At 43.3% G+C, this 144,179-nt stretch overlaps 3 protein-coding genes and 1 long non-coding RNA gene across 19 annotated transcripts; 2 read left to right on the top strand and 2 right to left on the bottom strand.

Annotated features, from left to right (window-relative positions):
- Positions 1-45,140: 45,140 nt before the first annotated feature.
- Positions 45,141-84,932, bottom strand: CFAP70 (cilia and flagella associated protein 70). 15 transcript variants are annotated; one of them, XM_085851318.1, is made up of 28 exons: positions 84,307-84,539; positions 83,805-83,972; positions 81,868-81,953; positions 79,467-79,653; positions 77,947-78,045; positions 77,488-77,570; positions 77,063-77,239; positions 76,750-76,914; positions 75,391-75,485; positions 75,002-75,101; positions 72,806-72,940; positions 72,534-72,689; positions 70,369-70,446; positions 69,999-70,090; positions 69,826-69,886; positions 65,533-65,721; positions 64,633-64,764; positions 64,140-64,265; positions 61,843-61,976; positions 61,614-61,729; positions 59,428-59,575; positions 58,793-58,958; positions 58,400-58,552; positions 58,015-58,176; positions 55,187-55,276; positions 51,093-51,194; positions 50,083-50,130; positions 45,141-45,531 (listed from the first exon to the last, which is right to left on the bottom strand). In XM_085851318.1, the coding sequence occupies exons 3-28, from the start codon at positions 81,949-81,951 to the stop codon at positions 45,451-45,453; spliced, it is 3,159 nt and encodes a 1,052-aa protein (XP_085707444.1). In that variant the 5' UTR covers positions 81,952-81,953; positions 83,805-83,972; positions 84,307-84,539; the 3' UTR covers positions 45,141-45,450. The 15 variants fall into 15 exon arrangements, 13 of the variants coding, with proteins under 13 accessions (XP_085707444.1, XP_085707445.1, XP_085707447.1 ...); XM_085851319.1 differs by having other exon boundaries at positions 83,924-83,972; XM_085851321.1 differs by having other exon boundaries at positions 84,416-84,533.
- Positions 84,671-90,111, top strand: LOC147013936 (uncharacterized). The gene is made up of 3 exons (XR_015050573.1): positions 84,671-84,797; positions 87,783-87,949; positions 89,627-90,111. It is a non-coding gene; the product is annotated as an uncharacterized LOC147013936 (long non-coding RNA).
- An 8,810-nt stretch (positions 90,112-98,921) lies between these two features.
- UBR7 (ubiquitin protein ligase E3 component n-recognin 7) lies at positions 98,922-129,485 on the bottom strand. Of its 2 annotated transcripts, none has more exons than XM_085851313.1 (13): positions 129,205-129,485; positions 128,451-128,584; positions 126,909-126,969; positions 126,694-126,789; positions 122,932-122,985; positions 122,661-122,760; positions 115,577-115,761; positions 114,654-114,863; positions 112,091-112,259; positions 111,311-111,372; positions 106,733-110,016; positions 105,421-106,572; positions 98,922-99,154 (listed from the first exon to the last, which is right to left on the bottom strand). In XM_085851313.1, exons 1-11 carry the CDS (start codon positions 129,430-129,432, stop codon positions 109,918-109,920), a joined length of 1,398 nt encoding a protein of 465 aa, XP_085707439.1. In that variant the 5' UTR covers positions 129,433-129,485; the 3' UTR covers positions 98,922-99,154; positions 105,421-106,572; positions 106,733-109,917. The 2 variants fall into 2 exon arrangements, with proteins under 2 accessions (XP_085707439.1, XP_085707438.1); XM_085851312.1 differs by having other exon boundaries at positions 105,421-105,531.
- A 186-nt stretch (positions 129,486-129,671) lies between these two features.
- On the top strand, positions 129,672-137,982 carry LOC147013934 (uncharacterized). Its single transcript, XM_085851314.1, has 3 exons — positions 129,672-129,906; positions 137,087-137,255; positions 137,621-137,982. Exons 1-3 carry the CDS (start codon positions 129,672-129,674, stop codon positions 137,667-137,669), a joined length of 453 nt encoding a protein of 150 aa, XP_085707440.1. The 3' UTR covers positions 137,670-137,982.
- The last annotated feature ends 6,197 nt before the right edge of the window (positions 137,983-144,179 follow it).

Genomic DNA, 144,179 nt, shown 5'->3' with positions numbered 1-144,179 from the left:
TCAATTGCCATTCTGCCCGCCTGCAGGCCTCGCCCCACGCTCTGCATCTCACCCCGCAGCGTTTGCACATTCTCATCCATTTTTGCCAGCAATATTTCTAATAGCTGGCCCATGTCAGGTGGCCCGGTGGCAATCGCTTCGCCATTATCGGGCGCGGATCCGCCGGGGACTGAGGAGGGATTTTGACGGAGGAGGGGAGAGGAGGGTGTCATACACCGCGGCCCCCGCCGCTGCGCCCATTGCGGACTCTGCATTTATTTGCGGGGAATAGTCAACCTGCATAATGGGAGTGTCCTGCATGGTCATTTCGTCCTGAGCCATAGATTCTAACATTTCCAAATCCATTCCTAATCCCTCCTGCCCCTGCTCGCCTTGGCTGAACATTTTACGTGCTGGGAATAAAATTTATAACGCTCGTAATTTGGGGACACGGGGGGGGGGGGGTTTGCGCCGTATACCCCTGATCCGACTCCGTGATTTTTTGCTACAGAGGCGGAGGGGGCCGAATCGCACTCCTGACAACCAATTGTTACTGGCCGGGGGGTCGGCCGCCAATCGACCGCTCTGAATGGAGCCGCAAGTCGAGTCGGCCCGACCGATCGCCCGGAATATAGATCGCCGCCCGGATAACTCCGAACGACGGGTCCTTGTACAAGAACCGAAATACGCCAATCGGCAGATCACGTGGGGTAGGGTCGATTGCCAATCTTCAATTTACCTAAATACCCACGTGATCCAACTACCGGGGTATTCCACCCTCGACGGATCTCGTACGGAACAAACCGCCGAGGCGAGCTTGTCCGTGCGCGATTCCAAGCGGCGTAACCGCCGAGAACCATCGGTCCAAATGTCCCCCTATTACGGCAAACCAACGGCTTTCTAACTCCCAACACACGAAATGTTAAGTCAATGAGGGAATGGACGCAACGAACAGGTTTACATTCACACAGGGACATTTATTATAATGAAACACATATGCAATTGAATAAGGCAAAACACATATGCAATTATACAAGCAACAAAAGCACGACAAAAGAACTACAACCGTCTACTTATTATGTACAGTCATTTGCACTTAACAGCAGTTCCTACTTATTAGACGGGCCCACGGACACGCGCACGCACGCACGCACGCACGCACGCACGCACGCACGCACGCACGCACGCACACACACACACACACACACACACGAAACGGTGGCTGAGGCCTTTCATCACGAGCTCCAGCTCAGAGGACAGGTGAGCTGAAACTCAGAGCTTGACTCGAACCTTTCCACCTCGTGTGGTCTTCAACTTGTCCGGACCCGGGCTCCAGCGAGAGCGAGCTGGATCCAAATCGCCGTGATCCTTCCCGAGCTCCCGCGAATCCTCCCGCGCTTCTCAACACGTGCCGGTGAGATGAGGCGCCAATCCTTCCTGTCGATGCGTCGCTTCCCCGAGGCACCAACTCCAAGAAGAGGCCAACGCGTCGCACCAAGCCGGGAAACAAAATGGAGAACGACAAGCTCCACAAACCAAAAGGAAGAGGAAGAAGCCTCCACTCGCAGCTCGAGCCGAACAACCGGCTCAAGTTCCTTCCAAAACAAAGCAGCGGCCGAAGCTCACTGAGCCATCCGAAGTAAAAAGCTTCCGAAGGCCTCAAGCCAAGCAAGCCAAGCAGGACCCGATGGCTGAACGACCGCTCTCTCCGAAGCAAAAAGCTTACTTCTCCCACTGGACTCAGCACACGAACTCTGCACACGGGACTCCCACGAACTCAGCCCACCACGGGACTCCCACGAACTCTTTTTTTTTTGAACAAAGAAAAGATGTCCTCTTTATCCTTTGCACCCCCTCCCCCGCACCCGGCGTGAGTCTTGCCCTCGTGATCCACCCCCCGCTCAACCATGGGTGGGAGGGAGTTGTTGACGTCACCGCAGGGTTCTTCTTCCTCTTCGCAGAAGAGGAGGAGGGACGTCTCCATTGTTTGCTCCCTAACTATTAAATCGATCCGCAGTGCATCTAATAGATTTCAAAACATTTAAACAATGGAAGGTGAGCTATATAGGGAACATGCACTTATCGACATAGCTGACTAAGGGAACCTGTATGTTGTGTGCAATTGAATTCCAAATTCGTAACAATACACACGCACACGCACACGCACACGCACACGCACACGCACACGCACACGCACACGCACACGCACACGCACACGCACACGCACACGCACACGCACACGCACACGCACACACACACACACACCAGGTCCCATTGGGAAAGGTACACTTAAAGATTTCTGGTAAAGTATTTATGAAGATCCAAAAGAACCCAACAAGGAGGCGGATTGGATCCGAAACTTGTGAAATAAAAACAAACACCGAAAGGAAATGCCGCCAGTGATACTTGATGAGTTCGTTTCATTTGTTCTAGAAGATATTTTTTAACGTTTTTATTTTCAATCCAATATCGCTGCCAGACCATGTGATCAATGACGTCATAAATTTAAATATCCACTCACATCGGGTCAAAGACCAGAAAAATGAAGTTTCAGATTTTTATTTTGATAAGGATTTAAACTTAACCAATTACGGCAAGAATACCACTTCACCGATGACGTCATCATTACCACACTATTTACCCCATGTTGAGTTGATGACATGTGCCAAGTTCATTTAGTTTTGTTGAGCGATTTCGGAGATGTACAATTTTTAGTCAGTTCCGAAGGAAGTGACATAAAATGGGGTTCCTTGTCCATCAGTCAGTCTGTCCGTCCGTCCGTCTGTCCACAATCAATCTTTCGGTCATTATTCTGCAATCTGTGGTCAGAATGACTTGAAACTCGGAGGGATGATACGTGGGGAGATGCCGCAGAACCTCCCGCAATAAATTTTCAGATTTGTCACCGATTGACTTAGTTAATTAGTCTAATCAATATTCAAAGTACTAAAACTCGTGGACTATTCATAGTTTTTGCTTCTGGTTTGGTATAATGCTTCTATGGAACAATGTCTACACCTTATTGCAGCGTTTTTTTTTTTTCTGAAATTTTGCTCTTGAAAAAAGATAATGTCTTAATGAGTATGAAGTTCATTAGGGCCGGAATAAAAACTGAATGTTAATGAATATATCCAATATCGATGAAATCGGAACTGACCAGGGCCCACGGTCCGTATGTTTTTTTTAAACTTTAATCCAATATGGCTGCCATACTATGTGACCTATGATGTCAGACATTCATAAAGTATTCTCCATGGAGAGTCCTTCCTATGTTTAAAGTTTCGCATCAATCGGACCTGGGCGTCCAATAAGAGAATGTCAAAGAGACGGGGAAGGTGACGCATCTCCTGTACATGGATGATTTAAAACTCGTCGCCCCAAACAACAAATTGGGATGGAGAACGAATCGTAATAAATGTCCAAGATCAAAGACACTCCAACAATGGCTTTAAGAAAATTGCGGGACTGTGTCAATCGGACAAGTGTAGATTCTGCAAGGTAGAAACAGACAGCACGAGTCACCTCCTAACGGGATGTAAAAAAAACTCATGTCAGAACAGCTGTACACACAAAGGGACAACAAGATATGCCATGTAATCCACCGGCACATCTGACAAAATTAAATATCCCAGTTTCAGAAAACTTATGGAAACACGAACCAAACATGATCATTGAAAACAAGGAAGTAACGCTCACATACTACTTGATGATCCCATTGAGCGTGAACATATAAAACAAAGTACTTCCACTGGATATTGTACTAATGTCTAGCATTGCTAATTGAAGTTTCAGTACCTGATGATTTTTGCTTCAACAATGTGGAAATTAAGAAAATGACCAAATACCAGAATCTCAAAAATGAAGTCAAAAGATCCTGGAAGCTGAAGAATGCCAAAATTGCATCGGTGATAATTAGAGCAACGGGATATCGTGCTAAATATCGTTTTTGGCCCTATCTCTCAGTGTTGAAGAATCACTTTTTTTAAAAAAAAAACTGTAGTATCTGGATCCGGATTCAGATCTTTACCAAAATCGAATCTATTTGTCGATGTTACGCTACCTTTCCACCAAGTTTTGTCCGAATCCGTCCATAACCTTTTGAGATATCGTGCTATACTGAATATCGTTTTTATCCCGAACACTCAATGGTGAAGAATCACTTAAAATTTCTCATACGTATCCAGATCCAGATCTTCACTAAAATCGAATCAATTCATCCTTGTCACCCTCCTCCTCCCTCTTCTTCTTCTTCTTTATTGTCTTTTTCCTCTGTTGAAGCTGCTGAAAAAAATCCAAAGGGAGTTGTTGCTGAACCTGAGTCCATTTTCTTTATTATACACCCAAGAATGTCCCAAAGTGCTTGCAGGTGAGGACGACGTTGTGACGGCATCATTTCACAAGAAGTCGGTAACTGCTGCACAAGAACAACGGGCTCTGACATCGTCATCCATGACTACAGGTCTTGTGAGAAGCAGTTTATCAAAATATGGAACAGCAGCAAAAACACCACCATGATCCAAAATCTCCCTGAAGGTACTTTTCACCTGTCAGGTTACCATGGATAGTCACATGGTCATTTAGAATCATGTGATGGGCAGCCCCATTTCATAACGGATCCGCCACCAAACAGCATGAGCCCTACAATGTTATTGATGGTGTCGGCCGTGTTAGGTTGATGCCATACCCGAATTCTATACCATTATTTGCATGCAGGAGAAATCGGCTCTCATCAGACCAATGGATCTTCCTCCAGGATGTGGGATTCCAGTGTTGACATTCCTGACACTATGCCCAGTGGGCTGATTTTTGTTCTGGGGTGAGAGGATGGTGTCTTATCGGTCTGCTGACTTCATAAGCTGCAGCACGAAGCCTGTTTCGGACAGTTTTCATGGATAACCTCCGAGAGAGATTCCATTCATGCCCGTAACACTGTGTTCATGGCAAAAGGAATACATCCAACAAGCCTGATGGAAACCGAATCTTCATATCAGAGGTATATCATCGGTCTGTTGATATTCGAGAACCAATCTCTGATAACATCCATTGAAAGCCAAATTGATGTCCCATTTAATGTACTATGACATCACAGCAGTGTTCATTCCAACCTTTTCCCATCTTTGAGTTTCATTGTAAGTCTTCTTGGAATTTCGAGATCATAACAAAGTCCACCATTGCAAGTATTGACATTGTTACCTTCTCCAAAATTTGACCCAGTGAAAGTGATTTTTCTAACTGATAGGGCTGCAAGTGCAGGGTATGCAATATTCCCTTGGCCTATCGATGAAGGAAAAATACAGCCTGTGCACAGAAGCTTCTTTCATTTGTGTTTGATTTCAATATTTGTTAATTATTATTTCGTAGGTGTGCCTAACTTAAGTCAGCTGGTGTCGGCTCTCTCTGCTCACGGAGGGTCACGTGACCGAAGGCGATGGCACATCACGTGATGCTGCACGCACGATCCCTTCCTTAGGGAGCTGGTGTTTCTGATTGTATGGCAGTATTATTAGAGAAATGTCTGTGGGTTTGTGTCCTTTACAGATGGAATACAGTGAGTGGTAGGAAGTCACAATCATTTATCATTTACAGATGGTGTAAAGGGAGGAGAAGGTGGAGAGGGAGACAGACGCTGTGGCAAGTGATACAGTGCATATATTAATTATGGTATTACATTTACAGTCAAACATCTGTATCAGGCATCTTGGTCAGGACAAACATTCAGAAAATATTTTGAAGATCCCCCTTGCTAGAAAATCAAGATAAAGAAAGATCGTTTTGTCCCAGCAAGTTGAACGCAGACACGAGGCCTTACTTTCAAAACTCATCGATAGACAAATGAGATTGCCAAAATTAATTGTCCAAAACATCAAAAGAAACAATCATGTCATTATTCACTATCATTAAAATTAATAATTGTTATTATTAAAAAAGAAATTTTTCCATCGCCTTAGTGGCAAAATACACCACTTGTACCGCCCAGGTACGTCACCAAGGTAGAGCGACAAACCTCCAGTTGAGCGAAGCCCATTTGGAACAGTCAAGGGAAGAGGCTCTAAAAGAGCCTTTTGAAAACGTTTTTTTGAAAACGGAATTTATGCTTCGCACCGGAGTTTCATGTACTCAGTAAAGCACAACTTGTTCATCTTCTATCTATATATTATTAAAACTCTCATCTTGTATGTATGTTCCCGAAATACAGCCAAAACAGTACACGATAGCGTAAACATTTTCGGCCCACCTTACTCACCATTCTCCTGCGGTGGGCAGTATCAAGTTTCGTTCAAATCGGGCAACGAAAAAAAGTATTAAAAAATCAATTCCCGATTCAGTCAAGTACTCTTCGGGAGAATTTGATCAATGCAAACAACCTCAGTGGTATAGTTCACTGGAGCTATCTTCTTTTTTTTCTTGAAATGATTTTTTTTTTTCATCAACCGCTGTCACAACGGGTTCACGGATTGTCTAGTAATCTATTAAAAGTGTGCCAAATGACCGTTCCACTGTGCTGTGGAATTCCGTATTAATCCTCGGGTCCGGAATAAAACCTGGACCAAACAGAGTCGCAAAATCTCGAGCAGCCTCTTACACGATTGTTACTCATTTAAATTCAATCAATATATCATTAGAGGGGGAGCACTCGGTAGAGTGCAAAACCTCCGCCGCCAATACTGCTGGGTCACTTAAGTGAACCTGATATCCTATTCATTGTAAGTCAAAACGGATCAGACTCTACTGAACCACGATTGAATAAAATAAACTCGATCGACGCGCATGCAGAAATGCCAAAAAAAAAAAAAAGAAATCGAAATTTTTTTGATAAAAAAGGTGCAAATTTTTTTTCCTCAACAATTTTTTTTGGGGGGGGGGGTTGGAAATCACTTAAAACATGTAGAAATGCAAAAAAATAAAAATTCAAATATTTTTCAAATAAAATCAAAATTTTTTTGAAAAAAAAGTTGCAAAATTTCCTGTTTTTTTTTTTCTCTAACAAATTTTTTTTTTGGGTTGGAAATCATTTAAAACATGTAGAAATGCAAAAACAAAAACAAAAAAATTTTTTTTTTGGACCAAGTCCAAAATCTAATGGCATGATCCTTGGACCATACCTAATCACCCCACCAAGTTTCGTCGAAATCCGTCCAGGAGTTTTTCCGTAATACTGTTTACAAACAAACAAACAAACAAACAAACAGACAGGGGTGAAAACAGTAACCTCCGTCCATCTTCGATGGCGGAGGTTAAAAATGAAAAGATGCTAACTTACATTAATTCTGTTGTTTTTGATGGGCAACGTGGAAACTACGACAAGAACAGCAACATTGTTTCACTTCTTTTTACAAGTTCCAGTTCCACCCGTCGATGATAGTCTTCGACTTGAAGTCATAAACTCCGTCATGTAGCATCACCTAACAGCTCAGAATATAATAATTTTATTTATTTTTGACTTTTTAGATTAAAAAATACTATTCCTGTGAAGTGTGAAATAAAGAGCTCATTCTGATCAGTAATTCTTAGTTTACATGATTTATTTAACATTAACTGCTTGCAGAATGCAACAACAATCGACTTCATCAAATTTGTATAAAGCTGATATTTATTATGTCTGCACGTATGATGCACCCCAGCGTCTGCTTGCAGTGTACGAGCATTCCCCACTAGTATGTATCAGCACTACATAGGCAAAATTAATAGGTTGCAGATTGAAGAAACCACAGAACCACCGACTGCCTAATGCAATGTCAACTGCTACCTGCTTAACCACAACATCAGTCATCCCAGATGGCTTCAGAAGCCTTGATTTGGCAGGGCCAGCTCACATCCTCAGGGAAAGGAATCAATCCATGGACGTGTTTCTAGTGTAGCAGCATAGCAAACATGTTGTGCGTTGTGTGATACAAGCACCAAATTTGGCACAAATGTACATTAATATGTTGCGAACATTTTCAGATATTGGGCCACTTGAAATTCTCTCTATGTCCGCCATATTGGATTTCAAAATGGCCGCCACTTGAAATCTACATTTGCGATTATCTCTGGACGTAATGCAGCTATTGACTTGATTCTGGTATCTAAATGTATGTTTTTGGGGGCAAGGAATCCAATGGTACCATTTTCAACTTAATATTATCTATCACAGTCTGTTATATAATTTTATTTGGAAATTAACTAGGCAAATATTGGATTCAACACAATACTTTGAAAAGAATGTCTTAGTTTTGTAAACGTCGTAGGTATAATACTGACATGCTACATGGTGTAGTATTTGAGGCTAGGTATATACCGGTATTGAAGATACGTGTACATAAACAGTGTCATGTTAACAAGTTCAGCATTGCCACAAGTACATGTATGTTGTTGACTCATCATCATGTGCAGTCCCCTTCACACACACAGCAGGCTGTGCACTGAAGGGCAGCCTTTTTGCACTTGCAGCGCCTCACACACCCTTTCTTGCACTTGCAAGAAACCAGCTCAATGTAGCTGTGAGCTGCCTCAGTTAGCCTGGTCTAGTAAGGTGTGTACTGTCCTTCTCCAGTCCTTGACCAACCCCAGTTGCTTGGTGGAGGGAGCTCTGGTGCTGGCAGCAGTATCTGACCCCACACATGTCTACCTTGATACACTGCCCTCTTGACATGTTCCTCCAGAGCTGCCTTCGTTGGAGGGATGAGCTGCACATTGTTCTTCCTTGCGAAGAGTTTCCTCCTGGCCTTGTCAATGTCTGTGCATTTGCTGGTTCGATCATACAACAGGATCACGAACCTCTCGATGATGCACATTGCATCGTCTAGTATGTCACGAGGTGCAGAGGACAGCAGCAGCAGCGCCTCAGTGAGTTCTGGCAGTACCGTCCAGACTGCCCACGCAGTCTTCTTGCCATGTCTATGAAAACTAGACACAGTGTCGCATCCAGTTAGAGCGTGGAACATTGGCAGTGCACGAGCCTTCTCTCGTCCCAATCCAGCTGCTATTTCGTGTGCTGCTAGGTATCGGAAACTCTGGCCTGTTCCGAATGCCAGCCACAGTTTGTCTTCCGGTTGCAACTCCTGTGCCAGGGACACTGCCAGCACCACAACATCGGTGTCTTCAGTCCGGATGAGTATTGCATGGTGTCCATGCTGGACTGCGTGAGATGGATGCAGCAACATCCGACTGTCAGCTTCTTCATGGTTACATGGGGCGAGTGAGGTCAGATCTGGTAGTAGTGGCTTGCTGAGCACTGACTCTCCATCAGTAATGACGAGTTGCTTGTCCTCCTGGTCAAACCATTCCATGAGAGCTGCTGAGAGGAACCTGAACAGCTCGGTCTTGTTGCTGTCCACTCGTAGGAAGTTTCCTGGTATGGCTGCGGCAGCCACCACATGTCTCCGCACACCTTGTCCCCGCTTTGCACATGTACTACCTTTCAGTGAATCAGCAAGATAAGTATCCCAGACCAGATCCAGGCGTGACACTGTTTGCAGCTTCGTGGACATATATGGGATGACGATCTGTTGTGCATACTCTTCAAAGGTCTTTGATGCAGCCGGCTTCAGCATCTGGACGATGGCTGCTCCATCAAGCACAATACCAGTCGTGACAGGAGTCTCTGTCTTTGCGTCGGAGACTTCTTCCAAGCTTGTGAGGAGATCACTCTTGGTACCAGTGCAGAGGCTTCCACCATCAGACAATGCAGGAGGACATGCCTGATTCTCGTGACAAAAGAACTCCTCAAGGTTTCCATCCCTCGTCTGGCAGCCAATGTACAGCCGTGCGAAGAGTTCACGGTCATTCTTGATGGAGGCGAGCTGTTGCTGACCTATGCTCTGGCTTCTTGGAGTGGAAGTGCTGAACACCTTCAGCTTGTTACGAGGAATGGGTGCGTCCACTGCCTTTGTTCTGTCCAACAGACACTCTCTGGTGAAAGCCTCGAACTGCTCTTGGCATTCATCATGGTCTCCACAGCAGCAGTATCTGCGATCTCCTTTGTGTCCAGTTTGACTACATCCTGACTCTCCTCCTCGAATGTGTTGCCCATCTCCTCTATGACACCGACGAGAGAGCAAACATCTTTCACAAATGAGGCCTGTACACTTGGCGTCTGATCATGATGACGTGTGTCTGCTGTTTGCCATCTCCTGTGTTGGTTCCCATCCTGGAATTCTTCGATCACCCTGGCAACTTCTGGTCCCACAACCATCCAGCGACGTAGGGCACTAGGGTTGTCAGTGAGCCCAACTGCTCCACCGTCTCCTTTGATACAGGCATTATTCTGCTCTTGTGCCTGGTTAATCGGGATTGAAGAGAACACCCTCTGTGATTTCTGAACGGTGAAGTGGCTTTCCCTGAATTTCCTGGCTACATCTGGGTGTTTGATGGTGAGTTCGGCCATGTCCTTCGGGTGCACTGGTATCCACCTAGCATAGTGGGTGTGATCCAGTGCATGGAACCAGGGGACCAGCTCTGTTAGAGCATCGAGGTACATCATTAACGATCCCTGCCTGAGAGAACGCACATACACTAGAACCAACAGTTCTAGTTCCAGCACGGTTGGCCAGTCGTGAAACTGGGGGATGTCTTCTCCTCTCTGGCAACACCAGTCTTCAAACTCAGGAAGGTCCTCTGCATTCCTGGTTTCTCCCAGACAGTAGTGGTTGTAGGCACGGTGTTGCAGGATGTACAGTGCTGCTGCAGTCACTTAATGTGCTCTTCTTGTGCGCAAGACAAGACATTTCAAGTGGTGGCCATTTTGAAATCCAAGAAGGCGGACATAAAGAGAAAATTTCAAGTGGCCCAATATCTGAAAATGTTCGCAACATATTAATGTACATTTGTGCCAAATGTGGTGCTTGTATCACAAAATGCACAATTCTTTTGAATATTTGGGCTAAGCCGCCCCACTATTCTGGCTTCCTGACTATCATCTTGAGAGATACCTGTTCTGTTATTGTCGCTAACATATGAAACGGACACTGAATGGAACTGTTCTAAATTGGCATTCTCGAGTTATAGAGACAGGCTTGGTTCACAGCCCGTGAAGTCACACCATGGAGGAGGGACGCCACGCCCGAGACGATGGACGCCATGGCCTGGAGGATGGAAGCAGGAGCCATTTTTGTGCTCTGTAATTGAAGTTTTTTTTATGTACTTGAAACCAACTGCAGTCAGAAAATTTTTGCCCTGACTAAAGACGCTGTCACACCTTGACGTTTTAGCCAGCGTATGGCAAGGTATCAAAATGTATGTAAAACGCTGGCGTCCGCTGAACTATTGATGTTTTTTTTCCAGTTTTGGACGTATTCATAACGAGTTGGACGTATGCATAATGTATTAGTAACGTACACAGAACGTTTCGATAACATATAGAAAACTTATATTAACGAATGCTGAGCGTGTTGTCGGCGTTCACAACCTATGCCCAACGATAGTCTAACTTATGCATAGCGCGGCAGCGTATTGCCGACGGTCACGTCGCGTAGCCTATTAAAAGGCTGCGGCTCGACGATTCAAATCAGAACCGCACCAGACATCGAAGTGTCAAGCTGCTGTCACACCTTGACGTTTTAGCCAGCGTATGCCGGCGTATGAAAAATTTGCCGAATACGCTGGCACACGTCGAATACATTATGGGGAAGTTTTGTATATGCAAAGAGCACGCTGGCATACGTCGTAGTACGCCGAGTACGTCGACAAATTTTCAGCATGTTGAAAATTTTTCGACGTATGCCAGCGTATGACTCACACGTTCCGCAAACGCTGGCCATAAGTTGAAGGCACATTACGCGATCGTTGACACATGTTACTTGTAAGTTACTCATGAGTCGAAAAACGTCGAGGTAATGTTTAGCGTACCCAAAACTTATTTCTAACCTATGAGTAACGTGCTTTGAACCTATGTGTAACGTATCTCCAATGCATATTGACGTATGTTGATGTATTTGACGTCTTCCGGACGACCACAGAACTTACTGAACCTGTTACTAACTTACAGCTACCGTATAATGGCGTATTGGCAGCGTTTAGGGGAATTGGTATATAAAAATGAGGTTCACAGGAGGAACCCATCAGTGTTCCAGACTCCATGGTTTTTTTTTTGTTTGTTTTTTTTTCTTCGGCATGACTGTGATGTTGACACTTCAATTTCTAGTGCGGTTTGATTCGAATCGTTGAGGGGCAGCCTATTAATTATATTGTAACCGCACTAGAAATCGAAGTGTCAACATCACCGTCATGCCGAAGAAAAAAAACAAAAAAAAAAACCATGGAGTCTGGAACACTGACGCTAAGCATTACCTCGATGTGTTTCAACTTATGAGTAACTTACAAGTAACGTGTGTCGACATGTGTCAACGATCGCGTAACGTGCCTACAACACGTTACTCATAGGTTAGAAATAAGTTTCAGGTATGCTAAACATTACTTCGACATGTTTCGACTTATGAGTAACGTGTGTCGACATGTGTTAACGATCGCGTAACGTGCCTACAACTTGTGGCCAGCGTATGCGGAACGTGCAAGTCATACGCTGGCATACGTCAAAAAATTTCAAGCAAGTTAAAATTTGTTGACGAGCTTGGCGTACTACGACGTATGCCAGCGTGCTCTTAATGTATAAAAAAACTTTCCCATAACGTATTCGACGTGTGCCAGCGTTTGACAAATTTTTCATATGTCGGCAAACGCTGGCGAAATTGTCAAGGTGTGACAGCCCCTTAATGAAGAGTCTTAATAATTACCTCTCGCACGTGAAGCGAAAAGTGGGGTTAAGCAATTGGTTCAGATCCATCCTTCTGTCTTTCAGATTATGATTGTCAGTTTATGATCAAGGAACAAGTTATTTAAATCAAATGTTATATTTCGAACACAAATCAGAACGTGAATAGAAAGATGTTTGCCGTTTTTACAGAACTGTTTCTGAATTCCTCCCGTTTGCACATGACCAGAGAGGAGTAAGATAATATTTTTACTCTGTCTACCTGTCGGGTGGTAAAACAAAATTAAAATCATTCCAAACTGGAAACTTACTGTTTTTAGGGATGTCATAAAGGACACAAACAACAGGCACGAATAACTAATGTAACATTAAATAAGGTGGTGTAATAGATACTGCAGAAAATGGCATGTGTGTATATATGTTTGTATATTTGTGTGTGTGTGTATATATATATATATATATATACACACACACACAGTGGGGAGAACAAGTATTTGACACACTGCCGATTTTGCAGGTTTTCCCACTTACAAAGCACGTAGAGGTCTGTAATTTTTTTATCATAGGTACACTTCAACTGTGAAAGACGGAATCTAAAATAAAAATCCTGAAAATCACATTGTATGATTTTAAAATAATTAATTTGCATTTTATTGCATGAAATAAGTATTTGATACATCAGAAAAACAGAACTTAATATTTGGTACAGAAAGCTTTGTTTGCAATTACAGAGATCAGACGTTTCCTATAGTTCTTTACCAGGTTTGCGCAGACTGCAGCAGGGATTTTGGCCCACTCCTCCATACAGATCTTCTCCAGATCCTTCAGGTTTCGGGGCTGTCGCTGGGCAACACAGACTTTCAGCTCTCTCCAAAGATTTTCTATTGGGTTCAGGTCTGGAGACTGGCTTGGCCACTCCAGGACCTTGAGATGCTTCTTACGGAGCCACTCCTTAGTTGCCCTGGCTGTGTGTTTCGGGTCGTTGTCATGCTGGAAGACCCAGCCATGCCCCATCTTCAATGCTCTTGTTGAGGGAAGGAGGTTGTTGGCCAAGATCTCGCGATACATGGCCCCATCCATCCTCCCCTCAATCCGGTGCAGTCGTCCTGTCACCTTTGCAGAAAAGCATCCCCAAAGAATGATGTTTCCACCTACATGCTTCAGGTTGGGATGGTGTTCTTGGGGTTGGACTCATCCTTATTCTTCCTCCAAACACGGCGAGTGGAGTTTAAACCAAAAAGCTCAATTTTGGTCTCATCAGACCACATGACCTTCTCCCATTCCTCCTCTGGATCATCCAGATGGTCATTGGCAAACTTCAGACAGGCCGAAACATGCGCTGGCTTGAGCAGAGGGACCTTGCGTGCGCTGCAGGATTTTAATCCATGACTGCGTAGTGTGTTACTTATTGTTTTCTTTGATACTGTAGTCCCAGCTCTCTTCAGGTCATTGACCAGGTCCTGCCGTGTAGTTCTGGGCTGATCCCTAACCTTTCTCATGATCATTGAGGTGAGATCTTGCATGGAGCCCCTGACCGAGGGAGATTGACTGTTATCTTGAACTTCTTCCATTTTCTAATAATTGCGCCAACAGTTGTTGCCTTCTCACCAAGCTGCTTGCCTATTGTCCTGTAGCCCATCCCAGCCTTGTGCAAATCTACAATTTTGTCCCTGATGTCCTTCGACAGCTCTCTGGTCTTGTCCATTGTGGAGAGGAATGGAGTCTGATTGATTGAGTGTGGACAGCTGTCTTTTATGCAGATAACGAGTTCAAACAGGTGCAGTTAATTACAGGTAATGAGTGGAGAATGGGAGGGCTTCTTAAAGACAAAACTCACAGGTCTGTGAGAGCCGGAATTCTTACTGGTTGGTTGGTGATCAAATACTTCTTTCATGCAATAAAATGAAAATTAATTATTTAAAAATCATACAATGTGATTTTCAGGATTTTTATTTTAGATTCCGTCTTTCACAGTTGAAGTGTACCTATGATAAAAATTACAGACCTCTACGTGCTTTGTAAGTGGGAAAACCTGCAAAATCGGCAGTGTATCAAATACTTGTTCTCCCCACTGCATATATATATGTGTGTGTGTGTGTGTGTGTGTGTGTGTGTGTGTGTGTGTGTGTGTGTGTGTGTGTGTGTGTGTGTGTGTGTGTGTGTGTGTGTGTGTGTGTGTGTGTGTGTGTGTGTGTGTGTGTGTGTGTGTGTGTGTGTGTGTGTGTATATATATGTATGTGGATGTATGTGTATGTGTGTATATATGCTTGGTGTTGGCTTAATTGTTAGGGTGGTAGGCTTGGGATCCTGGGATCCTGAATTCAAATCCCACTCAACTGTTAAATTAATACCAGGTGGGGTTGACTCTGCCTGTCATCCTTCCGAGATCGGCAAAATGAGTGCCAGCTTGCTGGTATCCTGTGGCGGAGTGGTGACCCGTCCAGGATTGTGCCCAATCGCCCAGGAAACTGCTCAGGCAGCACCAACGCTCTGCACAGAGCATGGTCCCAATGGATATGTGCGTGTGTGTGTGTGCGTCCAAGTTGCTGCTGTTTGCTGCTGTCTGCACACATGGGTGGGTTTCAGGAGATGGAGTGGAGACCTATCAGGTCTCACAGTATCCCCCTCTGTTAGTTTGTGTGTATGTCTGTGTGTATAATCACGATTCATGTTTGTGTGTGTGTATATAATATGTATAATCACAGATAATATGTGTATAGTCAGTGTGTGTGTGTGTGTGTGTATTATATGTATATATGTCCATATAATCACGATTCATGTGCACGTACAATCACAAGTGTGTGTGTGTGTGTGTGTGTGTGTGTGTGTGTGTGTGTGTGTGTGTGTGTGTGTGTGTGTGTGTGTGTGTGTGTGTGTGTGTGTGCTCTACTACGAGCCTTAGATGCTGTTAAAAAAGAAAAAATTCAAATACCATGGCTTAGAACTAAAGGTTGTGAAGCAGAAGTCTGGGACAAAGTGAAAGAAAGCATCATGGATAAGGTGGAAGGGGCTTAGTAATGTCGTCTGTGATAGGATATCAAGAATATTGTCGGATATAATCTGCAATACAGTCATCAGAGCTTCGCTCTGTTCACAGTGGGTCATGTGACCCAAGACAATGGAGCTAACAATCAAACTGGTTGCTAGGCAATATCAGTACGTACCTCTTCTGCCTCATATCTTATAACTTTTGCCGTATTTACATTGAAAACTATGAAACCTGTAAATTTTTAAAATAAATAACTCATTCTAATCACCAATTATTTACCTCATCTGATAATATAAAACTCTTTCTAACCACTCACTCACTGATCTGAATGTTTAATACATTCTTAGGTGGGTTAGAAAGCTGAAATTTGTCACCAAATATCCGTAAAGGGAAATATCCGTGAATAAAAGTCTTTTGGTGCAGAATCGCTTTGCTCACAGTGAGGCACGTGACCCAAGACAATGGAACTGGTTGCTAGGCAATGCTAACCCGTTCCTCTTATTTTATAACCTTGGCCATATTTACATTAAAAAAAAATACATAGCTGTCAACGTTTAAATGAAGAGCTTATTCTAATCACTAATTCTTGACTTACTTGAGTCAATTCAACCACAAACCACTCCATCCAATAAATCAAGCTTATATATCTATTATGTTTGCATTTTGGCTGCACCTGAGTAGTTGCTTGCAGTGTGCAAGCATTCCCCACTAGTATATAATATGTACATATGATGGCATGAGGCTTGCTTGGCACGAGATGCGAAATGTCTAGAGAAAAAGGCACTTTCTCGATGTCGATGGTACGAGAAGAGAAGAATCGATTGAGAGACTCGCAAGCGATCATATCCCGGCGGTTTAAAGGAGACCCATACATCCTCGGCAGGCTTCGGCGATGGAGCACAATGAGCACGACTGCGGGCGATCGAAGCTTTCCATCCCGTTTTGTGTTGGACGTTTCGGGTCAGACGTCAAAGGAGAAAGTGCGTGCGCGAGTGGCTCTCTCTCCATATAACCATGGCCGGGCCTCACGCACGCCCAGGAATCTTGTCTTTATGTTTGCTTCTCAATTGAGTGGCACAATGGTCTGAATTGCCCATTTAGACGGGCATTACAATAGGATAGAGTCGCGCAGGGAACTTTGGCATTCGTAATCAAACAGTTCGTGCAAATGAAGGAGCAGAACAGCGCTTAGAGCTTCGGGGCTTTACACGCTTCGCGTCTTGGTCGCGTTCCCTCGGGATCTCCGGCCCTCGCGCGGCCACATCCCGGCGACGGACGAGTAGACCCGGGGGGAGCATTTTTGCGGCGGCCCGCAGCGGGTCGCCATGGCCTCGTCGTGCAGATGCACAAAGCGCGCGTTTGCACACTCGACTTCAGTCTCCATGCGGACGTGGTTTGGACTCGCAAGAACCCCGCTCGGATACCCCAACACACGGTGTGGGTATTTCCCGCTTCGAGACCACTTCAAAACTATATAATACTAGAAATCTATAATGAATGATATGATCCTTCAAAGATCTCCACCAAATGAAAAACATTTCCTTCCAGAAAATAAACTTTCACTTTTTCCAAGTGTTGACCGGGAATCTCCAAGAATCCCGAGCATGACATCAGAGAAAGTGACCTCTTGGAGTATTGACATGATGTGCATGGGGAGCATATTCAATTAAACATCATTTTTGAAATTACAAACATATATTAAAGTTCATTTAGCTCACATTGCTCAAGAATTTATCAGAAAGATATATATATATATATATATATATATATATTTGCACTCACTGGTAATGTATACGTTTCTCAATGAAGGTAAGTTTTGAAAAAAAGAAATCAGATTTATCTAAACTGTTAATAGGCATGATGTGGAACGTCGGAAGAGGCCCTCACTTTTTCACCTTTATTCGTTTTTAAAATTCATTTTCTCTGCAACCGCTTGAGCGATTTACACGAAACTTAAAGCATAGGAGTGCCGACCCATGGAGGATGGTTTAACAAAGGTACATGATGATTTGATGGAAAATGCAGCCAGCATTCCAAAAAGTCTGTTTTCTGCTGGCATGGGCAACAGCCAGGTGTTTCACCAATTCCTGTCCTGACTACTGCTAGTAAGGCAATGGCAAGCCAACCAGTGGAGCCATTACCAAAAAACTGCTTCGGCAGGAAGGACCCTATGTAATAGAGGATGCCACATCAGAATCAGAATAGTATTGCGAGTATTTTTTCTGAATATGTAGAACTGATAGACTTGGACTAGATAAGCCGCTGAGCAGCTACTTAGAACGTGATTTTCAACGTCATATACTCTCACACTACCTCTCCACAATGATCAGGAATCAAACTATTCAATCCACTTATCTGGACAGCTACAGTCCTTGAAACCCCTTGTATTGGCCTAACTATGTGCAATAACCTTTCATGGTAAGGATAATATCACCAAGCTAGTGTCAATTGCTACTTGCCGTCTTGGTATTCTCCATTGAGGCGTAGCGAGTTGCATCACTGTGTGCAACTGGAGCCGACAAGGCTTCCACATAGAGCCCCATGGAATATGGCTCCCCACTCTTGGTAGCGATCATGCCTCCCATTTTGCTCATCTTCTGCACCAATAGAATCTTAAGACTGAAGACAGATTCCCAGAGACTGTCTCTTTCCCACCAGCAGCCATTTTGTGGGTTCTCTATTTTATACAAAGCTTACATCTGGCCTCAATCCTCCTGCCTCTGTCATTCCTAAGCCACCCCAGATTGCACCTGTTCTAGAAACCCTCATCTGCTCATCCTCCCAAAGTCCAGACCAGTCGAATCCCCACCTGCATTCATTCATCCCCTTTATATCCTCCAGATTGGGGAATTGTGTCCCTGTGTCCATTGTCTTGTCCTTCTCACTTCAGTCTTTCAAACACACTCCGCATCACCACCTCGTGCACTCACCCATGCACATCCACGATCCCTTCACAGGTTCTTTCCCATTCTACTCCTCTCTCGGCCATTGTTACTCGTTTTTATGGTATTCATCATTTCCTTCTTGTGTGTGTGTCCATCCCTCCTCTACCCTTTTGGTGTGTTTGTAAATCTACTGCCCTTTGTCTTTCAGCTCCCTCCATGAGCTCATGTTTGGACACCTGATGAGAAAGGATGAGGAACCAATCAAGAAAGTATGGAATGAGCCAATTAGAGGGAAAAGATCAAGAAGGAGGAAGGTCAGGGGGCTCTGTGCTCTCCCAGAAACCCAGAAATTATCAATTTTCCCCCAAAACCTGAAACATCTGTAATTTAATGGATCTACAAGCTATTCCATATGATTGAAATTTATTTACGTCAAATTTATTTATTGTGGTTCTTAGGCAAGGCATTTTTGAGCAGGACAAAACAAACGGCAGCTTAAGAACCCTGTGAGGGAGAGCTCGCTGACCAAGGATAAGCCTTTCTTTGTTTTTTCATGATGAGCACCCCGTTAATTATTTTCAAAAGGGTTGTTTAAATTAACCCAAACACCCAATTTTCATTCATGCACCACCTTGGAGTTCCCTTAGCGTGTATGCAAAGTTTCGGGCCACAAGGTTTCATGGTTTTGGAGTTATTGAGGAGACACACACTGACACACACTGACACACACACACACACACACACACACACACACACACACACACACACACACACACACACACACACACACACACACACACACACACACACTATTGTAGATGCATAATGAGGAGGGGTTTGGAATCACTATGCACATGATGAATATGAAGGATGAAGCGCTTATTGTGGACAACAGAAAAAATTCTGCCAATCTTTGCGTACGTAACAAATAGATGGCTCAATACGACATCTCAAGCTTCCCACAAGTCATTTGCATCTGAAGAAGTTTTACAGATGTTCTGCTCTGCTATAAAATTGAAGACTATGCACCTGAAATTCTGGAACCACGACCTTCGGAATTTGCACATTGTCATTGACAACCACAAACCACAAATTGCTCTTTGATTATGACATCATTGCTGGAGCATTCACTTTGTTAGGAATACAAAAGCAGTCTTCCATTTGAAAACAACAGCAAAATGGATGTGGAACAGCAAAAAATGCAGCAACAGCAAAATAAACCAATGTCACCTGCAGAGTGACCCGTATTTTGCCAAAAGGTGACCACGTGTGACTTCTTTAAGGTCACACTGAGGTGAACAGAACTGCTATCCACCAGGAGCGACTCCTTGAGGAATATCTGCCTACGAGAGATTCCGATGAGAATCGTTCTACAGAGTAACCATGAAAAATATGCTTTTGCCTAATAACGTCACCAAATGACGTCATAATGTCTCGAGCTTGACATATCTAGAAAGCACTCATCGAGGTGTTCAATTTGAGGTACTACACGATATGGTTCCTAAAACTTGAAAATTTGACCTTGGGGTCAAATATGTTTGACCTGAGGCACTAACCATGAAGGTCAAGGCCAATCGCCACCAAAAATTAATCAGCTGAGCGCCAGACCATGAACTATATTCCCATGAAGTTTGAAGACGATCCGATCAAAATTACTCAAAAAATAAGGGTTTCGTCGACTCCCCTGATTTGCGCCAGTGACCTTGACCTTCAAAATTTTGTGCACTGAAAGGGACCTCTATAGTCCTCTGATATGCGAAGTTACAAAAATTTGTGCTCTGCAGAATTTTTTATATGTGATTACAGACAAACAAAAAAAAATAAATAAATAATAAAAAATAACATACAAGCTGACTGACATATCTTGCAAAAACTTCGTTTTGGCAAGATAAAAAACCGTCAAAGTTCTTTGCAACGCGATGCTTTGCGACGAGTCCGCTCGCAGGTTGTCTCCACTTGAGCATTTGATGCTGGTCATGTCATGTGACGGGAATTCAAGTGAACATACATGTGGGATTGTGAATACCATATGCGATTGTTGAAATGACGTATGAATGTTAACAAGAACTTTTATGTATGTGCTGTGTGTGCGTTTTCATTGACTCAGTTCAGCTCATCCAGGCATTTTAACCTCTCGTTTCTGGCATGAAATGTGTGATTCAAATCATCTTTTTCACATAATTTTCAGCATTTAGATGAAAGAGTGGCAATGTCAAAATGGTTAACCATCATTGTTTTGTTCCTGGATAAAAATCAGACTCACGGAGCCCCGACTGTATTAAATAAAGCAATTGTCTGTATGTGTGTATGTATTATGGGTGTATGTCTGAAAATCATAGAAAATCGTGAACATGATATCAAAATAAATATTGTTGCGAATCTGGAAGCTTATTGCACTCAACATTCAGGTCCCTATAGAACAGTTATATTGGTAAGTGTGTGTTTATAGATAGAACCCGTCCCTAGTCTAATGGGAATTAAATGTTCGTGCGCTGCAGAGTTATTTTGATAGTCAGGGTTTTCTTTTACATTTTTACATCACCAACAACTACAACAACACCTTCGCTCCGTCCTGACGCCATAACACTCGCAGTGGGTGGAGTTCAAGGAGGGACCTTGCGGCGGCTCTCGACCAATCAGGGGGAAGCGAGCGAGGTTGCAGTCAGTCGGCCAATGAGCGCAGCCCACGCAGGGCCATGTTACTCTCCCTGTTTGAGGGGTGGTTCGCCGTGGCGGACGTTTCTGGATCAGAGGATCAGCTCGTTTCTGTGTTTTCTTCATTGGTTTAGCACGGTGCGTGTTGGTGGATTGAAAAGGCCGTTGCTGCCGTAGTTGTGCATTTGGACCGAAGGGACCTCGGTAACCATCCGCTCAGGTTACGCACGGGTTGAGCACGGTAACGGCTCGTCCCGTTCGAGCTCTGCCGAGGGTGTGAATTCCTCGGTAGCTCGCCACGTGGGCCTCGAGGTATTTTGAAGTTTGGCAAATAACCCTCTCCCACGCAGTTGAATTATTGACGATTCACGGTCCTGTATGGGACCCGGACCTTCGGAGTTATCGGAAAGGTACGATCTAGATTCCGGGTGTTCGTGGAGCCGACTCTACTGCTCCATCTAGCGGTCGTACTCGCCGCCGATACCCAGCCCACAACAATATATATCAGTGATGTGTTTGTAACGGATTTTCATTCGATGTCCAGGAGGATGTGATTATCTATCTATAATTCCAGCAATGTGTGTGTATGTGTGTGTGTGTGTGTGTGTGTGTGTGTGTGTGACCGCTGTTTCTCGACAACCACTGGTCCGATCTAATTGAAACTTGCCAGCTATATTGCTGGGGACCTGAGGATGTGCCTTTTCAAGGTTTGATATTAATCGGACAAGTGCTTCCCAAGTTATGGCCATTTATTTACCAACCAATGACAGAACACGTTGCTGCGTAGGCATGGTCGTTGGGGAAAATATCCTCAGCCGCGTTCTCCATTAAGGGTTACAACGTACGGACTTCCGGATAGTGATGACTTACTGTATTCTAATAATTTCTCGATTTCTTATGCGCATTTATAGATAAACACAATGCCCCAATCCAGTCGTCATTTACTTTTACGTCGTTGAAAGTTTTTTTTTTTTTGCGTACGGCCACGCATGTACAGCCACGCACGTACAGCCACGCGAGAGTGAAGGAACATCCTGTGTGGTTGTTGAGGGAGGTAAACTTGATTATAATTTGGATTTTAATTAACTCTGTGTGTGTAAGTATCACAGCAGTTGTTACTTCAATGCAAGCGATAATTCGTGGAATGCATGTGAACATTCCGTACGGACAAGCACCACTTCTGGATAGTGATGACTTATTGTATTCTAATAATTTCTCGATTTCTTATGCGCATTTATAGATAAACACAATGCCCCAATCCAGTCGTCGTTTACGAGAGCGAAGGAACGGCCTGTGTGATTGTTTGAAAGTTTTTTGTTTTTTTGGGTTCGCACGTACGGGCACGCACGTACGGGCATGCGAGAGCGAAGGAACGGCCTGTGTAGTTGTTGTTTCTGGATCACGGTTTGAAAGTTTTTTTTTGTTTGCTTTTTTTTGCACGTACGGCCACGTACTAGTATTTATAAACAGACTGTTGGAGTCATGTGCCAAAGGGAGCACAAACTCGGTAAATCGATCGCACCGATCCGAGAAAAGGTATTAGTTAGGGTGACGTGTTAATCAGGTATGAATCACCAACCTTCCATATTCGGAGCAGAATCAACAAGGTTAATAACACACAAAAGACCGAGTCTGGTCTCCGAGTTTCGTTACCGATTGTAACCGTTTTGGTTACCAAATGTAACCATTAAACCACCGAGTCTGGTCGACGAGTTTGAAATAAATTAAACTTTGTCATTTTGAAAAAAAATTTCCATGTCATTTATTTTTCAGAGTACACATGGGCCAAAAAAAAATCATCAAGCTCATATAAACAACCAGCTCCTGGCTCACAGCTCGTGTAACCCTTTTGAGTATTCAAGGGTTACACGTAACCAAGGACTGATGATAACATTATGACGTGACATTTGACTTGAGACTTGAATCAGGTGATTTGTTGACATACCTGCCTCTCGGTGCTAAAACGTTATCGCGGTATCGAAGTGACGTGATGGAAAACATGGAGCGCGTGCTGTATGTTTGTATTATTATTTGATCTCCATTATAGGACACAAACACGGTATTACAGGAATAGTTAAGAGTTTAAAGTAATGTACAGAGTATTATAACAAAGTCTGTTGCCTTATTATGCGTGTTTGTTACATCCTAGAGTTTAGATTTTGTTCCGCAGAAACCCATCTCCACTGATATAATGGGAGTAAATGGGGAAATTGGTTTCGATTTACGGAAATTCACCTTACAGAAGGAATTTGCAGAACATAACCCTTCCGTAAAGAGAGGGATTACCGTGTTAACAAAATGATTCTGATACGTCATAATTATAATTTGCTAATTTGCTAATACTCATGGAAAATGATGGGATCATCGATTAGGGTGTTTTCCTCCTTGTTATTTATTTATTTATTTATTTTACATCAGTCGGTGTTACAAGTCAACCAGTGTATGAGTTCACTTGTACAACCGAGCCATTTGAAGGCTTCAGTGCAAGCTTTGGTCCTTTTGTCAGCAGGTGCAGCTGTTGTATTCGGCAGGTGACAACATTGACATCACATCTCATCACCTGTGTGGGGGCAAAATTAAACTTTCCTTCAAAACATGTTGGATTTCCATTACAGAAATACCACAACGCATTGTTCCATCTGCTATGTTGATGTTAGGGTTCGAAATCGATTAAATTAAACCCCAACCCAGAAAACAGCAGGTAACTAGCACTAGTATGACGCAGTCACAAGAATCATTGGTGTGAGTGGTGCCGAAGTGAGCATATCATCCCCACCCATAGAGGTCATTAATGAGGGAGCTGGGTTTTTTTCTTTTTCCTTACAATCCATGAGTAGTAATTTCCTGGTAATTCCTAGGAGATTAAGGTGTACTTTCTTCATTTATCTTTTGTCTTTTCGTGCTGCTGTACGTCACGTTATCTGCAGGAAGTTCCTCCACAAACGGTCACATTAGTTCACAGATTGAAACGAGATGTTCAATCAAACCAGGTTTTAGAACGTATTTTGATTCTCAAGATGGTAAAACGTGAAAATGAGAGCCAGAGGGTTATTAATATGCCATTCAATTGTATATAATGAGAATAAACTTAACTTTATGGAAATATAAATCACTGCTCGCAATATAATCACAACTGGAGTTGTGAGTTACTACCATAAGGCTTCCAGATAAGACAGGAACATCGAGAGTTGAAAGTAGGAACGATGTCGGTTGGATTTTAATTAACCTCCGCCATCTTCGAAGATGGATGGAGGTTACTGTTTTCACCCCTTTCTGTTTGTTATCTTGCCAAAACGAAGTTTTGCAAGATATGTTAGTCAGCTTGTATGTTTTTTTTTTTTTTTGTCTGTAATCACGTATAAAAAATTCTGCAGAGCACAGTTATCATCGGAAATTTTTGTAACTTCGCATATCAGAGGCCTATAGAGGTCCCTTTCAGTGCACAAAATTTTGAAGGTCAAGGTCAAAGGTCAAGGTCACTTTGGCTCAAATCAGGAGAGTCGACGAAACCCTTATTTTTTGAGTAATTTTGATCGGATCGTCTTCAAACTTCATGGGAATATAGTTCATGGTCTGGCGCTCAGCTGATTAATTTTTGGTGGCGATTGGCCTTGACCTTCATGGTTAGCCCCTAAGGTCAAACATTTGACCCCAAGGTCAAATTTTCAAGTTTTAGGAACCATATCATGTAGTACCTCAAATTGAACACCTCGATGAGTGCTTTCTAGATATGTCAAGCTTGAGACATTATGATGTCATTTGGTGACGTTATGAGGCAAAGCATATTTTTCATGGTTACTCTGTAGAACGATTCTCATCGGAATCTCTCGTAGGCAGATATTCCTCAAGGAGTCGCTCCTGGTGGATAGCAGCTCTGTTCACCTCAGTGTGACCTTAAAGAAGTCACACGTGGTCACCTTTTGGCAAGATACGGATCACCCTGCGGGTGACATTGGTTTTTTGTTTGTTTATTTGTTTGTTTGTTTGTGTGTTTGTTTGTTTGTAAACAGTATTACGGCAAAACTCCTCAACGGATTTCGACGAAACTTGGTGGGGGGGTTAGGTATGGTCCAAGGATCATGCCATTAAATTTTGGACTTGGTCCCCCCCCCCAAAAAAAATTGAGAATTTTTTTTTTTTTTTGCATTTCTACGTTTTAAGTGATTTCCAACCACCCCCCCCAAAAAAATTGTTACCCCCCCAAAAAAAGAGAAATTTTTTTTTGCACTTCAACATGTTTTAAGTGATTCCAACCCCCCCCCAAAAAAAAATTGTTAGAGAAATTTTTTTTGCATTTCTACATGTTTTAAGCGATTTCTAACCCCCCCCCCAAAAAAGGGAATTTTTTTGCATTTCTACGTTTTCTAATCAAGTGATTTCCACCCCCCCCAAAAAAATTGTTACCCCCCCAAAAAAGTTAGAGAAAAAAAATTTTTTTTTTGCATTTCTACATGTTTTAAGTGATTTCCAACCCCCCCCCAAAAAAATTAAGAGAAAAAAAATTTTCAACTTTTTTTTTCAACAAAATTTTGATTTCTTTTTTTGCATTTCTACATGTTTTAAGTGATTTCCAACCCACCCCCCCCCAAAAAAAATGTTGGAGAAAAGAACTATAACTCTGTCAGCTCTGTTAACATCATATTTAATGAATAAGATATAAGGTTCACTTGAGTGACCCAGCAGTATTGGCGGCAGAGGTTTTGCACTCTCCCGAGTGCTCCCCCTCTAGTTAACTCTATGTGTGTAAGTATCACAGCAGTTGTTACTTCAATGCAAGCAATAATTTGTGGAATGCATGTGAACATTCCGTTCGGGCACGCACCACTTCCGGATAGTGATGACTTATTGTATTCTAATAATTTCTCGATTTCTTATGCGCATTTATAGATAAACACAATGCCCAAATCCAGTCGTCGTTTACGAGCGAAGGAATGGCCTGTGTGGTTGTTTGAAAGTTTTTTGTTTTTTTTGGTTTGCACGTACGGGCACGCACGTACGGGCATGCGAGAGCGAAGGAACGGCCTGTGTGGTTGTTGTTTCTGGCCCGTGGTTTGAACTTTTATTATTATTATTATTTTTTTTTTCTTTGCACGTACCGCCACACGTATGGGTGCGTGGGTTATTTGATCAATACAGCCTTCATGTTTAGCATTGTTTAACGAAAAAAGTTATAAAAAGCCGTTTTTATTGACAGAATAGGCATTTTTTGCCTCGGTTGCTATGGACGCCATGTTGGTTGCTATGCATTCACATGATGCGTTTCTAATCCAATGTACCATCAACTGTTACAGAGCGTTGGTTCTGACGAATCAGTCACTTGGCTTGGGGTCATGCTGGGCGGTTTGCCATCCCTCTCTCAGCAGTAGTTAGGGCAGAAATTTGTACAGCATGCCGGCGATAGCTCGTGGACTCTTCACAAAGGACACCCGTGAGATATTTAAGGTCCACCAACGAATGCCAGCAGACCCGCCCAGTTTAACGTCCATCCTATAAATGCCAATCAGTGTACTACATTCTCCAGGAGGGTGAGGGATGGACAAACAGCGAGAGCACATTCACCTTTTGAAGAGACCCTTTCACAGCCAACAATCACAACACAAGTGTCCAATCACCATTCCACACCACAAGCTACCTATCATTCCTGCAATATCCGTGGACCCATATATATCCCCATGGTTTCTTGGAGGACATTTCTCCGTTTTGACTTTGGCGGGAAGTCGGAGTTGGGGGTCGAGTTCTGGGTGAAGGGGTCGGTATATGGGGGTGGAGCTTCAAGGTGGCGGGTCGCGAGCGCAAGTAGTACGCAAGGCATCTCGCACCATGTCGGACCCGCATAGCACGACCCCTCTGGTCGCCACGAAACGCTATAAGGTCGCGGAACCTGAGCCGTGACGGATCCGCGATGTGCAAAAACGCAACTCGACTGGCACGCACCTGAAGCATCAAATATCGCTCTTGCATCCCAACTCGGATGAATTAGGGTCAAGAGAACGTTCCAAAGCACTCCCGAAGCTGTGCACTCACACTTTCTGTTTGGTGCATTCACAAGTTATCCGATCCAGGGTTTGATCATCGAAGGTATCGAATTCGACCAGCTGACGTGTGGTGTGAACAGGGGGGCGCCGCATCACGAAGCATGCTTTAAATCAAGAAGGGCATGTCAGACTGATCATTTGTGACTGATCTTTGCTTCAAGACCCCAAGATTGGAAAAATGATCATTGGACCACGCTATCACCGTTTGTATTCAGCAAGGGAGCTTTACCCAGATGCTCTCGACAGGTGCTTCCTCTACCTCCACCTTGAGCTGTCTGCGTTACGCTTTGACAGGTGCACAGTCCCCGAAGGGTAGAGCTACCCATTTATATCATGAATAGTGTTTAAATCAGTGCAGGTGTGCTGTTATTTGTCAGTAAATTAGGCTTTCGTGTAAATTTACAGAATAACCTGGAAAGTGAGCAATGTGCGTCTCATCTGCTTGCTGGTGATTTCATTCCGTAAGACCGCGGTGAGATCATCGTAGCCCGTTTTAGGTCGCGGGAACGGCCACAGACAGCTGTCACGGCCAGGTTTCCCGATACAGCGTTGTCGGCACGCGGCATCGGGTATCATGAGCTTCGCTCAGACTGCTAATCACCCCGGGGGGGGGGGGTCCAAATAGTGCAGGGGGTGGGGGGGCATGTGAATCCCAATTAGTACCTCTTGTAACCCACTCGCTCGAATCAGCGGGGCATTGAAAGCGAGGTATGTTTTGGAACCTGCATCGCCCCATGGAAATGCCGTTCAGGTCAAGCACGCATGTCATGCAGACGTTTTTGGAATGTCTTTCAATATAACCAAACACCGTGTGCGTGCACGGTTTACTACCAGTAAGTCCTACTCCATTAATAACAGCACATGCGCTTCGTTGGACGTGCGCGTAAAACGCACACTCGTCAGATCGCACATCAAAATAACGCGCCAAGTGTGTGAGTGCTCCATGTACAGGCTTCTTGAAATTTTTACAACAAATCACAGCACATACAGTACCAACGACAGTAAACGAAACCCTTTGGGATGTAAGGACCTACCTGTGAAGCACCACTCCAACAGGTTAGAGTCTGATCGGGAATTGAACTCAGGCTATACAGCTCAAACTAAACTGTACCACCCAGATGGACATGTTATATAGGCTACCTGTATGTATATGTATAATATTATATATATATATATATATATATATATATATATATATATATATATATATATATATATATATATATATATATATATATATGTGATGTTAAGGCAATTTAATGGCATAATGTGACAATCAACGTCATGGCGTTCTTTTTCGTTGCATACCAGCACGTTTCTCCCGTAGTTGGAGAGAACAGCCAATATCCCTATGAGGGAACTATATGTATAGTGCTACGGTTGTGGAAAGACCCCAAGAAATTACATCCTGCAAATAAAAGAACCCTTGAGTTTAGATATTTCCATAATGATTGTTTAGTGAGGTTATCCATCCCCCCGTATCACGGGAAAGGGAGATTTGTTGGGATTGTACGCAGAACCTTCTCCATTGTTCTCTTCCTCATTCCCAAACTTTCATTCTCCAACTCCATATTCAAACCTCATTCCCAAACTGGTACCTCTTGTAACCATTATTTTCCAACAAACGTACTCGAACCGGCATTCTCAAACCTGCATTTTCCGACACCTATACTCGAACCCTGATTACCATGCTTCATTCTCAAACACACCTTCTCAAACGACGTCACCTCACCAATATTTCGACCAGACAGTGACCATTCCAGCGCTGTAATTATTGTAATTCTTTGCTGGTCCAGCATCAGTCAAAGCGAATCGCACGGGTCGGTTACCGAAAGCGGATATTATTGGCGACCTTGCAGGGGACAATAAAAACCCAGCACGGAGGGTCGTAAGAGTTTAATTGATGTGCAGATCTGACGTAGTCTAGTCGAGGGAGGAGACTTGGCACAGGGAGGGGGGGGGGGTTTGGAGGGGATGAACACCAGAGGTGAGGGCGCCATGGAATGCGAGGGCGCCATGCAGGGCACTTCCCAGAAGTAGACAGGACGCTCCTCATGCCCTGGTGATGCAATAGGTGCCACATGCGGCGCTTCCTTAACTGCCAGGCGGAACGGGCACTGACCAAGCTGGTAGAACTAACCTCTCACATCTTTCACACATGCACTACATAACCTTGCATCTTTCAGCATATACACCTCAGGGCTCACCTGTTGCAGAGAGTCAACAAACAACGAGATCCCCAACAGTTCTTTTCGGAGCTAAGCACCACACTATACCAGACAACAGCGCACCACTCACCAGAACCTGTCAATCACCAGCTTCCACGCCTCGTTGGGACCCACGGGAGCCAAACCTGCTCATGTACTGGTGAGGAAGGAGTCACCAACACACCCCAATTTCTTCTTTTTTTGTCCCCCTTTCTGTCTAGTTTCCCCGGATGAACGTGGTGCCTGTCTGTATTTCATTTAAGGCCGGTTGGAAAAGGGTTTCTTTGAGTGTTAGGGGTAAAACTCTTTCTATGTGACACTGCGACCTCTTGAAAACACGTGCCTGTTAATACAAGATCCGTTGTTGCCAAACCTGCTCGGTGTATATTTTCCTCCCTTAGTTAGACACAGTATGTCATAAGTAGACGGGAGGTTGTGACCCCACAGATTCCCTGCGCTAGAATAGCAGACATCCCATGTATGGTTCCGTTCGGCCGTATGTAATTAATAGACAAAGGTGGGGCGTCAAGAGCATGGTTCTCCATCTGGGATAATTAAATCACCAGTAAGGTAACAAGAGATTTGGCGCATTGACTCTACCAGATTTACTCACCTCAGACAGCGTCAGTGGTTGCTTCACAACCTGTCTGGTCATGGAGTTATCCATGGCTTGTCGGCCTCAGGGTCAAAGGTCAGGAAGTGGGTTTGAGAGAGGCTACTCATGACCCGGAGACGTGCCCACAACATTGGTGTCGGGAGTGCACCCCGTGATGTCATAATATTCGACGTCAGGAGTTAGACTGGATCTGGGGCGCCATCAGCGGCACCCCAAAATTGTAACAGTGCAGCGAGGGAGGAAATGTAAAAATAATATTGCATCTACTGTATGTCTTACCAAGATGAGCAGGTCGAGGTGGACTCAGCAGGCATGGGGGATATGGAAGAGGCTGCGTCCGAGAGCGACTCTGTGAGAGAACATTTCACGGAGGGTGCAGCAGGGATGCTTATGATGCTCGGGGACCTCCACCCCCACCCCATCCCCCCGGAAAACACAGTGTCCCCCTTAGAATCCACACCACAGGACAGCAGGTCAGCCTCGCCAGTACAGCCAAGCATGGACCAGTTGGCAGCGATGTTTAACCAGATGATTGACGAGATGAGGGATGTGCAAGAGGGACAGTCTGTGGAGCAGGCAGAAGTGAAGGCAATGGGCAATAACATTGATTCTGGACAGGCCGAGGCAAAGGCTAACACAAAGGCATTAGGCAACAAAATGGAGGTGACGGGCAATGATATGGCGATGTGGATCGAAGTTGTACGGGGGGGGGGGGGGGAGGTGAATGAAGTGAGGGAGTGCGTAGGCGATGTCCGGGACAAGATGGTAGCGGGTGAGGCCAGAATGAAGGAACAAATAAAAGAAACAAAGACGGAATTATCCTGACAAAAACCGGAACCCGACATGCTCCGCTCTCCTCCTGCTCCTCTTACCGCCACGGCTCCGGCGTTTCCTCGTGAACCAGTGACGTCACTCACGGCACGCATTCAACGTCTCTCCTGGCAGGATACCCAGGTGCTGGACATGAGGCAGAGGGTGCAGAAACGCAGCTATCGGACGTGGGCCCGTGAAAGCAAAGGTGTACAAGGGCGGAAGGTGAAGAAATAAGGAAGATAGTGAAAGGGTGGAGACAGAAGATGGAGGAAAGAAAGAATAACGAAGATAAATGGTGTGACGAGAAATTAATTGACAAAGCAAAGGAGAGTGAAAGAAGAAACGGTATCCAAAGATGAAAGGAATGACAGAGAGAAGGACGCAAAGAGAAGGACGAGAGGACCCTCGCGTTCATGCAAATAATAGTCGAGCCCCCACCAGAGTCCGGAAAACCCTCAAGTTTCAAATAAAATCCCACCCTCCCAGCTTTTCTACACCCTTCCTCTCCATAGGCTCTCTGCACAGCCTCCTTTATGGAACCTCAAATCCCCATGCTCAAGCTGAGCAACCCCCCCCTCCCCGGCCTCGTCCGTGGGAGGAGCCACCACGTGATATCCTTTTGCAGGTGTTCACAAAATCTGTTTGAAGCGGTTTTGGGACAATGTGACGAGAATAGCCTTGTGACAGCCTCGGCTTTTGGCACAATATTCTTTTGCAGGCGCTCACGAAGCGGTTTTGGGGTCTGCGAGGAAAACGTGTTTGTGTACGAGGAAAATGTGTTCGTGTGCGAGGAAAACGTGTTCGTGTGCGAGGAAAACGTGTTCGTGTGCGAGGAAAACGTGTTCGTGTGCGAGGAAAACGTGTTCGTGTGTGAGGAAAACTTGTTCGTGTGTGAGGAAAACTTGTTCGTGTGCGAGGAAAACGTGTTCGTGTGCGAGGAAAACGTGTTCGTGTGTGAGGAAAACGTGTTTGTGTGCGAGGAAAACTTGTTCGTGTGCGAGGAAAACGTGTTTGTGTGTGAGGAAAACGTGTTCGTGTGCGAGGAAAACGTGTTCGTGTGTGAGGAAAACGTGTTCGTGTGTGAGGAAAACTTGTTCGTGTGTGAGGAAAACGTGTTCGTGTGCGAGGAAAACGTGTTTGTGTGCGAGGAAAACTTGTTCGTGTGCGAGGAAAACGTGTTTGTGTGCGAGGAAAACTTGTTCGTGTGCGAGGAAAACGTGTTTGTGTGCGACGAAAACTTGTTCGTGTGCGAGGAAAACGTGTTTGTGTGCGAGGAAAACTTGTTCGTGTGCGAGGAAAACTTGTTCGTGTGCGAGGAAAACGTGTTTGTGTGTGAGGAAAACATGTTCGTGTGCGAGGAAAATGTGTTCGTGTGCGAGGAAAACGTGTTCGTGTGCGAGGAAAACGTGTTTGTGTGCGAGGAAAACTTGTTCGTGTGCGAGGAAAACGTGTTTGTGTGCGAGGAAAACTTGTTCGTGTGCGAGGAAAACGTGTTCGTGTGCGAGGAAAACGTGTTTGTGTGCGACGAAAACTTGTTCGTGTGCGAGGAAAACGTGTTCGTGTGCGAGGAAAACGTGTTTGTGTGCGAGGAAAACTTGTTCGTGTGCGAGGAAAACGTGTTTGTGTGTGAGGAAAACTTGTTCGTGTGCGAGGAAAATGTGTTCGTGTGCGAGGAAAACGCGTTCGTGTGCGAGGAAAATGTGTTCGTGTGCGAGGAAAATGTGTTCGTGTGCGAGGAAAACGCGTTCGTGTGCGAGGAAAATGTGTTCGTGTGCGAGGAAAATATGTTCGTGTGCGAGGAAAACGTGTGGCAGATGGTTTGTAGAGAAGAGTGTTTCATGGGAAGAATGACACATGTGGGATTTCTTACAACACAATCGCAATGCAGGTCGATCAACATGGACTTTAGGCACTTAAACTGAACAATACAACAATGAAATAACTGTTTTAACAATGCGAGGATTTCTTTGGGACGAAATACCTGTTCTCCGCCTGGGGGAGTGGGTGGGATCGGGGGGAATGAAGGGATTTGTGAAGGAAGGGGGAGGGGACTTGGGAGTAGAAAGCGGAGTGGGGGACATACCTGGTCACCCAGGTGAACTCGAGTTTGGGGGTGAGGATGGAATTTGTTTGGGTTGTGGGAGGTTTGGGGTGGTGGGGTGGGGTGAGGGAAGGTCAAAGTGCAAAACCATCATGGAGGAATGGACACATTTGATGCCAATTTAGAGCCCTGTGGGTCAGATAGTATGGCTGGTGAATCAGTGCACACGCGCGTGCATGCACACACACACACACACACACACACACACACACACACACACACACACACACACACACACACACACACACACACACACACACACACACACACACACACACACACACACACACACACACGTAACCACTTGGTAAATTGAGCAGTAAAGTGAAAACGTGGTGAACAGGAGGAAATTGTTTCTATTACATGGAACACAATGAAAATGAGGGACTGCAATGTCGACAGAGGCTAAAGTACAATTGACTTCATGTCACAGAAGAACTTCCTGCGAAACATTACTGCAAGTTTGTTTTCATCAAAATGTATAAAAATTCCCTTGGGGGGGGGGGGGCTTCCCTCCCACTCTGCGAGCTGCTACATACAGCAGCCATGTGTAAATGGGGCTCTTCGAGACTTACACCAACAATCTTGAGGCTTTGTCCTTGGGATGTGTACATAGTAGATGGCAAAGCAGAGTTTCATCCGAAGCGCCCCTCGTTATAACGAGCTTTTGCGTGAGTCTATCTTATTTTAATGGAGTAAACGTATATACGGATGTATATGGTTACGGATGTTCATGTATATTTGTGCCCATAACGTCTTCTTCTTCTTCAAATTTCCTTTAAATTCCACCATGTTGTTTATATATATATTTGTAACATAACACATTAATGACTTACCTGTATTCATTGAGACATGGGCGAGATGGAGATATGGGTAAATATTTAAAATATACGACGTAAAAACCAGCCGGACATCTAGGGGAAGCGGCGTATCGGGGGCGCGTCTGCTATGTACGGGTGGCAGTTTGAATTCCCATCCCAATTTTTGATAAATTTGTGTTGACCTTCCCGTCCTGCTCCAATTGATAATAATTTAAAATCAAAAAATAATTTGTGTTGACTTCCTTTGTATTCATCACTGTTGGGTTTTGACTTCTAATTACCTTCGCAAACTTTGTTGCGAAGGTTATGTTTTGATCGCCGTGTATTTATTTATTTATTTATTTGTGAATATGTGTGTTTGTTACTTACGAAATCTAAAGATTTCGTAAGTATATTGATGCCTTCCGTTTCTGTTTGTTTGTTTGTTTGTTTGTTTGTAGGCACCATAACTCTAGAATGGAAAGAGCTACCAATGTCAAATTACACCACGTGATTCAGGAGGGTGATGGCTCGTGCTGATTAGATTTTGGTCAAAATCGGTCAAAGGTCAAGGTCACGGTGAGGTCATACATAATTCCGTAAATTCATGTGGAGAAATGGAGTATTTTTGCTTCGCTCGACGTTACGAGTTCGTTTTAACTTCGATTTTAATTTTGTCTTCTGTTTTTGCGATCGCTTTGGACGCTTAAAACTGGGTTGTCGAAATTCTGGTAAAAATCGGATGTTTTGGAGACGTTTTAAGATTGTATAAAAAATATTTCACTCGACGCGTCACGGGTCGTCCCATGATGCAGTGCGCTCAAGCAGACGCGTCGTTGAGTCACGTTAAGGTATAATATAATTGCGTGCAGAAATGGAGATTTTTGCTTCGGTCGACGTTACGATTTTTGATGGTTTGATGCAGAATCATCGTAGAAACTTCTCGTTTGCGTCGCTACCTTCTCTAGAGACAGCTTTTATAAGACAAGGTCAGAGGTTAAGTTGACGATTTCGTAAGTACCAGTCTATGGCTGCTTGTTATCTTGCCAAAACGAAGTTTTTGCAAGATATGTTAGTCAGCTTGTATGGTTTTTTTTTTGTTTGTTTGTTTGTTTGTCTGTAATCACGTATAAAAAATTCTGCAGAGCACAGTTATCATCGGAAATTTTTGTAACTTCGCATATCAGAGGCCTATAGCGGTCCCTTTCAGTGCCAAAAAATTTTGAAGGTCAAGGTCAAAGGTCAAGGTCACTTTGGCGCAAATCAGGGGAGTCGACGAAACCCTTATTTTTTGAGTAATTTTGATCGGATCGTCTTCAAACTTCATGGGAATATAGTTCATGGTCTGGCGCTCAGCTGATTAATTTTTAGCGGCGATTGGCCTTGACCTTCATGTTTTTTTTATTTTTTTTGGTCTGTAATCACGTATAAATCACTCTGCAGAGCACAGTTATCATTGGAAATTTTTGTAACTTCGCATATCAGAGGCCTATAGAGGTCCCTTTCAGTGCCAAAAAATTTTGAAGGTCAAGGTCAAAGGTCAAGGTCACTTTGGCACAAATCAGGGGAGTCGACGAAACCCTTATGTTTTGAGTAATTTTGATCGGATCGTCTTCAAACTTCATGGGAATATAGTTCATGGTCTGGCGCTCAGCTGATTAATTTTTAGCGGTGATTGGCCTTGACCTTCATATGTTTTTTTTATTTTTTTTGGTCTGTAATCACGTATAAATCACTCTGCAGAGCACAGTTATCATTGGAAATTTTTGTAACTTCGCATATCAGAGGCCTATAGAGGTCCCTTTCAGCGCATAAAATTTTGAAGGTCAAGGTCAAAGGTCAAGGTCACTTTGTCGCAAATCAGGGGAGTCGAAGAAACCCTTATTCTTGAGTAATTTTGATCGGATCATCTTCAAACTTCATGGGAATATATTTCATGGTCTGGCGCTCAGCTGATTAATTTTTGGTGGCGATTGGCCTTGACCTTCATGGTTAGCGCCTGAGGTCAAACATATTTGATCCCAAGGTCAAATTTTTAAGTTTTAGGAACCATATCGTGTAGTACCTCAAATTGAACACCTCGATGAGTGCTTTTCTAGATCAAGCTTGAGACATTATGATGTCATTTGGTGACGTTATGAGGCAAAAGCATATTTTTCATGGTTACTCTGTAGAACGATTCTCATCGGAATCTCTCGTAGGCAGATATTCCTCAAGGAGTCCCTCCTGGTGGATATCAGCTCTGTTCACCTCAGTGTGACCTTAAAGAAGTCACACGTGGTCACCTTTTGACAAGATACGGGTCACCCTGTGGGTGACATTGGTTTATTATCTTGCCAAAACGAAGTTTTTGCAAGATATGTTAGTCAGCTTGTATGTTTTGTTTGTTATTCACATGACTCCAAAAGTATTGAACTGAATCGCAGCAAATTTGGTGGGATGATTGGTTATTATCAGAGGACCATTTGATTAGATTTTAGGAGCGATCGGGTCAAAGGTCAAGGTCAAGGTCATGAAAAGGTCAAAATCGTCTTTTTACCATAGCGCAGTAAATTTGTATCCAATTTGCATGCAACTAATGCCAAGATGTTCAGAATTCAATGCCCCATCTTGTGATATGTGACATGATACAATGACGTAATAACCCTTATTAGCGGTTGGGAGTCAAAGGTCAGGGGGGTCACGACATTGCAAAATGTGTGGTTTTTGTCATAACACGGTCAATTCTTATCCGATTTGCATGAAACCAACACCAAAATGTTGACTGTTCTGTTCCCCACACTCTAATACCAATTACAAAATTAAGAGTACAAAGGTCAAGGTCGAGGTCATGAAAAGGTCAAAATCGTCATTTTGCCATAGTGCAGTCGATTTTTATCCAATTTGCATGCAACCAATGCCAAAATGTTGTGATTTCAATGCCCAATCTTGTGATATATGATATGACACAGGAAATTTAATGTTTTTCAGCCATTATAACACATATGAGATGGCAGATGTGGTATGGGACTAAATACCCTCACAATCAATGGTTTCTGGGGGGGGGGGGCAAAATGTAGCGTTGGCGAAGGTATGCGTTCTACTGAGTGCCCGTTTTAGTTTTTCTGTTATCTTCTCTTCTTCTCTATTTCTCCGTCCTAATTTCTTTCTTTCCCTTTCTTCTATCTCATCTCTTCTTATTTTGTGTAATTTCACTTGTGATAAAAAGAAACTGTCTTGTTTACAGTATATATTCAGAGCACAAAATATATTTAGCTTACCTTCCCCACCATTCCCCCCAGCACCAACCACTCCATCCCCCCTCCACCGTTCCACCATTCCCCCACAAACCTCAATCCACCGTCACCCCCACTAACCCACACCCACCAACCCACACCCACCATCCCCCTCCTTCCCTCACTCCCAGAGAAAGCAGGTCAAAGATACCTATGCCTCTGCAGCAACGTGTGGTGAGGTGCACAGAGCGAGCCGATCCACGCTCGTGTCGATTAATGAACGGAGCTGTGAGCAGTGGTTTCCACAGAAATGTAAGTTTGGGGGAGTTTAAATAAACTAGTGCATGCCCGTAGGTGCATGCCCGAAGGTGCGTGGCCGTACATGCAAACCAAAAAAAACAACTTTTCAAACCACGTGCCAGAAACAACAACTACACAGGCCATTCCTTCGCTCTCATGTGCCTGTACGTGCTTGGCCATGCGTGCAAAAAAATATATATATCTTCTTCTTCTTCTTCTTTAGGCTGCTCCCGTTAGGGGTCGCCACAGCGGATCATCCGTATGATCCGCATAGTGATTTGGCACATGTTTTACGCCGGATGCCCTTCCTGACGTAACCCTGGTCGCCTCTTACGACACAGGGATCTGGTACACCTATTTAACCGGGGTATACACCGGCCCAGTACACTGGTACTCATTTCGCCGACCTCGGAAGGATGACAGGCTGAGTCAACCCCCTGGTGTATTAATTCAGTGGCCTAACGGGGCTTGAACTCAGGACCTTTTGGATCCCAAGCCGCTGCCCTAACCACTGCGCCAACACCAAGCTACTATATATATATATATATATATATATATATATATATATATATATATATATATATATATATATATATATATATATATATATATATATATATATATATATATATATATATATATATATATATATATATATATATATATATATATATACACACACACACACACACACACACACACACACACACACACACACACACACACACACACACACACACACACACACACACACACACACACACACATATACATATACTTTAAAACCGCTTGCCAGAAACAACAACACAGGCCGTTCCTTCGCTCTCATGTGCCCGTACGTGCGTGGCCGTAAGTGCAAAAAAAAACAAAAAACTTTCAAACAACCACACAGGCCGTTCCTTCGCTGTCGTAAATGACGACTGGATTGGGGCATTGTGTTTATCTATAAATGCGCATAAGAAATCGTGAAATTATTAGAATACAGAAAGTCATAAATATCCAGAAGTAGTGCGTGCCCGTACGGAATGTTCACATCATTCCACGAATTATCGCTTTCATTGAAGTAACAACTGCTGTGATACATACACACACAGAGTTAATTAAAATCAAAATTAAAATCAAGTTTACCTCCCCGTCTTTGCTTGCCATGACATTCGCTGCCATTGACCATTGCCACTCCTACGCCATGGTGAGGCGACAGGGTAGGATTTGTCGGAGACCTGAAAGTACAGTGTCATTAGGTACTCCATGTTCGAATTGTTTTAGTTTGAAAATAGTTTAAAAAAAGTGTTTGTAAAGCATACCACCAAATCGAGATGTATTTCGTTGGCAAGCATGTTGAGTAGAGCTGAATTCCTTAACACTTCCAAAGGCCACACCGTTTTGACAATTGGAAACAAAAAACAGTTGTGCACTTTTTTTGATAAATTATTTTCGGAACAATTTTTCTTCAATAAATAAATAATAATTAAAATTGTCTCCATGTACACACCTTTATCTCTTCATAAACAACATTGCTGAGGAAACGGCAATTCTTCTTTGTTTCCTCGTCCAGGGCAAGAATGCGGAGGCTGCTGGATCTGCCAACGTTTTGATAAATTATTAGTTTTAATGGCGAATTAGCGCCAATGTATTTTGCCTTTTCGCAAGGAAAAACACGAAGAGAAGAGAAGAGAAGAGAAACCCGTAATGGCGAACGCGGCTGAGGTTATCTTCCCCATCGGCCACGCCTACGCAGCAACGTGTCCTGCCATTGGTTGGTAAATAAATGGCCACAGCAACGTGTCCTGTCATTGGTTGGTAAATAAATGGCCATAACTTGGGAAGCACTTGTCCGATTAATATCAAACCTTGAAAAGGCACATCCTCAGGTCCCGAGCAATGTAGTTGGCAAGTTTCAATTGGATCGGACAAGTGGTTGTCGAGAAACAGTGGTCACACACACACACACACACACACACACACACACACACACACACACACACACACACACACACACACACACACACACACACACACACACACACACACACAACTGCAGGAATTATAGATAGACTAGTATGTGCCCATAAAAAAAAAATATTCAAACCGCCACCAAGAAACAACAACCACACAGGCCATTTCTTCGCTCTCGCGTCCCCGTACGTGCGTGGCCCGGAAGTTCGCATATCGCAGTTACGATTATTCACAATTTAGTTTTAATGGCCAATTAATCAATTAGCGCCAACGTATTTTGCCTTTTCGCAATGTCATCGCAAGGAAAAACGCAAAGAGAAGAGAAGAGGAAAAAAAAAAAAAAAAACGTTCTTGCAAAAAAAAAAAACTTTTACTTCTTGGTTCGGAGCATACCAGCTCACTCTGACGTTACCAAAATTTATGCACCGTCTAATATGAAAACGATCATAACTCGGGCATTGTGTTCATCGATAAATGCGCATAAGAAATCGAGAAATTATTAGAATACACGAAGTCATTATTATCCGGAAGTCTATATGTTGTAACCCGTAATGGGGAACGCGGCTGAGGTTCCCTTCCCCCATCGGCCACGCCCACGCAGCAACATGTCTTGTCATTGGTTGGTAAATAAATGACCATAACTCAGGAAGCCCTTGTCAGATTAATATCAAACCTTGAAAAGGCACATCCTCAGGTCCCCAGCAATATATCTGGCAAGTTTCAATTAAATCGACCAGTGGTTGTTGAGAAACAGCGGTCGCGCACACGCGCACACACACACACACAGACACAGACACAGACACAGACACAGAGAGACACAGACACAGACACAGACACAGACACAGACACACACACACACACACACATTGCTGGAATTATAGATAGACTAGTGCATGCCTGTAGGTGCGTGCCCGTACGTGCAAACAAAACAAAACAAAAAATTTTTTAAACCACGTGCCAGAAACAACAACCACACAGGCCGTTCCTTCGCTCTCACGTGCCCGTACGTGCATGCCTGTACCCGTTTCTTCTGCACGGCGCCTTGCCTCGCGTCCAGTGTTGTCTGCCAAGCGAGCAGTTCGTTCTTCATCCGTTTCTTCTGCACGACGCCTTGCTTCGCGTTCAATGTTGTCTGCTAAGCGAGCAGTTCGTTCTTCATCCGTTTCAGCTGCACGATGCCTTGTCATGCGCGTTGCGTCGCGTGTCAAGCGAGCAGCTCGTGCTTCGTTAGATTCCATTGCACGTGCATGACGCGCAGCTTTGTTCCTTCGCTGTCGTAAACGACGACTGGATTGGGGCATTGTATTTAAGAAAATCGAGAAAGAAATCGAGAAAGTATAGAAATCGAGAAAGAAAGAATACAGTAAGTCGATAAATCAAGAAAAAAATCGAGAAAGAATACAGTCATCGTCACTGACTGGATTGGGGCATTTTGTTTAAGAAAATCGAGAAAGACATCGAGAAAGAAAGAATACAGTAAGTCGATAAATCGAGAAAAAAAATCGGGCAAAAATACAGTAATCGTCACTGACTGGATTGGGGCATTGTGTTTAAGAAAATCGAGAGAGACATCGAGAAAGAAAGAATACAGTAAGTCGATAAATCGAGCAAAAACCGAGCAAAAATACAGTAATCGTCACTGACTGGATTGGGGTATTGTGTTTAAGAAAATCGAGAAAGTACAGAAATCGAGAAAGAAAGAATACAGTCAGTCGATAAATCGAGAAAAAATCGAGCAAAAATATAGTAATCGTCACTGACTGGATTTGGGGTATTCTGTTTAAGAAAATCGAGAAAGTACAGAAATCGAGAAAGAAAGAATACAGTAAGTCGATAAATCGAGAAAAAAATCGAGAAATAATACAGTAATCGTCACTGACTGGATTGGGGCCTTGTGTTTAAGAAAATCGAGAAAGAAATCGAGAAAGAAAGAATACAGTGTCGATAAATCGAGAAAGAAAAATCGAGAAAGAATACAGTAATCGTCACCATCCGGAAGTCCGGAAGTTAAGTCCTCACTGTCCGGAAGTTCGCATATCGCAGTTACGATTATTCGCAATTTAGTTTTAATGGCCAATTATTCAATTAGCGCCAACGTATTGTGCCTTTTCGCAATTTCATCGCAAGGAAAAACACAGAGAAGAGAAGAGAAAAAAAAAACCTTCGTGCAAAAAAATAAAAAATTACTTCCTGCTTCGGAGCATACCAGCTCACTCTGATGTTACCGAAATTTATGCACCGTCTAATATGAAAACGATCATAAATTGGGGCATTGTGTTTATCTATAAATGCGCATAAGAAATCGAGAAATAATTAGAATACACGAAGTCATCACTCTCCGGAAGTCCGTACGTTGTAACCCCTAACGGGGATCACGGCTGAGGTTCCCTTTCCCCATCGGCCACGCCCAAGCAGCAACGTGTCTTGTCATTGGTTGGTAAATAAATGGCCATAACTTGGGAACCGCTTGTCCGATTAATATCAAACCTTGAAAAGGCACATCCTCAGGTCCCCAGCAATATATCTGGCAAGTTTCAATTCGATCGGACTGGTGGTTGTCGAGAAACAGCGGTCACAGACACACACACACACACACACACACACACACCCACACACTCACACACACACACACACACACACACACACACACACACACACACACACACACACACACACTTGGGAACCCCTGTTTGCTGAATTCAAACAACACTCATCGCCATTTTAGCCATCCCCGAGGCCTTGTTGAATCCCACACGGAGCGTTTCTGCACCGAATTCCCGCCATGAAGACGCGCGTGCGAGGGCCGCTCGCTAAATGCAAAACGGGCCCTGTACGCGACGTCCCATGAAACTGGTGCGGTTCCCGAAATACTTACTAGCGGCCCATTCGGCTCGGTATACCCGTCTCCCGTCTGGGTCGGTCCATGTACCAATTCCACGTACGCACACACTCACGCACACCATGACACTCGTACTGCTCACACACTTCACCACACACTCCGGGACAATCACATAGGGGATTCGCGTTACCACAAGAAATCCCGGGGTTTCCATACCCGCAAAGCCCAGCGTGTACCCGTTCACATTGCTCACACGCTCAATCTCGCACGGCCCAACCGGACCCACTTCGTCGCGATCTGCTTCGAGAGAGCTTCCCATCTCCCCCTGTCCCTGAGGGAGGTTAACCTGATGCTCACACCAGGTCACGAGACATTCCACGAGTTCAACCCCATTGTCCCTCCCTAACTCTATGTGTGTGTGCTAGTCTTTTATTTCCGGTATTTCGTTCACCTCTATCGATTTCTGCATCTGGTTCCTCTGTCGTTTTGTTTAATTCATTATCTGCTTGTTCTATCTCCCGTGTCTCTGCTGTTTCCTCCTTTGTCTCCTTTATTTTCTGCGTCTCTGTCTCTGTTAATTTTTCCGTCATCCCCTCGTGTCTCGTCCTACACATCTCCCCATCAATTGTCGTGGCGTCGCTCATCCCCTCGACCTTACCCGTCTCCATCGCGGTCCGGACACAATTTGCACTCCCTCTGGTCGGTTCGGTCACTCCGCCACGTGCAGGCGCCATTTTGCCTCTTATGCCCACCTGCAGGCTTAACCCTATGCAGTCTGCATCTCCCCTCGCTGTGTTTGCATATCGCCCCTCAGTGTTTACATATCGCCCCTCATTGCCTGCATATCGCACGCGTTTACATCCATTTTCTTTTCCAACCATTGCGCATTCGCATCCATTTTGTCATCCATTTTCTGCATCAATGCCTCCAACATCTGCCTCATGTCAAACGACCCTGAGGAAGCCGATTCGCCTCTGTCGGTTGCGGTTTCGCTGGGGACCGGGGAGAAAATTTGACGGAGGGACGCTCTTGCACCACCGCCCCCACCGCGCCCATTACGACTTCTGGGTCCGATCGCGGGGAAAGTTCCTGCATGGGGGTGTCCTGGACCATGGGTTCTACTACACTTACCTCTAAACCCACCTGCTTCAGCCCATCTTGGTTCGTCATGTTGCGTGTTGAGAATAAAATTTCACTCACTCGCAATTTGGGGGACACGGGGGGGGGGGAGTTTGCTCCCTACACCCCTGATCCGAATCCCGTGAATTTCATGGAGGCGAGCACGACTGCTGGCTCCACTGTTGTCCACTGTTGTCCTCCACTCCACAGAGTTGGCTCCACTGAACACCCGGAATTTATATCGTGCTCCTCAGAGAACTCCGAAAGACACGGGTCCTTTACAGGACCATGAATCGTCAATAATTCAGCCACGTGGAATAGGGTTAATTGCCAACTTCAATATACCTAAGTATCCACGCGGCAAAGCTACCGGGGAATTCACACCCTCGGCAGGCCTCGAGCGGAACGAGCCGTTATCATGCCCGAACCGTGCATAACCCGATCGGATGGTTACCAAGACCCGTCGGTCCAAATACACAATTTACCGTTTCCCAATTTCCCAACACGCACTATGCTAAGCCAATGAAAGAAACACAGAAACGAGCTGATACATTTAACAAAAGGGATATTTATTTACAATAGGCTGGGAGAGGAACACTGTAGAGCAGAGTTATCTGACGATACTCCAATGCAATGTACAATGATCATACACACTTAAACAGTTTTACTTATAGGACAGCGCCACATACAGACACACACTCAAAAGAAAAAAAGACCCAATTGGTCTTTATTCGACCCTCGCAGCCAAGTGGATAGTTGAGCTGGGGGTCAGAGGTCTGTCGGGGTACCTGACCGAGTTAGTGCGGCTTGGCCTGCAACTGCATGTGTGGGACCCATGGTAAGTGGGAGCTTGGATGGTGGATAGCGGATCCAGGGTCGCTCCTTGTAGAAGGCCAGCGGAGACTCCAGGCTTGAGAGCTCCAGCAATGATGACAGCGCACCCAAACAGCCTTCCAAGAACTGCTCCCTCCAAAGAACTTCAACGAACTCTCAAGAATTCCCAAGGACGTGTAAGAACTCTCTGAACTCTGAACGCTCCGAACTCGAACGAGCACAGCAACTCTCCACACACACCCAGCTACACACTGAGGGTCGCATCGTCCTTTATCGACCGCTCTGAGCGGGGTGGGGCCTTGGTGGAGCTGACGCGCTGATCGCTCTGATTGGACAGGGACCTCCATGTGTCCACCCTTTCTGGGCGGGGTTATGGCCGAGCCGGGAAAACCCCGCTGTGCGTGTCTGTACCCCTCTTGCTAGAGAAACAACAATTCTGCCTCGTGGTGTTGGAATGCAGACCAATTTGAGGAAGTCGAATCAAGCACGCAAGGACCTCGCCTCATATGCTACGGCCGCAAGGCGAGGGCGCAAGTGCTGAAAGACTCTGTGGCCGCAAGTGGAGAGGATCTAGAGATTTAAATAACCTAACTATAAAAATAACTCCGCAGCGCACGTACATTTAATTCCCATTAGACTAGGGACAGGACCATAACTAGAAACACACACCGATATAACTGAGCTATAAGGACTCTGGCTGTTGTGTGCAGTAAGCTTCCAAATTCGTAACAATATTACACATGATCCGTCCAATCTCCTGGAACCCACACATTTGTGGAGATAGTAGCCAACAGCAGGAACTTACACGCACACACGAACATGCTTGCACAAACACAAGGAGGTGGATACTTTGAGACCTGGGAGGGCTCTGTTCCACCTTCTGAAACCACCATATGGAGATAATAACCAAAACACGCACAGTAATATAGTTGTGTTCATGTGCCAACTCTGGCTAATGATGCAGGTGAACATGTTGTGTAGAACATTTGAGTGTGTCCCAGTGTGGACATTAGTGACGGACTACAATTAGTGACGGACTTCAATACAATACAGCTCCAGTTTCACATGAAATTTTATGTTTCTACTCATAAATAAATGTAAGGAAACAATTGTTTTTTCGTTCTGCTTTATTCTACCAACAAAAATGCAAATAAAAACCTGAGCAATCGCGTGCTCTGCTTTCTGATTTATTCTGTGAACACAAGTGCGGATAAGAACAGCCATCTTGCACAGGAAAGGAAGGAGCAATTTTTTTTTTCTCAAGATCATCAAGAAATGACAAAAAACCCCAAAACAAACAAAAAAAAAACAAAACAAAGAAGGAATCAAACATTTAACGTTTGCAAGAATAACACACAAAAAGTATTAAGTAAGCAAACAAGGAATGTAACGCTGCAGGTTCACCAGACAGTAATGACCTCAGTAAGATGGGTCCCCAAAACCAGCGTCCAACTGTGCCTGGGCAATCTCTGCGAGTAGACCATCATCCTGCAGGTGAAGCTGGCACACAAGGTGAGGCAAAGTAAGAATGACCATCGAGATTTCATCGTCTTTTAATGATGGAGCATACGCGTGGACTTAGTAGCAAATCCGTAGTCTTACGAAGTAAGAAAATAAAATAAGAGTGATGGCTCAGTTAAAGAATTAAATCGTTAAAGGACTATCATAAATGCATGCACCTCTTGTTTTTCTTCTCAACAGAAATAATAATAATGTTGCGGGATAATTGTAACATTTATAATGTTCCGATGCACTGCACTTTCTGTAAATGCCACTCGGACTTTTCTTTTTACCTATTATTTGACGTTTATGTGGCATAATATTATAAAACGTTGTTCATTAAAAAAAAAAATTCTTCATTCATCAAAATGTTTTTTTTAACTTTAAGTTGTATTTTATATGGACAATCCAAAATAAACCGAAATTGTTTTATCCTTTTCTCAACCCAAATAATATCAGTGATATAGGATCAACGCAGTGCAACCAGGTGAACCTTTACTATTACAACGCACAATCGTCTGCACAAGTGCAGGTGTGCGGCCTCTTACGGTCAAGTAAAGAACTAGATGTGATTCCCCCTGGTCGTTACAAACAAATGCGTGCTCGCTGATGTCATTGTCTGCAAGGCAGTGGCGTGGTGTGGTGAGGCGAGCGTTTCCGGGGCGACAGCGGCCGCTTCGCCGTTGTCCGGGGGCTCAGGAATGCCCCGGCGCCTTCCCTTTGTCCCGGCAACGGGCAGAAGGCGACAAAGCGGCTGTGTGGCGGGTCAGGACAATCTGGCCAGAGATCGGGCCAGGTCCAACCGCGGCGGGCGCAAGCACACGGGGAACGGTGGACCTTACATCACGCTGTCCACTCTTCGCAATGTGGGCAGCCACGATAACGTGCAACACCCATGCGGATTTTATGGACGACATCCACTTCTGTTTGAACCCAGTGAACTCTGCTTCACACTGTCTTCCTTGAAAACGAGAGTACGGAACATTGTGCTCCAGGTGTATAAGGGCACAGGTTGTGAGAAATTATTGAGTTTCTTTGAGATGATGGAATGGGTGCATCACATGGAAGAGGTGAAAAACGCACCAATAACGAAAAAAAAAATAAAAAAGAGCCCACATTACCCCACAGGGAAAAGCAAATGATAAAATATATACTTTTATAAATTTCCCAAGATGCTTGAACTTTTACCTGGTTTCCAATGTACGACTCAACCCTGAGTTTAAAAAAAACCATGTTGCTGCTGATTTAGCCATCCTGGTTTGAGTTTCGAAAGCCAGTTTGGCCGCATTTTATCCCGACTCTTTCCCCAAAAGGGTGCAGGCGCATGATGAGATGAAGGCTGGCCAATCAGGTTGTGACTGGGCCTACACAATTTCAGACAAAGACCAAAAAGAAAGACATGATTTCTTTGGCCTAGAATAATCCTCAATATATTCTGTCACCTTTTGAAACAACTCAGTTGGATAAAGAGAGAAAGGTGGCAAAAGATTAAGAAGATGAGAAGTGTTTTTCACTGGGGAACTATACACATTCAAGGCCTGAAGTCACTTTAACAGAGTATTTCCCTTGGGCCAAGCAGCGTGTCTCAGACCATTTCAGTTATATTAATGAGCCTAATATAGTCACAAATAAACGACTAGCAGTTTGTTGTCCTGATGAGCCCACAGCAAGGGCAAAATCCAGATCAACATCCCAGCTTTTGTCTATTTGTGACCATAGGCTTTAATCTCAGTCTGCAAAGGCTTGAGGACCATACGGATGCCTCGTAGATTGGAGGTGATATGTTGGTGTAATTTATGTACATGATGTCAGTGTCATGTCATAGAGTCAGCGTGCTTCTTTCATTGAAAAAACACATATATATATATATATATATATATATATATATATATATATATATATATATATATATATATGACTAAAACTGGTGTTGGCGCAGTGGTTAGGGCAGCGGCTTGGGATCCAAAAGGTCCTGAGTTCAAGCCCCGTTGGGCCACTGAATTAATACACCAGGGGGTTAACTCAGCCTGTCATCCTTCCGGGGTCGGCGAAATGAGTACCAGTATACTGGGCTGGTGTATACCCCGGTTAAAATAGGTGTACCATATCCCTGTGTCGTAAGAGGCGACCAGGGTTGCGTCAGGAAGGGCATCCGGCGTAAAACATGTGCCAAATCACTATGCGGATCATACAGATGATCCGCTGTGGCGACCCCTAACGGGAGCAGCCGAAAGAAGAAGAAGAAGAAGATATATATATTACTAAAACTCTCATCTTGTATGTATATATATATATATATATATATATATATATATATATATATATATATGTATGTATGTTCCTGAAATACAGCCAACATAGTACATTATAGCGCAAAAATTTTAGGGCCACCTTACTCAACATTCGCTTGCGGTGTGCAGTATCAAGTTTCGTTCAAATCGGGCAACAAAAAAAAATTATTAAAAAATCAATTCCCGATTCAGTCGAGTTCTCTTTGGGAGAATTTGATCAATGCAAACAACCTCAGTGGTATAGTTCGCTGGAGCTATCTTTTTTTTCTTTTCTTTTTTTTGAAATGATTTTTTTCATCAACCGCTGTCACAATGGGAACCCAACGGGTTCACAGATCGTCTAGTATCATATAGAGCTCTTTCTAACCACTGATTCACTGACTGACTGATATTAAAGATCGGTGCCTTCCGGGTAATGTAGAAAGCTGAAATTTTTCATGCCGATGAACATCGAAGCTGGCACACCGGAAAAAATCACAGAATCGTCAGACAACATCCATAAATGAAAACATCAATAAATGAAAAAGAAAAAAAAAACAAATGAAAAAAATGCAGGTGAATGGGTGACCCAAGACAATGGGAAAGCAAGGCAATTTTGTGTGCCGATGGACATCGAAGTTGATACACCAGGAAAAAATCACAGAACTGTTTGAAAGCATCAGTAAATGAAAATATAAAAAAAATTAAAAAAAAATTGAAAGTAATTAAGTGAAAAATCAAATGCAGGTGAGCGGCTCAAGAAAATGGGGAAACATGGTTCATATGCTTACGCAATGTGTAAGCACACCCCACTAGTAATATATAAATCTCATTCTAAACACTGACTCACTGACTGACTCACTCACTCATGAACTCACTGACTGGGAAGCCACCACACAGGGAAAAATCACAGAACTGTTGGAAAGCATCTGTAAATTAAAATATTTTAAAAATGAAAAAAAAATGCAGGTAAGCAACCTGAGAATATTGGGAAGCACGGTAATTTTGCATGCCGACAGACATCAAAGCCCAATAAACCGCGTAAAATCACAGAACCATTGGAAAGCATCTGCAAATTAAAATATAAATAAATGAAAATAAATAAATAACAATAATAAATGTAGGTGAGTCGACGGACATCGAAGCCACCACACTGGGAAAAATCACAGAACTCTTGGAAAGCATCCGTAAATTAAAATATAAATAAATGAAAAAAAATGCAGGTAAGCGACCTGAGACAATGGGGAAGCACGGTAATTTTGTGTGCCAACGGACATCGAAGCCGATACACCAGTAAAAATCACAGAACCATTGGAAAGCAACCATAAATTAGAATATAAATACATTAAATAATAATAATAATAATAATAATAAATGCAGGTGAGCGACCTGAGACAATGGGGAATTTTGTGTGCCAATGGACATCGAAGCCGATACACCAGGAAAAATCATAGAACGGTTGGAAAGCAACCATAAATGAAAATATAAATAAATGAAAAAAATAAATGAAAAAATTAATACCAAAGGGTGTCGTCTCATTTGTGGATCTAAATATATCAACAACCAAAATTGTCCGTGTGTTTTTGGAATACCCTTTACATATATATTGTAAACCAAATCCTCAGATTTGGTTGTGTGCATACCACAATCAGTGAACGGCACATCATGCATTTCCTTCACCCACGGACAGATCTCTATGTGATATGTTTTCTCGATGTGATCTCCATGTGACTTCACCCACAGGTAGATCTCAAAGATATGTCTTTAACAGCCCTGTTTCACATCAGCACCAAGGTCAGAGGGTGGGAGTGATCCAAATTTGAACGCGTTTCTGCCTACTGGACCTCGTCAGTTCGATGAAACCGCTCCCTACCCTTCTCCCACCCCCTCCCCATAAAGCCCCAATCATTGATGCTGCAGAGATTGGTCTGGAGGCAGTGCATGACGTACTGTTCATCCATTGGGTGACATGTACACAAGGGACCTTAATTTCATTATATATTTTTGACTGCTTTAACATTTAACCCTTTGGTTACTTGTGTTGCCTTTCTGAAATACAGCCAAAATTTCTGGGTGTAGTTAATGGAGGAATTATTTCATGACAGTACTGGCACACAATTACCTACTCTTTCACAATGAATATTTATTTCAGATCTTTAACATCTCCAAGTAAATGCTTGCAGATGGGATATGAAAGATTGTTATTAATTGAAAAGTTTTTGAATAATTCCTGCAAAGACCTGCATCTGTGTAGATGAGACGGCCTGGACTTGGCACCTACCTTGACAGCATACTTGTAAGACTGCTCAGCCTCCATCCTCCTGCCGGCCTGGGCATCCGCAGAGAATGAGGACAAGAGGAATAAAAACAGTAGCAGAACATTAGTAAGCACTTTCCCACCAAAATAAAACACAGTGGCACATTGTCTGCTTAAGATCCTGCCTATAAAGTGTTTATTCAGGGCAGAAAACAATGGTGGAAGAGGGGGGAGGAAAAAGACTCCTTTTGACGCGGAGTCTGGGGCCTCGCCCTCTCGGATAAAGGCCGGAGAATCATTGAGCGGAGACATAATGGGGTGGCATGGTTTTGGGCTGCCTTGGCAATGCTTTGGCAGCTACTGACAGCACGAGAAAGAGCTCATGGGTGGGTTAATGGCGAACCCAATCCAAGACGTTCAAACCCCCTCGGCCTTTCAAAGGGCCTGCCTCATTGAGCTGAGTGCGAGAGCATCACCGGGCAGCTGGGGTAGCGGTAAGAAGAGCCACTGGCCAGGCATCAGTGTATTATGGTACAATATGGAGGGTGGTACTCTGAGATTTACATTAGCGCGTGCTTTCTCTGCACACATTGTTTCACGTAAGACTGCAGTAGTGTAAAAGTTTCTAAAAGTTTCGAAACAGTGTGGCTTACAATATTAAGTAACACAAGTTATGGTCCAAACCATCATAGCTTGCAAAAATATGCATGACATTGACTTGCAGGCACACAGTGCTTTACAATTAGCACACATGGATCCTTACAATATTGTCAAGGTACATGAGCCATATTTGGCCCATGGATTGAAGACAAAGCTGGCTTTTACAATTTCTTATGTTTTTAATAATCTCAAAATCTCAACCAAAGAGCTGCAGACATTGCTGCAGACGTCCTTTCAGCCTGATAGGGTGATGTATTGGAGCATGCAATGATGATAACATGATATTGCACTGAGCAGAGATTTACGTTTCGTCGAAGGTCAGTCTGCATACCGATATCATGTAAAATGACGCAGTGTGGAAAGCTTGAACTGACCTTCAGGCAAACCAGAGACAGGTAACCCCACACCACGGCATTGCTGTTGTCCAAGAAGTTTGCTTCTGACAATGCATCCTCCGCTTCCTCAAGCTGTCCAAGCTGATACAAAACAGGCTGAATGAAATTCTGTGAACATGCCTCGAACAAAATTATATCCTTAAAAGTTTTTTTGTTGTTGAATGAACATCGTTTTTGTGTTATGAAAGAGACCACGAGATATGATGATGATGATGGATTCGACATCATTTCTTAAAGATATTTACGGATTTCCTCCACTTTTTAACATGTGAATAAAATAGTTCTAAACATATTTGTGACAACTTTAAGCTGCAGTAAACAACTTCTGAAAGCCAAAATGAACTTTCATTTATAGTATCTCCTTATTGAGGGTGCTGATACCATGTATGCCTGGTGTTGGTTTAATTGTTAGAGTGGTGGGCTTGGGATCCTAGGGTCCTGAGTTCAAATCCCACTCAACTGTTGAATTAATATCAGGTGGGATTGACTCTGCCTGTCATCCTTCTGAGGTCAGCAAAATGAGTGCTAGCATGCTGGTATCCGGTGTTGGGGTGGTGACCCATCCAGGATTATGCCCAATAGTCAAGGAGACTGCTTAGGTAGCACCAATGCTCTGCACAGAGTATGATATGTATGGTATGTATGTACGGACGGATATATATATATATATATATATATATATATATATATATATATATATATATATTGTTGTGGTTACCAAATTCGCAAACCACCATTCAGGTCCCTTAGGTGAGATATCTCGGTAAGTACTTGTGTAGTTAGGCCCAAACCCGTTGTCTAGTGGGAATACATGTCATTTATGCGTGCTGCGACACTTCAGGATAGCCGTTTTTCTTTTACTATCTTTAATTTGGACCAACCGCCATTGTTACAACCACAACATCAACCACCCACCGCGGCGCCGCTTCACGTCAGACCTCGCAACCGTCGCATCGCCACCGTTCTTGTGCCGCTTGTGGGTACCGGTGTTGGACTCGTGCAGGGCGCGCGCCGAACAGCGTGTACAAAACCACGGATTTTCCACTTCAAAAACGGATCAAAAACGACACACGCCCACTTTTGTTCCGTCCAATCGGTGAGCGAGGGGCGATTTGGCCCCGCCCCCAGGGCGTTGGAGGGCGATCGATATATGCAAATTTATGGATCAAAAAGCATTCACGCCCACTTTTTCTCGGGCCAATGGGGAGCGAGGTGAAAGGTCGAAGGCAGAGGGTCAAAGATGAGAAGGCGAAGCCACGGGGCTTATATAAGCGACCGCGTTCGTCAGTCAAGGGAACAGAGAGTTAAGACTTCGCGGGCGGTGGAGTTTGGAAGAAGCGGAACAGAGAGTTAAGACTTCGCGGGCGGTGGAGTTGGGAAGAAGGAGCAAAAAGGAGCTGGTCGTCGTCGTGTGCGTTGGAGTCGGAGCGGAGGGGACGGAGCTGTGGAGAGGCGGCGAGGGCAGACGAGGGGGTGCTCGCGTCGTGCAGGGAGCTGCACCCCAGGGAGGCCGACAGCGCGACCTGGCCGAGGTGGAGACGCTCGTCGCGGGACTCGAGCCAGAATAGGAATCCTCTATACCCCGAGCATCAGCAACCCCCTCCTGTTTCCCCCCGCGCTGAGATAGTGCGACCAAGGGGGCCCCTTTCCCACCCCCTACCAGACACTGTCCGCGAGGCCCGCAGAGTTGAGGCACCATCGCCGCTCCGCGTCTCATCACCAGACGGGTAGGCCCGACCCGGTCTCGGCCTCAGGCCCGCCTCATCCTTGAGGGTATTCTTTTCCTTGGTTTTGGGTATGTGTTGTCGGCGCCGTCTGTGAAGTAAAATTGTATAAGTGTTGCCGTGTGCTCGCGTAATCGGTATTAGATCTGCATTGTCGCATTTGCTTTTTGTGTAAATTGCATTGTGTTTTTCTTTTCTGTGTGCTTTTGGTGGAATTGAATATGTGTGCTTTCCATTCATCGCGAATAAATGTGCTTTGTGTTGAACTGTTTCCCGCTTCGCTTCGTCATTTCCTTCATTGAATCCTCATCTTGCTTCACGTAAAGGGTTGGTAGTGGGCTGAATACGCCCGATAATTAATCGAACCGTCGAGGTCGACGAATAACACCGCTCGGTTATCCCGATAGTACGGAACGGGTCGCTTAAGTGGCCCGTGTCCGAAGTCGACCTGCGGCGAGGTGCGATCGCCCGGTCTACCCTCCGTGTGGGTACTTAGGTAGGTCGAATTTGGCGAGCAACCCTATCCCACGCGGGGGCTGATTGGCTCGATCGCGGTGAGACCGAAAGGTCCACCCGTGACTGGTTCCCGGCGTTAGTCCGAGAGGGTCACGACTGGATTGTCCGTCCGGTGGGCGACGTGCCGCGATTCGAGTTACGTGGCCGTCAGCACGCCGGCGGGCGCGAATCAGCAACAATATATATATATATATATATATATATATATATATATATATATATATATATATATATATATATATATATATAGTTTTTTGGCCACCAAACTTGACAAAATTTTCGTGGTCGATAAAAAGGCACTTTACAATTTAGTAAGTTAGCAATTATCATTGGCTATCTTACTATAATGCAGCTATTGCATATGTGGGTATTGCGTTTGTATCTCTGTCTGTATCCGAAATAGCGACCCTATCCGAAACGAAATGTATCCGAAATGGTGACTGGTGTGTGTGTGTGCGCTAGCCTAGAAGTGGATGGGAAACTGAAGCTAGAATTCAATGTTGTAAATTGTAAAGATAAATGTGCACAAAAAAATAATTTAACTTGAAACTACTTGAATAATGCAACTATCAGGGAACGTGGTTGTATGAGCTGTCTGAGAAGAACAGCACTTAAGTTGCCGTTGTAGACGGGGCCCTTCAGCTTGTCTTCATAATCTCTGCTTGAGTCAGCATGAAGAGACTGGTGAAAGGGATTTCTGCTTTATAAGTTTGGTGTCAAAAAGTTATACAAACGAGATACAATGATCGCAGATGCACCAAAAATGTTTCACGAGGTATGTCCGTTCTGATGTTCCATAATCTGTGCTACAGGGAATTCGTTCTCCCGAAGCAATTTCTCGGCCAGGATAATGCTGGATGGTTTGCCATCCTTCTCCCAGCAGTAGTTAGGACAGGAATTTGTAATTTGTTTATGCTGCTGGCAATAACTCATCTACTCTTCACGAAGGACACCGTACGAGCTTTAACGTCCACCAACTAATGGCAATAGACAGGACGCCTGTTTAATATCCATCCGAGGGATGGCACACATTGATGAATCAACCTGCCTGTGAAACAATGGGATGACAGTTATTATTGTCATTTTTATTTTTTAGCTGGATCAGGATTTGAACCGAGGCGAGATGGCTAAGAGGTAAGTGTGCATACCTCTAGGGGCCATCATGTCACCCCAACTAGGTACTGCCGGACCCTGACATTCGCCTGGGATACGCTCATAGAAAATGCTGCGAATGTAGAATTTGCAAATGTTGGGGCATTATTTCAATGGCAAAAAGGGGGATAGGTTTTTTTATTTTTTTCACTTCATGACAGGTTTCCTATATCTACCGCTAGTGATATCGATTCAGCCTGGGAATTCTTCCACAGAAACCTGTTCTCTCTTATGCCCAGATTCATCCCACTTCGTCTTCAATTATCTTCCTCATCCCCCCCCCCCCCTTTGCTTCAAAGGTCAGGTGTTGCCTCAATGAGTGAGTGCACCATCCTTTGGAGAACGTGACGTTAATCTCGGTGGACTGCAAACAATGGTCGGTGTGTATTAAACACCCCTCAGTGTCATTCGGAGGAGTAGGCCATTGCGTTCCGGTACTCCAGATGAATGGTGCCCTAACCTACATCAACCTGCAATCGAGTGGAGACTCATCCAGGGTTGATTTTCAGCCATGGAGACGTTCATTCATTACTTGAGTGTCCGGTGCTCTGTCTAGAGGTACGAGTTGACCCAACTATCTATTATTTAGACATGATGAGAAGACATCATTCAGGTTCGTATTTTGTCTTTTTATAACCATTAAAAAACAATGTCACATGCTTGAGAACACTCTTCCCTTACCCTGTAGCAAGCGATCCCAGCTCCCAGGCAGGAAAATTGGGAAGGATAACTTTTACAAGCCAGGAGATACATCTGCTTGGCTTTCTTATACTGCAATGACAAAAACAAGAGGGTTGTGGATGTTGTACTGCATTGCCTGCTTTTGTCGAGTGGTGTACTTACATGGTTGTGCATTAGTCACCGGTGAAGAATATAGTTAATGCATTTTAACCAAGTTTCGATTTTGAGATGGGCTTCAGGCATGAAGACAAAACACAGTATGTTGACTGGGAGGCAGTGAGGAACAGATGTGCAAATTGGGTAAATGAACAAACAAGTACGGTTTAGAGTTCGGAGTTGAGAAACGAGGCTGGATAAGCAAAGGAGTGGTTTGCAGTTGTCAAAAAGTTGTTGTGATTGAAGACATCAAAAAATTTTTGATGGTGCGCCACTTTGAAACTTTAGAGGGAAAAGCAGGTTTGGGAATTGACAACAAAAAGATTCACAGGACAGAAAAAATAGAGAAAATGAATGAAGGTGAGTACAGAGACTAGGCTTTGGAAGGTTAAGGAAACAGAGGTTACTCGATGAGTGTGTATACATCCTGCGATGAGGGGGGGGGAGGGATGTGAGGCTGAAGGGACGACTGATGTGAGACCAGATGAGTGAAAGTAGAAGATAGAGAGGTAAACAAAGTGTCTGCACTTGAGAGAAGGAGTGAACCTTGTGCCTTGACCTCACCCAACTCTTGGTGGGTCAGCTCAATGATATTCATACTCTAGTCATCACAGCATCCACCAAAGCCGAGAGCACTGAGGAAGATTTGACATTGTGATCAATTCCCAGTCTGTGCCTGATTTTCAAAGCCCAATGTGGAAATGTGTTTCCAGAAGTTTGTGATGTTCATTGAAGAGCTCTTTTTGAGACTTGGTAAATATTTGTGTTTCATATTTGGATTTTATACTTTTATAACTTGACAACCTGTATTTTTGCATGCTGGTTAGACAAGTAAATGTGGTGCCCTCAAGTCACTTCTCGATCCTTTCCTCATCCAATTCTCTATAATGTGGTTAGCAACTATCTTGAACCCCTGGAGGGAAGAATGAGATTGAACAGATTGGGGAAGTTGGTTCCATTGGTGTGGGAATAGAGGAAAGCAAATGAGTGAAAGTGAACAGTGAACCTATATTTTTGGAGTTTTCTCAGAAGTGGGTAAGGAGGAGATCATGTACACTCTGCAGAAACCTGGGGGTGGTGGGGTTATGAGAGAAAAAGCACAGACATGGCAGAAGGTGGGTGCAAGATCAGAAAGGAGGCAGTAGCAGATGGAGAGGCCTGCACCCTTTCTGCGATGTAAGAATAACAGGCCCAGAGATCAGCTTAATCGCAGGATGTTCCAATCATTTTGAGGATCTTGGCCTCCACGGCATCAAGGTGAACAAGGTGTGAAGCAAACAAAGGGGATAGCAGTACTCCATTGAGCTGCGAATGACTTAGGCCTTTTAAGGTGTTAAAAGTTTGGAAAGACTTCGCACAACGGAGGATGCCGAGAAGAGGCTTTGAAAGTCAACTTGGATATGTGGTTTGTCCAAGAGAGATAATGGATGAAGGTATAATGCCCAAATGTTTTAGGGACTGAAATTCTTCAAGTGGTTTGTTAAGGAAGTGAATGAAAGGGCTTGTTGGTCCTTACAGAGTGTAAAATTTGTCAGGGCTGAAGGACATATTCCAAGCGTTGGACCAGCTCCTAATTGTATCAAGGTCTGCAAAGAGGGAAGAGGCTGCTATCTACCTATTTCATGGTATGATGGATTGATGCTATGACAAAGGGTGGAGTCATATGCGAAACGATAAAGAGCATTTTCCCAAAGAATCACAAATATCGTTGATGAAGATGAAGAACAGGACTGGATCTAAAGCACTGCATTGGGCACCTCAGCCTCAACAGGGAGAGATGAGACGATGCCATTGATAGCCATGCACTGACAGAAGGAGGAAGTCCTTATCGTGACTCTCGGGAGAAGCTAACTGAATGAGCAAAAATGAAATATCCAAAGACTGTTGTAAAAACTGTACTGTATTTGAAGATCTGAATTTAATCAGCATTGAAAAGTAAATTCAAAATGATGACCCTGAAAAAGACAAGAATTTAGAATTGTGCAAACACTGCCCCACAGGGCGTCAGATGGCATATCACATGCTCACTATACACAAATGCTATTTGGAGGAGGACTGCCTCACCACCCTGCCACTTCCTGCCCTTCTAAAGGCAGCTGCATCCCCGGACACCTGACACCGGGTTGGAGCATTTGAGGGAATGTTAATGACACCCACCCTGCTGTAAACAGTATGCCAGCGTGGAGTCCTACACTCGTGTCACAATTAGTGTGCTGCATTTAAACGCCTCGAATGTCACGCTGTTGTCATGGAGCCCAAATGACCGCGTGGACATAATGATTCATCTCAATGCAGGTTTCTCTAACAGCAATTATTTACGTGGGGGAAAAAAAAACATAAATATTTTATGCACATTCTTTCCTGTCGAACAATCTGCAGCTCGAAGCATGCAGGTCGGAAGGAAGTGGGAATAGGAGGCAAACGTACAGGGAGTAAAAAATAAATTCCACCACATTTGCATGAATAATAAATGGAGGACTTTTTGAAGATGATAAAGGTCAATTAAAGTTGGCATTCTGCAGATATTTTAAATTGATCAGGCATAATTCACCACATCTAGACCTCAGAAATGATTTGCTATCATTTGCACTGATATTGCGGGACTATAAGGTCGTTGAAAGTTCAGGGAAGATGAGGCTGTAGATGCTTTGGTATCCAAATAACCTGTATACCTGTCCATCCCGCAAATAAATGGATGCAAGTTGAAGGCAGACAGTGCGTATCTCTGGGGTTTCCTCAACAAAGTCGCAGGTCCGTTCATAGCAGTCCTGAGCTTCAGACGGCCTGCCCATTTTGTAGTAAAGATGCCCCATGAAAGCCCAAGTGTCAGGGTTCTGAAAAGGTATTAAATATCAAAACCATGTCATTTAATTAAAGTCATAAAAGTAAGAGAAGAAATTTCTGCTTCTGGATTAAAGATTTTTGCACTGACCAAACAAACAAAAAATTATCACAAAATATAGCATCTGCGTATCAGAGTCAGTTCATGACCAGAATTGTGATGCATGAGCCACAGCCAGTGGACATCCGAATGGGAGTGTATATATTGGGTAGAACCTTGTGATCATACTGGGATGCCGTCTTCAGGTCAAGTTCAGCTTGTACGAAGTTCCCGCGTAGCATATGTAGTTTTGCAAGAATTAAGTGATACTCGGACCTCTCAGAGTCTAACAAGTCCAGGACTGCACACGACAATGCCCTTTCAGCAACCTGTCAGGCGAGGTGAAACCAATTACTGAAATCATTATGATATCGATAAGCAATATTAGCAACATCGGTATCCTCCAACAACCTCATCCTTATAATAACTTCATGATTCCTATTTGAAATGTTCACGCATTCCAAACAAAATTGCGGATTTAATGCACAAAAATACACCAAAGTTGAGATTTTGTCTGATAATATAGGCTCAGAGGTCTGTTTGACCACAGAATGAACTTCGTATGGGACCTGCGGAACATGTGCTTCAACCAGGAAGTTTGAGGCTTGCAATAAGCTGTTAAGTGTACGTGGAAGGGTGCCAAGGCATTCTCTTTTGGATTCGTCCTGAGTTATGCCTTCTTGTGGTGGGTGATTCTGCCCCTGAGTGTTCACATCCACTTCAGTGCTGCCACCTGCAGCAAAAATGTTGTGATGTCACCAGCATTACACATGGCTCACTGAAAATAAAACGGTTAAACCAATTATTATGAACAGCTCAAGGGAAAACAGCACTATTGCTGATAAACATCATAGTTCAATGTTATAATCGTGTCCCAGAAAAATGAAGAGGTTAGTGATGATGTCATTGATTATTGTTATTATTATTATTATTATTGTTATTGATTATCAACAGAGTTGAAACAATGTTCCATTGGTATGTTTATGTGAGGATTTTGTACTTCTCCAAAATTGAAGCTGAGTTTCTTACAAAACTTTGAAGGAACCTTCCTCATGCACGTTTATGGTCCGTGGAACACACAAACATCGGTCCATGAATTATAGTAAGGATTATTATTTGTTGCTAAAGACTATTGGTGTAAAAACAAACAACAGCGTTTGAGTCTTGTTTCCAAAAGCGAAAGCCTTTTTTAGGTTTCTTTCCTTCATACTGTTCATTATCACAGCTCTTCACTGCAGGATCCACCATTGGTTGAGAACTACATTCCGCAGCTGCAGCCAGGTTGCTCTTCTGTGCTTCTGAAAAAGCCATCTGTGCAAGGATTTTGTTTTGCTGTCCAGTATAAACAAGACCTGTAGAAGTAACAAACACAGCAAGCCCAACCATAAGCAGGTGGTAAAACAAAATTTGGAAAGGTACAACAGGGTTATATACAGTCTGTGGCATAACCCAACCACTTGTTAAACAAATATTAAAATCAAAAAAGGAGTTCACTTTCACGTAAACCAAGATGAATACACATTATATACAATGTATTTTTATGCGAAAAAAGAGGGAGGGGGATCCATAGCTAGACTGTGGTAAGATTAACATGGTCTGTGTGTTTCGAGTAGGTTAGATTGCCATGTATCATCAGGGACCTGTCAGAATAAGTCGTTTGTTACATGTGGTGCGGAGGAGGCATCGTATGTAATTTATAGAGAGAGTATACAGAGTAAGGTTGTAAAATGTCTGAACTTCTGTAAGATGAGGCCAGGCGAGGAATTTGTAGTTTCACGGTGCATAGAAGGGGCTCGGTTGGACCGTCACGATCTGTCTGGCCAATGTGTGTGAGCCATCGTGGCAAAATAGGCTGTGGAGACCGGAATAAGGCATTTTTATTCCAGCATCCCTATGGGTGTGATGTCCTGTAGTATGGACCTCCCACAATGATCAGGAAATCAATGACAAGGTCCGTGGGAGGAAAAGGTGGTTCTGAGGTACGGAGGGCAGCGCAGAGGACCGGGGATGGAGGCAGAAGGTGGGGACATCATACAGAGAGTCATGGGAACTGGGCTGGACACACACCAATAATTATTGGAGCTGAACCTTAAGGCTTTAAGCATCTCTTGCCTTACCACTGCTTGGCCACCATCTTTTCTCTCCTGGTCTTCCATCATATCTCCTTCTGCCGTCTTTGACCACATCTTCTTCTTCTGTCTTCGACGGGATTGCTACTGTGATACTGCCCATCCTGAGGAGGACTTTGCTGTGCTCCAGCGACCTGCATATACCAGTTGCTTTGTGCCATCCAAAGCCTCGCTTGTCCCATTGTTCTTCATGTGAATCGGTATTGTCGGTACCTTAGTGTGATATATTTATTTTTCATTGTACGTAAATTTGCGTGCCCCCTCATTCCTATCTGTGTCCATTGATCGCTTGGTCCGTACCGTTTATGATCACGTCTTGTCTATACCCTCTTCCTTGTACTTTTCTTTAAAACCACCCTTATAATTATAAAAGACATCTTCCTGCCCATTGCCTCTTGTGTGCGTTCCACCACCTTGTTCGGTATGTATTGAATAATCCTTGAGGAATGGTAACCATAAGTTAAAATAACTGAATGCAGTAAGAAACCATTTTGGAAATCTATGGAGGCATTACAAGACCTCCGGCGTGAAGGCAAGCGCGTCACTGAGCCTCAGACGTGATAGTATATTAGACACCCTTGAAACCTCACTTAGGTTTTGCTCAGAAAGTCAAGAACTATTAACATTCATAATGCATTATTTACTTATTCTAATCTATTACTTAAAGGAGAAACATCCGTCCGTCACACAAATAAGAAGCAGGAATTTGAGCTTTCATGTAGTGGTTCCTGCTCTTGTAGAATAATAAAAATGGTACCGTTGGAAGCTAACAATCGATTTACTTGGTTGGATAGCTAATAATGAATTTACTTGGAACAAAAATTTGTGTCCATTTATTCATGGAGATGCCTGTTTTAAAAGCCAATCTTTCAGGAATTCTCAGTCCAGCTATAAACTGTCACCCTGGGGTTTTTCATGCTGGGCAATACATAAATGTGTGTGTGTCATCCCTCGGATGGACATTAAACTGGGTGTTTCCTCCTCTTGTATTAGTTGGTGGATGTTAAAGATCCCACGCTGTCATTTGTGAAGTGTTGGTGAGCTTCCGCCAGCACCCTGAACAAAATATAAATTATTGCCCTGAATTATTGTGTCGGAGTGGTGACTTGTCCAGTATTGTAACCCCAGCCAAGAAACTGCTTCAGCTATAACAACAGCCTTGTACTGTATTGAATATGCCAAAGAGGCTCTCCAAAAAGACAACACCGCAAATGAAATATTATTGGGTGGGTGCTTGGATCTGTAAGCATGAACATGATACCGAGAATGATCCAGGCCAACATGCTTCTGGGATCCTTTGATGTAACCTTCTCCAACAGAATCTCCGCCTCCTCGTACCGCTCATCAATCACACACATCACGCCACATAAAATCAATCTGAGACAAAAAGGAGCAAACAAAAATCTGTCAAAAGATTTATCTGAATTTAATGCCTACTATGCAGATATAAACCCCACATTTGAAACAGTAATGCTCCTTAAATTGTTCACCCTCGCACGTTGTTCTGGTCAACAGCTATAGCTTCTCTGAAGCACTCCTCAGCCCGAGTAGCATCTTCAGTGCGTAAGCAGAACATTCCATAATCAATCCAACGTTCTGGGTCCCTCTTGTCCTGCAAAATCACCTGCAACAAAGAAAAGTCCTCAGACAAGAGCATCACATTTTGGATGTAACGACCAACCACAGTATATATCATACCACCTGGACGATGTACTCTTGACTTTAAAACTTTCTTTCATTTCTCAGAACAAGAAATAACCGCTTCTACCGGGAGCGAAGTAGGTGTCAATACCCCCTCCCTCCTCGAGGTTTTTCTTCTTCTTCGCAAGACGGATGGACAGATGCATCTCCTTTTCATAATAGTAACACCCATTCCAAATGAGAAGCGAAAAAGGTGTCAATACCACTCTCTCAGGCAGGGCTTGGTGGTTAAAGCACTTGCATTATTCTCCATGTACAGGCGAAAATCACAAGTCGTGTCCCCATTCTTGTCGGGAGGCGGGGGGGGGGGGCAGGGAGATTAGCAGGGAATTACTTTGTGCCCGTGAACTGATTTGAGATTTCCTCAGCCGTTTTCGATTCTATAATAATCAGACATACAGATATATATATATATATATATATATATATATATATATATATATATATATATATATATATATATATATATATATATATATATATATATATATATATATATATATATATATATATATATACACATATATATATATATATATATATATATATATATATATATATATATATATATATATATATATATATATATATATATATATATATATATATATATATATATATATATATATATATATATATATATATATATATATATATATATATATATATATATATATATATATATATATATATATATATATATATATATATATATATATATCTCATACACGCACACACACACTTAATTTATTGTACAGTATCGGCTATTCCTAAAATATAATCATGGAGTATGGTGGTACACCATATGGAGGGATGATATGGGGGAAAAAATGGTCACCCATTCAAATGTGTACACAATGATATGCTTATAAAGTGCTTTAGAGTGAAGTCATCAGCATTTCAAAGCCACATCTTTTATTCTCGAGCGTTTTTTTGAACTACCAGGATTTAAAAAGAAGCCAGAATACATCGCTAAAGCACCACAACAAATCGCAAGATCGCAAATTTGTACTTCTTCTTCTTCCTCTGTAAAATCAATGTAAAACTGTAGCCCAACCTACCTCAATGAATGCTGAAGCCATGATGATGATTCCAATGTGAGGAAGTTACTTTGTGTCAGAGCTAGTGCACACAACCCAAAATTAAAAAATATATAAAACATTAATTGTGTTATTAGGAAAAGAAATCGAACATAAATGTGGACTCAACCAAACAGGGCAGGATTGTGGGAGGAGGGAAAATGGATACTGGACAGAACCATTCCAAAAGTTATACATATCCAACCCATCCCCCAAATCAAATGAAGCAAGAAATAAAACAATTTAACAACATAGATGGCTTTAATCCATAACAAAATAACAACATATATATATATATATATATATATATATATATATATATATATATATATATATATATATATATATATATATATATAACATTAAGCATTTTATTACTAAAAATAAAAAAAATACAAAAACAAACAAGGTATGAGTGACATCACATTATGATGCCACAATACAACATCACAATCTTCTTATGGATTACCATCATGACATCTTTTGATATTTTACCTTTATTGTGGGATTGTGATGAAATAATGTCAAAAGATATTATTATTAACTTGCCCGAGGTTTGGACCACCAACCTCCCAAACTCATCGCGGATGCTATATCATCCAGTTTATCATGGCACTGCCCTACTCTGACTCTTTCCTTGAGTTTTTCTCATTTTGTCACCTGATGAGAAAATAGCAGCTTTTCCTTATCCGTTCTCACTATCAGAATTATTATCTGCTACCTATCCAGTAAGAACCTGAAAAACAATCATTTAGAAAGTTTAAATCAGTACGCTTAGTGGGTTTTTCGTTGTGAATGATAATTTTTGGACCAAATTCTTGAAGTACTTTTCATAAACCTTTTTGAAAATATCACCTTACAATTTGTGGAACAAAACATTTCTTTCTTAAGAACAATTTCCTGCTGGCATGCCACTTTAATCAAGGCTTTCAAGCCCAGAATGCTCATGCCTTGCTCAACACAGAGGTAACAGTGAATCCGAACATACTAAAAGCAGTAAGGAATACCTCTTGAAGGTACTTGATGGCAAGTTGATTGTGTCCAAGGATTTCTGCATCTTTGGCAAAGTGCCTCAGCTGTGTTGAAGTTGTTTGTTGGATAGGTGTCGAGGAAATTTCGTCAGTTGACATAATCTGGTGGGAATGAAATGTATTTCAAACAGTTACTGATCGGTGTAACCTTGAATGTTATGACAGTGTACATGTGGTGAGAGTAAATAGCTCAGTTGGTAGTGCGTTTGTCATCGAGCTGCATCTTGTCGGTCCGTCCCAAAACTGTACTGTGGTTCTAGTGAAATGCCGCTAGAGGGAGATGCATCTCGAATATGTGGATGTTGTGATGTAGATGGATGTGATGCACAAGAGGGTTGTGATGTAGATATGCACAAATGTTTATTATTGGCGAAACGGCTTTTACCTGTCCCTTTATCATCCAGTGGGCAAATTGTGAATCGGCACGAGCCTTGATTTAGAGATACACAAGCCGCTCAACATAGCTCACCTTGTGCAAGACGATGTGCGTTTCATCCATGAGAAAAACGTACAGCTCGTTCAGGAAAACGTGAAGCTCAAGCTCGTCCTTAAACGTAGTTCTTTTGAGATACTTTTCCCGCACGATGTCCGTTATTGAATGCTGCGAATAAACAAAGTTCAATAACATATTAAAGTAGAGAATAATGTCTCCAAAAATTTGAAACTGCCATGCAAAGGTTCAATAAGTGTGAGAAGGACAGTTTGCAATGTGTATAATAAAACTGGTCTTGCTCTTTTGCTCCTGCATTTTTCCATCCCTCCCGAGTCCCTCAAGGTCATGATGTGTTCTTCCGGTAACCCACTCCTTGTGAAACTCCCAAAATTCAGGCTTACTGTCTGTCTCCAACCTTCGTTTTTCTCTCCTCCCGTTTGTGGAATTGCTTTCCTCAGTCTTTTCAATCCCATTCTTCCTTTCAGGATTTCAAGTTGGCAGTGCCTCCTCATCTACATATAACCCTCATAAGGAACCACTACATATAACCCTCCTCGGGTTATACTCTATCCCTACCCTTGATCTTTTCTACCCTCATTAACCATCCCCTAACTCTCCCCTTATGCTTGCAGTTGCAATGTTTCCTTCCCTCACCACTCTCTGTCTGTTCGTTCATCCTTTTGTTTCTTGTGTCTTTCCATGTGTATTGTTTCACGACCCCACTGTCATTGTGCTGCCTTCTCTCTATCACCTTTCTCTTCCATGAGCTTATCTTTTGTATACAAGAGAAAACATAACGCTTTTGTGGGATTATCAACTTGGGATCCGCAGCATCACGAGATCTGTTCTCAGACGAGACCACCACACATGGAAACTCACATTTGATAGTTATGCTACTAACAATGGAATAATGAAAAAATGCAATGGAGAGGTAACCTTCAGTTGTTCTTTAAATGCATAATAAGCCCCCGAGGAATTTAACTCGTAGAAGAGTTTGGATTTGCGGGCTTCCTGTGACTTGTAGTCGTTTGGCAATTCATCTGCATCCTCTTTGAGCATGTCGCGGTACTTGGCGATGAGCATGTCTGCTATGCGATGGATCTGTGCGTGGAAACTCTGCACGGCCTGAGGGTGCATGGAACATCCAAAAAGAAAGAAAAGTCAAATAGCAAAATGTAGTTTGGTCTATCGTTGTTGTTCCACAATGGGAAGCATGACATACACAGATAATTACATATTAAATAGGGTTGAACTTCATATAAATGGCTTTTTTTTGGTCTACATTGTCGAGGCTCGTATAACAGCTAACACACAGAACATCTAATATAAATGGATGAGTGTGTGTTTGTGTTTGTGTGTGTGTGTGTGTTTGTGTTTGTGTGTCTCCTCTAGAACTCCAAAACCATGAAACCCAGCAGCCTGGAACTCTGCATGCATACTAAGAAAACTCCAAAGAAGTACATGACTGAAAATTGGGTGTTTGGGTTAATTAAAATGCCCCTTTTGAAGATAATTAATGGCCTTATTTAATGATATCCTTTATCAGGAACCCTCCTCCGCCACCTCACTCTCTGGGGTCTTAAGGCGTACCCTGGGTTATCTTGGTGGGGTCTGAAGCCGCCGTGTATTTTGGCCTGCTCAAGCATGCCTTGATTTGAAATTGGCCGCAATGATTTCTTAATGATAAAGTTTTCTCCTTCACTTTTCTGACTCTTATTATCGAATGCCTGTTCATCACAGCTACAAATCACTGTACACACCACTTTTGTAAGTGCTATAGTTTTCAAATTAGGAGCTTGGAGTGATTTAATGCATTTTAATGATGCAATTTTCCACGATCTACTCTCATGGACTAATTAAAAGATAATAATCGAAATATGATTTCGGGTTTGAGAATCAGATATCGTCTGGACTAAATAAGTGTTGAAATTTGGAGTGAAATCTGATAATTTAAAGAAATAATGAATCTTATAGCGAAGCCTATATACCTATTTACTTTAAGAAAACAAGGCTATGGTCTCTCCTCCATGTATACAAAAGTAAATGGGAAATTCGCAAAGCATTAAACTTATCTTTTTCTACTATTTGGAGAATTATATTGAGTGAACAAAATATTTACAAATGTGCCAAAATTAACTAGCTGCATTGAGCTATATGATTGAATGCATTCACTGCTCGACCTTGTGCCCTGTCAGCCAGAGGGACTGCTTATCCATAGCATCTGCCAGATCTGTGTCTATATTTTCGGAGGTTTCGCGAGGTGCTTTACAAGGAATCAAAGCGAATCTGGTGAAAAACACGTTTTGAAATAAAGTTATAATGTTTGTGCGGATCGTGAACCGATGCACCACGTGACGTGTGCACAGACAAGCAGGCAACTTCGCGGATTATCTGCAATGATTTTTTTCACGGGCGATTAAACTTTCTGATGTTTCCAGGGTTGTTCTACATTAAACAGCACCTCTTTTGTGGATAAAGTCATCATTTGAACGGCTTTATTTAATTTATTTAACTGCTGCAGCACAGTGAAGACCAGCTTTAAAGTTGAAGGCATCCTATATGGTATACAAAAACAGCCTGGCCAGCCATTCCTTCTGAACTATTTAATTGGAGCGCTTGCTTGAGTGCTTAAGCCACATACTGAGCACCAAACAGTCGATGGCAGTACAGTTCATGTCTCGATTGGGATGTACAGTCGGCAGTTGCTTCAAGGTAGAGGCACATGATTTATAAAGGTTATATGTTTTCTTTTTGTGAGCTTCAAAGCAAACTATATTTGATAACACCTGATTTCTGAGCCGTTTGCTGTATTAACATGTTTCTAAATGACAGAGCCAAATTTTTTTTCCAGCCGTCACATGACGATTGGCAGCTGTTTATAAAGATGAATGTTTATGCACATCTCCCTGAAACGTCTACAATGCAACATTGTTTTTATGATTTGTTTATTGAAATTTCCCCAAAACAAGGGTGAAAGCTACTCAAGGTTTATGGGTTGTATACAGTACGTAATCACACTGACTCCAATCTGCCGACTCCTGAAGAATTGCCAATATCAGCCAAGCACTAATACAGTGTGTGTGTGTGTGTGTGTGTGTGTGTGTGTGTGTGTGTGTGTGTGTGTGTGTGTGTGTGTGTGTTTTCATACAGCAAAACATTTTCTCTCTGCTAGCTCCCCTCCCCTACCCACCTCTCTCTCTCTCTCTCTCTCTCTCTCTCTCTCTCTCTCTCTCTCTCTCTCTCTCTCTCTCTCTCTCTCTCTCTCTCTGTCCCATTCTCGCTCTGCCCCTGCCTCATACAGAGCAGCACCCTCCCACACCCCTCTCTCACCTCTCTCCAGACGTGTCCGGGTGGTGATTATGTCCAGATGGTGTTTGTCTCTAGACGTGTCTGGGCAGTGTTTATCTCCAGGTGGTGTTTGGCTCCGGACATGTCTGAACAGAGTTTGTCTGTTTAGATGGAGTTTGCTCCGGATATGTCTGCCATCCAGACGGAGTTTGTCTCCAGACATGTTCGGATGTTGTTTGTCTCCTGAGGTGTCTGAAAGGAGTTTGTCTCCGGACGAGTCCAGGCATTCTTTATTGCTGAACAGTGTTTGTTTGTCTCCAGACCTGCCCAGGTGTATTTGTCTCTGGACGCATCCGGGCGGTGTTTTTCTCCGAACGTGTCTGGGCGGTGTTTGTCTCCAGATACGCCCGACCGGTGTTTGTCTCCGAATGTGTCTGGGCGGTGTTCATTTTCGGACAGAAGTTTGTATGTGGATGTGTCTGGGTGGTGTTTGTCTCCAGACATGCCTGGGCTGTGTTTGTCGGTGTTTGGGTTAATTAAAGCACCCCTGTTGAAGATAATTAATGGCCTCATTTAAATACGAACAAATAACGCCCATCGCTTCGCCGACGGGTATACGAAAAGTGGGGGGGGGGGGAAAGAGTGGGTAGAGAGAGGGGTGGGGGAGAGAGAGGGGGGAGAGTAAGGAGGTGGAGTGGGAAAGAGAGAGCAATGAGGGGGAGAGAGGAGGAGGGGGAGAGAGGAGGGGTGGAGGAGCAAGGAAGATGGGGTAGGGGAGTGAAGAGGGAGGGAGAGTGAGGAGGGGTGGGGGAAGGGAAGGCAGACGTGCGGTGGAGTGTTAATTACAATTCATACCGTCTCATCAAAATGATTCTGCATAGAGTACCAGTAAAGATGGAACCAAAATAATGGCTGAAATCCATTTTCTCCCAATCAGACTATAAATACTACCCAGAGACAAACATTGCCTGGACATGTCCAGAGATTAATGCAGTCCAGAAACAAATACTGCCCAGAGACAAACACCGCCTGGACACGTCTGGAAACAAACTCCTGTCCGGATATAAACATCGCCTGGACACGTTCGGAGCCCAAGACCGGCCAGACGCGTCTGGAGACAAACACCTCCTGGACGTAAACACTGCCCGGACACGTTCAGAATTAAATAAGGCCGTTAATTATCTTCAAAAGGGGTATTTAAATTAACCCAAACACCCAATTTTCACACACACACACACACACACACACACACACACACACACACACACACACACACACACACACACACACACACACACACACACACACACACACACACTGCCATTTATTAGTATAGACCGTCAATTGAATGGAAACTCAAACCCGACTGAGCTGAAGTGATCGTGTGACGAGCGTTTTCATCTTCACGAACACACACTTTCGCCTTCTTCCTCTGAATCACTCGCACAAGGCTCGAAACAATACGGTTCCATAATTCCCACAAAAGGACTTCCATCACAAATTTTGTCTCTAATGGTTTCTTCAAAATCTGACTGATCACTATCAACATTCTGAGAACCATCGGTGTTCCTAATTACGGTGGAATAAGTATCGGAATCCGAGCTCCACATGTACTGATTGTGTATGTAAAACCGCCTTTTGATCAATATGGATTCCAGATGTGACGTCACTGGCGAAATCGAAAATCCACACTCTAGGACTTATTTCGACACTTTGTGATTGGCAAAAAAAACTTCGCATATTATTTCCCCTTCCAATTCGACTGTGATTAATGATTCTCAATGGTTTTTAGAAAAAAAAATTGGGGGTTCCCCTTTCAATGTTGCTTTGTTGCCACATTCATTCCTACAATGTCCTGCTACCACAGATGTAAACCAAAATGAATAAAATCCAGGACAAATGTCAAAGTTTACACAATAATGTAATGTGATGGAACATCACCTCTTGAGCACCAAATATCTTTTTGGGCAAAGCAGACCTGGGTGGAATCAGTTCAGAGACCCTGGTTGAGGCACAGACACAAAGAATGAATCATCAGGTTGTAATGGATAAGTTTTTTTTGTACAAACAAGGCAAGAACTAATAAAACTCAATTCACTATTTCCAAAACTTACTTCATCGTCAGCTCTTCAGTTGACCTTTTGTGGATGAATGGTTTATCAACAAAGAATTCAAGTACGATGTAAGTCCCTGCCTCCGAGAATTGCTAGAACCATGGAGGAGGAAACGAATCATCTATTCCCACCAATACAAGCAATTTTTGTTCATAAAGTTCGAACAGACTCATAAATACTTGCTGCAGAAAGTTAGGGTAATTCCACAACGACTTTTTATTGTATACAAAGTCGATGCTCATGGAAGAGCTATAGCACAGAATGGACCATATAATAACAGAACAGGAAGAACATAGTGGAACGGGGGAAGCACACAAACAGCAGCGTATAGGACACAAGTTAGTTTTATCATCAAAAATGAGTTAGTTACCTGTGTGTCAGCTTTTAAGCAGCTAACAGATTCTCTTCCATCAAATTCTAACTCACTCATCTGTTTCAAGACCGTCATCTGTGCAAAAAAACCCAAAAACATTTATATAAATCAAGTCATACAAAATACTGTAACTACAGTAGTAGCAACTAGAGGGGGAGCACTCGGTAGAGTGCAAAACCTCTGCCGCCAATACTGCTGGGTCACTTAAGTGAACCCGATATCCTATTCATTGTAGGTCAAAACAGATCAGACTCTACTGAACCACGATTGAATAAACTAAACTAGATCGACGAGCATGTAGAAATGGCCAAAAAATAAAATCGAAATTTTTTTGAAAAAAAAGGTGCAAAATTTCAAAGTTTTTTTCCTCTAAATTTTTTTGGGGGGGTTGGAAATCACTTAAAACATGTATAAATGCAAAAACAAAAATTCAAATATTTTTCAAATAAAATCGAAAATTTTTTGAAAAAAAGTTGCAAATTTTTTTTTTTCCTCTAACAAATTTTTTTTTTTTTTTGGTTGGAAATCACTTAAAACATATAGAAATGCAAAAACAAAAATTCAAATATTTTTTCAAAATGGCCGCCATAGCGGCCATATTGGACTTTGGACCAAGTCCAAAACCATACCTAATCCCCCCACCAAGTTTCATCGAAATCCATCCAGGAGTTTTTCCGTAATACTGTTCACAAACAAACAAACACACAAACAAACAAACAAACAAACAGACAGGGGTGAAAACAGTAACCTCCGTCCTTCTTCGATGGCGGAGGTTAAATATAGAATCAATAAGAGCATACTACTATTACTAGTAGCGAAGAGAATGGAAAATAAGTAAAGATATGAATGGAAAAGAGGAAAACAGGAAAGGATTTGAGCTGTTTGACTCGTAATTAAAGGTACGCAAGGTACGCACACTCGTATTTAAGCTTTTTAACCTAGGTTTGAAATAAACTGTCATCCCGGTGTTTCACAGGCAGGGTGATTCATCATTGTGTGTGCCGTTCCTCGAATGAACGTTAAACGGGAGTCCTGTCTGTCTGGATTCATTGGTGGACGTTAAAGATCCCACGGTGTCCTTTGCGAAGAGTCGGTGAGCTCACGCCATCACCCTGAACAAATTACAAATTCCTGCCCTAATCAGCAGAGGGCATTAGATTAGTGGCACAGCCGCACCCTCGTCTTCAGCCAATGATGCTACTCCACAGTCTTGTGCTGCATAAGAACAACGAAGAGGGTAAGGATTTGACAATAATACAAATAATTAGAAGGGCACTCAGTGGAGTGCATACCTCCGCCACTCAATGCCTGATCCAGTGTAACATATCTGGCCCAATAACTTTTTGAAGTATCATGCGACATATTGTTTTTGGCCCTATCAATGGTGAAGAATCACTTTAAAAATTAAATAATTCTCGTATTTGGATCAGGATTCAGATCTTCACTAAAATTGAATAAAATTGTCCTTGCCACACACCCAACGTGTCCACCAAGTTTCATCCGAATCCGTCCACAACTTTTTGAGACATCATGCTATATATTAGTTTAGTCCGATGTCTCAATGGTGAAGAATCACTTAAAAAAATTCTAGTAGTCGGAACCGGATCCGGATATTCACCACAATCGAATCAGGTCGTCCTTGTTACACCTGTCCACAAAATTTCATTCGGATCCGTTCACAACTTTTTGAGATATCCTGTACACAAACAAACAGACAGACAAACAGACAGAGAGGGGTTGAAACGTAACCTCCTTCCACCTTCAGTGGTGGAAGTAATAAAACCTAAGGTTATGGAATGAGCAATAAGTGTAACCCCTTCAATACTACGTAGGACGCATTATAATGCTCTGATAAGCTCCATTATAGTACGATGGGCAGTCATAAAGTTTGTATAATGAAACAGTTGAACAAGACAAAACTCCAGGGTCAAATATTCATTTTTATATCTTCCAAATGTTCATAATACTTCACTGATTCAACAAAACCAATAGAACTACGGGTCATGGCGTTACAATTACCGTGAAAGCCTGTGGTTCTACAGTATGGGTCTCTATTTATGTGCTGACCATTGTGAGAGGTTCTGGCAGTTCTGGGAATGAAAAAGACAAAGATGAAAATAAAAAGTCTAGAGTTGTGTCGTTGATAAATTTATGGTCCTTGCTTTACTCGTGGCCTCCCGTGGTGTTTTCTCATCTCTGCTGATGCGACTCGTGGCTTGCCGAGGAAGTCTTGAGGTCAGTGTAGACAAAACGCTCAAACACATGATTTCACCCTCTGTCTGCAATGCATCCCTCGCGACTCCGCAAGACCGTTTTGTCTGCAGGCAGTACAGTATGAGTGTGAGATGAAAATGCGTGGTGGTGATACCCCGAATGTTCCGATTGTCTAATGACGCTTTTATGACGCATCCTTTGAAGAGTTATAAAAACAAACCTTCTCAAACAAAGCAGTGTCAGAGTAAGACGTCACTGGATAAGCTCCGTGCACAAGTTGCACTCCTGGGTACAGAAGTGGTGCCATGTCCACAAAAGCCACACCATGAAAAGAAATGGGAAGGCCTTCTTCAGTCTGCAAAGAACAATAACTGTTACTCATTATTTAACCAAAAAAAACATGGCAAAATAAAATATCAATACGCATTACAATGACAGAAATATCTGTAAGTTATTCAATCTGTCCTCCTTTTCCACCTTCTGTCTGCCTGGAAGTCTGCCAACATCACTTCCATTCATAAAAAGGATGCAGAAACATCCTCTCAACTAAGGGCCAATAAGCTGACTTCCCATTACAAGGAAAGTCATGGAATCGATCATCGCGACTGATGTTACGTCTTTCGTCTTTTCAAACAGTCTGATCTCTGGCTGTCAGTTTGGATTATGTCCTACTCACTCAAAGATGGATATGTTGCTGCTTCCATCTCTTTGTGATGTGTGTCAACTCTAGCTAGACATGCTGCTGCTCCATCTCAGCAATGGTCGGAGGCCCTAAATCTCAAACAAGAGGTGAAGACCATCTCCCTCGACTTGTATCTTCGGCATTTGACATAGTCTGGCGTCCTGCTTTGCTCGCCAAGCTCTCTGCCTGTGGCATCCAAGACCTCCTTCATACCTCGCTTTCTGAATCCCTCCATCCGTGCAGTCAATGTGTTGCTATCAATGGAACCTTCTACTCCCTGAAAGTTGGAGTGTCCAAAGGCAGTGTCTTGCACCCAGTCTTGTTCCTTTTTTACATCAACCACTTCTCTGATGCTCTGGCAGACCCTGTCTTCCTTTTTTCAGATTAGTCCACATCGTGTCGTACAGTAACCCCAGTTCCTGTACTGGCAGGAAAATATTTTTCGCTCTCTGGTGATCTGGAATTGATTAGATGCTGTTCTGATAAATGGAACGTCTCCATCAATCCCCCCCCCCCACCCCCCAGTCTCACCCTGAAGATCCAGAAGGATCATCAAGCTAACCCACCTATCCATTTCCATAAATCAAGCACTGCATTGGTTCAATCTCTCAAACTTCAATTCTCAATCTGTTTCTATCTACATTAACCCTTCCATAACTCTCCTCATTTCTTTGCCAGATGCTATGTTTCCTTTTAAAAAATTTTGTTTCCTCCTCTTGTTTGTTCATTTCCTTGTTGCACCCCCATCTTGTCCCACTCCCCTAACGTCAATATGTTGCCTTTATAGCTCCGTCTCCTTGTTCTTTCATGAGCCTGTTAATTGTATACAAAAAATTCAAACGATGTGAACCACAAATGAACACTCTCTATGAATTCATGTCACATCAACCTGCCGAGCAATTCATAACATTTCAGGCATCACGCTTCCATGTATTTAAATTTGCCTTTTTCACTCTCTGCATGATGGTTTAAAAATTTTTTTTTTAATGTTCATCTGTTCATCGAGTTCTTCTTCGGTCGCATGTAGCACAAGGCTGCGGGGTAGTATCATTGGCTGAGGGTGTAGTTGTGCCACTGATGCAATGCCCTCTACTGGTTTGGGCAGGAATTTGTAACTTGGCGAAGGTGCCGGCGATGGCTCGCTTCCTCTTCGCCAAGAACACCGTGGGATCTTTAACATCAACAAACAAATGCCCGCAGAAAGGACACCCGTTTGGAGTCCATCTGAGGGACAGCACACACATTGATGAATCACCCTCCCTGTGAAACACCAGGATGACAATTTACAGCTGGGTTGAGATTCAAATCCAGGCCACACATCTTTGAGGCGAGTGTGCCTACCTCTAGGCCATCCTACCAGCCCTTGTTGATCTAGTAAGGTCTTTTCATAATGGTCCTTCCTATATTTAATCACTTCCATGAAATTATTGTGGAAGAGTGTTCTTTCATATTGATAGCACAGTCATGAATGTAGATGAAGCCACTTTTGATTGTTCAAAGGGATGATGGCCAATTTCTGTGCTACTCCATTGGCCATTATTTACATCAATTTTGCACATGGTTATGATAAAGAAATATATATTAAAAAAAAAAAACAAAGAGTGGCATGTACACTCAGAAGGTATGATCGCAGCGTGCATTGTGCAATGAATTATACAGCCGGGCAACTATAAAGAGATGGAAAAAAAACCCATCAAACTTCATTTCATATCTGGTAACACTATTCAAGCCAACCTTTTCAACCTTTCCCTTTGATCCTTTTCCCGTTCCGGGAACAGTGGTCCGGAAAATCTCCACGGGCCACAGTCTGCTCTCTGCGATGCTTTTCTGCAGACTGCAAGGTGTCCGACACAGACGCACTCATTACAACCAAATGTGGCATGGTTATCAGATTATCTCAGTGAGAAAACTGCATTACATTACCATCAGAGACAGTCAGCACAGTTTAAGAGCATTGTGCTTCATAAAATTGCAACAATCATGTGGCAAGGTTTTGTAGGGCAATTCAATCATATCAAAGTATCCTGTGCATGTGCAGGGTAACTTTCTCTCAAATAAATGTTAAATACTTGTGAATGCTCTTTCTGCTGTTTCGAAATAATCATTGTTACAATTCGGTGCACCTGGCAGCTGCTCCATTGTTTAGGTAGCAACGACGCTCTGTATACCAGGAAATACAATTCGACTCCATCTCTGGCTTCATTGGAAGCTCCCTGAACTGTGAACAAGAAACAAGAAACGATGAACACATCGATCATTTTTGGTGTATATTAAGCCTCCCCCTATGCACTATGGCAGAGCCTGCCTGTTGTAGTGATTGTTTCTACAATTAGTGCCCCCAATTTTTAATGGTACCACAGAATTTCTGAGACCCCGATGAGTACGAAACCACCATTTAGGTTTATTTTTTCCTTCCCCTTTTTTTCTGCCAATTTTCGAGCTGTATGAGAGCTGGCTGGGGCTTTCATAATGAAATTCTACATCGATAATGGGATTACAAAGTATGCAAGGTTGACTTTTTTTTGGCCTTGACCTAATTGTTAATGCCATGACCTAATTATAGCCATTCTCACGTTTTCATCGTAATTCAATTAAGCTTTGTCCGATTGGAACAAAATTTCCCTTTCTAGATAGCGTAGAGCAAGGCGAATTTACACTTAATTTAGATCATACCCCTACAAGTTAAAGGTCTCAGTCCTCAACCCCTAGTAGTACTGAACCACAATTTAGGTTTTTTTTTCTTCCTTTTTTTCTGCCAATGTCCGAGCTGTATCTCCGAGCCAGCTGGGACTATCGGAATGAAATTTTACATCAATAATGGGAATAAAAAGCATGTGGCTGACATATTTTTTGACCTTGACCTAATTTTAAGGTCATGGCCTAATTATAGACATTTAAACTCTTTTTTTTTAACAATAACTCGACTAAGGTTTGTCTGATCGGAATAAAATTGCCCTCTCTAGATAACCAATGGCAAGGCGCATTTAAGTTTCATTTACATCATATCCCTTCGGTTTAAAGGTCAAGTTGAAATGGCGGTCTGAAAAAAACGAACGTTGTTTTTTTTTTGACATTTCTGAATTTCGTCCATGCGGAATCTCAAAGACCGCTTGGCCTTCCAAGATGTTCTTGTATCATAATAGTGCACCTGCATTGAAGTTGTGCACCTGTTATTTGATTTGGGTCCTTGACCTACTTTTTTGGATTGTGACCAAATTAACAAAAAACACCTTTTTGATAAATACTTGAATAATTTCCCTCCGATCTTCCCGATGTTGAGTTTTTTGGATATAACATAGATGGGGACACATTTTTTTTAATTTACACTCCACCCCTAAATGTTGAAGGTCAAGGCCATATGATAGTCTGAAAAAAAATGGCCATCATTGGATCGCGGGCACCTGGGAAGGCTTACCCTTGGCGATCGCTTTGTGATCGCAGATGTTTAATTTCATATTGTTGTTTACTTTGTCAATCCACACCTCTTGTGAGTGCCCATGGGAGGTATATTCATTGAGTGTGCCCTGGATGTGCGAAGCTCCCGCTGCATGTATGTTTCTCAAGGGCCAGCACTTTGGCCTGGGTGATGCTTTGCACTCTGCAAAAGGCTGTGGTACTCCATTGGCCATTATCAACGGAATTTCTTTCTGGCAAAAAATGGTTTAAAGCAAAATATTTTCACTGCCTTTGTTTAGAGAGGCTTTGCTTTCAATTCTACATCCTTTAACTGCCTTTGAATTAAGGTATGCTGTATCTCGACATTGATTCTAAGGACTCGGAAAAGGTTTGGCGTACCTCTGAGGAGACCGGCATTGGCAATGTGATAACATAGATGTATTGTGGGCTTGCTGAAGTATAGCTATCTGGTACAGAGAATGCGGCTTCCACGGTCACTCTGAGCAGGTTGGAATCCTCAATGCATTCCTGTGACAAGAGTGGCTCCGGTGTTGTCACCAGCAACTCTAGACTTGCCTGGGAACAGTTATTTCATGAAGTTCAGTTTATTTCTTCATCGTTGCTTTACACATGTAAATAAATCCCATTACACAGGGATGCTCTTGATACTGCATTTGTAGCGCTGATGTCCTCTCGAGGGAGAAGAGGAAGGAATCTGAGCACCAAAACCAGAAAATTAATTTAATTAAAATTGATATATTTCCTGATGGTCTGGCTCATTAACGTGGAAAGGTTCATTTACCCCATGGACACAACATTCTTACGTTTTGAGAATCTTCTGGAAGGAGTATTATCGGTGATCCGGGTGTAGGGTGAATTATACTGATTGATTTGATGCAAGTCTCACCTGGAAGATACAACCACAGCACCTGGGTATAAGGTTCATAACTCGTTAACTGCTATGTATTAATTCCACAACGAGCAGTTGCACTTCGGAAAGAAAACCTGTCATCACATTAGCTATCGGTCTATCCTATATATGCAAGAGGAAAGACTACATCACCTCGGTTTGATTTGTGTTTCAGTGCAAGTGTGACTTTGGGGTCATCAATTCATTCTCTTCCCATTCTTCCCGCACTCATATCCTCTCGTCTCATTTTAACATTTTCAATTCAGCCCCCCCTCTAAAACCCCCTACCTTCCTCTGCCCCTTCCCTCTGCAACCAGGTGTATTGCTTAATAAATAGGCAATTCATTATCAATGGACAAAAGTGCGATCGAACCCTGAACCAGGGGCAGCAGATCCACCGTCAGCTGGCCAATCAGAACGATGCTCCGTTCCTTCTGCTTCTTTTCCTTTGGAAGTACCTCAAAGATGGACACTGTCAAAAGAGAAAACAACATTGCATTTACATGAATCAAACTTAGATGTTCCTTTTCTAAACATTTTGATGCTTGCAGATGATGCACACAAGACCACAAATCCCATTAGAAACTGCAGCTGTGAGTCAGTGGCCACCACCTAAGGTGGGGTTGTCCCTCAATGTAAATGACCAATTCCAACCACAGTTTTAAAACAATGGGTCATCTGGCAATAATTGCTTCCAGTTGGAATCTGGTCCTAGCTGGTGTAGTAACAATGCCTGATGCCTTCAGGGATAGAATCGAAACTGCTTCCCATCAGGGGCCTGTTTGCACAACTGTGAGAGAACAATGACTATACAGTAATTTGTTGCATCCTGGATATTAGTTTGTAAGCACTGAAAGGTAAGTTGTCGATGAAAGACAATACACACTCGACAAGCATGCCATAATCTTATTCAGGGAATTTTATAAAATACAATGTATATCTCTTCATACTAGAAACAAAATGAATAATATCACAACACTCAAACAATATCCAACCATCCCAGCTCATAACAATAGCCTTCGTATCATGGGAGTAGATAATATGTGATAAAAATTTATAAACAATTCAAAGTTGTGTGTTGGCAGTGCAGATGGTAAAGTGTATATAAATAAATAATGATTCCCAAAAGCATATACAATCCTGTACATATAAAACAATTTTTTATTGAATTCCCAAAATTCCGAATTGTCTCCAATCCCAAAATCGTTCCACTACACTTGCCTTATGCCCAGATGTTAATGCATACAGGTGCTGAATATGAAAGAAATAGGTCCAGTCATTTTCGAGTGGAGGCACCCCCAGATGGACAGACGGACGGACTCACAGGGCCCAAAATATAAGCCTCCATCGGGGCTGATATCCAGTTGGGGGCTAATAATATAACTTCAAATAACGTTTCACGGATAACTGTGTTGCCTTTGGAAGAAAAACAAACAACACGAGTTGTTACTTATCCCAGATATGTTCAGGCTTTGCCACAGACTCCTGATCAATGGTGGATTATGCGATGCCAGTGAGGTCCAACTTCAACATGACCAGGGTGGCAGCAATAACTTGCCTTATCTTCATCGAAACACACCATGGGATCTGAAAGTCCAGTGGAGCAATCAATGCTGGCAGATGGGACCCCAGCTCAACGCCCATTGGAAGGACGACGACATGGTCCGGCAGAGCAGGAATTTCTAATTTGTTCAGAGAGCCGGCGATAGCTCGCTTTCTCCTTGTGAAAGACACCGTGGGATCTTTAACGTCCAGACATTGACAAGAGACAATAGCTTGAGACGATATTTTGCATCACGTGCATATCTTTTAAATAAATATTTGAAACATGTCACATTGAAGGAATCAAAATGTTTACTTCCATACAAATGCTTTTCCTGAATTCACACTCACGCAAGAGGGGATTGTGGACAAGATTGTCCAGGGAGATAACATCATCGGGACAGCATTCCAGTTTACAAGTGAAGTTGTATTCCACCAGGGAACAGTGAGCGTCTTCACAGTACGGAGATTCCCCAAGTCGGAAGCTGCCGTGCTCAACTCGTAGGAATGAAGTCATCACATCCCCCTTGCTGCCATGCTTGAGAGCACAGAAGATAAATAGCATCATCTTCAATTATACAATTAATAATCTTGATAATAATAATAATAATAATAATAATTAATGACAATTATATTACCTTGTAACCCCATAACACAATGAAACCTTCCACCTTTTCTATCAGGCATAAGTGGTGTTAAGAGGGTTGATCATTAAGTATGTGGCCATAAAATAGAAGTGGGGAAATTAAACAAAGACCTTCAAACAGTTTAGTTCTTGGTTAGCAGTAGCTCCATGGACTGATAATTTGTATTGTGATTTGTTGATTGCAGGTTTGCAGCACCAACCCGACGCGGAAGGCAATGGACACAAACCCAGTGTACTCCTTACCCAGTGTATTCCTTATCACGTCTGTGAGATAAGGATTGCTACCTAAAGTTGCTCAAAAAGTTTCCAAAAGAAACTGAAAAAACTTGGAAACACACCTGTGAGAAAGGGGTGTGTCTCTGCCAGGGCCACTGAGAGCCAGAAAGGGCAATACTAAGTGTGGGGCCCCCTTCAAATATATATTTTAAAACAACCGATATGGAGGTTTCCATATTTTTATTGTCAGAGGTGGGCTGGAATTCGAAATAGAAAAAACACATGCCGTGTTTAAGGGAAATTGGGGGTGTTATTCGCTTATTCCTTATTCCTACGCAGATTAATTTAGCACACTTCATCTGTATGGGGTATTGGCCAACACTACTGATGATGGAAATTGGTCCCACAGTAGTTTATTTTATGAGGGAGTGTGTCACTGTCCATGGCAATAGCATGCTGAGAAATCAGCCTGAGTGGCTTGGATAGAGACACAAAATAAAATTTCCCCCTGGTGTGTCATCTTCACAATCACTGTATGAAACAATAAATTGAAGGAATAATTACGGGCCCCTATTATGTCTGATCCCCGGGATAGTTACCCCACCTGCCCCCCCCCCCCAGCCTATCGGCACTCTTGACCTCTGCACAATGAAAGAGTTGGAAAACTTTCTGAACTCACCCAAAAACCTGATAGCCTGCAGCTCCCCGTATTGCAAACTCCCGGAGGACGTGGACTGATGCAAGGCCCAAAGATTCGTCGACGGGCTCGTTCTAACCAAACCTTCGACCATCGCTGCCAGTGAGTGGACTTCAAACCATGCGGGATTACGTCATGTGAACATGGCAGGCTTGATGATTTATTTCATGGACGTCTGCTATTGGAAAGATGATGCTCTCTTTACCAACATTCTGTTTGTCTGTTTGTGAGCTTGAAAATCTCAAAAAGTTGGAGACGGATTTGGAGGAAACTTGGTATACAGGTTCGGTACGTGACAAGGACAAATTGTTTCAATTTTGCTGAAGATCCGGATCCGGATACAAGAATTTCAAGTGATTCTTCACAATTGAGAGATAGGGTCAATCACAATACATAGCACGATATCTCAAAAAGTTGTGGACGGATTATGGCAAAACTTGGTGGATGAGTTGGTTCGGTGACAATAACAAGCTGATTATGTTTTGGTTCAGGTACGGATGCAGATCTGGCCTATCAGTGGGATACAAAACATAATAAAACTAATCAACTTGGCAATGGTATGCACTCTACCAAGTGCCATTGTAGTTTTTTTTTATTTCACAAGTATCATCCTGTGAACAACATCTTTCTTGTTATTACCTATTGTCCAGCCAAGAAGGCAGAGAGACAAGCCACAAATGACCATGAAGGTTTCATAGTGGAGAATTTACCCTGGATAGTTTTCTACTCAATTATAGGGGATATCTGATTTTGAATCTAGTCAGGGTATCAATACACAATCCATCCATCCATTGGGACCATTCTCTGTGCAGAGCATTGGTGCTGCCTCAGCAGTCTCCTGGGCTATTGGGCACAATTCTGGACAGGTTGCCACTCCGACACAGGATGCTAGCAAGCTAACACTCATTTTGCCAACCTTAGAAGGATGACAGGCAGAGTCAACCCCACCTGGTATTAATTCAACGGAAAGTGGGATTTGAACTCAGGACCCAAACCATTAAGCCAGCACCAGGCGATACACAATGGTCTGTCTATAATATTTAAAAGGTAAAGTGTTGCAACGGATGGATAGATATTTCAGTAAATTGGTTAAAGCTATACAAAGAAGACTTAATCCACGAGTATAAAACAATAGAAGGGCAAAACAGTGAGATATATGAAGAAGAGACAAATATTCATAAAAATGTTCATACCAAATTGATGCCTCGAATGACATTGATGATCACTGGAATCATCTTTAAAGATGCACTCTCTGAAAGGCCTGAACATAATGACATACCTAAACAGATAATGATTGACATCGTTAAGTATGTATACATTCAAAAGTATCCTTCTACCCACATTTCATTTTTAGAGACATGTTAATCCATTGGAAAATACAGTAATTGGAGCAAAACATCACAAAATCTCTTGATTCTCACAATAAGCGACCATTAAATGGTACAAAAGTGTGATGAGCAGAGATGAATCCCCAACAAAACATTTTAAAAGGGATGGATACTGATGAGCAAAACTGAGTGCACCAAGTGGGATGTTTAAGGGAACAATTTTCTCCCCCAATAAACCTTTTATAAAAACCTTCCCCAAGCTCCACTATTATTTCCTTCTTTGAAATTGAAAAAAGGTGAACAAGTGTAATCAACTTTGATGAATTGTTGTTTTTGTGGGCATGCTTTAATTTTCTTTTTTCTACCTCCACCACCGAAGGTGGAAGGAGGTTATGTTTTCATCCATGTCTGTTTGTCTGTTTGTTTGTTCCTTGCTAAAATCGATTTTTTTTTCAAGTATATTGGTTGGTGGCGTGCGTTATTCTGTCTGTCTGTTTGCTTGTTAATTGCCGGAATCCTTCAGATTTCGGCAATTATGTTGGTCGGTTGTGTATGTCATTCTGTGTGTGTGTCTGTTTGTTTGTGTGTTTGTTTACCCTGTAGCAGCCACACCGTTTCAGCGATCATGGCCAAACTGGGTACAGACGTCGGCCATGGTCCAACTTAGACACTTGTCGTTTTTGGTGAATCTAGGTCAAAGGTCAAGGTCAAGGTCACCGAAAAACCGAAATTCTAATTTTCACAATAACGTCCGCTCTAATGGTCGTATCGACTTCAAACCAAATCCAAAATGTTCATCTTCCAATACTGCATCCAACCATATGTCTCATTGGGGGTGTCACACCAACACCCTTCTTAGCGGTCGGGGGTCGAATGTCAGGGGGGTCGGGTCAAAACTTTCAAATTGTTATAAAAACGCCATTTCAAGTCCGATTGACTTCCAAGTTATGATCATGACCAAACTAAGTACTATAACTCATTAAACAGTAGCACTATCGACTTTAAGAACCAAATTGATTTCCAGGTTTTTGTTTTTTCAGAGATCATGGAGATATGACAAAGTTATTCTGGCAATTCCTTGCTCAACGAGCAATTTCATTTGTTTGTCAGTCAATCAGCCTACAGCTGACAATTTCAAACCGATCTTCACGAAGCTTCACCACATGGTAGAGTTTGTCATAAGCAAGAAGCCTATTGTGTTTTTTTTTGAAGTCAAAAGGTCAGCAATTTTGTTGAATTTCTAAAATCCTCAATTTTCATCCACAGGCAGAATAATTCATCCGTGTGTGTGTGTGTGTGCTGTTCCTAGAATTGATGTTAAGCTGGGCATCCAGTCTGCCTGCATTAGTTGGTGCACGTTAAAGATCCCACGGTATCCTTCACGAAGAGTAGGCGAGCTATCACCGGCATCATGAACAAGTTAGAAATTCCTGCGCTCACCTACAGAGAGAGAGAGAAAAAAAGATAGAGAGAGAGTGAGAGAGAGAGAGAGAGAGAGAGAGAGAGAGAGAGAGAGAGAGAGAGAGAGAGAGAGAGAGAGAGAGAGAGAGAGAGAGAGAAAAAAAAAAAAGAGAGAGAGAGGAGAGGAGAGAAGAGGAGAGGAGAGAGGGGAGAGAGAGAGAGAGAGAGAGAGAGAGAGAGAGAGAGAGAGAGAGAGAGAGAGAGAGAGAGAGAGAGAGAGGAGAGAGAGGAAGAGGGAGAAGGAGAGGGAGAGGGAGAGGGAGAGGGAGAGGGAGAGGGAGAGGGAGGGGGAGAGAGGGAGAGGGAGGGGGAGAGAGGGAGAGGGAGAGAGAGCACAGCACCATCAATGGCACAACCACTCCCTCAGCGATGATGCAGCCGCAGCATACGAAAGAAGACGAAGAAGAAAAAGAAGAAGCGTAAATTTAACAACGTCTCGGATGTGTTCTTATCTTGAAACCTTCATCCAGGTGCTCTCAGGACGACTCCAGATGCCATTTTTATCATGTCTGAAAGAACAAATATTATGAGGACCCAGACATTTCAAGATCGTACACCTGCAAGTTCGCGAACACCTTGACCTTTTTGTTGAAAAGGTTACACGCGTGGTGACGGGGAATGTTGGGATGATCCTCGCAGGTAAACAAGCTCTCCGTATTATAAACACAAATCGTCGATCCGATTCGAGTCGTTAAGAGATGCCTTATCCGGAGAATAATGCAAACAACGCGGGCAGTCGTTTTAAACGCGGTAATAAACAATTTACAATCACGTGACTGCAATGTGTATACAGTCACAAAGCAAAGGACCGTATGACGTCACAGAGAGACTCGTCTTGTTTACCTCGCAGCTTTAATGGTATCAACAAGTGCTGCGCGAAAAGCTCAATTCGTGTTACACTTAAGGGTAATTAAATGTTCGCGTCGAATGAATAATGTGCAGCCGCACTCACTGCACCGAAATCGTTGCTTTAAACCTGAGTTCGATCGACGGAGTGTGTAATTAACGCCTTTCCACAGATCGATCTTGGAGCGATTCAATATGGCGTCCGCTGCTTCCACGAAACCGTCTCCATGGTAACCACGAACGTTCGGTGATTGTGAACGCGGCGGCAAGATGGGATTATACTCCCGTTTCATACTCTTCCTCTCAACAACGTCCCAAGCCACCACGATGATCATTTATAAATGTTTTGTTCGGGTATAATTCCGAGGATCAACTTTTGCCATCGTTCTCGGCAGAGCTATCCCATAATGCCGTGCGCGCCGCCATGTTGGTTGTACTGCATTCACCTCACTGGCAACGACAGAATCAGGAGCTCTACCATCTAGCAGGTTTATGTCGTTATTCTGACTTACTTCAATAGGTTTCGTTAACTCTTTGGCTTTGGTCGGTCTTGTTTACCGATTTCTCACTTGTTTCGCTTGTTGACCAAATGGTGCCCGCGCACTGCATCATGGGTACTCAAACCGCCCGAGACTCGTGAAACAGGAGCCGTTTTCACATCCACCACGTGGTCAGGACAGTCTCTTTACCACAGGGTGAATAACTGTGACTATATGATTATGGAAATCAAAATAACTTCCGTTACACGGAGTTTTACACTCACACACTTCGAAGACATCAGGGAATTGAACAAAATGCGAGACAACCCAACCTGTTAACTGTACATAACCTAACTTGTTAACTACATAACCTAACTTGTTAACTGTACATAACCTAACCTGTTAACTGTACATAACCTAACTTGTTAACTGTACATAACCTAACTTGTTAACTGTCCATAACCTAACCTGTTAACTGTACATAACCTAACCTGTTAACTGTACATAACCTAATTTGTTAACTGTACATAACCTAACCTCTTACCTGTACATAACCTAACTTGTTAACTGTACATAACCTAACCTGCTAACTGTACATAACCTAATTTGTTAACTTACATAACCTAACCTGTTACCTGTACATAATCTAACTTGTTTACTGTACATAACCTAACTTGTTAACTGTACATAACCTAACCTTTTAACTGTACATAACCTAACTTGTTAACTGTACATAACCTAACTTGTTAACTGTACATAACCTAACTTGTTAACTGTACATAACCTAACCTGTTAACTGTACATAACCTAACTTGTTAACTGTACATAACCTAACTTGTTAACTGTACATAACCGAACCTGTTAACTGTACATAACCTAACCTGTTAACTGTACATAACCTAACCTGTTACCTGTACATAACCTAACCTGTTACCTGTACATAACCTAACTTGTTAACTGTACATAACCTAACCTGCTAACTGTACATAACCTAATTTGTTAATTTACATAACCTAACCTGTTACCTGTACATAATCTAACTTGTTAACTGTACATAACCTAACTTGTTAACTGTACATAACCTAACCTGTTAACTGTACATAACCTAACTTGTTAACTGTACATAACCTAACTTGTTAACTGTACATAACCTAACCTGTTAACTGTACATAACCTAACTTGTTAACTGTACATAACCTAACTTGTTAACTGTACATAACCTAACTTGTTAACTGTACATAACCTAACCTGTTAACTGTACATAACCTAACCTGTTAACTGTACATAACCTAATTTGTTAACTGTACATAACCTAACCTGTTACCTGTACATAACCTAACTTGTTAACTGTACATAACCTAACCTGCTAACTGTACATAACCTAATTTGTTAACTTACATAACCTAACCTGTTACCTGTACATAATCTAACTTGTTTACTGTACATAACCTAACTTGTTAACTGTACATAACCTAACCTTTTAACTGTACATAACCTAACTTGTTAACTGTACATAACCTAACTTGTTAACTGTACATAACCTAACCTGTTAACTGTACATAACCTAACTTGTTAACTGTACATAACCTAACTTGTTAACTGTACATAACCGAACCTGTTAACTGTACATAACCTAACCTGTTAACTGTACATAACCTAATTTGTTAACTGTACATAACCTAACCTGTTACCTGTACATAACCTAACTTGTTAACTGTACATAACCTAACCTGCTAACTGTACATAACCTAATTTGTTAACTTACATAACCTAACCTGTTACCTGTACATAATCTAACTTGTTAACTGTACATAACCTAACTTGTTAACTGTACATAACCTAACCTTTTAACTGTACATAACCTAACTTGTTAACTGTACATAACCTAACTTGTTAACTGTACATAACCTAACCTGTTAACTGTACATAACCTAACTTGTTAACTGTACATAACCTAACCTGTTAACTGTACATAACCTAACTTGTTAACTGTACATAATCTAACCTGTTAACTGTACATAAACACCCTAACCTGTTAACTGTACATAACCAACCTAACCTGTTAACTGAACATAACCAACCTAACCTGTGACATAACCAACCTAATCTGTTAACTGTACACAACCAACCTAATCTGTTAACTGAACATAACCAACCTAACCTGTTAACTGTACACAACCAACCTAACCTGTTAACTGTACATAACCAACCTAACCTGTTAACTGAACATAACCAACCTAACCTGTGACATAACCAACCTAACCTGTTAACTGAACATAACCAACCTAACCTGTTAACTGAACATAACCAACCTAACCTGTTAACTGTACACAACCAACCTAACCTGTTAACTGTACATAACCAACCTAACCTGTTAACTGTACATAACCAACCTAACCTGTTAACTGTACATAACCAACCTAACCTGTGACCTCAACATGTCGTGTTTCAAAGACCCTTTCAGGCGACTTGCTTCATCAAGGGAAACTGTGTTCTCATGTTTGATTCATTATTTAATAATTTTATCCCAATGTAAACTTTCTATGAGTAAGTTTGTCCCGCTGTGTCTGCGGTGGCATTGAAATCTGCCCCTGCGGTCGTCCTGCTCGGATCCCATGTTCAGGTCCACATAATATGCTGTTGTCCCATTTCATGAGGTCCTTTTCATTCACCGGTCTCTATATCCTATAATATGTCCTTGGAACTCACAAAAAGTACATTGATGTCTGTAGTGTCTGCTGACGTCCTTGTAACACATGTATGTGGATGCAGACAATGGACATTTCGAGCCGAAAGGTGGGTCTGTCTCCCTGTAGATTATTTCATGATGACGTGTTGGTTTTGTTTTTAAAGAAAATCCAGCTTTCACTGGGTGGTTCATTTATTCATACGCAGCATGTGGCTGATGGTTGCATCATTTTCTGGGGGACAAGCTGTGCCGCTGTTGCAGTGCCCCTGTAACCAGTAAACCGGTACTCATTTTTCCGACCTCAGAAGGATGACGGGCTGAGTTAACCCACCTGGTGTTAATTCAATCGGCCGACAGCACTTGCACTCAAGACCCTATTAAAGATCCTAAGCCAGCCACCTGAACCATGAAGCCAACACCAGACTCACTGGGTGGTGGGTTGACAAGATGGTCTGGACTCTAGAGTCTAGAGGTATGTACACCCGTCTCGAAGCTGTCCACCCTGGGTTCAAATCCCGACCCAGCTATAAACCATCATCCTGGTGTTTCATAGGCAGGGTTATTCATCAACGTGTGTGCTGTCTGGGTGTCCTGTCTGCTCACATTCGTTGGTGGATATTAAATATCCCATGGTGTCCTTTGTGAAGAGTAGGTGAGCTATTGCCGGCACCCTGAACAAATATACAAATTCCTGCCCAAATCAGCATTGCATCAACTGCACAACTTCACCCTCAGCCAATGATGCTACCCCACAGCCTATGAACGAATAAGAAGAGTGGGTGGTAGGTAAAATAATAATTAATTGTGCAGCATTTTAGTAAATTTTTCATTTCATCGATTGATAATTTTTATCGACCAGTCAGTCTGCTGTTACATAAGATGTGCATTGACTAAGGCTAGATTCTTTTTGAGCATAAAAGGCACACATTTGATGAAACTGCTTAATTGCTTCTTAATAAATCCATTCATTTTAATTGATTGTGAAAATACCATTTGCATAATTGGCAGACCACTGAGTTATGAGTAGGAGAGGATTTAGAGGTGAAATTGAATGCATAGCCTCGAGGTGTCCAGCATTGATAATAATTAATTATTCAACGTTAATGTATCTATTGTATCTAATAAATATGTCCATCAGATATGTCGACGTTTCAAACCCAACAACTTGCCATTTTGGTGCAATTTGATGCCTTGTATGCCTGGTGTTGGTTTAATGGTTAGAGTGGTGGGCTTGGGATCTGAGGATCCAGAGTTCAAATCCTGTTCAGCTGTTGAATTAATACCAGGTGGGGTTGACTCTGCCTGTCATCCTTCCGAGGTCGGCAAAATGAGTGCCAGCTTGCTGGTATACTGCGTCGGAGTGGCGACCCGTCCAGGATTGTACCCAGTAGCCAAGGAGACTGCTTCGGCAGCACCAACGCTCTGCACAGAGTATGGTCCCAATGGATGGATGGATGCCTTGCCAAACGGGCACGTTACACACATTGGGGGGGGATTACATTCGTATTCTGGTTTTGTTCTCGGAGGCAGGTTCAGGACTGCCGAAGGAGTTTCTTGGCAACGGTTATACTGGGTGGTTTACCATTGCATTCCTGGCAGTAGGAATTTTGTTCATGGTGCCAGCAACAGCTTGCCTACTTTCGCAAAGGACACCTTGGGATCTTTAATGCCCATCAACTAATGCCGGCAGATGTGACGGCCTTTCAATGTCCATCCAAGAAATGGTACACACATTGATGAATCATCCTTCCTGTGAAACACCGAGATGACAGTTTATAGCCGGGCCGAGATTCGAACCCAGGCGAGATAGGCCATCCTTTCAGCTCCAGGAATTTTATATTCAATCAAAATGATAATATTTGGAAATTTTTGAGGTATGAGTAGGTATTGTTATGGATGATTCTGTCTTAAGGGGGGTAAAATAGGGCATAATTTAGAATAGTTGTTTCATAGTGCATGTGAGAGTAAACATCATGTACCCACTGTAGTTGAATAAATGTTGTCGAGCCACGTGTTTGGAAAGATCTAGTCATCCACCCAAGTGTCTGTATCTAAGCCTCACCTTTCTCCCCCCCCCCCCTGTAGTCTTGAACCTCCTCCCCCCCCATCGAAATCTGTCTTCATATGGTGTTTTTCTTGTGATTAACAGCCAATCAGCATGGCCCACGAGTGCAATTATTGGTTCAGCAGAAGGGCACAAGACAGGGCCCACACATGGGTACCATCAGGATCAAGGTCATTGGACCACCAGTGATGTGGAAAATCTCCACCTTGCCCTACTAATCAGAGCGGACCATCAATCGTCGGCAATGGGAACGTGCCACATGTGGTCCTACGTGCCTCATGGGACTCAAGATAAGCCCACACTCTGTCTGTCGTACATGGTTATGTGGTGCACAGTGGTTCATAGTACAGCTCGTGGCATGAGCGCGGCTGGGAGACACACAGGGCACCGCAAGGACGGGTGTAAGGCGGACTCACCCAGCATGTGCGAGCATCACAAGGGGAGCAAGGTTTCTCTTCTCTCTTTCTCTATTTAAATAAATAAGTTAGTGAAAGAAGCAAGCTATCTGATTTAGTTGTCATTGGAAGCTATATATATATATATATATATATATATATATATATATATATATATATATATATATATATATATATATATATATGTTGTCATTGGAAGCGGCTCCATAGACCATAGCAAATTGGCAAATAAATTCGTGGACAGGCAGTTTGGGGTTCGTGCAAAAGTGCTTGTGAAAGGAATCATTTGACGGCTTGCTCAGCCACTCTTGTCAGGTGTATTCTCCTCGGTCGTGTGATTTTGAACGCAGATTCGCCCCCAAACTAACTGGCGGACGCGGGCACTTTTTCGACCCTTACCTGCTGGTGGCGTGATGGTCTTTGAATACCGAGATGGTAACGGTATTTTACGTTGAGGCTGAGATTCTCCCATAGCTTTCAAGAGATGTGTGGCATAGAGTTCCTTCATTTATAGAAAGTGGATGGGATTGCTGCTCACAAAAGCTGATGGTTGATTAATGGATAAGAATATCAGAACTAAGATCCTATATCCTGTAAGATTATTACCTGCCTCGGGAGTGATATAGAATGTCTGCCATCAAGGAGAATGAGCGACGTGTGAAGAAAGCAAGCCATGATTTGGAGCAGAACTGGATGCCACTAACTATAGGAGAAAACTTGCCAAGTATAGAGTTCGGTGGCAAAGGCATGGATATTTAGAGACATTGTTCTCACTCGAGGTTCACGGCTTTCATTTATCAAAATGACTGCAGAAGAAGGAAGTCTCTTGCATACTAATTCCTGTGAAAGACTGTCGAAAAGGGAATGTCTTAAGTTTCTCCACAATTATAAATTCCTCGACTATTCTTGCACTTTAACTGCGTCTAAAGAGGAAGTTTTCAAATAAATACAACATTCAAGGATTAAAAGTGCGTAATCAGTCATCCATTTATCTATCTATAATTCCAGCAATGTGTGTGTCTGTCTGTGACTGCTGTTGCTCTACAACCACTGGCCCGATCTAATTGAAGCTTGCCAGGTATATTGCTGGGGACCTGAGGATGTGCCTTTTCAAGGTTTGATATTAATCGGACAAGTGGTTCACAAGTTATGGCCATTTATTTACCAAACCAATGGCAGGACACGTTGCTGCGTAGGCGTGGCCGTTGGGGAAGAGATCCTCAGTTACCAATGATAGGACACGTTGCTTGGCGTTTTGCAGCCACAGTATCTATCTTCCATCTCTAATTCCAGCAATCTCTGTTTGTTTGCCTTTTCAAGGTTTGAAATTAATTGGACAAGCGGTTCCCAAGTTACGGCCAAGTTAGAGCGCATTCCCCATTACGGGTTTCAACGTACGGACTTCCGGGTAGTGATGAGTTACTGTATTCTAATAATTTCTCGATTTCTTATGCGCATTTATAGATAAACACAATGCCCCAATCCAGTCGTCGTTTACGAGAGCGAAGGAACGGCCTGTGTGGTTGTTTGAATTTTTTTTTTTTTTGCACGTACGGCCACGCACGTACAGGCACGCACTAGTAACATATAATTATATATCATTCAGGGTAAACTTCAATTCAATTTTTTTAAGTTCAATAAAAAAAAGCTCAATAAAAAAGTTCAATTTTAAAAAAAGCTAAATAAAAAAAGTTCTATCAAAAAATGCCCGACAAAAAAAGTTCAATGAAAGAACTTAAATTTAAAAAGTCATGTAGCACGTGAGCTGTAAATATAAATTTGAAAATATCATGTTGGCGATAACATCTTGTCATGCAAAACGTTGCAAGAAAAAGTTACATAAAATGCTTTGTTTCACAAAAATAGGAACTACTGTAATTAAATATTGCACAAAGGCAAGGCTCAAGTCTGATGCTTCAACCACCGAGTGTCTTTTGTCACCCGACTGAACCACAGACTGCATGACGAAGACCACAAGGCGGTTGCGACGTCTGACTTTATTCTTGCCTTTGTGCGAGACTAAAAAAGGTGATTCCTGCTGATTTTTTTTGTGAAACATGACCATTCCCAACTACATCCATTTCTTTGTTGACCATAAAATGCCTCATAATTACCTCCACCACCTAAGGTGGATTGAGGTTATGTTTTCACCCCTGTCTGTCTGTCTGCGAACAGGATATCGCAAAACCTTATGGACGGATTCGGACGAAATTTGGTGGGCAGGTTGGGTATGTGACGACGAGGAATTCATTCAATTCTGGTGAAGATCCGAATCCGGATCTGACAATTTTGCAAGTGATTCTTTATCATTGAGAGACGGGGCCAAAAACGATATGTGGCACGATATCTCAAAAAGTTTTGTTGTTGGATTATTACAAAACTTGGGGGGATGAGTTGTTTAGGTGACAAAACAAGCAGATTCGATTTTGGTTCAGGTCCGGATCCATATCCGGCCTATCATTGGGATACAAATCATAAACTGTTCAGCCTTGCAGAGGTATGCACTCTTCCAAGTGCCATTCTAGTTCCAAGTAAAATCAATTGCACAAGTTTCTTATTTTCAAAAATGGTGAAGGTGCACAGAGAATATGAAGACAGTATTCGTATCATAAAGATATAGCCAGAATGGATGACACAGAGCTCATGCATTTACTTTTTAGCTGTCTACATTGGATTTGGTTTCCGATCTGACTATAAACTGTTGGAATGGTGTTTCCCATGCACGGCTTTGGATCACAAAGTGCACCGTCACTTGTGTGGACATTAAACTGCAGGGTGTCTTGTCTACTAGCATTAGTTGGTGTTAAGGATCACAGGGTGTCTTTTGCAAAGAGTAGGGAAGTTATTGTTGGCACCTTTGGCAAAATTCAAAATTTCTGCCACCTTCAGCTGACTACATGCCCTGGCCAGCCAATTCATGAAGGATTTGAACCAAAAACGCTTTCTTGCTGACCATACAAGAAGGGAGCAATAATTTGGGTCATTGAGAGAATGCGTGTATAATAGTACACATCCAAGAAGCACAAAATCGATGGAACTTTGGCATGGATCCACATTTAACATGCACAGATGTTTTATCATTACCAAAGTTTCTCCAGCTTCACCCACACCACCCCTCCCCCATCCCATTCCCTCCCCAACTGTCCACCACCATTACAGCTAGAGAGCTTTTATTAAGTTGGAATGGGGTGAGCGAAGGAACAAATTCATATGCGAGTACAACGGTAAAACTGAGGGCCGCATATCCAAGGTGGTCAGGCCACAACACTCTCCAGACACCAACCTACGCAGTCGGGCGCAACACTCTCCAGACACAAAACCTGCCTGGTCGACTCCGACACCGCATAGGTTTTGCAATCACCTACAGGCTTATAGCCCAGTGTACAACACGTGCTGCTGCATCATGCTGTGACCGACAGGCACCTCTCAGGCTTGACTCATTATGCGTCGTGCAGCCGAACCAAGCTGCAATCGGTGAGCTACTCCTCTATTCTCTAGCTCACCCTGACTCCACTTCACACATAATCTATACCAATAAAAGTAATAAATAGAGAGGAGAAGTGGAAACTGGATCCATGGGACATGTAGCCCTCTTTACGAAATGTACTGATTAACCCTTTCGTTACATTTCGTCCATATGTGTGCATTCACAAAATACATATGAGGCCCAGCGAGGAGTGATGTAAGCGACATTTTTAAATGATATGATGATGATAGGCTCGGATGATAGGGGAAGGGTTAAAATAGTGCTATATGGCATTAACTCCAAAATGGCCGATGTGTCCCTTACATCACTCCTCTTCGTGGCGCCTCATATACAGATGTGGCATAATATCCAACTAGACCTTTGCCTCTCTTCAGATCTTGCACTGTCTACTATTTCGTCAGAGTTACATCCTCTCTAGTCCCTCCATGTTGCACTTGTTCCTTGCAAAACCTCAAAACCTCCTTCGTAAACTCGCAAAATCCAAGAGCATTCATCATGTCCACTCTTTGTTCCTCTTTTCTGCCACTTAAACACCTTCTTCAGACTATTCAATCCCACTCTTCCCTCCAGGGCTTCAGTTTGGCAATCGACCACCACCTCAGGACATCCTCTATTAAAACCTGTGATCTTTTCTATCCTCATTAATGTCCCTTGAGCATTCACCATCTTTTTCAGGATGCCATGTTTCCTTTCCCATTTACTCTCCTCCTGTTCGTTCATCTCCTTGTTGCATGTGCACCTGTTGCTCCACTGCCGCAGTGTCAAGTACGTTGCCTTCTTCCCTCTGTCGTCCCCCTCGTCCAAGAGCCAAGAACTTTGTAGAAGAAAAAAAACAACAAAACTTCATATTTTCACATATCAGATTGTAATCTAACATGCATTTGCAACCGTTAAATGGCCAGAACCAATAAACATCTCATCGTGTGATGTCGTTTCACCCGAACATGTCACGAGACATGCAGACCATAAAACGTTTGCGAATCATGCCTGGAATTCTGATGTCATTTATTTTAATACATCTCCCTTCCTTTTTCATGCATCCCTTTAAAAGGTAATGAAGTTGATTCGTAGAATTACATTTTATTTGAGAATAAAAAACACGCATACCGTGCTGACTTCCATCATGGTTTGTTTGACTTTGCAATTCCAAATCATAATAACTCCGTGGGAAAGTTCAGGTTTTGTAAATCAGGGAAATGTAATATATAAAGGCCATGCTTCCTCTCCACCAAGTTTGCTTATGTTTACTAACTTTGGATTCTGTTTCACACTCCCATGAGAAGACAAATTGTTTCCTCAAGTTATTCTCTAAATAAACTCAAACAAAAGCAAAGCCAGAGAGTTGGTGTCAAAGCCACCCAATGCTCGCCTGTTTATACATTTATCGTTTTTAAAAGATTAGTCTAATAATATTTTTTATGAAGCATTGCAGTGAAGTCTGATCCAAATAATTTTAAAGCAATATATGTATTTGTATATTGTAATCAGTAAAAAATAGTGTGGTAGATAAAAACATTAGAAAGGAAATAACTTGCACCAAAAACTTTAACATTTTCACGCTCACGCTGATGCTGACGCTCACGCCGGGGGTATCGCTATAGCTCTCTGTTCTTCGAACAGGCGAGCTAAAAATGAATGCTCTTAGTGTTGTGAGCAATGTTGAAGAATGCAGAAAAAGGTAAATTGGCCCGTTGTGTCAGTACTGTATCCACCTCGCATTAACGGAATGGGTGGATTTTCTTTACATAGTAGTTAAGGCCTCTGTATCGGGTTTATAACAACTTCTTATCCTAATATAATCCTACGACTAATTTGCAATTGGTCACTGGCTTTGACACAAATACAAATTTTTATTACGGACCCTCGGCATCAAAAAGCTATGTGTATATATATCGAACAAACAGTTTGAAATGGAGCACCTCGCTGCCATTAGAGTATTTAAATTGCATCAGATGTGGCAATAAATGCGAATTGCTGCTGATCCGAGCTTGCCGGCTCGATGATGGAAGACGCCATTTGCATTTTTGCCGCCTCAATCCCCACCCCGTTTAGAATCTCATGCGGGGACGGGAAACTTGCTTTGTAGAGCTAATGTGCATATGGCTACATATAATCCTCGAATATATGTGTATAGATGTGACAAAAACTTCAAAATTGATCACTTTGCATTTTACATCACAAAAAAACTTTAGTGTAGTCCAGCAAGGCCAAATATGGTTACAGTATATCCCAAATATAATTTTCAGGTGTGCAGTGTGTCCCAGAAGAAAATGATCACTATGTGTATATTTAACATTTTTTGCAAATGATAACAAAAAAAAATCACTAGTCTGGCCCAGCAAGGCCAAACATGGTTAGAGCATATCACAATTATTTTCATGTGTACAGTATGTTCCGAAGAAAGTATCACTTTGTGGAAATATCACCACTCTAAATTGCCCACCGAAGGTGGACCGAGAGGGGCACTCCCACCCGGAGGGCCTGGAGGGTGGGAGTGTTGATGCGAGTATAACATAAAAGGATCAACTGATAATGTCGATATTGAGCTTAGTTCGTTGCTAGGGCACAGTATATGTGGCCTTGGTACCTGTCCAAAAGACTAATCATGTTGGGGAAAGGGGCAATTCGTTTGCCCCCTTTGATTTTAAAGACTTCAGCCAATTTAAAATCTTCCTCGAAGAATGGCATGCTCCACGTGGTACAGTGACTTTCATCAGAAGTTGTATCCAGGCCTGACATCCAGAAACGAAATGAGTGGAAAGAAGGCAAGTTCTTACTTACATCATCCAATCACCTCCATAAACATCAATTATTTAATTACCTCCACCACCGAAGGTGTCTGTCTGTCCTCCATGTTTTCACCCTTGTCTGTCTATTTGTCTGTGAACAGGATATCTCAAAAAGTTATGCACGGATTTGGACAAAACTTGATGGACAGGTTGGGTGTGTGACAAAGATGAATTGATTACATTTTGGTGAAGATCTGGATCTGGATACGAGAAGTTTTTTTTTTTGAATGTTCAAGTGATTCTTCATCATTGAGTGATATGACCAAAAACGTTATATAGCACGATATCTCAAAACGTTGTGAACGGATTATGACGAAACTTGATGGATGAGTTGGTTATGTGACAAGAACAAGCTGATTAGATTTTGGTTCAGGTCCGGATCCATATCTGGCCTATCAGTGGGGTACACAACGTAAGCTGTTCAGCCTGGCGAAGGTATGCACTCTACCGAGTGCTGTTCCAGTTTGGTTGAGTTTCTAATATGGAATAGGCAAAGCCTAGAAGCAAACGTAGAATTCATCTTACATTCGCTTCTTAAATATATCAAATTAAACAGTCTTTTTGCTTTGAAAAAATAAATATTACCTTAACATTACCTTCACAACAACAACTACACCGCCTAGAACAGGATCTCATCTAAAAAAATTAATACTAGAAGTGAATGTGGTATTCTTCTTACATTCGCTTCTGACTTTACCTACAACTTGTTCACAACTGTATACGCAATTTCCAGTTACTTCAGCCTGGATTCGGGATCAGCGATCAAATAACGTAAATCACGATTAAAAATTACTTTTTGATGATGCGGGAGATATCTTTATTAAAATCAGTGGAGGAAATATACACCATGCCTGATATTTGGTTCTTTCATGTCTCCAACGATGCCTTTATCTCCCGGCATGCATCATTCCCCATGACAAAAACCGGAAGCAAAAAAAACCCGGAAGCAAAAGGGTCATAGCCAACGGCACGGATTCCAAATTGCCAGGGTATTGTGTTGTTGTTGTTTCCTATTCTCTCGTGCACGCCTTAAGTATGAAGCTCACTACGTTCGCTAATAACTGCCTCAACTATAATCATGGTCAATGTAATTCGGACCATTCTCCAATGAATAATGTTTTACAGTAAATAAATCTGTAACGTTTAGAAGGGTAGTATAACAGTACAGACGAGAAGGGCACTCGGTGGAGCGCATACCTCCACCACGTAATGCCTGATCCACGAGAACATATCGGGCCCAATCAATACATTTTTAAAATATCATGCTATACAGTACTATATCGTTTTGGCCCGATCTCTCAATGGTGAAGAATCACTTTAACAATTAAATAATTATCCTATCCAGATCCGAATTCGGATCTTCACCAAAATCGAATCAATTCGTCCTTGCGACACACCCAACCTGTCCACCAAGTTTCATCCGAATCCGTCCACAACTATTTGAAATATCATGCTATGTATCGTTTTTGGCCCGATCTCTCAATGGTGAAAAATCACTTTAAAAATTAAATAATTCTCGTATCCAGATCCAGATCCGAATGTTCACCAAAATCGAATCAATTCTTCCTTTGCCGCACGCCGAACCCGCCCACAAAATTTCATCCGGATCGGTCCACAACTTTTTGAGATATCCTGCACCCAAACAGAGAAACAGACAGAAAGGGGGTGAAAACATAACCTCCTTCACCTTCGGTGGCGGAGGTAAAACCGAATGAATGGAAATGACTTATGTATGGAAACTAATGGAGGAAAAACAAAGTTATTTGAGAGGTGATTTCATGGCTGTATCAGCATTTTCTTTCACAAAGGCTTATAATTGTTGTCGATCTTTGACACACGTTTTTTTCTTTTCTTTTTGATGTAGTCTTACTTTGATGTCCCGACCAAACTGTGGTTTGAAACGACCCTCATCCACAATCCATCCTTAACCACATTCTTTATTACCCCGGTGAACCCTTCCTAACCCAACCCCCTTACTTGCAGGGTGCCGTTACGTGTTTCCTTCTCTCCCCAATCCCTCTTTTCCTGTTCGTTCATTCGTTGCTTATTGTGTTCAAGACTTGGCCCGGCATCCTAACGTCAGTTCATATATGTTCCGTGACATTTCTCGACCCTCGAGGTTGTAGAGAGTAGAGAAAAAAACAAACAAAAAAAAAACCATTAACAATGTCATCAGATTATATCATCACTCAGTTTGGAGTAAGTGTTGCACTTGAATACAACACGGTTTTCATTTTACAATAACTGTTCATGTTCTTAAATAACTGCCTCAACCAATGAAAACGTTAATAAACAGTCCATATATTTATTAGGTATGCAAATATGGAGGAATTTTTGACTGACCGCTCCACCCAATCCTCCACTTTCTGAGTATTCTCCATTTTATACGAGTTCCCTAATATGAGGAACTTCAATGCAGGAGGAGGCAATTGATTGTTTGTCCAAGCTCTATCCTTTTTAAATGTGTTAAGCAGCAAGGAAAGAAGTATCATGTAGCACATCCATTTTTTTTTTAGTTATTTGGTATGACTCGGCCTGCCAAAAAGAATTCCTCTTACTTCCTTCCAAAGTTCCATTCCTTCCTCTTTCGCCCATGGGTTTCTCTCTACTCTTCTTCACTGTGAAGAAGTACAATATGAAAATTTGACAAAACATGTGTCACATACGATGCAAGAGTGTACAAGGTATCATGGATGCCATTTTATTTCACACAATATAATGAACGGTCAAAGGAAGCTTGCAACATCACAACATGCAATTGAGCAAATGATGTCACTGGCTGGAGATCGCGTCATTCTTAGTGCTGGTTGGAATTCGTCCCTTCAAAAGGTCTCTGGCGGTAATACTTGAGGTGTGACAACACCCAACCACTCGGCCCCAGGAGAGCCACTGCGAAGGTAATAAACCCCAGCAAAGTGTCCTTGAAAAAACAGAAACAATAGACCATCAAAACTGAATTCGAAATTTACAGCATGTTTGATACAGTTAGACCGATAAAAGTGGATTTGAAACTGGCTCGACTAACGAACCACGCAGCTGTATTTTAATTATCATAATTATGTTTCCAGAATACTCCATGGCATTGTGTGTGTGGTACATAATTTGGGTAAATATCTGAAGGGCAATGCAAGGAGACCTTTGGGAGCAATTATGACTTTCGAGTTTCAGGAAGTTGGTGTTGCATATTTTGTCAGTCTCTGAACAATGAATTTTTTGAAATTTGTCGAATTTGTTTTTTACTTGGGAGTTGTGGGTTACGATGTGTAAGTAAAGGTGGGAAAAGTCTCATTTAATGCAATTTAATTACGGGTTATAAGGCAACAAAAGGTGAAAATTTTGAAAGAGGGTGTACACTTTATATCGGCACTATATATTCTGTGTTGTGATGTCTTACCATATTATATTTATACAAGAGCACAAGTGAGCACAATATACGCCCGAACAAGAAGGCATATACAAAATTGTGTTACTTCATGGAAAACAGCATCCTGGTTGCCATGGCAACCACTTTAGATGACGAACGTATGTCGCGACACACCGTCTCCACAGTCTGTACCTATGTACCAAATATGAAACGTGAAAGTTGAAAACTTTTGGAGTTAGAGTGTGGACAGGAACGGACGGACGGACGGACGGTATCACACAATACACCCTGATATATATATATATATATATATATATATATATATATATATATATATATATATATATATATATATCAATGCATTGGTGTGGCAGATGACACTTGTTGGTCACTGAGAGTGCAGCAATGGCTGTGAGAGGGCACGATTAGTTTTTAATACACAGAGATTGAAGCTCATAGAAGAGCTGAACTATATAGACAGAGAGGTCAAAGGTCAACACGCTAACAATAGAACAAAGGGAACAGGCCGACAAGGGATGGGGAATAAGAAAAGACACAGACAGGCTTGATCTATACTATGTGATAAATGTGTCTGTCTGTCGCCATATTCTGAGAGGGCTTTTTATTTTATATAAATTGTCGAGGCTCGTATGAGAGCTTACACACAACGCACAGCAAGGGGGTCATGAGACAAGAGGGGCGGGAGAGGGAAGGACAAAACAGTGGGGAACAGAGACATTAGGAGAGCTGTGGAAGGGAGAGGGATGGGGAGGGGAACATGGGGCATACAAGATGGACATTACAGGGACTTTCAGGATGGAAAGCAGGGAATTTGGAGGTGGGTTTGGGGTGGATTAACGGGAGTCGAAAAGATCATGGTTTTGGATTGGGAAAGACATGAGATGGTGGTGAACAGCCGTTTTGAAGGCCTGGAGGGAAGAATGGGATTGAACAGAGTGAGGGAGTTTATTCCAAAGGTGGGGAAAAAGAGGAATAAAAGAGAGAAGGTGAGCAGTGATTCGTGATTTTGGTAGTTTTACCAGAAGGTGGTTGTTGATGGTCCTTGAGCGTCCTGCGGAAATATGGTGGGGACAAATCACAGACAGAGCGGGGGGGGGGGGCGAGACCGAATAGGATAAGATAGAAGACAGAAAGACCATCAACCTGCCTGCGGTGGGAGAGTGAGAGGCCCAAAGACTCGGCCTCATCGCGGGAGAAACCAATGATCCGAAATGCCTTGGTTTCCACAGCGTGAAGCTGAGAAAGGTGGGAGGGTGGAAGGCAGGAGCACCAGCCCAGAGGGGAGAGCAGTACTCCATCAGGTTGCGGACGAAAGCTTTGTATGTAGTCAGGAGCTCAGGTGGGCCGAGGAAGAACTTTACACGACGGAGGATTCCCAGTCGGCGACTGGCTTTGGAGGCGAAGTTGGAAATGTGGCTTTCCCAGGAAAGATCACGGCAGATAGTGAGACCCAGAAGCTTGAAAGAAAGACTTCTTCCAGGGGATTGTTGAGACAGTAGATGGGGGGGGGGGGGGGTTTCTCAACGGTCCTTTCCGAGAGACATAGTGAGAGTGTGACATTTGTCGGGATTGAAAGAATTCCCAGTCTGTTGAACTGTATAGACAGAGAGGTCAAAGGTCGACACGTGAACAATGGAACAAAGGGAACAGGCAGACAAGGAATGGGGGAATAAGGAAAGACAGTTTATAACGAACAAGGAAAGGACAAAGGAAGGTAAAAGTCGACAAAGAGCAAGTGAGCAAATAGGAAAGATGACAGATGAATCTCAGATTCGATTTAATAATCGAACATCTTCATGCCTCGAGTCAGACCTGGAGAGCAGGTGGTGTGTTCAGTTTCACGTTTATTGTGGAGCGCTCGCTAAGTGGCTTAAGCACTCAAGCAAGCACTCCATCCGGAACGGCTGGCTTGGCAAGCGATCGCTAGCTGCTTGGTAACTGAACACACCGCTGGTTTAACTTTCTCGAAGCGAGTCCACCGCACATGCAAATTCAACCGCAACAAAGAAACATGACAATTACTATAAACCCATAAGAAGTTGTATTTTATAAAGCTTCCCGCGTTGTCAATGACGAAGACAAAATAATGCATTTTATTAGAATACGGAAAATAATCTTATTGAACGATATATACTTTAAATGATGTGAATATGTTTTAAAATTCCACCCAAGACCCGAGAGCGTTTCTTCTTACCCTGACCCCCATGTACTTGTCCTCGTTCCCGGAGTGTGCGGACATCCTCCTGGAGCGCAGGAACACCCGGGGGTACAAGCGGCGTACACTGCGCACTGGGATCGACATGGTCGTGCTGAGAGTGTGTGCGGGTGAGTGTGACAAACTCTTTTCATGGAGAAAGTACCACCACCGGCCACCCCCACCTCTCTCTTCCACCACCGGCCACCCCCACCTCTCTCTCTCTTCCACCACCGGCCACCCCACCTCTCTCTTCCACCACCGGCCACCCCCACCTCTCTCTTCCACCACCGGCCACCCCCACCTCTCTCTTCCACCACCGGCCACCCCCACCTCTCTCTCTTCCACCACCGGCCACCCCACCTCTCTCTTCCACCACCGGCCACCCCACCTCTCTCTTCCACCACCGGCCACCCCCACCTCTCTCTTCCACCACCGGCCACCCCCACCTCTCTCTTCCACCACCGGCCACCCCCACCTCTCTCTTCCACCACCGGCCACCCCCACCTCTCTCTCTTCCACCACCAATCCGTAACCGTACCTGTTTCCCGCCCACCCCCACCACCCTCTCTTCCACCACCCGCCCCCCCACCCCTCTCTCTTCCACCACCAATCCGTAACCGTACCTGTTTCCAGCCCACCCCCCCCCGTTCAATGGTTCTGCTGCTCAAGAGGAAATTTCGTGTGAATCTCTTAACATTCCCGTCATTGACGCCACGCAAGGAAAACATTAATTTTGGTTACGATACCTCCTTCAACAAGTTCGTAGAACAGATGGTAAGGTGGCCGAGAGGGACGCACACTCACCTCCAAGCTGGGTGCGCACACTCACCTCCAAGATGGGTACACACACTCACCTCCAAGTTGGGTGCACACACTCGCCTCTAAGATGGGTGCGCACACTCGCCTCCAAGCTGGGTGCGCACACTCGCCTCCAAGCTGGGTGCGCACACTCGCCTCCAAGATGGGTACGCACACTCACCTCCAAGTTGGGTGCACACACTCGCCTCTAAGATGGGTGCACACACTCGCCTCTAAGATGGGTGCGCACACTCACCTCCAAGATGGGTACACACACTCGCCTCTAAGATGGGTGCACACACTCGCCTCCAAGATGGGTACGCACACTCACCTCCAAGTTGGGTGCACACACTCGCCTCTAAGATGGGTGCGCACACTCACCTCCAAGATGGGTGCACACACTCGCCTCTAAGGTGGGTGCGCACACTCGCCCCCAAGCTGGGTGCGCACACTTTCCTCCAAGAGGGACACGCACACTCGCCTCTAAGTTGGGTGCGCACACTCGCCTCCAAGATGGGTGCACACACTCGTCTCCAAGATGGGTGCACACACTCGTCTCTAAGATGGGTGCGCACACTCACCTCCAAGATGGGTGCGCACACTCACCTCCAAGATGGGTGCGCACACTCTCCTCCAAGCTGAGTGCGCACACTCTCCTCCAAGCTGCCAAGCCTGGGTTTGAATCCTGACCCAGCTATAAACCGTCATCCCGGTATTTCACAGTCAAGGTGATTCACTGATGCATGTGTCATCCCTCGAATGGGCGTTGAACTGGACGTCCCATCTACCGACATGAGTTGGTGCACATAAAAGATCCCATGGTGTCCTTCGCGAAGAGGAGGCGTGCTATCACCAGCATCCTTAACAAATTTTCAAATTTCTGCTGTAATCTATAGGGGGCACTGTATCAGTGGCAGTGGCGCCCCTCAACCAATGCTTCTACCCGCAGCCATGTGCTGCATACAAAATAAGAAGGCAGAAACTTGGAAAACAAACCGAGTCAGAGTGGTGACTGATCCAGGATTGTTGCCTAGCAACTGCTTCAGCAGCACCAACGTTCTGCACATGGTCCATAATGATAACTGAGAGAACAGTTGTTACATTGATTAATATGGGACTCTCTTTTTGATATTAAAGAAACCGTGGTATTTTATATTCTTCTATGTATTCAAGATATTACATACGCGAGAATAGTACAATATTTAACCACCTCCACCTCCACAACAATAGCCTAACCTTCTCCCATAACCACTCCACCCTTTCCATTTTGCTCACACTTTATCCGCCGAGCAACCTTCCATTTTATGAAATAATGACCCTCAGGTGCAATGGACACATCACATCAGCAATCACAATGATCTGATCCGACGTACCATATTCTGTTAGCCTCAGGTGCTGCCGAAGCAGTTTGTTGGCAAGGGTTACACCAGGTGTTTTGATGTATCTCCCCACCTGTGAAACTCCGGGATGACAGTTTACAGTTGGGTCAGGATTCTAATCCAGACGAGACAGCTTTGAGGCGAGAGTGGATACCTCTCTGCCACCCTGACAGGCCCAATGACAGTGAATGTTGGATTACTATTCGCGGTTCATTTATCAGCACACAGACATCCACAAGTAAAGAATTGAGGGGGGATCTGAGACTCCAGATGAACGCGGCCATCTTTAAGTCAATGCTGTGTGGACGTGCCCCACGCCATGACGAGACGGACATGGTGCAGCCTTCAGGGATAGATGATGGACAAAGACAAAAAAGAAACACCCTTGATGTTGGGAAAAAAAAATCCATTGTCAAGAGCAAAAGACCAATAGGTCTTCGGATATTTCTTTAAATGCCTTGCAGTCAAGCTTATGCCTTTTGAAGACAATTCATTACTCCGGCTACCGTAAACGGTTTGCCTCGCCTTATGGTACTTTGGGACCAGTGGGGAGGTTTTGTTTTGCATGTGCATTATTCATCCTTCGCTGGTCTGTGCCAACAGCTGAAGGGCTAAGTTTAGGGATGCCAGAAGGGATTATGGGTGAAATCTGCAGAATCATTTAAATCCATTCAATGCCAAGTGTCCATTCCTCTGGGAGGGATGCTTTCCTAAATCATTGGTGAGAGACCAATCCCAAGACATTTTGTACATGACAAGTGTATATTTGCTCCTGCATACGAACAAGCAAGTTTCACCTGATGATACCCCGAGCAACCCCTAGAAACGAACTCTTGGCACACGTTGCAGTACGAGACGAGAAAGAGCAATCGGAGATCCCAAACCTTCGCCAGGACTTTTGTGTGCAGACGATGTAGTTTCCCTTCAGTGGACAAATGGACCTTTTCGGTTTTATTGTACAGATTCACTTTCCAATCGCACGTATTTTATCGATTACGTACGGACTGATTTTATAGTATGTATTTTATAGACATACTCACATTCTAATTATGGCGGTACTCGGTTGAAAGAAGATAACGTGTAATACTGGCTTACCACCAGGTGGCATTTGTGGTCTACGCTAGCACATTTTGTGTGGACAGACAGACAGACAAACGGATGCAAATGTAATACCCTCTCTCTCATCTGGTGAGGGTAATAATCATGCCTCCTGTATCAATGAAACAGCTGATGTGGATTTGGCCTGCTGATGCAACACGAGCAAGGCAAAATAGAAATCCCAGCGATGGCGGCAAGAACCAACAGTGTCAAACTGTTCCAAAGTTTGGTTGAGAGATACAAGCAGGGAAAGTTTTTATAAATCCACTTCAGTAAGTTATGATGCATGGATTCACTTCATGTGCTGTTAATCTACAAAAAAAAATTACCCCCGGTTGGGAGTGACGGTCATCTCTGAAGCTCTGTAGATGTGGATCTCTGATCGGCTTAGAATGGCTTCGATGTCGTCTTGTCTTTTGGTTCAACGTACAGATGAAAGCCTGGGAGTAAAACGGATAGAAAACCTCAGAAATCAAACTACATTTCTGAATTATCCAGAGATAGATTTTGAAAATGGTTGATTTGGAACATTTATGATCAATGTGTCTTCAAAAGGATAGAAACCGGACCTCAGAAATCAAACCGCATTTCTGAGTCATAAATGGCGGATGATATTTTGACAATGGATGATTTCACAAGTTTACAGCATCAGTGACCTTGACATTGACCTTCAATCAGGTCTAAAGTCATACCGTCGTGCATCACTCATCGACCCCTACCTACCTACCAAGTTTCATCAAGATCGGGCGAATTTTTTTTGACCGTATCACATCGACGATTTTTCTAACTTTGAAGACACGTGACTCGATAACCAGGACGAATTTACAAAAACCAGCCTGACCAAATTTAGATATTGTTCCATATTATCAGAATCTGAAGGAATTTCGAAGATCGGATCATAAACGGCGGAGGAAATAGATTTTGAAAATGGATGATTTTGCAACTTTGGAGTGACCTTGACATTGACCTTCAATCGGGTCAAAGGTCATACCATCGTGCATCCCTCATCGACATCTACCCACATACCAAATATCAAGAAAATCGGAAGAAAAAAATGGACGTACGTACGGACATCGACACTGGTTTTATTAGGTCATTTCGTTAGAGATGACCTAAAAAGGAGATGGCCACATTTTGTAAAAAAAACAAAAACCTCATTTCAGAGAAACAATTTTTTAATTCCCCATTTTCTGATCGGTGATGAAGCCTTATCAACACTGGAGTGTCCTGGGTGATGAATAGATCGATGTACGTACATGTACGATGTACGTGATGAACAGATCATCACATCTATCTCTCGTGTTCTGTGAGATTTAAAGCTCGAAACATAATTGGCATTATTTCCTACGAGGCGGAAGTACATAAACGTCCTGTTGCTCCAGCATCAGACAGGTCGGTTACGTCTATTTATTAACCGCCACTCCTGTCGACCCGGCCCTGCTCTCTCAGCTCACCGAACCCAGCAACTCCTCCTTCCAGGGCTTCAAGCAAGCAGAGCACCACGATCTCACGACATACATAGACACAAACATTTCCATTTTTATTTTTAAACACCACTTTCAACCTTTCTCATCCTTTGCTTATTTCACACATCTACCATCAATTTCTTCTACCCCATTAACCCTAACCCAACATTCATACCTGCAGATGACTACGTTCCTCTCCTCCTCTATTTCCTCTGTCCCATTTTGTTCATTTTCTTCTTTGTTGTGTTTAAATGTGGCCCCACTGTCAGAACAGTGCATTTTTACCCCATCATCACCTACTCTTTCAAGAGGACAAAACTTTGTTAACAAAAAACAAATACTTCCTCTCCAGAGGTAGAAATTTTGATCATGCATTTGGTATAATGTGACAGATATTGGATATTACTTTGCTCGCTTAAACTTGATGTGAAAATCCTATCCGATCGGTATGTGCAGGTATAAAACTTCCTTTAAAACTACGACCCGTGCAGACAGTCGAGTTTTCCTCTTTCAAAGTCGGCAGGCCAGCTTTGAAAAGAAAAAAAAGTCAATTTTATCTGTGCAGATGAGCAATTTGGCTGACGAGTGCACCACACTCGTATCCCACGGTGCCCTTCGTGAAGAAGACTGGGCGAGGTATCGCTGGCACGATGAACAAATTATAAATTCCTGCCCTAACCTACAGGGGGCACTGCATCAGCTGCACATCCAGCCAATGACGCTACCCCACAGCCTTGTGCTGCGTACGTATGTAAAAGAAAAATTGCTAATTTGTAAGGGGCTTTACATCATGCAACTGAGGAGGGGAAGAGTGTGAAGTAATAAAAGTGATGGGAAGGAGAGAGGAGAGAGAAGAAAAGAGAAATGTTCGAGGTGATGTTAAAGAAATAATAAAAAGGGTTTTTTTTTTTGGATGTGTATTATCAAGATGCTTCCTTGTATAAATAACCGACTTCGACAAGTTTGATCGATTGTCGTGCAAAACAAACGGAGAGTGGAATAGAAAGCTTGTCTTAATCATGAAGGCCTTGGTGCTCTGTGTCGATGGACAGGTAGAACGATATAAGGAATCACCAAAGCATTGATCAAAGTACGGGAACCGATGTGGGAAGAATGTATACATGTATATTCTTATAATTTGCCATATTCGTACAATAAAGGTTTGTAGAAAATTTGACGACAAAAGCTCAAATGGTAAAAAGTTGTCCTGGACATGCACGGATATAAAAACCAACCGAATCAAATCAAATCGGCGATCACTCATAGCCGAGTATGATAGTTTTCCTGTTCACGATTTGTGGGTCCGCAGGTGGCTGACGAGGGCGATCTTCAAACCACGAACAGAAAAAAACGCCTGTGCGTGACTTGTTTTAGTGTGGGCCGTGGGGAGACTGGTGCACAACAGCCACCACACATTTGATGGGTGGGGGACCAAATTCCAATGGCAGGGATACCGAGACGATTGGCGGTCTCCCACCCGCTGCAGCTTTCATCCACCTACAAAGCCGTTCACACATTTCATGTTGTGTTCTGCCCGTTTTGCCGTTGAGGTCTTATTTGGATCCCTTTTAGTCTAGGATTTTGTCTTACGACCTAACCGCCTTGGGTGACCCTACCAGGAGTGCAAGACTCCGGACGGCAATTGGTCATGGGGTCATAGATCCGCAAGCCCACTCACCAATGACAAAGTAACGATCCAAGAGTGGAAAAAAAACCCCAAAAAAAACACACACACCTTCCACTGCGCAGTGGATGGTTAATAAAGGACCTTCTCGGTGACCGGTTGAGGAAATGATGGTTCAGGAATTGAGATGAATTATTACAGGTTGAAAGAAAAATTACACCAATTACAAGATTGTATGAAGAACAGCAGGGGCTTGAGAGGAAGACAGATGGGTAAACGTGCAAACGGAAGGAAATCTAACATAGATCCATGAGGATCAAAACTGTGAAATACATTCCGATCGACAGCGAGGTAAACACGTTTTGCGATTTAAAGGGCAAAACATCAACCAAAATCAAAACCTTGCACTTGAGGGGGGGGGGGTGGGGAAATAAATATGTTCTGCTTCATTTGCAGAGCATGAAATACAAAAGGTGAAGCTGCTTGGCTCAAGAATCTAAAACTATAAACGACAATACATTTTACTGAGCAACAAGCGTTGCGGATTTATTTTGAAGGTCAACGAATCATTTCAATGCACGGCACACAGGTGAACGTTACAAGTGGAACACCAGGCCAAGAACGTTAAAAGCAGAGCTCAGTTAAAGCACTCGAATGCAAGAAATGGAAGTTCAAAATATCAACAATAAAAACAAACAAACAAACAAAAAAAAAAAAAAACTTACCAGTATGATTATAATGTAAGAAAATTCCTTAAAATGCAACAAAATTAAGAGGCTCCACAAACAAGGATTAGCTATTAATACAAGTAAAAGGAGGCGTATCCGATCATCCATGGAGGTGTATCCTTTCTGACCAATGAGCAGTCCCCAAACTTTACATTTTTATTTTTAATGGCCAACGCTATCAATAAATGTAATCAAATCATTTGGAAGGTTATGATGCGTCAGAAGGTTTCAATTGTCGGAAGGTTTTTCGGAAGGTTAGAATTGCACAGGACCACGGCGCGCGTCTGCCTTCAGCGTACAAATGACGACGGAAACAGAGGATCCGAACCCCAAATGTAAAATGCTCACAAAAACAGTCTAATACTATTCAAGCTTTCTCCCAAAGGTAACGGCGCTCAATGGGATGTGATGGGAAAACAAACAAAAAAAAAAAATTGCGCTGGAAGAAGAAATGCACAACAGGAAGTTGTACTTTAGCAATGTAAACATTGAAATGTGACTTGCCAGAACATGGGCCTTTTCCCTCTGAATGTTTAAGAAAAAAAACAAACAAACAAAATAAACTCTTCTTAATGAAAATTGCAATATAATCACCCGTTTGGTGAAACGTAAAGGAACAAAGCAATTTATTTCAAGCTCTCTGACGGCGTTTGTAAAATCTCTTCTAAACTAACAGCAGCGGGTGGGTGGAGGTTTAGGATTGCGAGACGTTATGCATGTTGAAACAAGATGGATACCCCCAATGATTCGTGGAAAAGTGGTTCCCTTTCTCATTCATTTGCATTTACACTAATAACGACAGCCCACCCTCCCCCCCTTCCCCAAATAAACAGATGTTTGCACTAAGTTGTCCAGATTCACCAAATCACAGGCATAGCCACTATTCTGAAGATGTCAGAAAAGTTTTTCACCAAAGGAATTTGGGAACAAACACCTAAACGATACCGATGTGACTTGTTTTTCCAGGTTTGTTTGCATTCTGGGTATTTCAAACGGTTCTCAAACGACCTATTTGCAGTAATACGGAACATTACTGCCTTCCATCCTTCGACGCTTGCGGGAATGCATGCCCTGGAAAAACTGCTCGATATCTTCCTTCCGCACAACCTAGAATATGAAAGTAAAAGGGCATGGGCGGAGTATTGGAAGGTTTGGTAAAAGGACGAGGGAAGAGGAGGGGGAGGATGAGGACAAGAGGGGTGGTAGAGGGTGGTACAGAAGCAATTAGGATGTCACAAAATGTACAAGGTATCCTTTATTATTACTAATAAATGTATGATTGTTGCAGTCAGCTAAGGTATAATCATGTTTTTTCCCTGTAAAGGGATGTGTGGACCTGGACTTTCCCCACTTCAATTTGCCTCGACGATACACTGACCATCTTTGAAGGCCTCAACTGTTCCTTGTTTTCGGGTCAGCTGGGGAACGTTTTTGTCCCAAGTCTTTCATGAACTGGCTTGCCAAGCCTGATATTGAACTAAAGGTAGCAGGAAATTGGAATTTGATCAGAGTGCCGGTGATAACTCGCCTACTCCTCTCCAAAGACACAGAGGGATATTTACTGTCCGACTAACGCTAGCAAGATGTGACTCCCAGATTGATGTCCATCCGAGTGACGTGTCGACTTGCATGTGAGGCATCAGGATGACCATTTATACCTGGGCTGATATCCAAACCCAGGATAGACGTCTCAGAGATGACCTCCAAGCTATCCTGCCACTTAAAGAGCACAACATAACTGTCATCGCTCAGCACGTATAAAAAACACTTTTTACTTTTTCTACATTTCACCCAAGAAGTTTGATCTGCACTTCCCATTTGACTCGGAGAGAGATCAAGTTAATTTCCTTACAATTGCTACGTGGATAAATTCCTGATAATCAATAATTTTTAAAAAAAATATACATTTCACTGTTGATTATATCAAGTGGAAACCTATTCATTAAAACAGGATTATCCATTGAAAGTGCCATCCATTATAACGAAGATAATTATAAAAAGTACTTTTTACAAGGTAACTCAAGTCTCTTCTTCTTCTTCTTCTTTCGCTGCTCCCGTTAAGGGTCGCCACAGCGGATCATCCGCATGATCCGCATAGTGATTTGGCACATGTTTTACGCCGGATGCCCTTCCTGACGCAACCCTGGTCGCCCTTACGACACACAGAGATATGGTACACCTATTTTAACCGGGGTATACACCGGCCCAGTACACTGGTACTCACTTCGCCGACCTCGGAAGGATGACAGGCTGAGTCAACCCCCTGGTGTATTAATTCAGTGGCGCAACAGGGCTTGAACTCAGGACCGTTTGGATCCCAAGCCACTGCCCTTACCACTGCGCCAACACTAGGCTTGACAAGGTAACTCAAGTATAGTAGTAATAATTCCAGCATGCATACCTTTCCTTGATCAGCAAAACCTTTCAAATAATCCATCAGCTCAGTCTTCAGCTCATTGTATTCTACAAAACAAAAATTTATGATCAATCATCTCAATCATCAAATACAACAGAAAGCATATGGAACATGTCGTTGTTTTATTGATAGATTGCTTTAAAAACAAGCAAAAAAGAACCCAGCGACTGTTCCTGAAATTGATGGAAGCCTATATGCAAAGGTAATAGCACACACCGAGTGCTCATTCTTGTTCAAAAACATTTACCCGTTTTCAAATACACCGCCTTCTTATTATTATCATTTCGTATGCAGCACATGGCTGTGGGGTAGCATTATTGGCTGAGGGAAGCAGCTATGCCACTGATGCACAGCCCCTTGTAGATTAGAGCAGGAACTTTGAATTTGGCCTGGGTGCCAGAGATAGCTTGCCTACTCTTTGGATCATTAGCATCCACCAACTAACGTTAGCAGAAGGGACACCCAGCTTAACGCCCCTCCGAGGGACGGTGCACTTTGCGATGAAACGACCTGCTTGCGAAGCACAAATCCGACAGTTTATAGTCGTCGGGAATCAAACCAAGACTTAGATGGCTTGAACGCAAGGGTGTTCCCTCTGCGCCATCCTGTCAGCACACACGACGCTAACCACAAACGAGAAAAATCTTCAAGAAAACGCAGGAATCAAAAAGTAGAATACAAAAAAAAATAGCAGAAAATAATACGAGAAAAGCAACAGATGAAAGAATAAACTCCGAGTTTGCTCCTCCAAAGAAAGATACTCACCACAGATGAGTTCAACCTGTTGAACGCGATCCAGGCTGTTTAATGCCTTAAGCAATGGGTCAACAGATCCGGAGCCCCCCCATTGTTGTTGCAGTCCTTGCTTCTCGTACTCGACAATCGTGTCACATGGCTCAAGCAGGAATGCTAGGCCTTCGCGTTGATACATATCCTGCGCACATCACAGAGCTGCCATTAACTACGGTACTGAAATGCAGTGATAGAAATGTGGATGCATTTTGACTTAACCACCGGCACTGAAGTTGGATGGTTTAGGTTATGTTTATTATTATTATATGTTTTCACCCATGTTTGTCTGTCAGTGTCTGTGAACAGGATATCTCAAAACGTTATGGACAGATTCAGCCGAAACTTGGTGGACAGGTTGGGTGTGTGACAAGGAGGAATCGATTCGACTTTGGTGAAGATCCGGATTCGAGAATTTTTTGAAGTGATTCTTCACCGTTGGGAGATGGGGCCAAAAATGACACAAAGCACGATATTTCAAACATTTGTGGACGAGTCATGATGAAACTTTGTTTGATTGAGTTTTGTAGGTGACGAGAACAAGCCGATTCAATTTTAGTTCAGGTTGGAATCCAGATCGAGCCTGTCAGTGGGATACAAAACGTAAACTGGTCAGCCTGACAGAGGTATGCGCTCAACCGTGTTCTAGTTTAACACGTTTCGTGAGTTATTCGTGCCTGTTGTTTGTGTCCTTTATGACATCCTTAATAACAGTACGTTTCCTGTTTGGAATGATTTCATGTTTGACTGCCAGAAAGGCAGACTGAGTTAAAAACAAGTGAAATCCTTCAATACAGCATGTGTGGTGAAGCAAATAAGTACACTAATGTTAAAATATGCAATTTATGCCTTTTCAGTTGAAAAACAATTAAAAAGCGTACTTAATATTTGAAATGTAAAAATCTTGTTATTATTGTGATAAGCACCTCTATATATATAACAGAAGGAATGAAATTGTTCGATACAGCGTGGCAGGAGGCCGCAAAAGAATGATAGCACAAGAAAAATTTAGCTTTCAGCATTCGGCGCAAAATGCGAAGGTGGGCGGAAATGACGTCTTTCGGCGCGAAATGCGATGGTGGGCGGAAATGACGTCTTTCGTTCGTTCGTACATGAGAGGGGCGCGTTCCTTGGTTTTTTTCCCGTCAAGCAATAAATTAAATGGTTTTCACATATATAACACATTAGTTTCACAAATTTCCATTGAAATACTCGGCTATTTCCATCAATTCTTGCTATTTTCGTCTAGGTTATGCACTGCATGTACCGGACGGCCGTCAGTGGCTGTCTTGAAGCACGTGGGGGGGGGGGGACACCGGAGACGTGGTAGACACCGGGGACATTTCAAACTCGGTGCAATTGTATACAGCGCACGCGCTGTAAAAACAAGCAAACGAAAACTCTTCACTCCTCTCTGGGCATTTGTGATCGGGTCAAATTCAGACATAAAGTACAATATTGCTAAACAGCTGTTCATCACCATCTCTTACCTTCCCCCATCCAAAACCATGATCTTTTTCACGTCTGCTAATCCACCCAAAACCTACCTTCAAATTCCCTGCTTTCCTTCCTGAAAGTCCCTGTAGTGTCCATCTTGTTTACCCTGTGTACCCCCACCCCATCCCTCTCCCTTCCACAGATCTCCTCATGTCTCTGTTCCCCAGTGTTTTTTCCTTCCCTCTCCCACCCCACCTCTCCTGCTTGCCATGTTGTCTGTTGTGTGTTAGCTCTCATACGAGCCTCGACAGTGTACATACAAATAAATAAATAAATACAAACTACAGGTTCGTTTTCCGATTTGTCTTCAAAATATCACATATAAATGTGAAAATATAACATATAAATGAAAGCAAGGTTGTTCCTCGATCATAAACCGACATTTAACCCCATTTTTTGCTTCGCACACATGGGGTAACAACAAACACACCCTGATGATGTCCCTGTACCTGCTCCCACTGTCTTCCTCCCCACTACTCCTCCCATCACACCCCGTCACCCACTAAAATCAAGTAGATCAACTGATGGATTTAATTAATGTGCTGTTGACATAGCACAGGCATGATGGGTCAAAATGGAACCAAGCAGCAAGGAGAGAAGAGAGTATCCATAAACAAGAAACACTGCCATTGTTTGAGTATTACTAGGTATATAAGGGTTTAGGAATGAAATAATTTAAATCGGACGAGGTGAGAAAGCTCACAATAATAAATCAATCATCCCTCGATAGGCTTCTTTTATTTGAGAGTAATATTGTAAGATCACATCTGGTCTTTCATTGTATCACCAAAAGCCAACCACAGGAGACAAACTGGATCATGAAAATCATCTTCAAAAAGTGTAATATCACTGCAGTCTCATAGTTATGTGTAAAATCATTAAACCTAGTGAACCACACATAATGTTGAACCAAGGTTGAACAGACTTCCCCCGAGACCACACAATGTAACCGCCGTGAAGCATTATTATTAACGTTTTTGTGGAGAGGCGTTCGAAGAACGTAATGATTTGTTGGTGTTGCGTCGACACAATTGGGGCTTACCAGGCAGGAATGGCAGGTGCAGAGTTTGTCACGCCAACCAAAAGGCCAGAAAGTGACCGTTGGCTTGGCAGCTTTTTTGAAACAGGTCTGCAGGTCGGCAAGCAGACAAGAATTCCCAGGCTTCTTATCTTCATCATCTTCCTCATACTCTTCTTTTTTCACGGACTTCAACATCTGGCTTGAAATGTCTCCATTTGGCTGTGAGCCATCCTGCATACAGTATGGGGAACGGAGAGATGACACAAATGAGAGGATGGATACAATTGGTCCAGTACATGGTTTCCTTTTAAACAAGTACACAATGAGAGGTATTTTTTATAAACACAATGAGCAAAAGAGGTGCAATGATAGTCTTCTTCTTCCTTTTGAACGGCCACAATTATCCCCACGTTCTTGTGGGGTTGGCCAGGGGAAGTGTTTGGCTAAAGTCCTTCACGAACCAGCTGGCCAAGCATGACGCTCGACTCAATAGTTATGGCAGGAATTTGGATTTTGTTCATTGTGCCGGTGATAGCTTGCCTACTTTTTGCGAAGGATGCCATTCGATCTTTAACTTCCACCAGCTAATGCCGGCAGATGGGGCGTCAAGTTTAACGTCCATCCGAGGGACGGCACACACAGATGGCTCGCCCTGCCTGTGAAACACCAGGATGGGGGTTTATAGCTTGGCCACGATTCAGCTGAGAGTTAGATTGTTTGCAAAATTCACAGCATTTTTGAGACATCCTTAGTATGAGCGAACTTTCTTGATGTGTGACGGCCAATCTGTAACACAGCACACACACACACACACACACACACACACACACACACACACACACACACACACACACACACACACACACACACACACACACACACACACACACACACACACACACACACACACACACACACACACAACACACAGATTTTGACCATACGTTGTCGATGCTGTGGTCTGGCGTAGTCGAACTGCATTCATCATCAGACGTAACCTCGACCTTCACACTACAGCTTAGAACGTCCTGTACGTCAGATAATTCTTTCTTCAGTGGCATGGCGCTGCCCCTTTTTGATGAGCCAACTGGCATGGTGGCAGCTTCGTTGTCCATCTTTACGACTGCAGGTACAAGACAACCGAATAGCAATGTAAGAATCAAATATTACTGCTGAACACACAAAAACGAGTGTTTTTTTTTGAAAAAAAAAATAAAGATCCATTTACAGTAATGCAATCAGTTAAAGTTTCCGGTCATCATAATCCCTTCTTCATCACCACGAGTGCAAAGCATGGTATTTAGGTGCATTTTGTGTAATTTGCTTCTCCAATCAGAATGAAAGGATTAAATAGTTCTGCAGTCGTACACTTTTCAAATGAAATCGGTCAAGTTTCTGCTCGATTGAGAATTTTTTTTAACAAGAGCGAGAATTGCTTTGCAATACATGTCCCCCTACTGGTCCCAATGGATGTTTTTATCCATTATTTATTTAGGTGGTGTATGATGGCGTGTTTGGTGCCGAAAATAATAAAAATAAAAATGCCCCGATGTACATACATGAAGCAAAAACATGCATATATTATAATACATCACCGTAATATAACTGGGATTATTCGACTAACACCCATGGCTAAGGCCCGAGGCCTGCCGATCTGTGCAGCTTCATGCAATGGCAGCGCATGATTTTAATTGGGATGGAGTCAGGCCAACTTAACTGTCCAGCCAATGGGTGTAAAGCAGTGGGGTGGAGTCAGAGCAGCTGAAAACTGACCAGTGTATAATAAGTGAAGTCCAAAAGGGCATAACTGTGAAAAATTGCCGAAATGCCCTGAAACTCGAACTTGTTCTGGAACCTATCATAATAAAACAGTGTACCAAGTTTCAGTTGAGTATATTAAAGGGTACGGGGAAAAAGGACTGAAAAACGACAGGTTGGACGGAAGGACAGACGGAGCAAACCTGTAGTCCCCTCTGGTGAAACCGGTAGGGGACCAATAAGTAGGGAGTTCATCGAACACCAACCCACGCAGTCTTGAGAAAGAAGACATGGGAAGGGTCTTTTCAACTCTGGCTTTGCGTTTCTGATCACAATCTATATTTCCTACCATCCACGATTTTGTCTGAATCTCGATATTCCCCAACACTGAGAGTGCAAGCAGCAAATTTGATTGGTTGAGGTGGTGTAACATGGCGTAATATTTTGCCCAGGTGCAGGACTGCTAAACTAGAGGGTTTTGTAAGTGTCAATTAGGCGATTTTTGTTCCACTGTGTTCAAGTATACAATTCAAATTACATACAATAACCGCTTCATAGGTCAGGTCAGGTCAGGAATGGGAGCATGTGCCAGAGCAGCGCGTTGCTGTGTCCACTTTCCGCCGGTACTCCTGAGGCCTCTGTCTGACCACCCCCCCAGGCAGATACCTGGCCCATCCCATTCTCCTTGAGATGCTTATCAACCCGCTGCAACCACGAGGCACGTGGCCGGCCCATTGGCCTCCTCCACTCATGAGGCTCCTTCGCTGAGAGAATCTGGTGAGCAGGATCAGCGTCAGGAAAACGAGCCACATGTCCATACAGCCGCAGCTGACGCTGATGCTCACGGACAATGCAGGTAACAAATCTCATTTGAGTCTCTCTCAGCAACTGCTCATTGGACACAAAGTCCGACCAGCGATAGCCAAGGATTCTCCAAAGAGACCTGGTACCAAAGGAATTAAGTCTCCATCTCAGATGCCTGGTCAGAGTCCAAGTCTCACTTCCGTAGAGGAAGACTGGAAGCACCAAGGACCTGAAGACTTGGACTTTCGTCCTCCCACACCCCATGATCCAGTGAATCCACGACTCCCCAGGCCCGACCCAGACGTCCATTGATCTCTGGTTCACAGCCAGCGGAGACTTGAATATGACTGTGGAAGTAAATTAATTTCTGCGCGACCTCAACATCCTCACCAAAAACAGGTACAGACAAGATGGCAGCATCCAAGATGTCATTGAAAGCCTGGATCTTAGACCCAGGAAACTCGTAAACCCAGCGGCTCCGACTCCTCATTCAGCACCTCGAGGGCCCCCAAAAGGATATCCAGTGCCTCTGCGAAAATGACTGCATCATCTGCGAAATCAAAGTCAGAGATCTTGACATTCCCAAACGATGCACCACAGCTTGATCTCTTCGACATCCTTCCTAGAATCCAGTCCATACAAGTGCTGAAAAGTGTGGGGGCCAGTACACACTGCTGATAAACTCCAGTAACAACTGGAAATAAGTCAGAGATGGTACCACCACATCTCACAACATTCTCAGTACCAGAGTATATGTCAGACATCAGATTGATCAGTTTTGGTGGCACCCCACGAAGACCAAGAATCCTCCAGAGGGCATCCCGATTCACTGAATCGAACGCTTTGCAGAGATCAACATAGGTTGCAAGCAACCCCTGTCAAAACTCTCGTCTGCGTTCGGTGAGGACCCGAAGAGCAAGGATACGGTCAATCGTTGACCTCTTTGGTGTAAAGCTTGACTGCCCTGGGCGCTGGTGCTCAAGCAGATGGTGGCGAATCCTACCAAGAATTATCCGAGCAAAGACCTTGCCCGGCACTGAGAGCAGCATCACCCCTCAGTAGTTGTTGCAGTCCTGGCGATCCCTCTTCCCTTTCCAGAGAGGGACAAAGCCCCTCTTCCAGTCAGTTGGGATGATGCCTGTGTTCCAGACAGAGCACAGAACTGCATACAACAATATGAGTACAACATTTCCACCAGCCTTGAGCAGTTCAGCATGGATGCCACAGATCTTGGGAGCTTTATTCCATTTCAACCGGTTCACAGCAGCCATTGTTTCCACAAACGAAGGTGAATCACAGTTGATTGGAGGGTCAGCAATCAGGATAGTAACACCCCTGACATGCAACTCAACTGCTGATGGATCAGCCTGGTACAGCCGCTCAAAGTAATCGGCCTAACGGGTCTTCACTTCGGACACCTCTGCCAAGAGCCCACCACCCTCCACTCTCACTGCAGTACACCGAGGGACGGGCTTGGAGGAACGCAATGCGCAAATTCCACTGTAAGCAGGAGAAGCCTTGAGAAGTTTCCCCTGTAAGCAGAAGCCTTAACCATTTCCACCAGCCTTGAGAAGCTCAGCACTCATAAAGACCAAGAATCAAAGGCTGAAAGGGGGGGGGGGGGGAACTTTATCAAAAGATTACTGTCATTGATGCAGCATCCTTTGCACCACCTTATTAAACACATCACATTAGTTTTTTATGTCCTTTATGGCATCCCTAAAAACAGTAAGTTTCCTGTTTAGAATGATTTTCAATTTCATTTGACTGCCAAATAGGCAGACAGACGAAGACAATTATCTCATTCCTCTCTGTGCATGCGTGATTGGGATGACATTCCATTTACCAAATTCAGAGCAAAAGTACTGCTAATCTACAGGTTCATTTTCAGATTTGTGTTCTACAGTATTCAAAATATAACTTTCAATTGAAATTAAGTCATTCCTCAATTATAAACTGACATCTGGAGACAGACCGACAGACAGACGTGAACCAAATTTTTAACTCTGCTTTTCACTTTGCTCCCAAATAGCTCAATAAAAATAACAAGAACAAATCTGGAGACGGCGATGGTTCACGAGCAATGTACACGGTTCGCCTTTTTTATTTTTTGACCTTCGAGGGGACGCCACAGACAAACTGGCGGGAATCGGGAAATATACCATCAGAGATGGGGAATCCCCTGCCATTGAATGAAAAAGGTCATACATATTCCAGATAATGAGGGAGGTGAATTGGAAACAAGACACCATTTGGTCATCATCTCGAAATAGTTCCCCAGGGGTGAGGAACGTAGTAACCAAAAATAATTGAAATCAGATAAGCGGTTTTCCATTTATTACAAAAAACATTTTTTTCAAGATGGCCGCCCCAGTCGGCCATATTGGATCCGGCCACGCCCAAAATTAATAGGGTTCTTCCTTTTCAGGTGGTACATTTGTGACCCGAATTTCAAATCGATATGTTGAACAGTTTATGAGTTATCGCACTCACAGCTACAAATGTTGATGCCGCCCCAGTCGGCCATCTTGGATCCGGCCACGCCCAAAATCAATAAGGTTCTTCCTTTTCAGGTGGTACATGTGTGACTCAAATTTCAAATCGATATGGCGAACAGTTTATGAGTTATCGCATTCACAGCTATAAATGTTGACGCCTGGACGGACGGACGGACAGCCGGACGCCCTGGGTGACAACTATATCCCCCTTCTGCCACGCGGCGGGGGATAAAAACGTAAAAGATGAAAGTTATAGTACTCGAAGAGCACAACTTGCATACCAACTTTCATTCAAAACAGTTGAAAACCTTAGGAGCTCGATGCCCAATTTATTGATTTTTTGACATTTTCTAAGTTTGTGACCTTGTGACCTTGACATGGGGACGAAAATGAAAAAAAAAAAAAAAAAAAAAAAAAAAAATCGAGCTCCGTGGGGCTATGCAGGTGCCATTGGGCTAACCAAATACCGAAACCCCTGCCAGATTCGACAAACCCCCTCGGAGAAGAAGTAACTTGAAATCGGCTACCCCCTAAAAACACGTTTTTTGGGCGTGGCTCTGCCCATGGGCGCAGCACGCCCATTCTCAGGAAAACATAACTAGATCATGATAGAAACCTCCCACCCAAATTTTTTATTAGGATCGGATCAAAACCCACGGAGATATGCTCGGGACAGACAGACAGACAAGCTGGTAGGCGGACATGGGTAGTCGGCTACCCAATAGAACCTGATGCGATGGGCCCGTTCGATGGGGAATGACCTGAGGAATAAGCACAAGAAAATTCACGATTTTAGCTTCAAGGGTTAATGCTGCAGATTGTTTTTTTCGTTAAAATACCCCCACATTTAGAGGTTTTTTCGGCCGTTGCTGGGCAACGGAGAGGTCCATGGCAACGGTTCTTTCTCACACATAACTAGGACATACCATGAACCTACCATACCAGTTTCATGTATATCTGACTCAGTCTCTGAGATATAACAAACTTCGTTTTTTTATTGTTTTCGACCAGGGTTCATTCAAAGTCTATATTCTCCGACAGTTTTCATAGGATCCGGCTGGAAATTTTTGACAATATGGCTGAATGTACTGCCCACAGTCGCTCATGGACCGATTTTTGAAAAAAGTAAACTTTTGAGATTTTTTTGAAAATGTCAAAGGTCCATTGCTAGGAAACGGATGGGTCCATAGCAACGGTTCTCATTTGCACACAGCTAGGTCATGGTATGAACCTACCAACCAAGTTTCATCGAAATCGCCATTGTATTAACGGAGCACTGGACCGAACAGACATACATATAGACAAGCCAGTAGGCAGACATGGGTAGTCGCCTACCTAATAGAACCTGACGCGATGGGCCCATTCGATGGGGAATGACCTGAGGATTAAGCACAAGAAAATTCATGATTCTAGCTTCAAGGGTTAATGCTGCAGATTGTTTTTTTCGTTAAAATACCCCCACATTTAGAGGTTTTTCGGCTGTTGCTAGGCAACGGAGGGGTCCATAGCAACGGTTCTTTCTCACACATACCATGAACCTCCCATACCAGTTTCATGTATATGTGACTCATAGTCCCTGAGATATAACGAACTTCGTTTTTTTATTGTTTTCGACCAGGGTTCATTCAAAGTCTATCTTCTCCGACAGTTTTCATAGGATCCGGCTGGAAATTTTTGACAATATGGCTGAATGTACTGCCCACAGTCGCTCGTAGCCCGAATTTTGATTTTCGAAAAAATAATTTTTTTATGATTTTTCAAAAATTTCAAAGTCCCGTTGCTAGGCAATGGTGGTGTCCATAGCAATGGTTCTCATTTGCACATAACTAGGTCATGGTATGAACCTACCAACCAAGTTTTATCGAAATCGCCATTGTATTAACGGAGCACTGGACCGAACAGAGGGACAGACAGACAGACAGACAAACAGACAAACAGATCGACGGAAATACTGATAATAAGGGTAGAACAAATTTTTTTGAAAAAAATCTTTTTTTCTGACGAGATAGCCTACCCAACAGACAGACAAACATATCGACGGAAATACTGATAATATGGGTAGAAAAAAAAATCTCAATTTTTTTTTTTTTTCGGCTAGATCGACTACCCAGCAGACAGACAGACACACACCCATAACGAATATAGTGGTCACTTACTGACTCGTGAACCAAAAAGAGCTTTCAGAGATTGCAGACCCTTGCCAGGACTTCTTTTGAGTAGTGTATTTTTATAAGTTTTAGGGTAAATCCAATATGGCTGCCAAATCCTGTGACCTATGACATCATATGTGTGAAGCTTTTGTTTCTCATGGATAGGCAGTCATACTTGTAAAGTTTTGCCTCGATCTGTTCAGTCACTTCAGAAGATGATTTTTGAAGGTTTTCAATTTTTTTTTAAACAATATGGCTGCCAAATCACATGACTGATGACATCATCAGATTCTTTTCTGTGGACCATTTTATCCTGAGATGACCCTCAAAAATGTTCATACTGATCGGATTTAGCATTCTTCCTATGCAATTATGACATCATAACGATGGCACCAATGACATCATTAAAAAAAAAAATCATACTTATTCCCCATGAGGAGTCCTTGCTGTGTGCCAAGTTTCAATTTTTTCCTTGGTGAGGTTTAAGAGATACAGAAGTCCAAAGTTTTTTTTAGTTTAGAGAAAGGTGGCGCCCCCCACCCAGTGTGCCCCCGGAAGTGAAGGCACTTCCCCCAAACTAAGTCACTGTGTTTTTCTTGTCTCACAGTCCTGTGTTGCATCTGGTGTATCCATTCGTCTGTATATCCATGTGCGTGAGATGTGTGCGTGGAAGCTGTACGACAAGCCTTAGTTCCTGTTAAAAAAAAAGTCAAAATAAAAATCCATGTTCTTAAGTCTGCCGCCATTTTGACAATCAATAGAACAGACCATATTAGTACTTGGTGATGTGTTATACAGGACGCAGTGTTTACCTGCAGACTTGACAGCATAAGCCTCCAAAAATGGGTACTGGCCCATGCAACCGCTGCATACCATCTCCTGATAATCACCAGTTTCAGGAGGCGATGCACCGAGATGCTGCGAAACAAATGGACAGCTTGGTTAGCAACGACGACGCAATAAATACAATCTAATTATACCATTGAATCTCGGACGTTGTTCAAAATGACATTTAATGACACATGAAATAACGTGAATTAATGGAATCAACAATTTTTTTTTGATGAAGTATCGAATAAAGATGCTTACTCGGCCATGGTACCAATCCTCACAGATGATGCACTGAATCATCTCATCAGGAACCTGCAGGTGCCACACGAAATAGGACATCATTAGTATGTACACCGGCAAAGTTCATCCCCAAACCAGTTTTCAATCAAAATAAAAGGTATTGCATTTATAATGCTCATGATGCCATGAGCACATAAAGCACTAAATTTACAATCACAGAACTCTTGGTTCAACAAGCAAAAAACAAGGAGCTGATACTCCAGGTCCCCCACCTTATGGGTGGTATGAGGAATCGATCTGTGTAATATGAAAGGTAAATCTTGAACGTTTTTTGAAATATCGCATATACAAGCCAAGTTACTGAGATGGTTGCCATGGCAACATAATTCAGCCAATCACAGCCATGATCTAATCAGGTTGAGATAATGTCATGAGCAATAGATATCTGCAATATGAAAGCTAAATGTTCAACAGTTGTTAAAATATCGGTGACACAAAAGTACACGGACGGATGATCGGTCGATCGCAGCTCACCGCAATGTCCTCCATCACAGGAAACAAAAAACAATCAAAACAAACAAACAAACAAAAAAATAAAACCGAAGACACGAAAGGCTCTGGAGTTACGTCATAATCACGACAAATACGCAAAAGAGCATGAACAGATTTGACATTTCTGAAAGAAGATACATGATTAAAAGTCAATCAGTTCCTTATACAATTAATTATATAAATCGTAATCATAACGAAAGAACACAGTTTATTTGCCAGGGCACAAAATATATTTGTTCCCCCACTACCCCACTCACCCCCCTGAGTGCTACCAAAGAGAGCGGGTGTTTCTAGAATGGGAAATTATTGTTTTAGTTTGTGGAAATGTGGGCCCACCGGCACAGTTCAGACCACAACCATTTTAAATCGAAATATAAAAGATGAACATTGCATTTATAATAATGTTAAAGAAGAAAAATAAATAAATAAGGCCAGCAAAGGTGGATCAAATGTAATCTCTCAGAAAATCCAGCAATTTAATTATGTTCAGGGAGGGAGGAGGTTATGTACCTGGACCAACAGATCCGGTCAACATGTGATGCTGGTCCACATTACGGTTGACTCAATGTCCTCACTCTTAATGCAACTGAGAACATGCAGTAAAGTTATACGGTCTATAGAAAGACAACGTAAACCAATTTTCCCCGAGATGGGGAAAAAGAAAAGAAAAGAAAAAAAAAAAAAAGACGAAACCAGGAAGTTGCAGGGGGGATTGGCTAATATCAAGTCAATGTCAAGTACTATTAAAATACAATCCGTAGCATGTTGTTAATATCTGTAGTAGGTTCCGTCGATATTGATTTTTTTTCCGATATCGAGATACCGGTGGGGTCATAGAGGAATATCGATATTATATTTTTTTTAACAAAAATTAAATATTTCATTTTTTTTTCTTTTTACGCAGGTTACAAAAATACGCAATGGTCCAACATTACGTACACATCATTGACACAGAGTAATTTTTCAAAGTATTCCCGCATGGGGCTTTTTCCCTCCCCATGATGAGGACGGTTATTTTACTTCCAACTTCAACTAGTATTAAAATGATTTTGTTTTAAAGTGAGATCAGTGTTGGTAATCGGCACAAGTCAGAAAACCACTATCGCCGTACCGGTATGACTATCGCGGAACGCTGTACCCATAATCGCTTTCATACCGGTATCGCTATCGCAGATCACCGACTCGGCACAGGAGTTCGAAAGCACACCCGATTCATATAAAATAATAATCAATTGGCAATTGCTTTAAAACCAGCCATGAGGACAAAGAAAAACGTGATTGCTTGTACGGGTGCTCAGATGCTGAGGGTTAAAAGTTAAAACATACTGCACTTACTTCCTGTTACATCTTGATGTCATCTGTTTCACTTTTACTGTTCCATGTTTCGCCGAGATGCCGAATGCAAAGCTTTTAAAATCATGTACGGGATTTAAAGGTTGTAAACACTTTTCTTCGATTTGTAGGTGATATCCCAGTTTCTGTTTTTTTTTTTTTTTCGGTATACCGATAAAGAAAGTTATATCGGTACAACGCCGGACCCTAATCTATAGGTTTGCAGCACGAGGTGGATGAACAAACTGGAGCAGTAAGCATCTCCGCTTAATCTTGGTCTCTTAGTTTAGGCCAGCACCGACATAATCACCCAAAACCTCAACCTCTGCAGTCATATTGGGCCACACATGACCCGCTTGTGGCCCCGCAATGCATCTCCCTGCACCCCCTTCCCCCACCCCTGGTTTTGCAATTTACAGGAACCAGATTCTGCGAACTCATCTCTACAAGATCCTGAATTACCTCTTGAAGATCTTTCTTGTTGGCATGTTCAATCCATGACGACAGTCTTAATGTTTATATAATGTAATTAATACATAGCTCCATTTAAATCCATTAAGTTTGTATGCAGCCAATGGTTGCTGGTTGCATCATTGCTGGGAGCGTGGCTGTACCGCTAATGCAGTGCCCCCTATAGATTTGGGCAGGAATTTGTAATATATTCAGGGTGCCAGTGATAGCTTGCCTCCTCTTCAAGAAAGACACCGTGGAATATTTGACGTCCACCAACTAATGTTGGATGGGACACTCAGTTTAACATCCATCTGAGGGATGGCACACGCACTTATGAATCGCCCTGCCTGTGAAACTCCCAGGGCTGTATTTAGGGCGGAGCCAGTGGAGCACGTGCTCCAGAGCCTCCACAAAATGAGGGCCTCCACATTTTTACCGAAGGCTAAAGGACACGTTTCCAAACACGGAGATAGCGCTGCATATGTACCTAGTTCTCATGGCTACCAACTGCAGTGGGGAGTGGTCCTTTTTGAAGATGAAGCACATGAAAGAGCGACTGAGAACATCGATGGGAGAGGAAAGACTGAGCTCTCGAACACTCATGAGCATTGAGAGTGACCCTCTGCACCAGCTGTCCTTTGATGGAATTGTGGATGACTTTTCCAGTCGGAAGGCGCGTCGAGTCAATATGACAAAGTGAGCTTCCCCACAGCAGCAGCATGATCTTGTGTATCTGATGATTTCATAGACATAGTTCCACCCGATGTATCTTACATTGTTATTTCCAAAAATAGTTGCGGAACCTATTTTTGAAAATTTTGATGATGTTTAAAGTTATTTTTGAATTTTGATGAATAAAGAATGATATTATTGATAAAAAAAAAATGCTTTTGATTCCATTTAAAAAAAAATCTTATAAAAGTCGTTTTTCTCATGTAAATTCACACAGTAAACAACAACATATCTTATATGCAATATTACAGGGGGCCTCGACATACTTAGTGCTCCAGGGCTTCGACATACCGAAACACGGCCCTGGAAACACCGAGATGACAGTTTATAGCTGGGTCAGGATTCGAACGCAGGCTCTCCATCCTGCAGGCCCTCCATTTATATTAAAATATTTCATTTTTGGATTTTTTTATTGCGGTGAAGGAGGTCTTGCAGCCCTTGGAGTTATTTGAGAGCCAGACTTGCGGCCAAATTATTCACTTAGGTTGTCCACCACTGCTTTAGAGGGCAGTTTCTTGTTAACCGGAAGTCAGATTTGTTTTCAGATTACAACTTTAAAGCTTTCAGAACATTTAATAAATTAATTAACCAGTTGAAAAACGACAGCGATGTGCCTTAATGTCCCGAGAAACGTATGCTCAATTGCTTCACAAATCACTGCTTGCTCAAGTTAAACAGGCAACACAAAATTTGGGTGTGTAGCTTTCAAACCTCATCATCCTGGTCAGGGTATGGTCTCTCACAAATGCAGTATAGCCCTTGAAAGTTGTGGTTGTACTTGTTTTCTTTGTTGATGGGGTCTTTATCCTGAAATAAGAAGGTGGGCAACTCCAGTCATCCTGACATTGAAAAAAGGAAATGAGCCGGTAAACTAGATTTACGGGGGGGGGGGGGGGAAGTAAATTTAATAAATAAGATAAACTTACCGCATAGAGTTTGCAAGTCATGTCTGGGAACTTGTTGTTGCCACAATCACAACGAAAGTTTCTATAAAGTCATTCAAGATGGTGGGAATTGGGAGGAAACACATTTGCCAGCATGACATGTTAATATTTATTCCATCAAAGTTTACACAACAGTTCTTTAACTTATTTACTAATCTAAATCAGAGGAGACTAATGGCCGATGTACGACGCTCGCACACACAAGAAGGGACAACAATCTTCCGCGATTGGCATCTTCCGCGATGGGGCTGAGTCTTTGGGCTCTCACTCAATCACCGCAGGTTGGTCGGTGGTCTTTCCGTCTTCTACAGTCTCCTCTCCAGCCTCGCCCCCCCCCACCCCTGCTCTCTCTGCGATTTGTCCCCACCACATTTCCACAGGGCGCTCAAGGTCCGCCAACAACCCCCTTCTGGTAAAACTACCAAAATCACGAATCACTGCTCACCTTCACCCTTTCATTCCTCTTTTTTGCCACCTTTGGAATCAACTTTCCTCAAAAAAAATCGAGGAAGAAGAAGAGGAGGATGAGGAAGAGGAAGAGGAGATGAAGAAGAAGAATCAGAGAAAGGTAGCGTTTTTTTTTTGATTTAAGATAAGAAATAGAGTGATTAGTTGGGAGAGATGGGGGCCGTTAGGAAAGTGGGAAAGATAGAAATTGAAGATAATAGGGAGAAAAAACAAATAAACACGATCGTACACCGAGGGGAAGAAAGGGTAGGCCTCAAGCCTCAAGGATAGGCCTCAAGCACCCAGTAAGACAAGTTTGACAAAATAGCACGATTACCCATAACTTTCTGTCTTCTACCATCTCCTCTCCAGCCTCGCTCCCCCCTGCTCTCTCTGCGATATGTCCTCACCACATTTCCACAGGGCGCTCAAGGTCCGCCAACAACCCCCTTCTAGTAAAACTACCAAAATCACAAATCACTGCACACCTTCACTCTTTCATTCCTCTTTTTTCCTGCCTTTGGAATAAACTCCCTCACTATTCATTCCCATTCTTCCCTCCAGGCCTTCAAACAGCTGTTCACCACCACCTCTTATCATCCCCCATCCAAATCCTCAATCTTTTCTACCCCCGATAATCCACCCAAACCAACCTCCTTCAAATTCCCTACTTTCCTTCCTGAAAGTCCCTGTAATGTCATCTTCTATTCCCCATGTTCCCCATCCCATCCTTCTCCCTTCCACAGATCTCCTAATGTCTCTGGTCCCCACTGTTTTGTCCTTCCCACTCCCTCCTCTATTGTCTCATGCCCCCCTTGATGTGCGTTATGTGTTAGCTCTCATACGAGCCTCGACAAGGTATACAAAAAAAAAACAACAGGGCCAAGAATTGTGCAAATTTTTTAGTATGTAATAAATAGATGACGTAATTAATTTACGTGTTGGCCTGGGACGTTGCATGTTGGAGCGTCGATTGTCGTGGTTGGCTCATCACGTGCTTTTATGAAATAAATAAACAAACGACCCACAAGGCCCGCAAACCAGCAGAGCGTCAAATCGGCCAAACGGTGCACAGACCTCTTGGTGTAGAGCTCGTGAAGGTCGTGTCCCTCGTGGCACGTGTAACTGCACGCGAGGCACATCCCTGCTGGGACAGCACCACGTGGTGTGCACGTGATGCATGCGTACAAAGCCTGGCGCTTCGCAAAGCCCTGCGGGTGGATGGCAGCGCACACACACACACACACACACACACACACACACACACACACACACACACACACACACACACACACACACACACACACACACACACACACACACACACACACACACACACACACACACACACACACCGACAGCATGGTTCAGCAGTAACACGTGTTGGTGTTCCATCCAATATGGACGGATAACACATGGGATCAGATCATTCGGCAAAGGGCACGAGAACGTCGAACGACATTGCTTTTGTCCCTTTATTAAATAAACTTGTGTATTAATCTTCCCATTTCTGCACAAACGCCATTTAAAATCGGATCAACAAGATAACTCATCGCTCCCAAACAAAGAGCAAGTTTCCCGCCGGAGCAATGTTTGCACAACAACTCGTTCTCTGATCGACATTTGCTTTGCCTGGAAATCCGGCGAGCAGAAACCTTGATGAACGAGAAAGAAAGAGACACACACACACACACACACACACACACACACACACAGACACACACACACACACACACACACACACACACACACACACACACACACACACACACACACACACACACACACACACACACACACACAACGGTTTGGGACGATGTACTCAACGCACGTCCGTGTACGAACAGCGTTCCGAGTCGCTCGCACCCAGCACGGCCGTTGCCTCATTCTCCAGATCCTCGTCCTCTTTAATCACGTCCACCAAGGACACGATGGTATCACCGGCATCTTCCTGCCCATAGTCTTCAGTTCCTTCCTCACTGCGAACATCCTTCGCGTCCTCCTCCTCCTCCTCCTCCTCTTGACGTCGCCGCTTCTGCGCGAATCCGTTCTGCGCCATTTCTTGCCTTTCTTCTCGCGTCCGAGGATCCTGAATAAATATGCGCTTCGCAAATCGAACGGTTTAAAACGACCGTTTACCGAGCGACTTCGCCCTTTAGCCGCGAAAGCGAAAAGCCCGAAAGGTCAAACGACGCGAGACGAACAGACGAGGTATTTGTGCGGAGCGAGACGAACGGGGCTGAAGGAGTCGCGGTTGGCGGTGACACCGGAAGTGCTTTGAGCGGAGTCAGCGCAGCAATGGCGGCGACACCGGAAGTGCTTCCAGCGGGGGGTCACAGCGCAGCAATGGCGGCGTCCTCGATACGCGGTGTGCTGCAGACCGGTGACGGGAAACGCGTGGAGCTCGTCGTTCCCTCCGCCGGTACCTTGCGAGATCTAGTTGGGGCTGTGAGGCAGTTCAAAGGGGAGGTGTCCGCGGTATTCGGACAACTTGTGGAAGAGGAGAAAGCACAGGATGTGTCTTGTGAGAGAGGTTCGGATTCTTCTTTATATTCTTTATGTATGAATAAATAAAAAAAAAAAAAAATATATATATATATATATACATATACAGTATATCTACAATATTATTAAATACGACCCGGAATCTCAAATTGGAATGTTTCATTAATTTGTTTTTGAGAGCTTCACAAATTTTGGCGGTTGGACGAGGTCATTTTGGATCGACGTTTCCGTGGTAACCGACCACGAGACTGCCTCAGGTAAACGCTGACCACGCTCCTCCCACATCTCACTGACGGTGTCCTTCAGGACGATCACGCTCACAATTTCCTTCAATAATTGATCCTTCCTCGCTGGGTTTATCCTTCACCAACTTGGGGTAGTGTTCCATGAGCAATCAGCTTGCTATCGCTTGCCAAGCCAGCCGTTTCTTTGGAGTGCTTGCTTGAATGCTTGAGCGCTTGGCGAGCGCTCTGCAAAGCTGATTGGTAATGAAACACAACCCTGGACTCATGTGCTTTGTCCAGACCAACAATGAAGCACTCTCGTACTTTACTTTATGTGTTGGAAGATTAAGCGGGGCAGCTGTTTAGTAGTCACATGCTTTTCATTTAAATAACGAGTGGGCCCGTTGGTCCAATGGACCAAATTTTCATCGGTCTTCACGGTCTTGGAGCATACATAACTCCATGATGGGCTGCTGAGCCTGGTGTTGGCTCAGTGGTTATGGTGGTGGGATCCTAGGGTCCTGAGTTCAATCCCCGTCAGCCGCTGAATTAATACACCAGGAGGTTGACTCAGCCCGTCATCCTTCCGAGGTCGGCGAAATGAATACCAGTTCCAGTGTGTGTACTGGTAGAGGGGCACTGCATCAGCGACACTATTGCGCCTCAAGAAATGATGGCTACCCCGGCAGCTAAGCTGCCATACGATCACCACACCATGGGCTGCTGGAGCATGAACCTCATCTTTCACCAAGTCATGGGGATTATTGGTTCACGAGTCAGTAAATGACCACTATATTCGTTATGGGTGTGTCTGTCTGTCTGTCCTGAGTATAGCCCCGTGGGTTTTGATCCGATCTTGATAAAATTTGGGTGGGAGGTTTGTATCATGATCGAGTTGTGTTTTCCTGAGAATTGGCATGGTGCACCCATTATGGGCAGAGCCACACCCCAAAAACATGGTTTTATGGGGTAGCCGATTTCAAGTTACATCTTCTCCAAGGGGATTTGTCGAATCTGGCAGGGGTTTTGGTATTTGGTTAGCCCAATGGTACCTGCATAGCCCCACGGAGCTCGATTTTTCATTTTCGTCCCAAGGTCAAGGTCACGAACTTAGAAAATTGCGAATTTTGACATAAAAATCATACGACCGCCCAAACTTTGAGAGCTCGGATGACAATATTTTTTATGCATAATCTTTAGGTCATTCCCCACCTAAAGTCTTGAAACCATTTTGCTCTATCTTGAACACCTTGCCCATGGCGCCCCCTTCAAGTTTGTTTTTACGCAGATTTCATCAAAGTATGGATAATCCGAGGAGTGCGAAATGCCATATAGCCTATATGACGTTATATTGTTCCTGGAATGTTCCGGAGGAAGTTTTGCACCAAAGGTCATAATCCTTGTGGGATCATAGTTGTGGGAATCGAACTGGGTTTTCAACCTTCTTCGACGAACTAACTCCAATAAGCTATAGCATGTATCCTCTTTCCTTATTTTAATGTCCACAACATTGTTTTGTGATAGTGGGGCAACTAAGCATAACAATTGTGCATTTTGTGAGGAAAGCACCAAATTTGGTACACTAGTAGCCTATCATATTATGAACAGATTTGGATATTGGGCCATCTCAAAATTTTTGATGGCAGTGGAAAATGGCTGCCACAGCCATCAGCGGCTGAATTTGAGATGGCCCAATATCCAAATCTGTTCATAATATGATAAGCTATTAGTGTGCCAAATTTGGTGCTTTCTTCACAAAATGCACAATTGTTATTCTATATTTAGCTAAGTTGCCCACTATGACCTTTAAAGGTTATGCAAAGGTCAAATTTTGAAAGTTGTTGAACGAAACCGGGTTTTTGACATTTTGCAGCTAATAACCTGTCACTCGTACCACATCATGTTGATCATTTTTATAACTTGGTCAAACATTATCACATTGTCTCATCCTTGACTTCTGAAACAATCTACATCGTCGAATACCGCTCGTGAACCATTGTCGTCTTCAGACTTGTACGTTCATTATTATATTTGCCAAATTATACTACAACCATTACTATTATTGTTAATATTATTAGTATTAATTAATATATGCTGTGTTACAATGTAATCATTCTTTTTGTTATTTATTGTGCAATTAGAATGTCATGCTGTGGAAGGACCTATTAAGCTGTTCTGTACACCTTATCATGGTGTGCGTTTAAAACATGCGAATTCTTCCTTGTTATTTGTAGTTATTGAGCCCATTCGACTCAGGAGATCAGGACGATCATTCTGGTGTATCACACTCAGCATCAGAAAGCTCCCTCCAGTGGAACTCCGCAAAAAACTATCCCATTCTTCCCTCGAGGTTTTCAAAACAGTTGTTCACCACCACCTCTTATCTTCCCCTATCCAAAATCTTGATCTTTTCTACTCCCGTTAATCCACCCCAAACCTACCTCCTTCAAATTCCCTGCTTTCCTTCCTGAAAGTCCCTGTAATGCCAATTTTGTATTCCCCATGTTCCCCACCCCATCCCTCTCCCTTCCACAGATCCCCTGTCTCTTCCCCACTGTTTTGTCCTTCCCTCTCCTGCCCCTCTTGTCTCATGCCCCCTTGCTGTGTGTTGTATGTTAGCTCTCATACGAGCCTCGACATTGTATGCAAAAAAAAAAACAGTCACACACACAAGAAGGAAGTAGGTCAGATACAACAGTTCAGGAAAAGAAACAGAAGCCCAAAACTATAACAGGGAATCCAAATAATAAAATTAAAAAAAAAATACAAAATTGAAGACAAAGACCACAAGTGCTTAGGTGCTGAAAACAAACTTCAAATAGATATGATAGCTTGGAAGATTAAAAAACAAACAAGCAGTCATAGACTGGTACTTACGAAATCGTCAACTTGACTTCTGACCTTGTCTAATAAAAGCTGTCTCTAGAGAAGGTAGCGCCTCAAACCAGAAGTTTCTACGATGATTCTGTACCAAACCATCAAAAATCGTAACGTCGACCGAAGCAAAAATCTTCATTTCTCCACGCAATTATTTAATATTATTTTTCAAAGTCACAAAACCGTAATATTCGGCCATCCACCAACAATCTTTACATAATCCGACGGCTTAGCGAGTCAGGCATGCAACGAGAACCTTTATTGGGATAAAAAATGACTTTTAAACACCACCTTTATCGAAAACACTGTCAGCGCGCACACGCAAAACCTTTACGTGACTCAACGACGCGTCTGCTCGAGCGCGCTGCACCACGTGACGAGCCGTGACGCGGCGAGTGAAATATTTTTATACAATCTTAAAACGTCTCCAAAACATCCGATTTTTACCAGAATTTCGACAACCGAGTGTTTAGCGTCCTAAGCGATCGCAAAAACCGAAGACAAAATTAAAATCGAAGTTAAAACGAACTCGTAACTTCGACCGAAGCAAAAATACTCCATTTCTCCACATGAATTTACGGAATTATGTTTGACCTCACTGTGACCTTGACCTTTGACCGATTTTGACCAAAATCTAATCAACGCTAGCCATCACCCTCCTGAATCATGTGGTGTAATTTGACATTGGTAGCTTCTTCCGTTCTCGAGTTATCGTGCCTACAAACAAACACACAAACACACACACAAACACACACACAAACAAACAAACACACAAACAGAGGACGGAAGTCATCAATATACTTACGAAATCGAGTAAAAACGATAAGGAATCAAACAACAGGAGAAATCAAAGTCACATGTTTGAGAGGAACCCGAAGAGATTCCACCACAAATTAGGGAAACAAGAGCAGAATGTGTTAACTCCACCTAGAAAAGTAAAGCCAGAAAAATTCTGGAAAGGAATTTTTAGAGATCGAAACGAACATAACAAGGAAGTAGAATGAATCCTGGACTTGGAAAAGAAGAGGCAACATCTCGAGGAAATGCCTCCAGTGATTATTGATGAAGGAAATTTTTTAGAAAACAACTTCAAACTAGAAGGGCACTCGGTAGAGCGCATACCTCCGCCACGTAATGCCTGATCCACGCGAACATATTGGGCCCAATACATTTTTGAGATATCATGCCATATATTGTTTTTAGCCCCATCTCTCAATGGTGAAGAATCATTTGATAAATTAAATAGTTCTCATATCCAGATCCGGATTCAGATCTTCACCAAAATCGAATCAATTCTTCCTTGTCACCTCCCAACCTGTCCACCAAGTTTCATCTGAATCCGTCCACAACTTTTTGAGATATCCCGTACACAGACAAACAGCCAGAAAGGGGTGAAAACATAACCTCCTTCACCTTCGGTGGCGAAGGTAAAAATTAAACATTTCGTTTTTTAAAGTTCCTTCAAACGTGTCGTTGGAGTGCTTGCTTGGAGCGCTCAAGCTTCGATCTCTACAAGCTTCCATGGCGATACCGCGATTGTTCATGTGCACATCTCCGGCGTTGAGAAGGCCAAAAAAAATTAGATGATTACATTGAGTAAAAATGTTTTCAGTTACAAAGCAATGAATCACCATGTCACGGCAGGATAGCTGAGAGGTACGCACGCTCACTCCAAGCTGTCTAGCCTGGGTTGAAATCCCTACCCAGCTATAAACTGTCATCCTAGTGTTTCAGAGGCAGGGTGATTCATCAATGTTTGCTATCCTTTGGATGAACGTTAAACTGTTAGTCATGGCTGGAACCCCCCCCCCCCCACCTCTCCTCTCCTCCTCCACACTCGTCCCTCCCCTCTCTCCCCCTTCCCCTCTTTACCACCTCCAGAAAACTCATGGAAACACGAACCATGGGCAATCGTTGAAAATATGGACTTCATGCTCATGTACGAGCTGATGATCTCATCGAGCGTGAACAAGCCTTGCGACCGGACATCGTTTTCAGGAACAAAAAGGAGAAGCTAGCATTGCTGATTGAGATATCAGCACCCAGCGATTTTGGATTAAATAATGCAGAAATCAAGAAAATGACCAAATACCAGGACCTCAAAAATGAGATCAAGAAATCTTGGAAGCTGAAGAGCATTGAAATTGCACCAGTGATAATTGGAGCAACTGGAATAATAAAGAAGAACTCCACTGAGATTCTAAAAACCATACCCAGGAATATTACCACAAACGAACGACAATTGGAAGCAGTCCGGCGTTCGGTGACTATCCTGAAAAGAGCCCCCGGACCAAAACCCTCACAACAACAAAGTTGAACAGCTTGGTCCATGAACCGTGATCCCTTACCAAAGCAGAGGTGGATACTTTGAGTCCCGGGGGGACTTTGTTCTGTCTCCTCAAACCCACAAATGGACATAACAACCAGCGACGCGCGCGCGCGCACACACACACACACACACACACACACACACACACACACACACACACACACACACACACACACACACACACACACACACACACACACCTACTTAATACGATCAAAATTGCCTTTTTGATATTGTGAGAGCAGGGGGTGCTGCATATCGTCACACCCTCCTTCAGATTATGCAAAGTTGGCTGTCACATTTGAATTCAAGTTGATCCGATGGACCATACATAGTCTGTTTCAGAGCGTTGGTTCTGCCGAAGTTGTTTCTGGGTCAGGGTTATGTTGGATGGTTTTCCATCCCTCTCCCAGCAGCAGTTGGGGCAGGAATTTGGAACTCATGAAGGAATGCAAGTTGTGGAGCTGAAAAAAAATCCTATAGTAATCGGGTGTTGAGATCCTATCAGAACTTTTTATAATTTGCACTACCAGGAATATCACAAAGGCATGATGGGCCAAATAGCCTTTAATAGGGATATGTTCCGTCAGCAAGTGGCTTCCTTAATTCAAAGCGTTCAGGCAAGCATTTCAAAGGAACAGAGTGCTTGGCACCGCTTAACAACTTGGTGGTCTCCATGGAAACAATGCTATCGTGGTATTCGAACAAATGCTGTCTGGGCCGTCGTTTTCAGGTTTACTCGATCCTCATGAAAAAAAAAAAACTTCTCCAAAAGAGTTGATTGTGTTAGCAGCGGCTACAGAGTATGAGGAAGAGGGAAAGAAAGATAAACAAGATGGTGACTTTGCGCGACCCCCACCCCTTGTATGTCATGACGTCGATTTCTTCGATAAACTAAATGTCGACACAAAGAAGTCTTCTCCATGAAGAAGGAGGGGGAAGGATGAGGAAGGGGGTTAAGGGGGAATGGTTTTGCATTGTTTTCAGATCTTTAAGAATTTGGATGAAAAGTAGAATTAATAATAAAAGTATGACATGCATGTTTCAATACGATACGAGTATCGATAGCAGGGGCATCAACATTTCATTGGTTGTATTTTTTTGAATCAGACTTCAGCAGACATTTTTTGCTAACATAACGAAGCACCTCTCTTGATCGATTGCTCCTCTTGCCGAGCGACTTGCAAAGCGGTTGATACGGAATGGCTGGGTTGGCAAGTGACGAACTGCTTGCTAATGGAACACACCCCTGTGCCTGAGAGACCCTTTTCCCTGACATCCAGGTAACGGGTTACATTTGAGCACGACCAATCAGCACAGGGTAACAAGGTTGCTCGCCACCACGTTTACGCTTCAACATCCTCTGCTTCATAAGCCCGGTGTTGGCTTAACGGTTAAGGTGACCGACTGAACATATTAGGGTCTTGAGTTCAAATCCTGCTTGGCTGTTGAATTAATACCAGGTGGGGTTGACTCAGCCTGTCATCTTTCAAAGTTGGCAAAATGAGTACCACAGCTGATTGGGGTAGGAAGCCATTCGAGTATCCTGCGTCGGAGTGGTGACCCGTCTGGGATTGTACTCCTTAACCAATGATGAGTGCCTCGGCACAAAAGGAATGGTTATTTGTTTATTCTTTGCTTCTTAACCTTATATAATGTGGAATTCAAGTTGATGTGGAATACAGTGTAAACTTTCCAAGAGCCATCAGAATGAAAGGTTTTAATGATTACCAAAGTGAAATAGTTATATTTCTGATAGGTTATTTCTTCCGTCGCAGTGCAAGGAAAATCTGAGAGCGAGGAAGACGAGGATGAGGATGAAGATGAGGATGAAGAAAAAAACAGGGAAGATAAAGGCAGTGGAAGGCAGGACTGTGGGCACAGCAGTCCAGCAAAGAAGAAGAAAATGATGTGTTATGCCGAATGGGATTTTGCAATCTCATGCAGGTCTGTTTAAAAAAATAAAATAATTTCTTTTTATGCTGTGAGTGATGATAATATACAACCGAGTTTGTGGGAGAGTACAGTTGGTCTTTGTACAAAAGTCAGCATCAATCCAGGAAGCTTATTGGGTGCATGGGGCTGTCAGGATAGCCCATAGGTATGTGCACTTGACTCTGAGCTGTCGAGCCTCGGTTCGAATCTCGGCCCAGCCATAAACTGCCGTTTTACAGGCCGGGCGATTCAACAGTATGTGCCATCTCTCCGATGGAAGTTAAACTGGACTTCCCGTCTGGCAGCATTAGTTTGTGGACGTTAAAGACGATCGTCAGCACCCGTGCCACATTTCTAATTCCTGCTCTAACCTACAGGGAGGGGAGCACTGAATCAGCGGCATTGCTACGCCCCTGCAAGAACTGATGCTAATCCGCAGCCATGTGTTGCGTACAAAAGACGACGACATTGGATGCTGCCGGTCTTTATTTGCTTGCACTGTACATTGCAGCTTGAACAATATTATTTTTTTATATCAAATGGTGTATTTGGCTCAAGCACAATCCTTGTTATTCAAAAATAAAAACTATTGTTTGAGTAGTTTTCAAATTAAATTTTGCTTCAAAAATATCTGCTGCAAAACTGAAATGTAGAATCATGTTCTGAGTTTGGTTAAACTATGGCAATGTCCAGTCAATCACCTTTTCAAAATAAAAACAAACTCACATCTTGCCTTTTACATCGACAAACAACTCCGATTACAATCACGATCATGGAAAGCGGACGTGAGAGGTGACAGGAACGAAGGCGAAAATAGGCCTGCAAGAGCAGTTCGGAGAGAGCTCAGTTCCAAAGTTCTCAGAGTTGAGTGCAGTTCTGAGGATGGGAGAGAAGAGCTCGAGTGGAGTTGGTTCGAGAGCAGCTTCGAGGTGAAACATGCCAAGCGTCGTGCCTGGGGAACGTAGCGGGACGGGCACAGAGCAGCAGGCAAATGGAGCGCGGAGACGCGGCTTCCAGGCATGGTCACCAACTCCCAAGGGACAGTACTTCCTATGCGCCTTGTAGAACCAACCACAAATTCTCGAGCATAAAAAGGGTCATCAGTGATTCTCCCCAATACTGACTTCTCTCCCAACACGTCTTACACACGCATCCTACATCCTTGCACCTTACAGTGCACACACCTCATTGATTCAACTTGGGTTTGTGGAGTGTCAACTGAACCCACAACAATTATTTTCAGAACTCACATTACACGCACTTACTTGCACCGCACCTCTCACACACCTGCACCATATACCTTGTTCGTTTGCACCTGAGCCATCTGGCTCACGTTCGGGTGAGGCCGGGGTCGATACCATACCCCTCCTACTTTGCTTCTCTGTATCGACCTTTCTTATCTATTTCTCCCGGAATGCTTGAGGTACTTGTGGGTGAAGATTTGTGATAAGATTGTTCTTGCATATGGCAGCTTTGCTTGGCTGCCATTTTGTTGGGGCGTGACTATGACGCTGATGCTGTGCCCCTATACTAGTAGACTGGTACTCATTTTGCCGACTTTGGAAGGATGACAGGCTGAGTCAACCCCACCTGGTGTTAATTCAGTAGACAACGGGGCTCAAACTCAGGACCCTAAGTTCCCAAGCCAGCCACCCTCACCACTAAGCTAACATCAGGCTTTGTAAGAAGATAACTGACGAAGGGGCAAGGTCTTTCTTTGTGACACTGTTTTTGCTTTGTAAATGCTGCTTCTTTCAAATCTTTTATAAACTGTTTCCAACCTGCCCGATCGTCTTTCTCCATTGGTTAGACCGAGTGTGGAAATAGTGGATGGGAGTTCTGCCTCAGTTTCGTTATGGTTTGTATTTACTATTAGCCAACGTCTCACTGGCGGTCTCGCTCAGCTATTCTGATTAACAGGAGTGGGGCATTGATAGCGCAGGCCTTATCGGGGGGGAAGAGGGGGGGGGGTTAATTTGCCAGGAAGGTAACACAGGATTTGGATGCGAGGAATCTACCTAAATTAATTTTCTCAGACTGCGTCTGTGGTTTCTTACCAACCCGTCGTTCCATGGAGTTATCTGCTGCTCGTCGGCTTCAGGGTCATAGGTTGGGAAGTGTGTCCGAGAAGCCCTCTCGCGACCCGGATCGGTGGAACCCATAACAGTATTTTCAGAAACCCCCGATAAGTTGAGTCTTTGGATATCCCTTGACATCAGGTTAGAACAATGGAGAGAATCAATGAAATGTTGATCAAGGTATTTTAACTGCCATGGGAAGTAAGAATGTCACGATTTAGTACGAGTCAAAACCTGGAAGCGATCACAGCTTGGAGAAATCTGCAACCTTGAACTTTGGGTGTGATATCATGAGTGCTTAATCACCCTTGACTGTTCACACCTGCCACCGTCGACACTTTCACCAAACTATGCCAACTATCTGCGCTCCAGGCTGTATAAGGACTGAGAAATCGGATCCAAAATATTCATTCTTTTCTCGACCATGGGGTAAACGGAGCTCAATCAAAGTCTGATTGTCTGCATTGAAACTGCTCCACGCTCTGGAAAAGTCGGCCCTTATGTGTAAACATCACTTCAGGGAGAGATTTCTGTTTGTTGACCCCAAGTATGTAATAGCACCACATTTATATCCGAAAACCAAGTTGACCCTGACGGTTGATGCATACCCATCCATGTTTGAGCACATGGCTTGTGCACCACCGTGAGAGGTTTCAGAAAATCGGGAAAGAAAACATGTTGGGTCGAGGTAATCATAACACATGCATACTCGTACACAGTACAGGACTGTATATAAAAGATTGACAACATGATGTTGCATATTTTGTCCACAAGTGGTGTCTCATAAAGGAGCAAAGTCACAGAGAGAAGACAACGCACCGACAGTGGGGAAACCCGTGAAATCAACAAGGGGATGAGTGAACCACAGCAACCTGCATTTGATTAGATGTAAAGGTGAGGAGGAGGAGGAGGAGGATATATTTATTATATAAGTAAATTGTAAATATGTCTTCATTTACTGTGTTTCCTTGTTTGTCGTTGGCCATTGATATTGGCATTTGATGGATGTGAGGTATTCACAAGATCAACTAGAGGGGGAGCACCCAGTAGAGTGCAAAACCTCCGCCGCCAATACTGCTAGGTCACTCAAGTGAACCTGATATCCTATTCATTCAATTTGACATCAACAGTGCTCACAGAGTTATAGTTTGCAACTTTCCCTTTTACTTTTAACTTTTACATACTCAATTCATTCATCATAACTAGATTCCTTGAGACAGAAATTGATTTTACGTGGGTATATCCACCTGAAGTTCCAAAATCAGCCGCAATTATAATTTTGGCATGTTTTTTTGTTGGAAATCACTTATATCATGTAGAAATGCAAAAAAAAAATCGAAATTTTGTTGAAAAAAAAGTTGCAAAAATATTTTTTTCTCTAACAATTTTTTTTTGGGGGGGAGGGGTTGGAAATCACTTAAAACATGTAGAAATGCAAAAAAAAAAAATTCAAATATTTTTTCAAAATGGCCACCATAGCGGCCATATTGGATTTTGGACCAAGTCCAAAATCTAATGGCATGATCCTTGGACCAGACCTAATCCCCCCACCAAGTTTCGTCGAAATCCGTCGAGGAGTTTTTCCGTAATACTGTTCACAAACAAACAAACAGACAAACAGAAAGGGGTGAAAACAGTAACCACCGATCTTCGATGGCGGAGGTTAACGAGAGGGGGAGCACTCGGGAGAGTGCAAAACCTCCGCCGCCAATACTGTTGGTCACTCAAGTGAACCTTATATCTTATTCATCTATCTATAATTCCAGCAATCTGTGTGTGTGTGTGTGTGTGTGTGTGTGTGTGTGTGTGTGTGTGTGTGTGTGTGTGTGTGTGTGTGTGTGTGTGTGTGTGTGTGTGTGTGTGTGACCGCTGTTTCTCGATAACCTCTGGTCCGATCTAATTGAAACTTGCCAGGTATATTGCTGGGGACCTGAGGATGTGCCTTTTCAAGGTTTGATATTAATCGGACAAGTGCTTCCCAAGTTATGGCCATTTATTTACCAAACCAATGGGAAGACACGTTGTTGCGTGGGTGTGGCCGATGGGGAAGGGAAGCACAGCCACGTTCCCCATTACGGGTTACAACGTACGGGCTTCCGGAGAGTGATGACTTCGTGTATTCTAATAATTTCTCGATTTCTTATGCACATTTATAGATAAACACTGAAATGAAGACGAGAGAAGAACCTTCAGAGTTTAGGCTTTATTCCATTTGATTGAAGCCGCTTCTACGGGCACACCAGGAAATACAAACGCAGCATGGAGTACAAGCAGTAAGGTACACATGCGCAACTAATCACCGCAAAATAAATCAGTATTATATATCAATCAGTGTTCTCACCATTCAATGAGCACCAAGTGAGCCGGCGACATACAACGGCAATGCCCCAGGGACAAAACCCCGCGGCCGAGCCGAACCTCAGCTTTATCTCTTCTGTGCTCGAGCCGGGCATCACGTGGTCACACGTCACGACCTTCCATTCACCACATTCTCCCCGTCTTTAAAATGTAACTAGAGGCCCAGCTAACGCACCAGGATTACTTCAGCGCTACAGGAGTATACATTTCAAGCAATGCGAACTATCTAAACTACAGAAGCATACATTCCAAGCAGTGAGGATTATTTGGAGTTGTAGGAGCATGGTAATGAGCATCGATATATTATGTAACGGGCATATAGGGGCATGAGCATCGAGGATGCCGATAATCCCCTTTACAGATTGAGTCGGCGAGGGGGTATTATTCGCCGGCCTCTCCGGGAGTAGATGGCGGTTTCACTTGAGGGAGGCTTCCGATCCTTTTGGTGAGCCTCGACTCGAGCCGGAGATGACTCCCCGATCGCCCCCGGGTGGAACGCGGTAGCTCCGCCGTCACCCTTCTCGGGTGGAGTCCCTGGGGGGGAAACACCTGGGGAGGGAATGTCAGAGGGAGGTGTGCCTGAGGGTGGTGTGCCGGCGGGGGGAGTGCCTGAGGGAGCCAAATGACGAACCGACACAGTGGTCTCCCTGCCATCCGGGAGCCTGACATGAGCGTATTCTGGATTAGTATCGATGAGTTCGACCTCTTCCACCATGGGTTCATACTTGCTTTGTCGTACCGGGCGTTTCATGAACACTGTTCCGGGATGGGTTAGCCAGTCGGGCACCGATTGGCCGTCAACATAACGTCGTTGGTAAGTAAACATTCGGTCGTGAGGAGTCGCATTGGTGGATGTGCAGAGCAGAGAGCGTATGGAATTCAGAGCGTCGAGAAGGGTAACCTCCCACCGCTCGGGCCCCAGTCCTCTTGATTTCAACGCCAGAGTTACGGCTTTCCAAAAAGCCTGGTGTTGGCGTAGTGGTTAGGGCAGCGGCTTGGGATCCAAAAGGTCCTGAGTTCAAGCCCCGTTGGGCCACTGAATTAATAGACCAGGGGGTTGACTCAGCCTGTCATCCTTCCGAGGTCGGTGAAGTGAGTACCAGTGTACTGGGCCGGTGTATACCCCGGTTAGAATAGGTGTACCAAATCCCTGTGTCGTAAGAGGCGACCAGGGTTGCGTCAGGAAGGGCATCCGGCGTAAAACATGTGCCAAATCACGATGCGGATCATAGGGATGATCCGCTGTGGCGACCCCTAACGGGAGCAGCTGAAAGAAGAAGAAGGAGGAGTTACGGCTTTCCAAATAACTCCATTATAACGTTCCACCTGCCCATTACCCTGTGGGTTGTAACCCATCGTTCAACTAGTTGCGATGCCGTGCTCTAATAGGAATTGTTTTAGCCCGGCCGACATGAAACACGGCCCTCTGTCTGAATGTATGTACGAAGGTTTCCCAAACATAGCGAAGAGTTCAGACAGACATTTCACGACAGTGCCCGAGGTCATATCCGAGCACGGAAACGCGAAAGGGAACCTTGAATACTCATCAACAACAGTGAATATGTATCTGTTGTCTGTCTCGGTCGGCAGGGGCCCTTTGAAGTCAATGTTTAGTCTCTCGAAGGGAGAAGTGGCCTTGATCAGTCTGCCAGAAGCCGAACCATAGAATCTGGGTTTTAGTTCAGCACAAACAGGGCATGAAGCATTCATTTGTTTAATATCTTCAATAGAATAGGGCAGGTTCTGTCTGCGTACGAAATGTGCCATTCTGGTTACCCCGGGGTGGCACAGAGACACATGGAGGTCTTGCAAAGCCCGACCGATAGCGGCCGAGCAGTAGACCCGCGAGAAGGTGTCTGCAGCAGGGTTTTCCCTCCCGGGCCGGTAAACAATGTCGTAACTGTAGCAGGCTAGGTCTATCCGCCATCTCATAATTTTTTCATTCTTAATTTTCCCGTTATTTTTCCCATCAAACATGAATGCCACGGATCGTTGGTCCGTAACGAGCGTGAAGTGGTTTCCCAGTAAATAATGTCTCCATTTGCGCAGCGCTTCGACGATGGCGTACGCTTCCTTCTCTATCGCTGAGTGTCTCTGCTCGCTTCCAGAGAGAGTTCTCGAGAAGAACGCGACGGGTCTCCCAGACTGATTAAGCGTAGCAGCTATCACGTGATCTGAAGCGTCGGTCTCCACCACAAAGGGCACCGAGCTATCGATCGATAAAACCACGGAATTACTGATATCGTCTTTGAGGTTGTGGAAGGCTGTCACAACAGCGGCATCTGGTGGAAAGTTTTTGCAATGCACTAGGGGATGTATTTTCTCGGAGTATTGCGAAATCCATCTCGCATAGTAAGCAAACATGCCGATCACCCGGCGCATCGTCTGCAGGTCCTGAGGTGGGGGTAGCTCACGAAGTGGGCGCAATCGTTCAGGATCAGGCTTAATTGTGCCGTCGGCTATCGTGTAGCCGAGAAGGTCAATTGACCTTGCCGAGAAT

This window comes from Eptatretus burgeri, chromosome 13 (genome assembly GCF_056783735.1).
Source record: "Eptatretus burgeri isolate ZD-2024b chromosome 13, Ebu_testis_v1, whole genome shotgun sequence".
Taxonomy (NCBI): Eukaryota; Metazoa; Chordata; class Myxini; order Myxiniformes; family Myxinidae; genus Eptatretus; species Eptatretus burgeri.
Note: the sequence above shows the minus strand (reverse complement) of the source record. Positions and strands in the feature narration are given on the sequence as shown.

Coding starts and splice junctions, on each gene's coding strand:
- UBR7 (XM_085851313.1), bottom strand. CDS start 129,432: ATGGCGCAGAACGGATTCGCGCAGAAGCGGCGACGTCAAGAGGAGGAG. Junction 126,790..126,908: donor TGACTTGCAAACTCTATGCG/GTAAGTTTATCT, acceptor TTCTTATTTCAG/GATAAAGACCCCATCAACAA. Junction 122,986..126,693: donor ACCCTGACCAGGATGATGAG/GTTTGAAAGCTA, acceptor TGGCACCTGCAG/GTTCCTGATGAGATGATTCA.
- LOC147013934 (XM_085851314.1), top strand. CDS start 129,672: ATGGCGGCGACACCGGAAGTGCTTCCAGCGGGGGGTCACAGCGCAGCA. Junction 129,907..137,086: donor GGATGTGTCTTGTGAGAGAG/GTTCGGATTCTT, acceptor CTTCCGTCGCAG/TGCAAGGAAAATCTGAGAGC. Junction 137,256..137,620: donor GATTTTGCAATCTCATGCAG/GTCTGTTTAAAA, acceptor TCTAACCTACAG/GGAGGGGAGCACTGAATCAG.
- CFAP70 (XM_085851315.1), bottom strand. CDS start 84,644: ATGATCATCGTGGTGGCTTGGGACGTTGTTGAGAGGAAGAGTATGAAA. Junction 64,266..64,632: donor CGCACATCGTCTTGCACAAG/GTGAGCTATGTT, acceptor CATTCCCACCAG/ATTATGTCAACTGACGAAAT. Junction 50,131..51,092: donor TGTCTCTGGTTTGCCTGAAG/GTCAGTTCAAGC, acceptor GCGGATGCCCAG/GCCGGCAGGAGGATGGAGGC.